We start from the raw sequence: 140,174 nt of genomic DNA, 5'->3' as shown, positions 1-140,174 counted from the left end.
CTCACCTCCTCCAGGAGGCCATCCCAGGCTGTGCCCCCCTCTTCCTCTGCTCCTCCTCTCCTTCCCATCGCTCCTACTCCCTCCCTCTGCTCTACACCCCCCCCCCGCCCCACAGCACTTGTGTATATAGGAACATATTTATTATACTATTTATTTTATTAATGATGTGCATATATCTATAATTCTATTTATTTATTTTGATGCTTTGTTTTGTTGTCTGCCTTCCCCCTTCTAGACTGTGAGACCGTTGTTGGGTAGGGATTGTCTTTATCTGTTGCCTAATTGTATTTTCCAAATGCTTAGTACAGTGCTCCGCACACAGCAAGCGCTCAAGAAATACGATTGAATGACTGAGCTCTAATCCCGGCTCTGCCCCTTGTCTGCTATGTGATCTTAGGGCAAATCATCCCACCTCTCTGGGCCCCGGTTACCTCATCTGGAAAATCGGGACCAAGATTGTGAGCCCCACGTGGGTCAGGGACTGCGTCCAACCCGATTTGCTTGTATCCACCCCAGCGCTTAGGACAGTGCCGGGCACACAGGAAATACTTAACAAATATCATTATAATTTTTATTAGTATTATTCTTCTTCTCAAAGATTGGGGTTCTCATTCCGACTGTGGCTCATGGATGCTTATTTGACCGTAGGCAAATCACTTAACTTTTCAATTTCTTCATCTTTAAAATGTGGATTCCATATCTGTAACTTCCTTCTTAGATGGAGCGCTCCCCCCCCCCCGCCCACATTCCCCCACCTCCTTCTCCCTAATCTCCTCCTCCCAGCTACCCCTACCCCCTTCCTCCACCTCCCCATCTCCTCCACACTTCCCCCTGCCTCTTTCCTCCACCTCTTTCTCCCCCATCTCCTTCCTCCTCTACACTTAGCCCCTTCCTCCCACGTCTTCCTTGCCCCACCTCTGCCTCCCCATCTCCTTTCCATCCATGGAGAAGCAGCATGGCCCAGTGGAAAGAGCACAGGCTTTGGAGTCAGGTCAGGGCTTCAAATGCGGGCTCCACCAGTTGTCAGCCGTGTGACTTTGGGCAAGTCACTTCACTTCTCTGGGCCTCAGTGACCTCATCTGTAAAATGGGGATTAAGACCGTGAGGTCCCCCGTGGGACAACCTGATCACCTTGTAACCTCTCCAGCGCTTAGAATAGTGCTTTGAACATAGTAAGCGCTTAATACATGCCATCATCATCATCATCATCGTATTTATTCAGTGTGTACTGTGCTCTGGTAGTACAGTGCTCTGTACTAATTGCCTGGAAAGTACAATTTGAAAACAAATAGAGACAATTCCTACCCAACAACGGGCTCACAGTCACGAAGGGGGGAGACAGACAACAAAACAAAACAAGTAGACAAGCATCAATAGCATCAATATAAATGAATAGAATTATAGATGTATACACATCATTAATAGAATAAATAGAATTATAAATATGTACATATCAATACACAAGTGCTTTGGGGCAGGGGCGGGGAGGGGGGTAGAGCAGAGGGAGGGAGTAGGGGCGATGGGGAGGGAAGGAGGAGCAGAGGAAAAGGGGGGCTCAATCTGGGAAGGCCCCCTGGAGGAAATGAGCTTTCAGGAGGGCTTTGAAGGGGGGAAGTGTGCTAGTTCGGCAGATGTGAGGAAGGAGGGCATTCCATTCATTCATTCAATCGTATTTATTGAGCACTTACTGTGTGCAGAGCACTGTACTAAGCACTTGGGAAGTACAAATCAGCAACATATAGAGACGGTCCCTACCCAGCAGTGGGCTCCCAGTCTACAAGGGGGAGATAGACAACACCACAAAACAAGTAGACAGGTGTCAATACCATTAGAATAAATAGAATTATAGCTATATACACATCATTAATAAAATAAATAGAGTGATAAGTAGGTACAATTATACACAAGTGCTGTGGGGAGGGGAAAGGGGTAAGGCAGAAGGAGGGAGGGGGGTAGGATGGGAAGGGGAGAAGGAGGAGAGGAAAAGGGAGGCATTCCAGTCAATCGATTGATCGTATTTATTGAGCGCTTACTGTGTGCAGAGCACTGTACTAAGCGCTTGGGAAGTACAAGTTGTCAACATATAGAGACGGTCCCTACCCAACAGTGGGCTCACAGTCTAGAATACAGAGATAGGACGTGAGCCAGGGTTCGACGGCGGGACAGGCGAGAACGAGGCACAGTTGGCAGCAGAGGAGTGGAGTGTGCAGGCTGGGATGTAGAAGGAGAGAAGGGAGGTGAAATAAAAGGGGGCAAGGGGATGGAAAGCTTTGAAGGCAATAGTGAGGAGTTTTTGCCTGATACGAAGGTTGTTAGGAAACCACTGGAAATTTCTGACGGTGCGGGGAGGGGGGTGGGTGGTGACATGCCCAGGGCGTTTCTGTAGAAAGATAATCTGGGCATCAGAGTGAAGTATAGACTGAAGCGGGGAGAGACAGGAAGGTTGGGTGATCAGAAAAGATGCTGAGGCAGTTATCCAATCAGGATACGATGAATGACTGTACTAACGTGGCTGCGGTTTGGATGGAGAGGGAAGGGCGGATCTCGGCTACTACCTTCTTCCCCCATCTCCTCCCCTGCTACCCCTACCTCCTTCCCTGTCCTTCTTCCCCAGTCTCCTCCCCCCGACAGCCCCTAGCCGTTTTCCCCCACTTCCACCTTCCCCATCTTTTCCCCTGCTACCCCTTTGCCCTTTCCTTCCCACCTCCTCCTCACCCAGTCTCCCACCCCTACCCTGCTACCCCTAGCCCCTACCCCCACTTCCTTCTTTATATCTATTAATGTCTGGCTCCCCCTCTAAACTGTCAGCTCGTTGTGGTCAGGGAATGTGTCTGTTTATTGTTATATTGTATTCTTCCCAAGCACTCAGTACGGTGCTCTGCACACAGTAAGCAGATTGATTGAATGAGCAAATGAATGAACAAACTACCTCCACCTTCTCCACCCCTGCTACCCCTGTCTCCTTCCCTCACCTCCTTCTCCCCCACCCCGATCTCCTCCCCACCTACACCTAGCCCCTTCCCCCAATTTCCTCTTTCCCCCATTTCTTTCTCTGCTACCCCTACCTCCTTTCCCCCACTTCCTCCTTCCCCGATTTCCTTCCCCACTAAACCGACTTCCTCCCCCCACCCCGGCTACCGCTACCCCTACCCCTAAGCACTGGGGTGGATACAAGCAAATCTGTTTGGACATAGTCCCTGTCCCAGGTGGTGCTCACATTCTCAATCCCCATTTTATAGAATGAGGGAACTGAGGCCCAGAGAAGTGAAGTGACTTGTCCAAGGTCACACCGCAGACAAGCGGCAGAGCCAGGATTAGAACCCATGACCTTCTGACTCTGAGGCCCATGGTCTCTCCACTACACCATGCCGCTTCTCCAATCCAGGCCCTGGGACTGGGGCGGGGGCTGCCAGAGGACCAGAGGTGTCAATCTGCCCATCAATCAATCCGTCGGTGGGGTTTAGGAGCAGTTACTGGGTGCACAGCGCTGGACCAGCGCTTGGGTGGGAACAATAGAATGGAATTAGCAGGCACATTCCCTGCCCATAGCAAGTCAAGAGGGGGATAGATACCTAAATACTGTGGGGTGGAGATGGGGTTCATTCATTCATTCCTTCATTCAATCATAAGTAGCATGGCCCAATGGAAAGAGCACGGGCTTGAGAGTCAGAGGTCGTGGGTTCAAATCCCAGCTCTGCCAGTTGTCAGCTGTGTGACTTTGGGCAAGTCAGTTAACTTCTCTGGGCCTCAGTTACCTTATCTGTAAAGTGGGGATGAAGACTGTGAGCCCCATGTGGGACAATCTGATCACCTCGTATCCTCCCCAGCGCTTAGAACAGTGCTTTGCACATAGTAAGCGGTTAACAAATGCCATCATCATCCTATTTGTTAGGCACTTACTGTGTGCAGAGCACTGTACTAAGCGCTTGGGAGAGTGCAAGATTACAATAAACAGACACATTCCCTGCCCACAATGAGCATACAGTCTTGAGGGATGTGGAAGTACAATGGTCAAGGTCCTGGTTTTGTCCACCTTTCTCTCTGACCTTTCCCTCTGCCTAAGGCCCGCTTGACCACTGAGTGCGCCTGATGGGTTGATTGACTCCAATTGAGTAGCCAAGCTCGATCTCTTTCAAATGCATTACAACATGGTAAAACCACTCCCTTGAACCAATCAAGCCCCTGGCCTGGCCCTACTTATCACTCTATCACAGGAGGTCCAGGACTAAACAGCTAAACAGCCCCAGGGACTCACTGCTTTCTAGCCTAAAGTATTTCTCCTATTGTATTGTTCTGATGATTATGAATACTGTACCAGTGGTGTAATAATAATAATAATATTTGTTAAGCGCTTACTATGTGCCAAGCACTGTTCTAAGTGCTGGGGTAAATACAGGGTACTCAGGTTGTCCCACGTGACAATGATGATGATGATGGTACTTGTTAAGTGCTTACCATGTGCAAAGCACTGTTCTAAGCGCTGGGGGGATACAAGGTGATCAGGTTGTCCCACGTGGGGCTCACAGTCTTCATCCCGCTTTTACAGATGAGGGAAGTGAGGCCCAGAGAAGTGAAGTGACTTGCCCAAAGTCACACAGCTGATAAGTGACAGAGCCAGGATCAGAACCCATGACCTCTGACTCCCAAGCCCGCACTCTCTCCAATAACCCACGCTGCCCGCTTCTCATATTCCCAGATTGAGCCCCTTCCTTCCTCTCCCCCTCGTCCCCGTCTCCATCCCCCCATCTTACCTCCTTCCCTTCCCCACAGCACCTGTATATATGTATATATGTTTGTACATATTTATTATTCTATTTTTATTTATTTTACTTTTACATATCTATTCTTTTTATTTTATTTTGTTAGTATGTTTGGTTTTGTTCTCTGTCTCCCCCTTTTAGACTGTTAGCCCACTGTTGGGTAAGGACTGTCTCTATATGTTGCCAACTTGTACTTCCCAAGCGCTTAGTACAGTGATCTGCACACAGTAAGCGCTCAATAAATACGATTGATTGATTGATTGAAGTTGAGCTGGCCGTGACTCTCAGGGGAATCTCTGCCACTCAACGCCTCTCCCTACTGGTGCCGGGTGAAGCTCTAGTAGTAATAAAACTTGACTCTGACATACCTTTTTCTAAACACAGCTCAGAGTCTGAAAAGTTTCTCTTCTACTGTAATTTGGTGCCGTGACTCAGATGACAACGCTCGATGACGGTCCGGAGCAGTCCATCTCTCAGCGACCCTCAAGTGCAACCGCCTAGGTAAGAGACCTTTTGAAATTTATTTAGGGTTCAGAGAGAGAATGACTGTGGCTGTTTGACTGAAATGAGCTTACATCATTCGACTGCCTGGCGAAAGGTATGTTAGACACAAGTGAGTAATTTGGACCATTTAACAATATAAACAGGTTGGGATTTTTCTCCAGGCGCAGGGTACCAGATCCAGGGCGCAGGGCGTCAGGCTGATGCAGGCACCAGGCGCCAGGTCATCATAGTGGCACAGGGTGCCAGAAGGCATTAGTCCTCAGGAAAATGAGATTCGAGGGTCAGGGCACTGGACGCAGGGAGGCAGGCTAATGCAGGCGCAGGATGTCAGGTCATCATAGTGGCACAGGGTGCCAGAAGGCATTAGTCCTTAGGAAAATGGGAAAAAGACAATTAAAAGAGGTTTCTTTCGCACCGAAGGGAACTCCAGCTTAATTCATGCAAATTCATTATGGACCAAAAATGGATAAGTTCTCAGATGAATGGGAATTTTTTTACCCAAGATAAACCTCCTAAATTTCCCCACAGATGGAACTTTTGATCTATATAAAATAAGTTCATCATTGTAGCTTTGGAACCTAAAGGAAGTAAGATTGGCCAGGGACAGTGGGATTTAGGAAAGCATTCTTGTCATTTCTCTGTCTTGTCTACTTTTCTATCTCTGTCCCAATTGGCAATCTCGTTGGGCACCCTGGCATCCGTTTCGGATGGCCATGCGCAGGACCCTCGGTATCCAAACCTCAAAAACCTGGGTGTGTATTCCTTACGCCCATCTTACTTGGTGTAAACTGTCTTAAACTTCTTTCTCCGAAAGAAACTCCGTGCTCAATACTACTCTTACCAGGTGGGTTTAGTTCAGTGCTAGATGTCAGGAGGACAGGGACCCAGCCCAACTCAACAAACTTGGTAGGTAATCTTCCTTAGTATGTACCTGGCACAGACTCCGGTCCTCTCAGAGTCCAAGCGATGGAAGTTGTAAAAAATGGAGTCCGGTGCTCTCCTCAGATTAAAATATATGTTTAAATCTGCACTGACCAAATTAAATGGCAGGCACCAAAATAGCCTCATAGGAAAAGATCAGTGTTTGAGATAGACCTTTCCTGAAAATGTATGTCCTTGATAAAAGAAAGTTCTTGATGATGCCTGAGAACATCTCCATTCTGTTTTATGTGTGAATGTGTCGAGATTGGGCGCACCCTCGAGTTTGTGGAAATGTTTCGAATGTTCTGCTTTAAGAGGTGGAGGGATTGCGTGAATGTGTTGTGATTAAGATTGCCCTCGTGTCCGTGGGCCAGAATGGCTATGTAGCATGTTTTGGAACTCCGAAGATTTGGAGAGTAACAAAAAGATATTGCAAATAACTGTTATATTAAGAATCTTGTTTAAATTGCCAAATTGTTGAATTAGTGATGGCATAAGAATAATTGTGAATATAATTGGGAAAGAGCTGTTGTTTCAAACGTTTTCATCAATTTATATCTGGCTATATGATGCTGCTGTTCACAAACCAGTTCTATGGTTGAGTGTAGCTTCCTAGGTTTTAACCCAATAGGACACATTGGCTTCTAGAATAAGGTCAAGAAAAGGGATCCTCGTTCAACTGCCTCCCGGAGAGCCGATCTTCGGTAACTTGATGCCCTTTTGGGGTGGTTTGAGAGGTAACCTGTTTGGGGTTACTTGAAAGGAAGCCCAGTTGGGGGTTTGAAAGAAAACCCAAGGAGACAACCGGTGTCTCCTTTCCAGTTTACCGGCTGCAGGAATAGAAGCGGGATTATTGTTCTCACTATACTTGTGTGTTGGAGATAATAAAGTGTTCTCTCTCTCTCTCTCTCTCTCTCTCTCTCTCTCTCGTTTATCTCACTCTTCCTAAGATCTGTGACCAGGAAGGGATTCAACGTCAGAACCTGTGAGAACCTCCTCTTTAAGGACTGTTCGCTAGTTATCTCCCAGAGCCATTAGTTATTGATTCTGATACATTTAAATGCTTCCATGGCCAGTGATTTGTTACCGATGCTTTATTTCTCTTTCCTGTATGACTAAACAAAATGTTCAGCACATGGTAAGCACTTAAATACCAGGATGACTTTTGTTATTATTATTTTCTGTTAGATTATTGTAGATCTCTTAAGTGCATTCGGACCTAGGTCGGTTGGGCGAGCATGATACAACCAAGTTGGTAAACACTTTCCCTGCCCACAACGAGCTTGCAGTCTAGAGACTAGCTTGCAGTCGATGGTATTTATTGAGCTCTTACTGTGTGCAGAACCCTGCACTAAGCGCTTGGGAGCGTCCAGTATAACAGAGTTGATAGACACGTTCCCTGCTCAGAGCGAGTTCTCAGTGTAGAGAAGGGAATGGGAAGTTCAGGAACGTCACTTCTAGGGGGCAACTGCGACTGCTTAGGGTCATTCCTAACCGATGCCATCTTGGTCTTCAGCCTCAGCAGGTCCCAAAATCCAGGGCCACGGGAGAGCATGGATCCTACGCAACCTCAAAAGGTACCGGGCCCACCTTCGGCCCCTCTGTCCGACCTCGGTCCCCCCCGCTGAACGATGGCGGGCTCCTTGACAAGCCAGAGGCTTGACCGGATGAGCCTGGTCCTGATCCTGATCCTCGCAGAGGGGCAGCTGCCTGCAGCCTCCCTGTCTTACCCTCTGGGCCCCAGGGAAGGGGGCATCGGTGCCACTTCTTGGTGTGTGGGTGGGGGAGGAAGGAAGCATGGGGGCGTTTGGGCAGGGTGGGAGAGCAAATGGGTCAGACGTGGGAGAGCAAATGGGCCAGAAAGGCTGGCTGCAGCATCTTTACCATCCCAAACCCCTATTGGACCTCGAGGAGAGGAGGGGCACTGTGGGCGGGACCGGCCGCTTTTTTGTTAATTGGCATTTGTTTAAGCGCTTACTGTGGGCCAGGCACCGTCCCAGGCACTGGGGTAGCTAATCGGGTCGGACACAGTAGGGCTCACGGTTTTAATTCCTATTTTACAGATGAGGGAGGGAACTGAGGCACAGAGAAGCAAAGTGACTTGTTTTTCATGCTATTTGTTATGTGCTCACTATGTGCCAGGGACCTGTTCTAAGCACTGGGGTAGATACAAGCTAATCAGTTTGGACACAGTCCCTGCCCCAAATGGGAGCTCACAGTCTTAGTCCCTATTTTACAGATGAGAGAACTGAGGCATACAGAAATGAAGTGACTTGTCCCGGGTCCCACAGCAGACAAGTGGCAGAGCCAGGATTAGAACCCATGACTGCATGACTCCTAGGCCTATACTCGACCTACTACGCCGTGCTGACGCAGCCCCTGTCACACAAAGAGTGAAAATCAAGGGAAATCGCTTTCTATTTACTTCTCAATCGGCAGTAGTTCCCCCAGCACCTACCGAATGCAGAGCAGTGCACAACTGTGTGCAGAGCAGTGTACAGAGTGCCTAGGTGGTGACAATGTCAGTCAACACCATTCCTGCCCTCAGTCAGTCGGTAATGAGTCCAGAGCAATGTGCTGGGAAAGTTCAATATAACTAGGTACGTTCTCTGCCCACAGCAAGCTTTCAGTCTAGAGGCGGGGTCCAACGTTAATAGAAACAAATAAATTACAGATACGGGCATAAGTAGGTTATAGACCTTAAGATCTAGGGGAATGTATTCCCCAGGGCTGGGGTTCCTGGAACAGAGATTCTGTCTCTCTGCACTGCAGTTGCTGTCGATTAACCAGCAGTGGAAACCCATAGAGATGCTGCAGAAGGTGAGGAAACCGACTGCCTGACCGAGGGGACCGAGCCATCGCCCCCCACATCCCCGGGAATCCAGCGGAACCGCCTCTGCACAACCTCGTCTTCTGAACCGGTTCGCAGAGATACTTCTGCTGCATTCTCAGAGCGTCCCCGCATCCGGGGGCCTCCTTGGGCCGGAGGTCTCCCACCCCCACGGAGGGACCGCATGGCGGGACGGCGACCAGACAAGTGGCATCCAGGCCTAAACCCAGCACTCCCTGTTTGGCATCCCGGTCTTCTCCAGAAAGGTCAGTGATCGCTCCCCTGGTGGGATGGCATGTACTGCTCTGTCAGGTAGATTGAATCGTGTCTGTTCCCCCCGACCCCACCCCCCGAAACAAAAGGCGGAACGCTCGCTTCTTCGTTCAGCCGATTTCACTCATCCGTAAGAAGTGCATTCTGAAAAAAAAGCGCCTTAAAAATACCCACAGTTCACAGTTAGGGAACGTGGAATGTCAGATTTCATTCATTCAGTCAGTCATATTTCTTGAGAGCCTACTGTGTTGGTTGAGAGCACTGTACTGAGCATTTGGAAAAGTACAATAAAACCATCAACAGACACATTCCCTGCCCACAGCGAGCTGAGAGTCTATAGGACCTGGGTACTAATCAATCAATCAATCAATCGTATTTATTGAGTGCTTACTGTGTGCAGAGCACTGTACTTAGCGCTTGGGAAGTACAAGTCCCTACCCAACAGTGGGCTCACAGTCTAGAAGGGGGAGACAGAGAACAAAACCAAACATATTAACAAAATAAAATAAATAGAAATGGAGAGAGAGAAACAGAGAGGGGGCAGAGAAACAGAGAGAGAAAGAGGAAGAAATAGAGAAATGGAGAGAGAGAGAGAAACAGAGAGGGGGCAGAGAAACAGACAGAGGCAGAGAAAGAGAGGAAGAAATAGAGAAATGGAGAGAGAGAGAGGGCAGAGAAGCAGACGAACAGGCAGAGACAGAAAGAGAAACAGAGACAAACAGGGAAACAGACAAACACAGAGAGAGAGGCAGAGACAGAGAGAGAGAGAGAGAGAGAGAGTTAATACAAGTTAATCAGGTTGGACACAGTCCCATAATCCCCATTTTACAGATGAGGTAACCGGGTCACGGAGAAGTTAAGGGACTTGCCCAAGGTCACATAACAGAGACAGGATCTGTTCAGGCTCAGATCCTTCTGATTTCCAGGCCCATGTTCTTTCCAGTAATTCAATCAATCGTATTTATTGAGCGCTTAGTGTGTGCAGAGCACTGTACTAAGGGTTTAGTAATTCTAATTTATAGATCATCTGTAGATCGTCACTTGTCTCCCTCTTCCAGATTTACCCTCCCTCCAGCAGTTAGCACCTCTTCATCTGTTAAATTGCCCACAGTTAGCTCCTTGGCCTCAGGGATCCAACAGCAGGGGAATTATCGACTGCATAATGAGACTTTGGAGGCATCTTCGGGTTCAGTTGTTCTGATGGCAGTCACTTTCGGGGTCACCAGATTACCATCAGATCAGCCACAGAGAAGGTATTGGGTAACGAGCCTTTCTCCCCCAGAGTTCTGGTTTCAATTCAGCAAGAAAGTGCACTTTTGGAGAGATTTCCATGGCAACGGTTCATTCGCAGGCTGCAGCTTTCCCATTCTAAACCGAATCCATCTCCAGATGGCTGTGCAGCAGCCCACTGTGACCCATTGCCTCCTTCCACGCAGTAAACTCGAGTCTCCGTCCTTTATCCTCTCCCAGGCCGCTGCTCCCACCTCCTCCATCAAATAAATATGGTACTTTTTGTGATTACATTAATTATGGTACTTGTTAAGGGCTTACTATATGCCAAACAGTGTCCTAAGCACTGGGGCAGGTACAAGCTCATCGGGTCTGACACGGTCCCCGTCCCACATGGGGCTCAGGTCTGACACGGTCCCCGTCCCGTGTGGGGCTCACAGTCTAAGTAGGAGGGAGAACAGCTATCCAATTTCCATTTTAGAGATGAGGAAACACTGATGTACTCGCCCAAGGTCACGCAGCAGAGAAGTGACAGACTTGGGATTCGAACTCAGGTCCTTTGTCTCCCAGGCCTGTGCTCTTTCCACTAGGTCATGCTGCTTCATAGCCTGCTGTGCGACCTTGGGCAAGTCACTTCACTTTTCTGGGCCTCAGGTTCCTCATCTGTAATCTTAATCTGTGAGCCCCTGTGGGACATGGGCTGTGTCCAGCCTGATTAGCTTTATCTACCCCAGTGCTTAGAACAGTACTTGGCACGTAGTAGGCACTTGATAAATACCATAAGACAAGAAGAAAACAGAGAAGATGAGAAGGCTCCTGAGTCATTTCTGAAGCTTGACCTCAGCATCAGCTATTCTCTCCCATCATCTGCCTGGAGGAGGATCTCCAGGAAAGTTCTTCAGACAGGACCGGGCCTTTGGAAAGACATAAATTAACTTCCCATTACCAAAAGGGCTTTTCAAGTACATATTGAATACTATTATCATTGTTATTATTATTATTATCATCCCTCACAACACAGGTGTACCTACTGATTGTATTATACTCTCCCTAGGGCATAGTTTCAGTCTAGAGGAGGGGGTCCTGTGGCATCCCAAGCACATACAGTAAATGCTCAATAAATTCTGTGGATTGATTGATTGATTGATTGACTCATGACCTAGTGGAAAGAGCAGGGACCTGAAAAGCAGAGGACCTGGGTTAACAACCTGACTCCCTCACTTGTCTGCTGGGTGACCTTGGGCAAGTCACTTCACTTCTCTGGGCCTCCGTTCCCTCGTCTGCAAAATGAGGATTGAGATTGTGAGCCCCACCTGGGACAGGGACTGTGTCCAACTCGATTTGCTTGTATCCACCCCAGCAGTTCGTACGGTGCCTGCCACATAGTAAGCACTTATCAAATGCCGTCACTATTATTATGATTATTATTACTATACCTGCTGTGTGACCTTGGGTAAAGCACTTCACTGATCTAGCTTTGGGGACTGTATCGTTCATTCATTCATTCAGTCGTATTTACTGAGCGCTTACTGTGTGTAGAGCACTATACTGAGCACTCGGAATTGGATAGTATATAGTATATTCCACTATAGTATAGAGAAGCAGTGTGGTTCAGTGGCAAGAGCCCGGGCTTTGGAGTCAGACATCAGGGGTTCGAATCCCACTCCACCGCTTGTCAGCTGTGTGACCTTGGGCAAGTCACTTCACTTCTCTGGGCCTCAGTTCCATCTGTAAAATGGGGATGAAGACTGTGAGCCCCACAGGGGGCAACCTGATCACCTTGTAACCTCCCCAGCGCTTAGAACAGTGCTTCATTCATTCATTCATTCCATCGTAATTGTTGAGCGCTTACTGTGTGCAGAGCACTGTACTAAGCGCTTGGGAAGTAGGGAAGTAGCGTGGCTCAGCGGAAAGAGCCCGGGCTTTGAAGTCAGAGGTCATCGGTTCAAATCCCGGCTCTGCCACTTGTCAGCTGTGTGACTTTGGGCAAGTCACTTCACTTCTCTGGGCCTCAGTTACCTCCTCTGTAAAATGGGGATTAATAATAATAATAATGATGGCATTTATTAAGACCATGAGCCCCACGTGGGGCAACCTGATCACCTTGTAAATTCCCCAGCGCTTAGAACAGTGCTTTGCATATAGTAAGCGCTTAATAAATGCCATCATTATTATTATTATTACAAGTTGGCAACATAGTAAGCTTCATACATAGTGAGCAAGGGTGCGGTCCGACTGCGCATGTGCCGCGCTCTCCCGGGCGAGCCCCATTCCCCCCATCCGCCCGGGCTCTGGCTGCGCCTGCGCTGCGCTCTCCAGGGCGGGGGCTTCCCCCCGGCCCGGGCTCCGACCGCGCATGCGCCGCGCTCTCCAGGACGGGCCTCCCTCCTCCCCCCACCCCCCGTGGCGAACTCCGACTGCGCATGCCCCACCCTCTCCAGGGCAGGGCCCCCTCTTCCCCTCCCCGAGGTTCCAGCTACGTATGCGCCCCGCTCATAACCCCCCCCGCCCCCCGGCTCCGCACGCGCATGCGCAGAGCTCCCGCCCTTCGCTGCTTTTCCTGGTCTTCGGCTGCGCGTCCACCGCGCTTTCTAGGGCTGAATCAATCAATCGTATTTATTGAGCGCTTACTGTGTACGGAGCACTGTATTAAGCGCTTGGGAAGTACAAGTTGGCAACATATAGAGACGGTCCCTACCCAACAGTGGGCTCACAGTCTAAACGGGGGAGACAGAGAACAAAACCAAACATAGTAACAAAGTAAAATAAATAGAGTAATAAGTATGTACAAACATATATACACTTATACAGGTACTGTGGGGAAGGGAAGGAGGTAAGATGGGGGGGATGGAGAGGGGGACGATGGGGAGGGGAAGGAAGGGGCTCAGTCTGGGAAGGCCTCCTGGAGGAGGTGAGCTCTCAGCAGGGCCTTGAAGGGAGGAAGAGAGCTAGTTTGGCGGATGGGCAGAGGGAGGGCATTCCAGGCCCTGGGGATGATGTGGGCCGGGGGTCGTTGGCGGGACAGGCGAGAACGAGGTACAGTGAGGAGATTAGCGGCGGAGGAGCTGAGGGTGCGGGCTGGGCTGTAGAAGGAGAGAAGGGAAGTGAGGTAGGAGGGGGCGAGGTGATGGAGAGCCTTGAGGCCCAGGGTGAGGAGTTTCTGCCTGATGCGCAGATTAATTGGTAGCCACCGGAGATTTTTGAGGAGGGGAGTAACATGCCCAGAGCGTTTCTGGACAAAGACAATCCGGGCAGCAGCATGAAGTATGGATTGAAGTGGGGAGAGACACGAGGATGGGAGATCAGAGAGAAGGCTGATGCAGTAGTCCAGACGGGATAGGATGAGAGCTTGAACGAGCAGGGTAGTGGTATGGATGGAGAGGAAAGGGCAGATCATGGCAATGTTGCGGAGCTGAGACCGGCAGGTTTTGGTGACGGCTCGGATGTGAGGGGTGAATGAGAGAGCGGAGTCGAGGATGACACCAAGGTTGCGGGCTTGTGAGACGGGAAGGATGGTAATGACGTCAACAGAGATGGAAAAGTCAGGGAGAGGGCAGGGTTTGGGAGGGAAGACAGGGAGTTCAGTCTTGGACATGTTGAGTTTTAGGTGGCGGGCAGATATCCAGATGGAGATGTCCTGAAGGCAGGAGGAGATGCGAGCCTGGAGAGACGGGGAGAGAGCAGGGGCAGAGATGTAGATCTGGGTGTCATCAGCGTAGAGATGATAGTTGAAGCCGTGGGAGCGAATGAGGTCACCAAGGGAGTGCGTGCAAATCGAGAACAGAAGGGGACCAAGCACTGAACTTTGGGGAACCCCCACAGTAAGGGGATGGGAAGGGGAGGAGGAGCCTGCAAAAGAGACTGAGAATGAACGACCGGAGAGATAAGAGGAGAACCAGGAGAGGACGGAGTCTGTGAAGCCAAGGTCAGGTAGCGTGTTGAGGAGAAGGGGGTGGACCACAGTGTCGAAGGCAGCCGAGAGGTCGAGGAGGATTCGGACTGAGTATGAGCCGTTGGATTTGGCAAGCAGGAGGTCATTGGTGACCTTTGAGAGGGCAGTTTCTGTGGAATGTAGGGGACGGAAGCCAGACTGGAGGGGGTCGAGGAGAGAGTTGGTGTTGAGGAATTCGAGGTAGCACGTGTAGACAACCCGTTCAAGGAGTTTGGAAAGGAATGGTAGGAGGGGTATGGGGTGATAACTAGAAGGTGAGGTGGGGTGAAGAGAGGGGTTTTTTAGGATGGGAGAGACATGAGCATGTTTGAAGGCAGAGGGGAAGGAACCAGTGGAGAGTGAGCGGTTGAAGATGGAAGTTAAGGAGGGGAGAAGGGATGGAGCGAGAGATTTCATGAGATGAGAGGGAATGGGGTCAGAAGCACAAGTGGCCGGAGCAGCACTTGAGAGGAGGGAGGAGAGCTCCTCTGAGGATACTGCTGGGAAGGATGGGAGAGTAGCAGAGAGTGTTGAGAGCCGGGGGGTTGATGAAGTGGGGGAAGTGACTTTGGGGAGGTCGGACCTGATGGATTTAATTTTGTTAATGAAGTAGGAGGCCAGATCATTGGGGGTGAGGGAAGGAGGAGGGGGAGGAACCGGGGGCCTGAGAAGGGAGTTGAATGTAGAGAAGCAGCGTGGCTCAGTGGAAAGAGCGTGGGCTTTGGAGTCAGAGGTCATGGGTTCAAACCCTGGCTCCGCCAATTGTCAGCTGTGTGACTTTGGGCAAGTCACTTAACTTCTCTGTGCCTCAGTTACCTCATCTGTAAAATGGGGATTAAGACTGTGAGCCCCCCGTGGGACATCCTGATAACCTTGTAACCTCCCCAGTGCTTAGAACAGTGCTTTGCACATAGTAAACGCTTAATAAATGCCATTATTATTATTATTATGTACGGAAGAGCTGGTGGGGACGATGGGCATGGGTGTCAATAAGGGAGGAGAAATAGTTTTGTCTGGCAGAGGAGAGGGCTGAGTTAAGGCAGGAAAGGATAAACTTGAAGTGATCTGGGTGTCATCAGCGTAGAGATGATAGCTGAAGCCGTGGGAGCTAATGGGGTCACCAAGGGAGTAAGTGTAGATCGATATAGCTTTGGGATCTGTATCGTTCATTCATTCATTCAATCGTATTTATTTATTGAACGCTTACAGTGTGTAGAGCACTGTACTAAACGCTTGGGAATAGGATACTATATAGTATATCACAGTATAGTATAGGGCAGTATAGAGAAGCAGTGTGGTTCAGTGGCAAGAGCCCAGGCTTTGGAGTCAGAGGTCAGGGGTTCAAATCCTGACTCCGCCGCTTGTCAGCTGTGTGACCTTGGGCAAGTCACTTCAGTTGTCTGGGCCTCAGTTCCATCTGTAAAATGGGGATGAAGACTGTGAGCCCCGCAGGGGGCAACCTGATCATCTTGTAACCCCCCAGCGCTTAGAACAGTGCTTCATTCATTCATTCCGTCATATTTTTTGAGCGCTTACTGTGGGCAGAGCGCTGTACTAAGCTCTTGGGAAGTAGGGAAGCATTGTGGCTCAGCAGAAAGAGCCCGGGCTTTGACGTCAGAGGTCATCGGTTCAAATCCCGGCTCTGCCACTTTCATTCATTCAGTTGTATTTATTGAGTGCTTACTGTGTGCAGAGCACTGGACTAAACGCTTGGGAAATACAAGTTGGCAACATATAGAGACGGTCCCTACCGAACAACAGGCTCCCGGTCTAGAAGGGGGAGACAGAAAACAAAACAACACCTGGAGACAGGTCAGGACTTCCTGACCCCTCCTGCCCTCCCCCGGCACCCCGTGACCCCTCCTCTCCCCCCAGCAGCCCCTGCCTCCCTGCCACTTCCTGGCCCCCCCACTCCCTCCTGATCTCCCTCAAGTCCCCTCCTGAACCCCATGACCCTTTCTTATCCCCTGGGTATCCCCTGATCCCATCCCCGCCCACTCCCGGCCCTCTGGCATTCCCAAGTCCTTTGACGCTCCCTGACCTCCTGGGAAGCCCTGACCCCTACCCCCTCCTGCTTCTCTCTCAGCTCTAGCCCCTCCTGCCCCTTCCCACCCCCTGCCCGCTGCTGCCCCATGTCCCCTGCCCCGGCGTTGCCGTCCCCACGGGCTCCTTCCTCTCCAGCAAGCGGGCCGGGCCTCGGTGGGCCGCCGGGGTCAGAGGGCAGAAGTGGACCCGGCAGATCCTGAAGGGCATCTCGCTGTACCTAGAGAGTGGGCAGTGGGCTGGGAGTCCTGGGGAGCTCAGGTGAGCGGGGCTCCGGCCCGGCCAGTGGCTCTGACCCCTTTCAGGCAGAGGCCTAGCCTGGCTTTGTTGCTGCGGCCCAGCCACCGGGGACCCAGCTGGGGCTGGGAGGTGGGAGGGCAGTGGGTCAGTGGCACTTCCGGGCAGCGTCTGTGGGCCTGTCTCCTTGGACCCCACTCTTCCCATCCCCCCGGGCCATCCCTGCTCCCGTCCTGCCCACCCCTCGGCTCCCCAGCTCTTTCCCCCCCGCAAGTCTTCCCGCACTTGGCCCGTTTCTGTCCGGCCTCCCGCCTCAGGGCTCTCCTCCCTCCCTGGCTCTCCCATCCCTCCCCTCTCCCCCACGACAGGTTCCCGGGGGGACCACGCTCCCGGACGTGCCACCGGGGTAGCTGAGACAGCAGGGGACACTAGTGGGAGACGTGTGTGTGAACGGCCACCGGCTGGGCCCCAACCAGTTTCAGGATTGCATCTCCTATGCCCTGCAGGTGGGGACCCGCATGGCTACTGGGTGGTTTCCCGGGCAGGCAGTCTAGGTGCCGCAGCATGTGTGCCATCTGTGCGGTGTAGGCACTGCCGTGTGACTCCCTGGCCGGGCAGTGTCCACTGCAGGGAGGCATCCCGGCCAGGCAGTGTAAACGCTGTAGTGCGGTGTCCTGGCCAGACAGTCTAGCTGCTGCCGGTCTTCAGTGTGGGGCTGGACTGACTTCAGTGTCCTCTCTACCGGATGCGCCCCGCACCTCCCAGCACCCCCCCACCTCCGGATGAAGATTGTGGGGCCCGCGGGGGGCAACCTGATCACCTTGTAACCCCCAAGCGCTCAGAACTGTGCTTTGCACATCGTAAGCGCTTAATAAATGCCATCATTCTTATTATTATTACAAGTTGGCAACATAGTAAGCTTCGTACATAGTAAAAGCGGGCGCGCTCCGACTGCGCATGAGCCGCGCTCTCCGGGGCGGGGCCCCCTCCTCCCCTCGCCAGGGCTCCGACTGCGCATGCGCTCCGCCCCTCCTAGGCCCCCCCCCCCATGAAGATTGTGGGACCCGCGGGGGGGGACCTGATCACCTTGTAGCCACCCATGGCTTAGAACTGTTTTTTGCACATAGTAAGCGCTTAATAAATGCCATCATTATTATTACAAGTTGGCAACATAGTAAGCTTCGTACATAGTAAGCGCGGGCGCACTCCGAATGCGCATGCGCCGCGCTCTCCTGGGCGGGCCCCCTTTCCCCCTCCGCCCCGGATTCTGAGTGCGTATGTGTCACGCACTCCCGGGCGGGCCCCGTTCCCCTTCCTGCCCGGGCTCCAACCGCATAAATGCCATCATTATTATTATTATTACAAGTTGGCAACATAGTAAGCTTAGTACATAGTAAGCGCGGGCACTCTCCGACTGCGCATGCGCTGTGCTCTCCCGGAGAGGTCCCCTTTCCCCTCCGGCCTGGGCTCTGACTGCGCATGCGCTACGCTCTCCAAGGCAGGGGCTCCGACCGCGCATGCGCCGCGCTCGGGCTTTGGAGTCATAGGTCAGGGGTTCGAATTCCGCTCCACCGCTTATCACCTGTGTGACCTTGGCCAACTCACTTCACTTCTCTGAGCCTCACTTACCTCCTGTGCAAAGTGGGGATGAAGACCGTGAGCCCCACGTGGGACAACCTGATCACCTTGTAACCCCACAGTGCTTTGCACATAGTAAGCGCTTAATAAATGCCATCATTATTATTATTACAAGTTGGCAACATAGTAAGTTTCGCACATACGCTTGGGCGTGCTCCGACTGCGCATGCGCCGCGCTCTTCCGGACGGGCCCGCTTTCCCCCTCCGGCCCGGACTCTGATCGCGCATGCGCTGCGCTCTCCAGGACGGGGCTCCCTCCTCCCCCCTGCCATGGCGCACTGCAGTTGCGCATGCTCCACCTTCTCCGGAGCGGGGCCCCCTTCTCCCCTGGCCGAGGCTCCGACTGCGCATGTGCCCCGCTCCCCCTCACCCCATGAAGATTGTGGGCCCCGCAGGGGGCAACCTGATCACCTTGTAACCCCCCAGCGCTTTGAATAGTGCTTTGCACATAGTAAGCGCTTAATAAATGCCATCATTATTATTATTACAAGTTGGCAAAATAGTAATAGTAATAAGTACTAAGTAATAGTAACTTAGTACCTAGTAAGCACGGACGCACTCCGACTGCGCATGCGCCGCGGGCTCTCTCTAGCGGCCCCCTTTTTTCCACCCCACCGGGGCTCTGAGTGCGCATGCGCCGCGCTCTCCCAGACGGGTCCACTTTCCTCTCCGGCCCGGGCTCTGAATGCGCATGCGCTACACTCTCCAAGGCGGGGACTCCCTTCTCTGGCCCAGGCTCCGACCGCGCATGCGCCGCGCTCTCCAGGACGAACCTCTTCCCCCTGTCCCGTGGCGCACTACGACTGCGCATGCTCCGCATTTTCCGGGGCGGGGCCCCCTTCTCCCCTGGCCGATACTCCGACTGCGCATGTGCTCTGCTCCCCCCCCACCCCACCCCACCATGAAGTTTGTGGGCCCCGCGGGGGGCAACTTGATCACCTTGTAACCCCCCAGCGCTTAGAACAGTGCTTTGCACATAGTAAACGCTTAATAAATGTCATCATTATTATTATTTACAAGTTGTCAACATAGCATCGTACATAGTAAGCGCGGGAGCGCTCCGACTGCGCATGCGCCGGGTTCTCTCTGGCGGCCCCCTTTTTCGACCCCGCTCGGGCTCTGACTGCGCATGCGCCGCGCTCTCGGGCGGGCCTTCTTTCCCCCTCGGCCCGGGCTCTGACTGCGCATGCGCTCCGCTCTCCAGGTCGGGGGCTCACCTCCCCCCTCTGTGGCGCACTCTGACTGCGCATGCTCGACCCTGTCCGGGGCGGGGCCCACTCCTTCCCTCGCCGAGGCTACGACTGCGCATGAGCTAAGCACCCCACTCCCCCATGGTTCTGCACGCGTATGAGCAGAGCTCCCTCCCTCCTCCCGCACCTAGGCTATGACTGCATGCGTCGCACTCTTTAGGGCTGAAGATATAGCTTTGGCTACTGTGTCGTTCATTCATTCATTCAATCGTTTTTATTTATGAGCACGTACAGTGTGTAAAGCAGTGTACTAAGCGCTTGGGAATAGGATAGTATATAGTATCCTTGGGCAAGTCACTTCACTTCTCTGGGCCTCCGTTACCTTCTCTGTAAAGTGGGGATTAAGACCGTGAGCCCCGTGGGAGTAACCTGATCATCTTGTAACCCCCCAGCGCTTAGAACAGTGCTTTGCACATAGTAAACGCTTAATAAATGCCATCATTCTTATTATTATTACAAGTTGGCAACATAGTGAGCTTCGTACATAGTAAGCGCGGGTGCACTCCGACTGCGCATGCGCCGCGCACTTCCGGGAGGGCCCCCTTCGACCCCCGGGCCAGGCTCTGATTGCGCATGCGCCGCGTTCTCCGGGGCGGGCCCCCTTTCCCTCGCCGTCCCGGACTCCAATCGCGCATGCGCTGCGCTCTCGAGGACGGGCCTCCCTCCTCCCCCCTCCGGTGGCGCACTGCGACTGCGCATGCTCCGCCAGCTCCGGGGCGGGGCCCCCTCCTCCCCTCGCCGAGGCTCCGACTGCGTATGCGCTCCGCTCCCCCCGCCCCCCTCGTCCAGATGAAGATTGTGGTATCCGCGGGGGAGACCTGATCACCTTGTAACCCCCCCATGGCTTAGAACTGTGCTTTGCACATAGTAAGCGGTTAATAAATGCCATTATTATTATTATTATTACAAGTTGGCAACATAGTAAGCTTCGTACATAGTAAGCGCGGGCGCTCTCCGAATGCGCATGCGCCGCGCTCTCCCGGGCGGGCCCCCTTTTCCCTCCCCCGCCCGGGCTGTGACTGCGCATGCGCCGCGCTCTCCAGGACGGGCCACCTTTCCCCCTCCGGCCCGGGCTCTGAGTGCGCATGCGGCGCGCTCTCCCGGGCGGGCCTCGTTCCCCTTCCGGCCCGGTCTCCGACCGCATAAATGCCATCATTATTATTATTATTACAAGTTGGCAACATAGTAAGCTTCGTACATAGTAACCGCAGGCGCGCTCCGAATGCGCATGCGCCGCGCTCTCCCGGAGGGGTCCCCTTTCCCCTCCGGCCCGGGCTCTGACTGCGCATGCGCTACGCTCTCCAAGGCAGGGGCTCCCTTCTCCCCCCCGCCAGTGGCGCAGTCCAACTGCGCATGCTCGCCCGTGATCGGGGCGAGGCTCCGAATGCGCATACACCCCGCTTTCCACCATGCGCAGAGCTTCCTCCCTTCTCCCCTTACCAGCCGAGCTTCGACTTCGCATGCGCTGCGCTCCCTAGGGCTGAGGATATGGCTTTGGGGACTGTATCATTTATTCAATCGTATTTATTTATTTAGCACTTACAGTGTGTAGAGCAGTGTGCTAAGCGCTTGGGAATAGGATAGTATATATGTTATAGTATAGTACAATTTAGTGAAGCAGCGTGGTTCAGTGGCAAGAGCCTGGGCTTTGGAGTCATAGGTCAGGGGTTCGAATTCCCCTCCACCGCTTATCACCTGTGTGACCTTGGCCAACTCACTTAACTTCTCTGAGCCTCAGTTACCTCCTGTGTAAAATGGGGATGAAGATCGTGAGCCCCACGTGGGACAACCTGATCACCTTGTAACCCCCCAGCGCTTAGAACAGTGCTTTGCACATAGTAAGCGCTTAACAAATGCCATCATTATTATTATTATTAGAAGTTGGCAACATAGTAAGTTTCACACATAATAAGCTTGGGCATGCTCCGACTGCGCATGCGCTGCGCTCTTCCGGACGGGCCCGCTTTCCCCCTCTGGCACGGGCTCCGACCGCGCATGCGCTGCGCTCTCCACGGCGGGCCTCCCTCCTCCCCTCTCCCCCCTCCCCCCTGCCGTGGCTCACTGCGGCTGCACATGCTTCACCTACTCCGGGGTTGGGCCTCCCTCTCCCCTGGCCGAGGCTCCGACTGCGCATGTGCTCCGCTCCCCCCACCCCATGAAGATTGTGGGCCCCGCAGGGGGCAACCTGATCACCTTGTAACCCCCCAGCGCTTAGAACAGTGCTTTGCACATAGTAAGCGCTCAATAAATGCCATCATTTTTATTATTATTACAAGTTGGCAACATAGTGATCTTCGTACATAGTAACCACGGACGCACTCCGACTGCGCATGCGCCGCGGGCTCTCTGGAGGCCCCCCCTTTTTCCACCCCGCATGGGCTCTGACTGCGCATGCGCCGCGCTCTCCCAGACGGGTCCCCTTTCCTCTCGGGCCTGGGCTCTGAATGCGCATGCGCTACACTCTCTAAGGCGGGGACTCCTCCTCCCCCCTGCCGTGGCGCACTGCGACTGCGCATGCTCTGCATTCTCCGGGGCGGGGCTCCCTCCTCCCCTCGTCGAAGCTGCGACTGCGCATGCGCTCTGCTCCCCCTCCCCCCCATGAAGATTGTGGGCCCCGCGAGGGGTAACCTGATCACCTTGTAACCCCCAGCGCTTAGAACAGTGCTTTGCACATAGAAAGCTGTTAATAAATGCCATCATTATTATTATTATTACAAGTTGGCAACATAGTAAGCTTCGTACATAGTAAGAGCGAGCGCGCTCCAACTGCGCATGCGCCGCGCCCTCACGGTCGGGCCCCCTTTTTCCACCCCGCCAGGGCTCTGAATGCGCATGCGCCGCGCTCTCCATGGCGGTGCTCCCTTCTCCTCCGGCCCGGGCTCCGACTGCGCATGCGTCGCGCTCCCCATGACGGGCATCCCTCCTCCCCCCACCGTGGCGCACTACGACTGCGCATGCTTGGCCTTGTCCGGGGCGGGGCCCCTCATCCCCACCCCCCCGGCTCCTCACGCGCATGCGCAGAACTCCCTCCCCCTCCCACCCGGGCTTCTACTGCGCATGCGCCGCGCTCTGTACGGCTGAAGATATGGCTTTGGGGACTGTATCGTTCATTCATTCATTCAATCGTTTTTATTTATTGAGCACGTACAGTGTGTACAGCAGTGTACTAAGCGCTTGGGAATAGGGTAGTATATTACAGTATATTATAGTATAGAGAAGCAGTGTGGTTCAGTGGCAAGAGCCCGGGTTTTGGAATCAGAGGTCAGGGGTTCAAATCCCTACTCCACCACTTGTCAGCTGTGTGACCTTGGGCAAGTCACTTCACTTCTCTGGGCCGCAGTTCTGTTGTGCCGAGAATCAGCGAGTGAGACGCTCTCCATGACGGGCATGGACTGTGGGGGTTCCCCAAGGTTCAGTGCTTGGTCCCCTTCTGTTCTCAATATACACTCACTCCCTTGGTGACCTCATTCGCTCCCACGGCTTCAACTATCATCTCTACGCTGATGACACCCAGATCTACATCTCTGCCCCTGCTCTCTCGCCCTCCCTCCAGGCTCGCATCTCCTCCTGCCTTCAGGACATCTCCATCTGGATGTCCGCCCGCCACCTAAAGCTCAACATGTCGAAGACTGAGCTCCTTGTCTTCCCTCCCAAACCTTGTCCTCTCCCTGACTTTCCCATCTCTGTTGACGGCACTACCATCCTTCCCGTCTCACAAGCCCGCAACCTTGGTGTCATCCTCGACTCCGCTCTCTCATTCACCCCTCACATCCAAGCCGTCACCAAAACCTGCCGGTCTCAGCTCCGCAACATTGCCAAGATCCGCCCTTTCCTCTCCATCCAAACTGCTACCCTGCTAATTCAAGCTCTCATCCTATCCCGTCTGGACTACTGCACTAGCCTTCTCTCTGATCTCCCATCCTCGTGTCTCTCTCCACTTCAATCCATACTTCATGCTGCTGCCCGGATTATCTTTGTCCAGAAACGCTCTGGACATATTACTCCCCTCCTCAAAAACCTCCAATGGCTACCGATCAATCTGCGCATCAGGCAGAAACTCCTCACCCTGGGCTTCAAGGCTGTCCATCACCTCGCCCCCTCCTACCTCACCTCCCTTCTCTCCTTCTACTGCCCAGCCCGCACCCTCCGCTCCTCCACCGCTAATCTCCTCACTGTACCTCGCTCTCGCCTGTCCCGCCATCGACCCCCGGCCCACGTCATCCCCCGGGCCTGGAATGCCCTCCCTCTGCCCATCCGCCAAGCTAGCTCTCTTCCTCCCTTCAAGGCCCTGCTGAGAGCTCACCTCCTCCAGGAGGCCTTCCCAGACTGAGCCCCTTCTTTCCTCTCCCCCTCGTCCCCCTCTCCATCCCCCCGTCTTACCTCCTTCCCTTCCCCACAGCACCTGTATATATGTATATATGGTTGTACATATTTATTACTCTATTTATTTATTTTACTTGTACATTTCTATCCTACTTATTTTATTTTGTTGGTATGTTTGGTTCTGTTCTCTGTCTCCCCCTTTTAGACTGTGAGCCCACTGTTGGGTAGGGACTGTCTCTATGTGATGCCAATTTGTACTTCCCAAGCGCTTAGTACAGTGCTCTGCACATAGTAAGCGCTCAATAAATACGATTGATTGATTGATTGATTGAGACCCAGGTAGAAATTTAGAAGTGGATTTTATTAGCGCGCGGCTGCAAGGGGCCAGGGACCCAGATCAAGCAGCACTGATCCCATTCTCACTGCGTCTTTTATTCAGTTACAGCAACATGGGAGGGAGCATTTAGGAATTTCAGGAATCCAATTAGGACCAACAGGATGCTGTAAATTCTCTGTTTTTACTGCCTTGTAAAGGTTGTTGTTATCTGCCATATGGCCTTGTATAGATAGGTGTGTAAATTCTGTTATCTTCTGTTGTCACTGTCTTGTCAGGATGTCATCTGACCTAGGACCTTACATAGATAAGTGTTACTTATTTAATGGCCTTGAAGGCATCTGTTGCAGACAATACAAAAAGGAGTTGTTCTCTCAGCCTGCACAAAATGGAGTCAGTCATGTCAAGTCCGCTAGTGGACAACAGGGATGGCTTTTGTCAGGCAGGTCAGGGTGGGGGAGGCCTTGGTTAGGCAGGTTTTGTGGCGGGAAGTTTTTGCGGGCATTCTTCTTCCGTGAAGAAGGGTGTACAAAGGGATGGGAGGAAGGGATGGGAAAACAAAATGGATATCAGACAAACCCAATCACAGCATTCCCCACTTCTTATGGACAGAGTGTCAAACCCTTGACACGTTTGTGGCGACATTGTCATACCGGCCAACGGGCTCAGTTTGTAGGGATTGATAGTGGAGATCCCTAATGAGGAGCAGCTTAACAGAGTTGATGCGGGACTTAACAAATTCTAGGAGGCGATTCACTAAGCAGGGTCCGACAAGCAGGGCAACTACGAGGAGAAACAAGGGGCCAGCCAGGGCAGACACAAGCATGGTTAACCACGGGGATGTCCGGAAAAGACTCTGGTACCAGGTTTCGGCCCGTTCACGCTCCCTTTGCCTGTCTGCTAAATTTTTCCTCACCCGAGAGAGGCTCTCCTGAACAACTCCAGAGTTATTCGCATAAAAGCAGCAGGCCTCTCCCAGGGCGGCACAGAGGCCACCCTGTCTCAGAAACAATAAGTCCAAACCCCTCCGGTTCTGGAGGACCATCTCCGCTAGGGAGTCAACCTGTCGCTCCAGAGTGGAAATGGAGTGCTCAAGGTGGGTGAGGTCAGTATGCACCTGGGTGCTGAGTTCTCTGTAGCTAGCCTCCCCCCGCACCAGTGCGGTAGTGCCCAGGGCGGCAGAACCCACTAAACCCAACTCCACTAGAATGGGGATGAACAGCGGGGCAGCCCACTTATGACAGAGGGACCAATCCTCCCGCAGGGAAAAGTGGTCCCACCCATCAGCGCCAGGCAACAAGGACACTCTGGGGACGATGGAGACTAGCACACAGAGAGGGCCACCGGGGTGAGCAAGGAAAACTCGGGCTGAAACACATCGAGTGGTTCCGTCCAAACACGCTCACCAGGTGCCCAGTGGGGCGGGGAAGTAAGCAGAACCGGAGGAGGACCGGACCATCACATTGAGGGAGCAGACAGGCGAGTATGGGGAGGCATGGAGGTTCGTGTTATCCGAGATTAAGCAAACCCCAGAGCCCTGGACATCCCCAAGAGTCAACCTTGGCTGGTCCCATTCACAGTTGTCAGAATCGGAGGTGGGAGACACAGAGTTATTGATAGCGACTCCAACATAGTATGGAGGCTGGGCATCCATGCATAGCCAACAGCTTAGGCCCAGGTCCGGTCGAGTGGAGTTGATCACCCCCTAAACGGCCTGTAAGAGGCCCATGACTGAAGGATGAGGGGGTTTCTGGCTGGAGGACCCCCCCTCACCTGGCTCTGGAGAGACAATTTCCCCGGCGGGTGTCTGAGGGGGTGGGACAGCGGAGGACGGGGCCCGAGGTAAGGACTGGGCAGTGGAGGACGGGGCCCGAGGTATGGACTGGACAGTGGAGGACGGGGCCCGAGGTAAGGACTGGACAATGGAGGACGGGGTCCGAGGACTAGGGAGGGTTTTGGGGGGCAGAGCTGATTTCCCAAGGGGGCCGATTGGCAAGTAGGACGTTACGGGGGATTGCTTAGCAATGGTAAAGATAATCCCAGGGTCCGCCCAGGCCCTATTTCTGCCATCTAATCTCATGCCCCATTCGTGGGGCGTATTCCAGAACCTACTCTCAGGGTTGCGAAGGGTGAGAAACAAGGTTGTGGATCCAGGGGTTGGGTCCTTTTGGATAGTCAGGTGCGGATCCGTCCCCACGCGGCCCTCTTTGGCCCCGCAAGCCGCCCCGCGGAACGAGGATACTACAATGGCGGTCACACAGGCGCATTTCGGGCAGAAATGGGACGACCTATCCAGGCACCTGGCATCCCAGCCATCTGTAAGGAACCCCGGGCACATTCTTACTTCAGAAAACGGATTACTACAAGGGGAAGCGCCTCCGATCGAGGTGGGGAAGAGGGAGCATAAATCCAACTGGAAATACCGGCCATCATTCAAACCTTGGTTATGGGTCCATGTACCTTCTTCTGCATAGAATGTCCAGAGTACCTGATCCCCCTTCTTCATCGTCCAGGTGTTTTGGGGTTTTTGGGGCATGAGGGTTGAATGACATAGAGGGAGAGGGGGTCATTAGGGAGGCGAGGAGGAGGAAATGCGGGAGAGTCTTAGCTTTAGGGGGTCGGCCTGTGCTTCCGCCTTCCATGTCGGGGCTGCAGCAGGTTTCACTCGACTGTGATGGAGCCAGACAGGAACGGAGTCAACCTTGACTGCTGTTGGTGTGGTCAGGATGACGGTGTAAGGGCCCTTCCACTTAGGCTCCAAGCCAGAGGCGGTGAATTTCTTGACCAGGACCGAGTCCCCGGGTTGGAAGGCGTGTGCGGGTGCAGAGGTGGGAACTGGCAGGGCGTTTCGGACAGATTTCAAGAGTGTTCCCTGTGTTTTCTGGAGACCCTGCCGGAACTTAATCAAGGAAGAATTAGTAGCGTCCACCCTGAGTTCCTCCCTGATTAGAGGGAGGATTGGCGGGGGTCTACCAAACAGAATCTCAAAAGGTGCGAGACCCGACTTATTGGGGGTACATCGGCTTCGGAGTAGGGCCAGTGGGAGGAGCATTACCCAATTTTCCTGAGTTTCAAGGACCAGTTTGGTGAGGAATTCCTTAAGAGTTCGATTGGTCCTTTCTACCTGACCTGAACTCTGTGGTTGATAGGCACAGTGTAATTTCCATTCTATTCCTAAAGCTTTGGCTATGCCTTGGGACACTTTGGCTATGAATGCTGGACCATTTTCAGACCCGAGTCCCAGTGGGAGACCAAATCGCGGGAGAAGTTCATTTAGAATCTTTTTCACCACTACCATGGCTGTTTCGTGTTTAACTGGGAAAGCTTCTACCCACCCTGAAAAAGTGTCAACAAATACCAGGAGGTATCGATAGCCTGCCGCGGGGGGTTTCACCTCTGTAAAGTCTACCTCCCAGTTTTCTCCTGGCTGCAATCCCGGCAATCTGACTCCTGAGGGAGCAGCCTTCCCCTGCTTCGCATTTACCTGTGCACATGTTCCACACCGGGTGGTTATGCTCGCTAAGGGGCTGTCCAAGTGTGGGATAAAGTACCTATCTCTCAACAACAAGCCCATCTTTCATACCCCCAGATGGGTGATCTGGTGTAGCCGCGTGATCCATTCTCTCCCTACTTCCTCAGGGACAAAAATTCTTCCCTCTGGAAGGACCCACCATCCTGACCCGTCTCTAGTCCCCCCTTTTTGTTTTGCGAAGGAATCATCCGAGGGGGAGTAGTGAGGGGCCGGTGTATCATTAGGGTCAAAAACAGGGCATAAGGGGGCAACGCTGGGAGGGGACTTTGCCGCCTCTCGGGCAGCCTCATCCGCTGCCTGGTTGCCAATGGCCTCGGGTGAGTCCCCGTGCTGGTGCCCGGGGCGATGGATGCTGGCCACCTGGGCCGGCATCCAGACCGCGTCTAGTAAAGACAAAATCTCCTTATTTTTAATGGTTTTTCCCGCCGAGGTTAAGAGCCCTCCCAACAAGTTTACCCCGGCTTCGGGTATGATCAGGAATTTTCCCGAGAAGTTTGACCCTAGGTATTCTAGTTCTAAGGTCTCTGTAACAGGGACCGGGAAGTTCTCCCCCTGCACCCCCGAGATCCTAATGATTTCCCTCTCGATTCTGGCCCTCATCGGCTGTCTGGTTAGAGACGATCGGGTAGCGCCCGTGCCTATCAAAAGGATATAATACTGTTAATCTTGTTTTTCTCTGCCCACCCTCAAATTTGTCAAGGGCTCAGGGTGGGCTTGTTCTATGGGCTCCTGATCCCCCTAGTCTTCCCCCTCCACGAAGGAATTACTAAAATTATCTCCTGTCCCTTCTCTTTCTTCTTCACACACACTTACTTCAACCTTCATACACATACAATTTCCTTCAGAGGCAATCTCTCCACCCCTCATTCCCCCCTTATGGGACACCAGCTTTGCAGGGTGTAGATGCCTGAGCAGACAATTTCCTTCAACTGCAATTGCTTCACCTTCCCTTTTCTTTCTTCCCTTTTCCTTCATGTACCTAGAACTCTTTTCTTTTTCCCGCTGAGGACACCCTCTTTTCTTATGCCCCTGCCGGCCACAGGCGTAATAAATCATGATCGACTTTTCGGCCGCCTGCACGATTTATATCATAATCTTTCTTTGCTTTTCCTGTTGTTTTGGAGTCTGCAACATCACTTTGGTGTGCCGGTTTTTCTCTTTCTTCCCCCTCTATCTTTCTTCTCATCTATTTCCTTCAGCACAAATTTACCCACCGACAGCCGCCAGACTGCGGCATACACAAATTCCCCATCATTCCGGGGTTCCCTCATAATTACATAGATGTTCAATTCTTGGCAAACCCAGTCCTCGGAGGATCCGTACTTTGGCCAGAAGACGTTCCCTCTGAGGTGGGCGCCAGCCCAAGTTAGGCAGTAATATGTAATTATTTAATAATAATTTTTATAATTAATTTCTTCTCTTTTCTCTTATACTTTGAAAGTTCATCGGACTGCCTTCCGGAATTTCCGGGAGGGACTTCCCACCACTCGGTTTTGACTGAGATTTTTCCTTTTCCCACCTTCGTTTCCTCAAGTCAAACAGACACTCCCGTCACTTTCTAATATCTAGAGAACTTTAACCGTGCACTGACCACGGTACTAAGCGCTTATGGAAACACGTACAACGATAAGTAACCTCCCCCGTCCATATTTTGGAGGTCCATCCCAATACTCGAATCTGGGTACCTTTAATGGGGCCTATGCCACTCGACTCTCTCTGAGAGTCCAGGGCGGGCTCTCAAACTGCGGGACGTCCTGAAGGGCGCCCGGGTTACAAGGAGGGGGAAGATCATCCTCCTAGGACTCCTGGAGGACTTTTTTGGGGGGGTGTCCCTGGAAGGGGGCCCTTTTTTAGGTTGGGCAAAAAGAACTCGGATGCCCCTTTTCAGGGAGCAATTTTTCAACCAGGGAGGGGGGTGGGTAATGAGGTCCAGCCAAACGTCAATATAGGGGAACTGATCGGGGTGGCCAGGGGTCCCAGTCACAATTCTCCAAACCTTGCTTACAATTTGCTTATCAAAACTACCCTGAGGGGGCCACCCCACCCCGAAGGTGGGCCACTCATTCATGCAAAATAGAATGAGCTTCTGTTTCTTTAGGGTAATCCCATAATCATACCCATCCCGGTATCCTTTTTTAAAGTGACTGAGCATACAGTTCAAAGGCGTTTCTGGCGTGCTGGCTGAACCTCCCATTCAAACAAACAACAACCTGGAGGCGAACACATCCTTCCAGTAGACATTGGAGAAGTTGCCCTGAAGATATTCGTCCCCGATCCAGGTGGAAACCTGCCTGGCAGTCTGTGAGCGAGGAGGTTTCAGACAGAGGATCGTAAAACAGAATTTCCTAAAGGCAACGCTTCCACATATAGAACAGTTTCACAGACAACCGCGGAACCAGAACCAGAATCGGGCAGAGACCCAACGTCTTGGGGTGCCCGGGGAATCGAGGCGCAAAGCGCTAACTGCCGCGTCCGGCACTCGTTCCCTCCAGAAAACAGAAACCAGGTTACCTCCGGAAGTAGTTGATCGTTGCCGATCCCAGGATCCACCAGGCCGAAATGAGGATCAGTCGGCATCAGGGGACAGTTTAGACCTCTCAGCCTTGAGTTCCGGGGCCCTGGAACGTCTCAGGGGCCGGCCCCCCTAGAAGTCAGAGCAGAATGGTCTCCTTCCCCCGAGGCCGAGGTCCTCCCAGGTTGGGTCTCCACGGTGACACGGGACACCGTGCAATCTCACTGAGGCCTCCAAATGTTGTGCCGAGAATCAGCGAGTGAGACCCAGGTAGAAATTTAGAAGTGGATTTTATTAGCGCGCGGCTGCAAGGGGCCAGGGACCCAGATCAAGCAGCACTGATCCCATTCTCACTGCGTCTTTTATTCAGTTACAGCAACATGGGAGGGAGCGTTTAGGAATTTCAGGAATCCAATTAGGACCAACAGGATGCTGTAAATTCTCTGTTTTTACTGCCTTGTAAAGGTTGTTGTTATCTGCCATATGGCCTTGTATAGATAGGTGTGTAAATTCTGTTATCTTCTGTTGTCACTGTCTTGTCAGGATGTCATCTGACCTAGGACCTTACATAGATAAGTGTTACTTGTTTAATGGCCTTGAAGGCATCTGTTGCAGACAATACAAAAAGGAGTTGTTCTCTCAGCCTGCACAAAATGGAGTCAGTCATGTCAAGTCCGCTAGTGGACAACAGGGATGGCTTTTGTCAGGCAGGTCAGGGTGGGGGAGGCCTTGGTTAGGCAGGTTTTGTGGCGGGAAGTTTTTGCGGGCATTCTTCTTCCGTGAAGAAGGGTGTACAAAGGGATGGGAGGAAGGGATGGGAAAACAAAATGGATATCAGACAAACCCGATCACAGCAGTTCCATCTGTAAAATGGGGATGAAGACCGTGCCCCCGTGGGGCAACCTGATCACCTTGTAATCCCCCAGCGCTTAGAACACTGCTTTGCACATAGTAAGAGCTTACTGAATGCCATCATTATTATTATTATTACAGGTTGGCCACATAGTAAGCTTCGTACCTAGTGAGCGCGGGCGCGCTCCGACTGCGCATGCGCCGCGCTCTCCCGGGCGGACCCCCTTTATCCCACCCGCCCGGATATGGACTGCGCATGCGCCGCGCTCTCGCGGGCGGGGGCTCCCTTCTCCCCCGGCCCCCGATCGCGCATGCGCCGCGCTCTCCAGGACGGGCCTCCCTCCCCCCCCCTCCCGTGATGCACTCCGACTGCGCATGCTCCACCCTTTCCAGAGCGGGGGGGCCCCCTTCTCCCTTGGCCGAGGCTCCGAATGCGCTTGCACCCCGCTTCTCCCCACCCCACTGGCTACGCACGCGCATGCGAAGCGCTCTCTGCGGCTGAAGATATAGCTTTGGGGACGGTTCAGTATAGCGAAGCAGTGTGGTTCAGTGGCAAGAGACCGGGCTTTGGAGTCAGAGGTCAGGGGTTCGAATTCCGCTCCACTGCTTTTCACCTGTGTGACCTTGGGCAAGTCACTCAGTTCTCTGGGCCTCAGTTACCTTCTCTGTAAAGTGGGGATTAAGACCGCGAGCCCCGTGGGGGCAACCTGAGCACCTTGTAACCCCCCGGCGCTTAAAGCAGTGCTTTGCACATAGTAAGTGCTTAATAAATGCCATCATTCTTCTTATTATTACAAGTTGGCAAGATAGTGAGCTTCGCACATTGTGAGCGTGGCTGCACTCCGACTGCGCATGCGCCGCGCTCTCCCGGGTGGGCCCCCTTTCCGCCCCCGGTCCAGGCTCTGACTGCGCATGCTCCGCGTTCTCCGGGGCGGGCCCCCTTTCCCCCTCCGGCCCGGACTCCGACCGCGCATGCGCTGCGCCTCCCTCCTCCCCCCTCCGGTGGCGCACTGCGACTGCGCATGCTCCACCATCTCCGGGGCGGGGCCCCCTCCTCCCCTCACCGAGGCTCTGACCGCGCATGCGCCCCGATCTCCCCCCCCCGCCCCCTCCTCCGGATGAAGAGTGTGGGAGCCGCGGGGGAGACTTGATCACCTTGTAACCCCACCATGGCTTAGAACTGTGCTTTGCATATAGTAAGCGCTTAATAAATGCCATCATTCTTACTATTACTACAAGTTGACAACATAGTAAGCTTCGCACATAGCTCGGGCGCTCTCTACGGCTGAAGATATAGCTTTGGGGACAGTACAGTATAGAGAAGCAGTGTGGTTCAGTGGCAAGAGCCCGGGCTTTGGAGTCAGAGGTCAGGGGTTCGAATTCCGCTCCACCACTTTTCACCTGTGTGACCTTGAGCAAGTCACTTCACTCGGCCTCAGTTACCTTCTCTGTAAAGTGGGGATTAAGACCGTGAGCCCCGTGGGGGCAACCTGATCACCTTGTAACCCCCCAGCGCTTAGAACAGTGCTTTGCACATAGTAATCGCTTAATGAATACCATCATTATTATTATTATTACAAGTTGGACACATAGTAAGCTTCATACATACTGAGAGCGGGGCCCGCTCCGACTGCGCACGCGCCACGCTCTCCCGGTCGGGCGCCCTTTCCCGCTCCGGCCCGGCCTCCGATCGCGCATGCGCCGCGCTCTTCAGGACGGGCCTCCCTCCTCCCCCCTCTCCCCTCCCGTGGCACACTCCGACTGCGCATTCTCGGCCCTGTCCGGGGCGGGACCACCTCCTCCCCTCGCCGAGGCTCCGACTGCGCATGCGCTCCGCTACCCCCCCATGAAGATTGTGGGCCCCGAGGGGTGCAACCTGATCACCTAGTAACCCCCCAGCGCTTAGAACAATGCTTTGCACATAGTAAGCGCTTAATAAATGCCATCATTACTATTATTATTAAACTTTGGCAACATAGTAAGCTTCGTACATAGTAAGCGCGGGTGCGCTCCCGCTGCGCATGCGCCGCGCTCTCTCGGGCGTGCCCCATTTTTACCCCCGCCCGGGCTCTGACTGTGCATGCGCTACGCTCTCCAGGGCGGGGGCTCGCTTCTCCTCCGACCCAGGCTCCGATCGCGCATGCGCCGCGCTCTCATGGACGGGCCTCCATCCTGCCCCCCCGTGGCGCAATCCGACTGCGCATGCTCGACCCTCTCCGTGGCGGGGCCCCCTCCTCCCCTCGCTGAGGCTCCGAATGTGCATGCACCCCGCTTCTCCCCCCGCCCCGCTGTTCTTTATGCGCATGCGCAGAGCTCCCTCCCCTTCTCCCCCCCACCCGGGCTACGACTGCGCATGCGCCGCGCTCTCTTGGACTGAAGATATAGCTTTGGCTACTGTATCATTCATTCATTCGTTCAATCGTATTTATTGAACGCTTATTGTGTGTAGAGCACTGTACTAAGCGCTTGGAAATAGGATAGTATATAGTATATTACACTACATAACAGTGCTTTGCACATAGTAAGCGCTTAATAAATGCTATCATTATTATTATTACTACAAGTTGGCAACATAGTAAGGTTCGTACATACTAAGCGCGGGCGCGCTCCGCCTGCGCATGCGGCGCGCTCTCCCGGGCGGGCCCCGCCTTTCTCCCTCCGTCCCGGGCTCTGACTGCGCATGCGCGGCGCTCTCCAGGGCGGGGGCTCCCTTCTCCCCCGACCCGGGCTCCGACCGCGCATGCGCCGCACTATCCAGGACGGGCCTCCCTCCTCCCCTTCCCGTGGCGCACGGCGACTGCACATACTCCGCCCTCTCGGGGCGGGGCTCCCTCCTCCCCTCGCCTAGGCTTTGACTGCGCATGCGTACCTCTCCTCCCCCCCCTCGGCTCTGAATGCGCATGCGCCGAGCCATCTCCCTTCTCCCCCCCCTTCCCAGGCTTCGACTGCCCTTGCGCTGCGCCCTCTAGGGCTGAAGATATGGCTTTCATCATCAATCGTATTTATTGAGCGCTTACTGTGTGCAGAGCACTGTAGTAAGCGCTTCGGAAGTACAAATTGGCAACACATAGAGACAGTCCCTACCCAACAGTGGGCTCACAGTCTAAAAGGGGGAGACAAAACCAAACATACTAACAAAATAGAGTAAATAGAATAGATATGTACAAGTAAAATAAATAAATAAATAAATAGAGTAATAAATATGTACAAGCATATATACATATATACAGGTGCTGTCGGGAAGGGAAGGAGGTAAGATGGAGGGATGGAGAGGGGGACGAGGGGGAGAGGAAGGAAGGGGCTCAGTCTGGGAAGGCCTCCTGGAGTAGGTGAGCTCTCAGTAGGGTCTTGAAGGGAGGAAGAGAGCGAGCTTGGCGGATGGGCAGAGGGAGGGCATTCCAGGCCCGGGGGATGACGTGGGCCGGGGGTCAATGGTGGGACAGGCGAGAACGAGGTACGGTGAGGAGATTAGCGGCAGAGGAGCGGAGGGTGCGGGGTGGGCTGTAGAAGGAGAGAAGGGAGGTGAGGTAGGAGGGGGCGAGGTGATGGAGAGCCTTGAAGCCCAGGGTGAGGAGTTTCTGCCTGATGCACAGATTGATTGGTAGCCACTGGAGATTTTTGAGGAGGGGAGTGACAATCCCTACCAGAAGATTGTCTGGTAGGAGAGACAATCCCTACCAGACAGTGGACTCACAATTTAGAAGGGGGAGATAGACAATAAAACAAATCAAGTAGACAGGCATCCCTAGCATCAGAAGGGAGAAGCAGCGTGGCTTAGTGGAAAGAGCACAGGCTTTGGAGTCAGAGATCATGGGTTCAAATCCTGGCTCTGCCAACTGTCAGCTGTGTGACTTTGGGTGAGTCACTTCACTTCTCTGTGCCTCAGTTACCTCATCTGTGAAATGGGGATTAAAACTGTGAGCCCCCTGTCGGACAACTTGATCACCTTGTCACCTCCCCCAGTGCTTAGAACAATGCTTTGCACATAGTAAGCGCTTAACAAATGCCATCATCATCATCAGAATAGATCAATAGAATTATAGACAAATACACATCATTAACAAAATAAATAGAATAATAAATATGTCCAAATATACACAAGAGCTGTGGGGTGGGGCAGTGGGTAGAGCAGAGGGAGGGAGTAGGGGCGATGGAGAGGGGAGGAGGAGCAGAGGAAAAGGGGGTGCTCAATCTGGAAAGGCCTACCTGCCCTACTCTATCTTTCTGGCAGCCATACCCTCATGCAATGATGCAGCTGGACCTTCCCTCAGGGACAACTGATCTCTACCCCAGCTGTTTCCAATCAGGGGAATTAGTGACTAACGCATGCACGCCCTGCCCCCACAATCTCCCTGCCCTATATAAGCCTACAGGGGCCCCACTCCCTTCAAGGCTGGTTGTCCTTGAAACCTTGTAAGGGCTGGGTTTGGTGAGCTGAGGAGAATAAGGGGATTTTTTGGAAGGTGGTTTTGATAATTTGGGAGCCTTGAATCTGCTTACTGGTTTGATAGCTGGGAGTTCTTTAAGGCCACATAATTTCCCCAAGATTTTGCTTGTAGGGTTGTGCTGAGAGGGTATCTTTACTCTGACCTCACTCATTTCTGCTTTGGGGGTAAGGGTGGTTAGTGGGCAAAAGGGCTACTACTCCACCTTAGGTGGCTTCCTGGGCACTCAAACTGCCTCTTTGTTCTACCACTTCTCTCCCTGGCAGGGGAAGTTCTGAGGGACGCTTTGCTACAGCCAATGAATCAGCAGCATTTGAGATCTTCCTTTGGGAGGAGTATTGTACTAACTGCTTGTGAGAGCCTAATAGAACAGATTAAGCAGACATGTTTCTTGCAGCCTTGCCTCACCACCTCAACACACCTGTCCCCACTTCTCTGTTCTCATTATGGTGTTGCTTTCCCTTAAACCTTCAGATAGGCCTGTCTTGTGCATGCTGACATAGTTCTCTTTGAATCTCACAGGTCCAGTATCGGTGTAATGAGGGGGATCGGATCCAGATGGTGCAATCCAGGTAAGGGAAGATTCTGGGTAAAACAATAGGTACTTAATTGATGTGGGGTGAATGGTTCAGTGCTTAGGGGGTGGGATTAAGTGCACTGGTGATTTGGAAGGGAAAATGAAATGTTTGGGGAGGGGCTAGGGAGATAAGAACTTTAGTTAGAGAAGGCCTGTTGAAGAAGAAACATTTTAAAGAGGTGGAAGACCCCCAGTACATTGATTGGGTAGGTGGAGGGTGGGAGTGCCAGATGAGAAGATATTTGGGATGGGTTGAGGGTGGATGTGGTCCAAGTGAGGCATAAGGAGCTGGCTGGAGTTTGCGGGCTTTTCCTAATCCCAGGTGAGTGCTGTCCGGAGGTGGATGTTGAAGGAGTCTTGATGAGCAGAAGAGAAGGACTAGCTCACTTCTCCTCCCAGAAGCTTCTCAGCACCCTTCCTGGCCATGAGGACTGTTGCCCCTTCAGTGAGGACCCAGAACAACTGATCCCCATGGAGTGGAAGAATCAGGAGCTGAGCTTCCATTCATTCATTCATTCACTCAATCATATGTATTGAGCGCTGATTGTGTGCAGAGCACTGTACTAAGTGCTTGGGAAGTACAAGTTGGCAACATATAGAGATGGCCCCATCTCTAAGGGAAGGTGATGAGGCCATGTGTGGATGACTAGGGGTTAATGCAGGAGGAGGATAAGGTGTGCAGAGGGGCCTGTCACTGTCAGTACTGTGGCTGGTTCTACCAACTGGGTCTAAGGCTCTGCATAAGAAACTGACTCGGTTGACTTGACTCTGGGACTGAGGAGACCCAGAACCCTTAATTCTACAGACGGGTCATTCCTGCCTGACCCCACAGTCCTGTCCACAGGGTCACCCTGCAAATCCTCAGCACCTGTAGCGGTGGAACCCCTCTGTGCTTGACAGTGACTGCCTCTGAGGGAGTTGGGAGGGTGGGCTGAGGGGTTGGGGGGAGGAGCGGGGAAGAGCCTAGTGCTTAGAGTGAAGCTGACTAAAGTGTTCTGTGGCTTGCTAGATGTGAGCTCTACTGGGCCAGGAAACTTCCCCGAGGCCCTCCATGCGGGGCTGTTCTGTGGAGGTATCATTCTCACGGATGTCGACCTCATTAATGCCTGGGTTCGGGGTCAGGGTTGGGTACTAGGGTGAAGGGCCTAACGCTCTCGCCAGGCTACCTGGCCACTCATGCTGCTTCTTTGTTCTCCAGCTTCTTGCTGTGGCTGTGGAAGTTCTCAAGGGCATTCGGCTCCTGCAATCCATCAATGGGTACGTGACGGCTTGCAGAACACTGTACTAAGTGCTTGGCGAAATAGACTGCAATACACTTGTTGCATGCCACCCTCACTCACCCACCTCAGCACACTTGTCCCCACTTGTCTGCAATTCTAACAGAGTTCTCTTCCTATCTCATAGGTCCAGCATCAATATTATAAGGGGGACCCAGATAATAAATTACAGGTAAGGGAAGAATCTGTGTAAAAAGATATGTACTTAATGGGGATTAATGCTTCAGGGCTTAGTGGGTGAGAGTAAGTGCATGGGTGAGCTGGAAGTGAAAATAAAATGCATGTTTGGGGGGGTGGGGCACTGGGGGCCGGCATCAGGGGCCGGCAGTGGGGAGGAGAGTTTGTTAGAGAAGAAAAAATTTCAGTAGGGCTTTTCAAGATGTGGGAGAAGGCTGGGAGATCCACTGGGAAGGTGGGGGTTGGGGGGCGGGGGGGGCGGAGGGAGGATGTGGTCCAAGTGAGGCATAAGGAGCAGGCTGGAGCTTTCAGGCTTTTTCTAATCCCAGGTATGTGTTGTTTGAAGGTGTATGCCGGAGTCCTGGTGACAGGAAGAGATGGACCAGTGGATTTCCCTTCCCAGAACCTTCTCACCAACCTTCCTGGCCATGAGGACTGTTTCCCCTTCAGTGGGGACCCAGAGCAGCTGATCCCCATGGAGATGAAGAATCCAGAGCTGAGCTTCCATCTCTAAGGGAAGGTGATTGGGGGGCATGTGGGGATGAGGAGGGGTTACTGCAAGAGGAGGACCAGGTGTGCAGAGGAGCCTGTCACTCTCAGTACTGTGGCTGGTTCTACCAACTGGGGCTAAGGCTCTGCATAGGGAACCGGTTCTGTCCGACTTAACTATGGAACTGAGGAGACCCAGTGTCCTTAATTCTATAGAGGGGTCACTTCTCCCTGAAGGCAGTCTTGTCCACAGGGTCACCCTGCAAATCCCCAGTTCCCTTAGAGGTGGAACCCCTCTGTGCTTGACAGTGACTGCCTCTGAGGGAGATGGGAGGGTGTTGGGGGAGAGGCGAGGGGGGAAGAGCCTAGTGTTGAGTGAAACTCACTAAATGTTCTGTGGCTTGTTAGACATGAGCCTTTGTAGCCCGGGAAAACTTCCCCAAGGTTCTCCCTGTGGGGCTGTTCTGTGGGGGTATCATCCAGAGGGATGTTGACCTCATTAATGCCCAGGTTCAGGGTCAGGGATTGGTACTGGGGTGAAGGTCTTAAGGCTCCCTCTCAGAAGGCTTTCTGTCCACTCAGACTGCCTCTTTGTTCTCCAGCTTCTCAGTGTGGCCATGGAAGTTACAAAGGACACTTGGCTCCTGCAATTCATCAATGGTATGTATGTGCTTAGTATATGCAGACCACTGTACTAAGTGTTTGGGAGAAAACAAAGCAACAGAACTAGCACACCTGTTGCCTGCCACCCTGACTCATGACCTCAGAACACCTGTCCCCACTTGACTGCAATTCTAACAGAGTTCCCTTTCAATCTTATAGGTCCAGCATCTGTTTGTTGGGGAGTCCCAGATGATACAACATAGGTAAGGGAAGGATATGAGTAAAAAGATAGGTACATGATGTGGGGTGAAAGCTTCAGTGCTTAAAGGGTGGGATACAGTGCATGAGCAAGCTGGAAGGGAAAACAAAGCGTATGTCGGAAGGGGCGTTGGGGGCCCGGGAGGATGAGAGCTTTAGTCGAGGCAGGCTTATTAGAGAAGAAACCATTCTGGTAGGGCTTTTAAAGCTGTGGGAGATGGGTGGTAGATCCACTGGATAGGTAAGAGGTGGGGGTCCAGAGGGAAGGATGTGTGGGGATGGGTTGAGGGTGGATGGTGGTCCAGGTGAGGCATAAGGAGAAAGCTGGAGCTTTCAGGCTCTTCCTGATCCCGGGTTAAGGCTGTCCGGAGGGGGATGTCGGAGGAGTCCTGATGATGGGAAGAGATGGATGGGGGGATTTCCCTTCCCAGAACCTTCTCACCACCCCTCCAGGCCATGAGGACTGTTGCCCCTTCAGTGAGAACCCAGACCAGCTGATCCCCATAGAGAGGAAGAATCAGGAGCTGAGCTTCCATTGCTTAAGGGAAGGTGATTAGGGCATGTGTGGATGATTAGGAGTTACTGCAGGAGGACTACAAGGTGTGTAGAGGGGCATGTCTGTCTCAGTATTCCACCATCTGGGACTAAGACCTTGTGTTGGGAACTGGTTCTGTCTGATTTGACTGAGGAACTGAGAAGACCCAGGACCCTTAATTCTATAGATGGGTCATTCCTGCTTGAACCCACAGTCCTATCCACAGGGTCACCCTGCAAATCCTCTGCTCCTCTAGAGGTGGAACCCCTTTGTTCTTGACAGTGACTGCTTCTGAGGGAGTTAAGAGGGGGTGGGGGAATGGGGGTGGGGGGAGAGCCTAGTTAACTGTGGAGCTGACTAGGTGTCTTGTGGTTTGCTACATGTGAGTAGTTCTAGGCTGGAACACTTCCCCCAAGGCCCTCCCTGCAGAGCTGTTCTGTGGCGGTTTCATCCTCATGGATGTTGACCTTACCCATGCCCTCAGCAGGGGTGGAGGGGTCGGGTAGTGGGTTGAAGGGCCTAAGACTCCCTCTCAGAAGGCTTCCTGTCCACTCAGACTTGCTCTTTCTTGGTTCTCCAGCTTCTCTCTGTAGCTGTGGAAGTTTTAAAGGACACTTGGCTCCTCGAATCCATCAATGGTATGTGAGTGCTTAGGATATGCAGAGCACTGTACTAAGTGTTTGGGAGAATTCAATGCAACAGAACTAGCCCACCTGTTGCCTGCCACCCTCACACACCCACTTCAGTACACCTGTCCCCACTTGTCTGCAATTTTAAGAGAGTTCCCTTTCAATCTTATAAGTCCAATGTCTGTTAAATGGGGGAGGGAGGGGAGGGAGCTGTTTCCAGACCATAAAACACAGGAGAGGGAAGGATTTGAGTCAAAAGATGTGTACTTAATGAATGGGGGGTTAATGCTTCAGGGCTTAGTGGGTGAGTGTGTGCATGGGTGAGCTGGAAGGGAAAAGGAAGTGTGTGTTTTGTGTGTCCCCAGGGGGTGGGGTGGAGAGATGAGAGCCTGAATCAGGGAAGGCTTGTGGGAGAAGAGACTATTTCGGTAGGGCTTGTAAAGATTTGGGAGACTGCTGATATGTCCACTGCGTGGATGGGGGGGAGAGTTCCGGGGGGGAGGATTGTGGATTGGATTGAGGGTGGATGTGGTCCAAGTGTCCCCCTTCAGTGAGGACCCAGAAGAGCTGATTCCCATGGTGAGGAAGAATCGGGAGCTGAGCTTCCATCTCTAAGGGAGGTGATGGTGGAACTGAGAAGACCCAGTGTCCTTAATTATCTGGATGGGTCAATCGATCCTACCTGAACCTGCAGCCCCGTCCACAGGGTCACCATGCCACATCCTTGGTCCTTCCAGAGTTGGAACCCCTCTGTGTGTGACAGTGACTACCTCTGAGGGAGTCGGGAGGATGTCGGGGGCAGGGGAATGGGAGGAGGGGAGAGTCTAGTGTTTAATAGTCTAGCTGGCTGGATGCTTTCTGGCTTGCTAGCCGTGAGTTCTTCTAGGCCAGGAAATTTCCCCAAGTTTCCCCGGGGCCGTTTATGGGGGATATCATCCCTCCCCTATCCTGATCTTATTAATGCCTGCATTGGGGGTCAGGGGTGGGTAGAGGGGTGAAGGGCCTAGCACTCCATATAGGAAGGCTATCTGGCCACTCACGCTTCCTCTCCGGTCTTCAGCTTCTTGCTGTGGCTGTGTTTAGTTCTAATAGACACTGGGTTCTTGCAGTCAATCGACGGTACTGGAATGTTTACTACATGCAGAGCACTAACCTAAGTGCTTGGGGAGAGTACAGTGCAGTGGAATTAGCAGGTGTGTTCCCTGTAGCCCTGACTCACCACCACAGCACACTTGTCCCCACTTGTCTGCTCATTGTGGTGTCTCCTTCCTTAAGACTGTTAGGCATGTCTTACATATTGTAACATAGTTCTTTTTCAGTAGTCTAGGTCCAGCATCAGTTTATTGGAGGGTCTCAGCTGATACAAGTGAGAGAAAGAGCTGAGTATATGTACCTAATTTCTGTGGGGCGAATGCTTCATTGCTTGGTGGGTGGGATTAAGTGCATGGGTGAGTTGGAAGGGAAAATAGTGTGTGTGTGTGTGTGTGTGTGTGTGTGTGTGTGTGTGTCTGTCCGTCCATCCATTCGTCCATCGTATTCCCCCATGGAGTTCAGTAGCATCCAACCTGCATCTTTGTAGGGAGCATAGAAGGGTTTGGTACAGAGTACTGCAAGCCTTCCCACTCCCCTGTTTAGTCTGCCACTGGAGACTTGTTGTCCTTTAAGTCCAGGCCTCTCCAAACCTGGGGGTATGGAGATTCAATGGCAGGGGTAGGGAAGGGTGGAGAATCCAGACTATCTGTGGCTGTTCTCTCACACCTACTGAAAACTAGGTTGACTTGTGGGGTATTGGAGGAATGTCTCTGTTACAGAAACTGCATCATTTGCATCTCTACTCATTTCCTTCTCAATTGCAGGAGCACCATCAGACCGATCCCTCCGGGAAGTGCTGCTGGGGGAAATCTCGGCAATAGGACCATTTCAACGACATCGTAACTGGTGAGAAGTAATTTAACTTGGTCTGTCATCTGCTCAGCAATAGTGATTCCCCTCTCTCACTGACTCCCATGCCTATTTCCTTGACCATCTGTTCTAGACTTAATTCCTACCTTGAGCCCCCAGGGACCACAACCCCTTCCTTCTCAAAGGAGGCAACTTCCAGGGCTTAATAATTTACTCTGCATAACCAATACTTTCCTATCAGAGAAACTATCAGGGGATACTTCCCTATCAGAAGGAACTGAGATGGGACAGGAAAGGGGGGTGGGGGTTGGGCCGGAGATGAGACTGACTGGAGAGGCGTTTGGAATTAGTGTTTCTCTGGACAGACCCTTTCATCCTATCCTATTCATTCATTCGATTGTATTTATTGGGCACTTACTGTGTGCAGAGCACTGTACTAAGCCCTTGGAAAGGACAATTTGGCAACAGATAGAGACCATCCCTACCAGACAATGGACTCACAATTTAGAAGGGGGAGACAGACAACAAAACAAGTCAAGTAGACAGGCATCCCTAGCATCAGAATAGATCGATAGAATTGTAGACAAATACACATCATTAACAAAATAAATAGAATAATAAATATGTACAAATATACATAAGAGCTGTGGGGTGGGGCAGTGGGTAGAGCAGAGGGAGGGAGTAGGGGCGATGGAGAGGGGAGGAGGAGCAGAGGAAAAGGGGGTGCTCAATCTGGAAAGGCCTACCTGCCCTACTCTCTCTTTCTGGCAGCCATACCCTCATCCAATGATGCAGCTGGACCTTCCCTCAGGGACAACTGATCTCTACCCCAGCTGTTTCCAATCAGGGGAATTAGTGACTAAGGCATGCACACCCTGCCCCCACAATCTCCCTGCCCTATATAAGCCTACAGGGGCCCCACTCCCTTCAAGGCTGGTTGTCTTTGAAACGTTGTAAGGGCTGGGTTTGGTGAGCTGAGGAGAATAAGGGGATTTTTTGGAAGGTGGTTTTGATGATTTGGGAGCCTTGAATCTGCTTACTGGTTTGATAGCTGGGAGTTCTTTAAGGCCACATAATTTCCTCAAGATTTTGCCTGTAGGGTTGTGCTGAGAGGGTATCTTTACTCTGACCTCACTCATTCCTGCTTTGGGGGGTAAGGGTGGTTAGTGGGCAAAAGGGCTACTACTCCATCTTTGATGGCTTCCTGGGCACTCAAACTGCCTCTTTGTTCTACCACTTCTCTCCCTGGCAGGGGAAGTTCTGAGGGATGCTTTGCTACAGCCAATGAATCAGCAGCATTTGAGATCTTCCTTTGGGAGGAGTATTGTACTAACTGCTTGTGAGAGCCTAATAGAACAGATTAAGCAGACATATTTCTTGCAGCCTTGCCTCACCACCTCAACACACCTGTCCCCACTTCTCTGTTCTCATTATGGTGTTGCTTTCCCTTAAACCTTCAGATAGGCCTGTCTTGTGCATGCTGACATAGTTCTCTTTGAATCTCACAGGTCCAGTATCGGTGTAATGAGGGGGATCGGATCCAGATGGTGCAATCCAGGTAAGGGAAGATTCTGGGTAAAACAATAGGTACTTAATTGATGTGGGGTGAATGGTTCAGTGCTTAGGGGGTGGGATTAAGTGCACTGGTGATTTGGAAGGGAAAATAAAATGTTTGGGGAGGGGCTAAGGAGATGAGAACTTTAGTTAGAGAAGGCCTGTTGAAGAAGAAACATTTTAAAGAGGTGGAAGACCCCTGGTACATTGATTGGGTAGGTGGAGGGTGGGAGTGCCAGATGGGAGGATATTTGGGATGGGTTGAGGGTGGATGTGGTCCAAGTGAGGCATAAGTAGCTGGCTGGAGTTTGTGGGCTTTTCCTAATCCCAGGTGAGTGCTGTCCGGAGGTGGATGTTGAAGGAGTCTTGATGAGCAGAAGAGAAGGACTAGCTCACTTCTCCTCCCAGAAGCTTCTCAGCACCCTTCCTGGCCATGAGGACTGTTGCCCCTTCAGTGAGGACCCAGAACAGCTGATCCCCATGGAGTGGAAGAATGAGGAGCTGAGCTTCCATTCATTCATTCACTCAATCATATGTATTGAGCGCTTACTGTGTGCAGAGCACTGTACTAAGTGCTTGGGAAGTACAAGTTGGCAACATATAGAGATGGTCCCATCTCTAAGGGAAGGTGATGAGGCCATGTGTGGATGACTAGGGGTTAATGCAGGAGGAGGATAAGGTGTGCAGAGGGGCCTGTCACTGTCAGTACTGTGGCTGGTTCTACCAACTGGGGCTAAGGCTCTGCATAAGAAACTGACTCGGTTTGACTTGACTCTGGGACTGAGGAGACCCAGGACCCTTAATTCTACAGACGGGTCATTCCTGCCTGAACCCACAGTCCTGTCCACAGGGTCACTCTGCAAATCCTCAGCACCTCTAGTGGTGGAACCCCTCTGTGCTTGACAGTGACTGCCTCTGAGGGAGTTGGGAGGGTGGGCTGAGGGGTTGGGGGGAGGAGCAGGGAAGAGCCTAGTGTTTAGAGTGAAGCTGACTAAAGTGTTCAGTGGCTTGCTAGATGTGAGCTCTACTGGGCCAGGAAACTTCCCCGAGGCCCTCCATGTGGGGCTGTTCTGTGGAGGTATCATTCTCAGGGACGTCGACCTCATTAATGCCTGGGTTCGGGGTCAGGGTTGGGTATTGGGTTGAAAGGCCTAATGCTCTCGCCAGGCTACCTGGCCACTCAAACTGCCTCTTTATTCTCCAGCTTCTTGCTGTGGCTGTGGAAGTTCTCAAGGGCATTTGGCTCCTGGGTGGAGAATCCAGGCTATCTGTGGCTGTTCTCTCACACCTACTGAAAACCTGGTTGACTTGTGGGGTATTGGAGGAATGTCTCTGTCACAGAAGCTGCATCATTTGCATCTCTACTCATTTCCTTCTCAACTTGCAGGAGCACCATCAGACCCATCCCTCTGGGAAGCGCTGCTGGGGGAAATCTCGGCAATAGGACCACTTCAACGATACCATAACCGGTGAGAAGTAATTTAACTTTGTCATATGCTCAGCAATAGTGATTCCCCTCTCTCTCTGACTCCCATGCCTATTTTCTTGACCATCTGTTCTAGACTTAATTCCTACCTTGAGCCCCCAGGGACCACAACCCATTCCTTCTCAAAGGAGGCAACTTCCAGGGCTTAATTTACTCTGCATTACCAATACTTTCCTATCAGAGACTCGAGCCGCTGGATTTACCTTGTCTCCAAATAATCCTCAACCACTCCACAACCACCGTCATCCTTCCCAGCTACGCGTTCTCCGCTGGGTCCGACGTGCCCCCCCCACCCCCCCATCTGACTGGAACTATTCCCCCCTCCCGCCCCCCTGCTCCGATGGGAACTATGCCCCATGCTCCGTCTGGCCCTATCGACCTTCTCTGTAAGGTCCTATCTCTCCTTCTCTGTCTGGTACTATCACCCCTTCTCTGTCTGGCTCTGTAGCTTGGCTCCCTCTGGACCACGCCCCCCCACAACCCCCATTCTGTCTGGAAGTATTCCCCACCCCCTCTCGTTCGGTCTGGAACTATTCCCGCCTTGCTCCGTCTGGAAGTATTCCTTGCCTTTGCTTTGTCTGGACTTATCCCCACTGTTCTGTATGGACCTATCCCCCCTGCTCCATCCATACCGCTACCCTTCTCGTTCAAGCTCTCATCCTATCCCGTCTGGACTACTGCATCAGCCTTCTCTCTGATCTCCCATCCTCGTGTCCCTCCCCACTTCAATCCATACTTCATGCTGCTGCCTGGATTGTCTTTGTCCAGAAACGCTCTGGGCATGTTACTCCCCTCCTCAAAAATCTCCAATGGCTACCAATCAATCTGCGCATCAGGCAGAAACTCCTCACCCTGGGCTTCAAGGCTCTCCATCACCTCGCCCCCTCCTACCTCACCTCCCTTCTCTCCTTCTACAGCCCACCCCGCACCCTCCGCTCCTCTGTCGCTAATCTCCTCACCGTACCTCGTTCTCGCCTGTCCCGCCATTGACCCCTGGCCCACGTCATCCCCCGGGCCTGGAATGCCCTCCCTCTACCCATCCGCCAAGCTAGCTCTCTTCCTCCCTTCAAGGCCCTACTGAGAGCTCACCTCCTCCAGGAGGCCTTCCCAGAATGAGCCCCTTCCTTCCTCTCCCCCTCGTCCCCCTCTCCATACCCCCATCTTACCTCCTTCCCTTCCCCACTGCACCTGTATATATGTATATATGTTTGTACATATTTGTTACTCTATTTTACTTGTACATATCTATTCTATTTATTTTATTTTGTTATTATGTTTGGTTTTGTTCTCTGTCTCCCCCTTTTAGACTCTGAGCCCACTGTTGGGTAGGGACTGTCTCTATATGTTGCCAACTTGTACTTCCCAAGCGCTTAGTACAGTGCTCTGCACACAGTAAGCGCTCAATAAATACGATTGATGATGCTCCCTTTAGTCCTACTGTCCTTATCTGTAAGGTCCTATTTCTCCTTTTCAAACTGGTCCTATCACCCCTTCTCTGTCTGGTTCTGCCCCCTTTCTCTGACTATCCTGCCCAGCTCTCTCCGGACCCGCCCCCCCCGCCCGCTGTCTCAGGGTTTGCCCCGCCTGCTCCCTCCGGACGTTCTGCCCCTGCTTCCTCGGGACTTGCCCCTGCCCACTCCCTCCGGATTTGCCCCTGCCTGCTCCCTCTGTACTTGCCTGCCCACCCTGCTCTCTCCGGACAGGTTGCTTTCTCTGGACCGCTCCCCCCCCCGCCTCCCTGCTCTTTCTGGAAGTATTCCCCCGCCACCCCCAGTCTGTCTGGAACTATTCCTGCCTTGCTCCGTCTGGAACTATTCCCCGGCCTGGCTCCGTCTGGAACTATTCCCCGGGCTGGCTCCGTCTGGAACTATTCCCCGGGCTGGCTCCGTCTGGAACTATTCCCCGGCCTGGCTCCGTCTGGAACTATTCCCCGGCCTGGCTCCGTCTGGAACTATTCCCCGGCCTGGCTCCGTCTGGAACTATTCCCCGGCCTGGCTCCGTCTGGAACTATTCCCCGGCCTGGCTCCGTCTGGAACTATTCCCCCGCCTTTGCTCTTTCTGGACCTATCCCCACTATTTTGTATGGACCTATCCCCCCGTTCCCTCTAGTCCTATTGGCCTTTTCTGTAAGGTCCTATCTCTACTTTTCTATCTGGTCCTATCACCTGTTCTCTGTCTGGTTCTGCCCCCCTTCTCTCTCTGATTCTGCAGCCTTGCTTTCTCTGGACATGCCCCCGTCCACTCTGGACTGCCCCCCCCCCCCGGATTCTCTTGACCTCCCCCCCCCCCCGGACTCTCTTGACCTCCCCCCCCCCGGACAGTACCCCCACCCCTGCTCACTGGATGCCCCCCTGCTCTCACTGGATGCCCCCGCCCCGCTGCCTCTGGACCGCCCCCCCACCCCCACCCTGCTTTCTCTGGACTGGCCCTGTCCCCGTTCTTTCTGGAAGTATCTCGCCCCCGCCCCCCGGTTATGTCTGGGACTAGTCATGCTTTGCTCTGTCTGGAACTATTCCCCCCAATTTGCTCTGCCTGGACCTATCCCCCCTGCTCCCTCTAGTCTTATTGTGCTTCTCTGTAAGGTCCTATCTCTCCTTCTCTATCTGGTCCTATCACCCCTTCTCTGTCTGGTTCTGCTCCCTTTCTCTGTCTGGCTCTGCAGCCCAGCTCTCTCTGGGCCCACCCCTCCTGCACTCTCTGGACCCAGACTCACCCCCCCAGCTCTCTCTGGACACGGCTCACCCCAGTGTCTGGAAGTACCCCCACCTCCACCACGTTCTGTCTGTAACTATTCCTGCCTTGCTCTGTCTGGAACTATCCTTCTCTCCCCCCGTCCCCCCTTTGCTTTGTCTGGGCCTATCCCCACTGTTCTGTATGGACCTATCCCCCCTGTTCCCTCTAGTCCTATTGGCCTTCTCTGTAAGGTCCTATCTCTCCTTCTCTATCTGGTCCTATCACCACTTCTCTGTCTGATTCTGCCTCCCTTCTCTGTCTGGCTCTGCAGCCTGGCTCTCTCCGGACCTGGCTCCCCCCTCGCTCTCTGGACCACCCCCCCCGCCCTTTTTCTGGAAGTATTTACTGTGGACCTCCATCCCACCGCCCCCTACCACCAAGGTTCTGTCTGGAACTATTCCCGCCTTGCTCGGTCTGGAACTTTTCCCCCCTTGCTCGGTCTGGAACTATTCCGCCCGCCCCCCCTTTGCTCTGTCTGGACCTATCCCCACTGTTCTGTATGGACCTATTCCCCCTTCTCCCTCTAGTCCTATTGTCCTTCTCTGTAAGGTCCTATCTCTCCTTCTCTATCTGGTCCTATCACCCCCTTCTCTATTTGGTTCTGCTCCCTTTCTCTGTCTGGCTCTGCAGCCTGGCTCTCTCCGGGACTGCTCCCACCCGCTGTCTCCGGACCCGGACCCCCCCCGCCTGCTCTCTCTGGACCCGACCCCCACCCCCGCTGTCTCTGGACCTGCCCCCCTAGCTCTCTCCAGACACGGCTCACCCTGGTGTCAGGTAGTACACCCCCCCCCCCCCCCCCCCGCCGTTCTGTCTATAACAATTCCTGCCTTGCTCTGTCTGGAACTATCCTTCTTCCCCCGCCCCCCATTTGCTCTGTCTGGGCCTATCCCCACTGTTCTGTGTGGACCTATCCTCCCTGTTCCCTCTAGTCCTATTGGCCTTCTCTATAAGGTCCTATCTCTCCTTCTCTATCTGGTCCTATCGCCACTTCTCTGTCTGATTCTGCCTCCGCAGCCTGGCTCTCTGCAGACCTGGCTCCCACCCCCGCTGTCTCTGGACCACGCACACCCCCTGCTTTTTCTGGAAGTATTTCCCGTGGACCTCCATCCCCCACCCTCCACACCTCAGCGTTCTGTCTGGAACTATTCCTGCCTTGCTCGGTCTGGAACTTTTCCGGCCTTGCTCCGTCTGCAACTATTCCGCCCCCCACTTTGCTCTGTCTGGACCTATCCCCACTGTTCTGTATGGACGTATTCACCCTTCTCCCTCTAGTCCTATTGTCCTTCTCTGTAAGGTCCTATTTCTCCTTCTGTCTCTGGTCCTATCACCCCTTCTCTGTCTGGTTCTGCTGCAATTTCTCTGTCTGGCTCTGCAGCCCGGCTCTCTCTGGGACTGCCCCCACCTGCTCTCTCTGGGACTGCCCCCACCTGCTCTCTCTGGGACTGCCCCCACCCGCTCTCTCTGGGACTGCCCCCACCTGCTCTCTCTGGGACTGCCCCCACCTGCTCTCTCTGGGACTGCCCCCACCTGCTCTCTCTGGGACTGCCCCCACCTGCTCTCTCCGGGACCGCCCCCACCTGCTCTCTAGGTACCTGGACCCCACCCCCCCACCCCGGACCCGATGCCCCCACCTGCTCTCTCGGGGACTGCCCCCACCTGCTCTCTCGGGGACTGCCCCCACCTGCTCTCTCCGGGACTGCCCCCACCCGCTCTCTCGGGGACTGCCCCCACCCGCTCTCTCGGGGACTGCCCCCACCTGCTCTCTCCGGGACCGCCCCCACCTGCTCTCTAGGTACCTGGACCCCACCCCCCCACCCCGGACCCGATGCCCCCCTCCCGCTGTCTCTGGAGCTGCCCCCCAGCTCTCACTGGACACAACTCACCCCAGTGTCTGGAAGTACCCCCCACCACCATGTTCTGTCTGTAACAATTCCCGCCTTGCTCTGTCCGGAACTATCCTTCTCCCCCGCCGCCCCCTTTGCTCTGTCTGGGCTATCCCCACTGTTCTGTATGGACCTATCCCCCCTGTTCCCTCTAGTCCTGTTGGCCTTCTCTATAAGGTCCTATCTCTCCTTCTCTATCTGGTCCTATCGCAACTTCTCTGTCTGATTCTGCCTCCCTTCTCTGTCTGGCTCTGCAGCCTGACTCTCTCTGGATCTGGCTCCCCCCCCCGCTCTCTCTGGACACCCCCCCCCCCCGCTTTTTGTGGAAGTATTTCCTGCAGACCTCCATCTCCCCCGCCCCCCCCACCCCCCACCCAACCTCAGCGTTCTGTCTGGAACTATTCCTGCCTTGCTCTGTCTGGAACTATTCTCCCCCACCCCCCCTTTGCTCTGTCTGGACCTATCCCCACTGTTCCGTATGGACCTATTCCCCCTTCTCCCTCTAGTCCTATTGTCCTTCTCTGTAAGGTCCTATCTCTCCTTCTCTATCTGGTCCTATCACCCCTTCTCTGTCTGGTTCTACCTCCCTTCTCTGTCTGGCTCTGCAGCCCGGATCTCTGGGACTTGACCCCACCTGCTCTCTCCAGACCGGCCTCCTGGCTCTCTCAGGACTGCCCACCCACCCCACTCTCTGTGGACCGCCCCCCCACCCCACTGTCTCTGGACCGGCCCCAGCCCCCAGCTCTTTCTGGAAGTTTCCCCCCACCCTGTTCTGTCTGGAACTATTCCCACCTTGCTCCATCTGGAACTATTCCCCCCCTTTGCTCTGTCTAGACCTATCCCCACTTTTCTGTATGGATCTATGCCCCCAGCTCCCTCTAGTGCTATTGTGCTTCTCTGTAAGGTCCTATCTCTCCTTCTCTATCTGGTCCTATCACCCCTTCTCTGGTTCTGCTACCCTTCTCTGTCTGGCTCAGCAGCCCGGCTCCCTGTGGACCTGCCCCTGCCTGCTCTTTGCGGCCCCAGCACCCCCCTGGCTCTCTGCGGAGCCGATGGCCCCACGCTCTCTCCAGACCTGCCCCCCGCCCCCCGGCTCTCTGCGGATCTGGCCCACTCCCCTGCTCTCTCCAGACTTGCCCCCACCCCACCGGTCTCTCCAGACCGGGCCCCGCCCCCCCCAGCTCTCTCCGGACCGCCCCTCACCCTTTCTCACTGGACCACCCCCCTCCGCTGTCTCTGGACCGGCCCCCCCCACCGCTCTTTCTGGAAGTATCTCCCCCCCTCCCCCGCCCTCCATTCTGTCTGGAAGTATTCCTGCCTTGCTCAGTCTGGAAGTATTCCCACCTTGCTCTGTCTGGAACTATTCCCCCCAACCCGCCACTTGCTCTGTCTGGGCCTACCCCCACTGTTCTGTATGGACCTATCCCCCCTGTTCCCACCAGTTCTATTGTCCTTCTCTTTAAGGTCCTATCTCTCCTTCTCTATCTGGTCCTATCACCCCTTCTCTGTCTGTTTCTGCCCCCCTTCTCTCTCTGGCTCTGCAGCCTGGCTCTCTCTGGACTTGACCCCACCCACTCTCTGTGGACAGCCCCCCCCCCCCCCGGCTCTCACTGGACACCCCCCCGTGCCTCTGGACTGGCCCTCTCACCCCCCATTCTGTCTGGAAGTATTCCCGCCTTGCTCCATCTGGAAGTATTCCCGCCTTGCTCCATCTGGAAGTATTCCCGCCTTGCTCCATCTGGAAGGATTCCCACCTTGCTCCATCTGGAAGGATTTCCACCTTGCTCCATCTGGAAGTATTCCTGCCTTGCTCTGTCTGGAGCTATTCCCCGCCTTTGCTCTGTCTGGACCTATCCCCACTGTTCTGTATGGACCTATTCCCCCTGCTCCCACCAGTCTTATTGTCCTTCTCTGTAAGGTCCTATCTCTCCTTCTCTATCGGGTCCTGTCACCCCTTCTCTGTCTGGTTCTGCCCCCTTCTCTGTCTGGCTCTGCTGCCCAGCTCTCTTCGGACCCACCCCTGCCCTTTCCCTCCGGACCCGCCCCCGCCCTTTCCCTCCAGACCCGCCCCTGCCTGCTCCCTCTGTACTTGTCTGCCCACCCTGCTCTCTCTCGACTGGGTGTTCTCTTGGGCCCACCCCCTCCCCCTCACCCCCCCTGCTCTTTCTGGAAGTATTCCCCCCACCCCCAGTGTGTCTGGAACTATTTCCAACTTGCTCCATCTGGAACTATTCCTGCCTTGCTCGGTCTGGAACTATTCCCCCTCCCCCTCCCCGCCTCGCTTCCCTTTGCTCTGTCTGGACCTATCCCCACTCTTCTGTATGGACCTATCCCCCCCTGTTCCCTCTAGTCCTATTGGCCTTCTCGGTAAGATCCTCTCTCTCCTTCCCTATCTGGTCCTATCACCCCTTCTCTGTCTGGTTCTGCCCCCCTTCTCTCTCTGGCTTTGCAGCCTGGCTCTCTCCAGACTTGCCCCCGCCCGCTCTCTCAGGACTGGCCCCCATGGATTTCTCCAGACCCGCCCCCCCGCTCTCTCTGGACCAAACCCCCCACCCTGCCCTCTTTGGACCACCCCCCACCCCCCGCTCTCTCTGGACAAGCCCCCCCTCAACTCTCACTGGAGCACCCCTCCCCCCCCCCCCCCCCGCTCTTTCTGGAAGTATTTCCACACACCCCCCCATTCTGTCTGGAAGTATTCCTGCCTTGCTCTGTCTGAAAGGATCCCCCCCCCTCCCCCCCACCTTGTTCTGTCTGGAACGATTCCCGCCATGCTCCGTCGGGAAGTATTCCCTGCCTTTGCTTTGTCTGAACCTATCCCCACTGTTCTGTATGGACCTATCCCCCTGCTCCCTCTAGTCGTATTGTCCTTCTCTGTAAGGTTCTATCTCTCCTTCTCTAACTGGTCCTATCACCCCTTCTCTGTCTGGTTCTGCCCCCTTTCTCTGGCTCTGCTGCCCGGCTTCCTCTGGACTTACCTGCTGTCTCCGGACCCGCCCCCCCCCCGCCCCATCCTCTCTCTCTCTGGACCAGCCCCCTCCCCCACTCTCTCTGGACTGCCCCCCCCCCGCCCCCCAGCCGAGACAGCCTCCCCTGCTGTCTCTGGTCCACCCCCCTGCTCTTTCTGGAAGTATCTCCCGCCCCCACCCCCCGCCCCATTCTGTCTGGAACTATTCCTGCCTTGCTCCGTCTGGAACTATTACCCCCGCTCCTTGCTCCTTCTGGACCTATCCCTACTGTTCTGTATGGACCTATGCTCCCTGCTCCCTTTAGTCCTATTGTCCTTCCCTGTAAGGACCTTAGAGAAGCAGCGTGGCTCAGTGGAAAGAGCCCGGGCTTTGGAGGCAGAGGTCAGGGGTTCGAATCCCAGCTCCGCCAATTGTCAGCTGTGTGACTTTGGGCAAGTCACTTCACTTCTCTGGGCCTCAGTTACCTCATCTGTAAAATGGGGATTAAGACTGTGAGCCCCCCGTGGGACAACCTGATCACCTTGTAACCTCCCCCAGCGCTTAGAACAGTGCTTTGCACAGAGTAAGCGCTTAATAAATGCCATTATTATTATTATTATTATTATCTCTCCTTCTCTATCTGGTCCTATCACCCCTTCTCTGTCTGGCTCTGCTGCCCGGCTCTCCGGACCCACCCCCCCCACCCCCGTGCTCTCTCGAGACCACCACCCCCACTCTCACTGGACCGGCAACCCCCCCCCACCGCGGGCCCCGGCTGTCTCTGGACCGGCACCACCCCCTGCTCTTTCTGGAAGTATTTCCCCACGGCCCCCCATTTTATCTGGAACTATTCCTGCCTTGCTCCATCTGGAACTATTCTCCTCCCTTTGCTCTGCCTGGACCTATCCCCACTGTTCTGTATGGAACTATAACCCCTGTTCCCTCTAGTCCTATTGTGTTCTCTGGAGGTCCTATCTCTCCTTCTCTATCTGGTCCTATCACCCCTTCTCTGTCTGGTTCTGCCACCCTTCTCTGTCTGGCTCTGTAGCCTGGCTCTCTCTGGTTTGCCCCACTTCCCCCCTCTGTCTCTGGACACCCCCCCCCCCCCCGGCTCTTTTGGGAAGTATTTCCCCCCCCACCCCTCCTGTTCTGTCTGGAACTATTCCCGCCTTCCTTCTCTCTGGCTCTGCAGCCTGGCTCTCTCTGGACTTGCCCCCGCCCACTCTCTCCGGGCCGGCTCCCTTGGCTCTCTCTGGACACGGCCCCCCACTGTCTCTGGACTGACCCCCCCCCCCCCCCCCCCGCCCATCAGCTCTTTCTGGAAGTATTTTCCCGCCTCCCCTTCCCACCCCCACCCTGTTCTGTCTGGAACTATTCCTGCCTTGCTCCGTCTGGAACTCTCCCCCTGCCCCCCCTTTGCTCTGTCTGGACCTATCCCCACTGTTCTGTATGGACCTATTCCGCCTGCTCCCCCCAGTCCTATTGTCCTCCTCTGTAAGGTCCTATCTCTCCTTCTTTATCCGGTCCTATTACCCCTTCTCTGTCTGGTTCTGCCCCACTTCTCTGTCTGGCTCTACAGCCCGGCTCTCTCCGGACCCGCCCCCTCCCCGCTCTCTCCGGACCCTGCACCCCCCAGCACTCCCTGGACCACCCCCCCAACCCTGCTGTCTCTGGACCGCACCCCCCCGGACCACCCCCCTGCTCTCTCTGGACAGCCCCCCCAGATCTCACTGGACCGCCCCCCCCCCACTCTTTCTGAAAGTATTTCCACCTCCACCCCCCGATATTCTGTCTGGAAGTATTCCCATCTTGCTCTGTCTGGAACTACCCCCCCCCCCCCCCCCCCCATTCTGTCTGGAACTATTCCTGCCTTGCTCTGTCTGGACGTATTCCCACCTTGCTCTGTCTGGAACTATTCCCTGCCTTTGCTCTGTCTGGACTTATCCCCACTGTTCTGTATGGACCTATCCCCCCTGCTCCCTCTAGTCCTATTTTCCTTCTATTTAAGGTCCTACCACCCCTTCTCTGTCTGTTTCTACCCACTTCTCTGTCTGGCTCTGCTGCCCAGCTCTCTTGGGACCTGCTCCCTCCAGACTCGCCCCTGCTCGCTCCCTTCGGACCTGCCCCTGCCTGCTCTCTCTGATCCGCCTCCCCCCCCCCACTCCCGACCGCCACCCACCCGGCGCTATCCCTGGACCGTCAACCCCCCACCCCCACCCCCCGGCTCTTTCTGGAAGTATTCCCCCCTCCTTCCCCCACTGTGTCTGGAACTATTCCTACCTTGCTCTGTCTGGAACTATTCCCCGCCTTTGCTTTGTCTGGACCTATCCCTACTGTTCTGTATGGAACTATCCCCACTGTTCCCTCTAGTCCTATTTTCCTTCTCTGTCTGGCTCTGCAGCCCGGCTCTCTCCAGACCCACCCCCACCCGCTCTCTCTTGATCCTGCTGTCTCTGGACCGGTACACCCCTGCTGTCTCTGGACTGGTCCCCCCTGCTGCCTCTGGACAAGCACCCCCTACCTTCCTCCCCTGCTCTCTCTGGACCGGCACCCCCCAGGTATCTCTGGACTGCCGCCCTCCCTCCCCGCTGCCTTCTCTGGACCGCCCCTCCCGCTGTTTTCTCTGCACTGGCCCACCCCAGTCATTTTGGCCCTGCCCTCTCTGGACCTATTTGCCTTGCTCTCTCTGGACCTGCCCCCTTGGCTCTCTCTGGACCTGCCCCCCCAGCTCTCTCTGGACCTGCCCTGCCCCCCGGATCTCTCTGGACCGCCCCCCCCCCGCCTTTCTCCCCTGCTCTCTCTGGACAGGCCTCCCCTACTCTCTCTGGACTGCCCCCTGCCAGGCTCTCTCTGGACTGGCCCCCCCACCCAGCTCTCTCTGGACTGCCCCCTCCGCCCTCTCTGGACCTGCCCCCCCTCCGGAAGCTGCCCCCCACTCTCTTTGGACTGCCCCCCCCTCCCCCGTTCTCTCTGCACTGGCCAACACCTCTCTCTCTGGCCCTGCCCCCCTGCCCTCTCTGCACCTATATGCCCTGCTCTCTCTGGACCTGTCCCCCCCCTGCTCTTGCTGGACCTGCCACCCCCCTGCTCTTTCTGGAGCACCCCCCACCCCCGGCTGTTTATGGACTACCCCCCCCCGCCCCCCCAGCGTTTCCTGAACCAGCTCCCCCTGCCGTCTCCGGACCGGCTCCCCCTGCCGTCTCCAGACGGGCCCCCCAAGCTGTCTCCGGACCGGCCCTCCCTGACTTCTCTGGACTGCCCCCCACCCCCCGCTGTCTCTGGACATGCCCCCCCCGGCCTTCCTCCCCTGCTCTCTTAGGACTGCCCTCACCCTGCTCTCTGTGGACCGGCACCCACCAGCTATCTCTGAACTGGACCCCCCACCCCACCCTCTATGGACCTGCCCTCCCCACACTCTCTGGACCTGCCCCCTCCCACTCTCTGGACCTTCTCCCCTGCTCCCTCTGGACCTGCCCCCCCCACCCCTGCTCTCTCTGAACCTGTGCCCCCCCCACTCTCTCTGGACCTGTGCGCCACCGCCCCCCTGCCCCGCCCGGACCTGCTCCCCTTCTCTCTTTGGACCTGCTCCTCTTCTCTCTCTGGACCTGCTCGTCTGCTCTCTCTGGCCCTGCCCCTGCTGCTGTCTGTGGCCCTGCCCTCCTGGCTCTGCCCACCCTGCCCTCTCTGCACCTATATGCCCTGCTGTCTCTGGACCGGCCCCCCCTGCCGTCTCTGGACCGACCCCCCCCCCCCCCCCTGCCATCTCTGGACATGCCCCCCCTGCTTTCCTCCCCTGCTCTCTTTGGACCGCCCCCACCCTGCTCTCTGTGGACTGGCACTCGCCAGCTATCTCTGGACTGGACCCCCCACCCCACCCTCTCTGGACCCGCCCTCCCCACCATCTCTGGACCTGCCCCCCCCCCCCCCCCCGACCTTCTCTGGAATTGACCCCCCTGTTCTCCCTGGACCAGCTTCCCCTGCTCTCTCTGGACTGGCGTCCCCTTCTGTCTCTAGACCTCCCCCCCCACCCCCCAGCTCTCTCTGGACTGCCCCTACCAGCTTTCTCTGGACCACCCCCAGGTCTCTGAACCTGCCCCCCCTGCCCTATCTGGACCTCCCCACCCACACCACCAGCCCTCTCTGGACCTATATGCCCTGCTCTCTCTGGACTGCCCCGCCATCTCTGGCCCTGCCTGCCCTCTCTGTATCGGCCCCCCCACCCTCTCTGGAAATGCCACCCCCTGCCCTTTCTGGATATCCACCCCCCCGCCCTACCTGGACCTGCCCCTCCTGCTCTCCCTGGACCTCCTCCCCTGCTCTCTCTGGACCCCCCCCCGCCCAGCTCTCTCTGGACCAGCCCCACCCCGGCTCTATCTGGACCTGCCTGCTGGGGGGGGCAGGGCCAGAGGGGGTGGGGGGCCCCCCCCAATCTCCCTGGACCTGCCACCCCCGCTGTCTCTGGACCGGCCCCCCTTTGCTATCTCTGGATTGGCCCTCCCCCAGCTCTGTCTCTTTAGGTGGCCCCCCTGCTCTCTGGATCTGCCCTCCTGCTCTCTCTTTTGATCTGACCCCTGCCACCGCTCTCTCTGGACCGCCCCCACCCCGCTCTGTCTATCTGGACCTGGGCCTGCCTCCCTGCTCTCCCTGCTCTCTCCGCAGAGGCCCACCCCTCTCTTTCTGGCCCTGCCCCCCTGCCCTCTCTGCACCTATATGCTCTGCTGTTTCTGGACCCACCCCTCCGCTGTCTCTGGACTGCCCCGCCCCCCTGCCATCTCTGGACATGCCCCCCCTGTTTTCCTCCCCTGCTCTCTGTGAACCGGCACCCCCCAGCTATCTCTGGACTGGACCCCCCACCCTGCCTACTGGACCCGGCTCCCCACCATCTCTGGACCTGCTCCCCCTGCCCTCTTTGGACCTCCCCCCCCCACCCCTGCCGTCCTCTCTGGATCTGTCCTCCCCGCCCTCTCTGGACCTGGTCCCCCCCACTCTCTCTGGACCTGCTCCCCCCCCACCCTCTCTGGACCTGCTCTCTCCGACGTCTCTGGACCTTCTCCTCTCCTCTCTCTGGACCTGCGCGCCCCCCACCCCTGCTTTCTCGGGACCTGTGACCCCCCCCCCCCCCCTGGACCTGCCCCCCTGCTCTCCCCGGACCTGCCCCCCCTGCCCTCTCTGGACCTGCCTCCCCACCCTCTTTGGACCTGCCCCCCTGCTCTCTGGACCTGCCCCCCGGGCTCTATCGAATGGCACTCCCCCTGCTGTATCTGGACCTGTCTGCCCCCGCCCCCTCTGGACCGATGCTCCTGCCCTCTCTGGACCTGCCTCCCCGAACTTCTCTGGAATTGCCCCGCAGTTCTCCCTGGACCGGCTTCCTCCGCTGTCTCTGGACTGGCCTCCCCTGCTGTCTCAAGACTGCCCTCCCCCAAACTCTCTCTGGACTGCCCCCCCTGCCAGCTTTCTCTGCCCCTGCCCCCCCTGCCTCTGGACCTGCCCCCCCTGCCCTCTCTGGACCTCCCCTCGCCCAGCTCTCTGGACCTATATGCCCTGCTCTCTCTAGACTGCCCCACCATCTCTGGCCTTGCCCACCCCCTGCCCTCTCTGGACCGCCCCCCCCCCTCTGGAAATGCCCCCCCCTTTCTGGACGTCCCCCCCACGGGTGTCTGGACATGCCCCTCCTGCTCTCTCTGGACCTGCTCCCCTGCTCTCTGTGGACTGGCCCCCCATGGGCTCTCTCTGGACAAGGCCCCCCCCCCCCCCCCCCCCCCGCTCACTGGACTGCCTCCCTGCTGTCTCTGGACTGGCTCCCCCTGCTCTCTTTGCAGTGGCCCACCCCTCTCCTTCTGGCCCTGCCCCGCTGGATCTGCCCCCCCTGCACACTCTGCACCTATATGCCCTGCTGTCTCTGGACCCACCCCCCCGCTAACTCTGGACATGCCCCCCCTGCTTTCCTCGGACTGCCCCAACTCTACTCTCTGTGGACCAGCACCCCCCAGCTATTTCTGGACAGGACCCCCACACCCCACCCTCTGGACCCACCCTCCCCGCCATCTCTGGACCTGCTCCCCCTGCTCTTTCTGGACCTGCCCGCCCCCCCGCCCCCCGCCCCGTTCTCTCTGGATCGGCTGCCCTGCTCTCTCTGGATCGGCCCCCCCCCCGCTCTCTCTGGACTGGCTCTGCAGTGGCCCACCCTCTCTCTCTGGCCCTGCCCCCCCTGCCCTCCCTGCCCTCTGTGGCCCTGCCCCCTCTAGCCCTGCCCTCTCTGCACCTATATGCCCTACTGTCTCTGGACCGGCTCCCCCTGCCATCTCTGAACCCCACCCCCCGCAACCGCTGTCTCTGGCCCTGCCAGCCCCCTGCCCTCTCTGGATCAGCCCCCCCTGCCCTCTCTGGACATGCCCCCTCCACCCTCTCTGGACATGCCCCTCCTGCTCTCCCTGGACCTCCTCCCCTGCTCTCTCTGGACTGTGCCCTCCACCCCTGGCTCTCTCTGGACCAGCCCCCCCCCACCCCTGGCTCTCTCTGGACCTGCCTGCCAGAGAGGGCAGGGGGGCAGGGCCAGAGGGGGCAGGGGGGCATGACCACAGTGGACGGGGGGGACTCCCACTCTCCCTGGACCTGCCCCCCCGGCTCTATCAAATGGCGCTCCCCCCGCTGTATCTGGGCCTGCCCCCACAACCTTCTCTGCTTCCCCTGCTCTCCCTGGAGTGGCCTCCCCTGCTGTTTCTAGACGCCCCCCCCCCCCCCAGCTCTCTCTGGACTGCCCCCACCAGCTTTCTCTGGACCCCCCCCCCCCCGGAGCTCTCTGGACCTGCCCCCCCCATCCTCTCCAGACCTGCTACACCTGCCCTCTCTGGACCTCCCCTCCCACCCCCCTGCCCTCTCTAGACCTGTATGCCCTCCTCTCTCTGGACTGCCCCACCATCTCTGGCCCTGCCCTCCCCCTGCCCTTTCTGGACTGGTCCCCCTGCCCTTTCTGGAAATGCCCCCCCCATTTCTGTACATCCCCCCCCCCCCGGCTCTCTCTGGACATGCCCCTCCTGCTCTCCCTGGACCTCCTCCCCTGCTCTCTCTGGACTGCCCCCCCCCCCCCCGGCTCTCTCTGGACCCGCCCCCCTGCCCCGGTTCTCTCTGGACCTGCCTCCCTGCTCTCTCCGGCCTGGTCCCCCCTCTCTGCAGTGGCCCACCCCTCTCCTTCTGGCCCTGCCCCCCCGCCCTCTGTGGCCCTGTCCCCCTGCCCTCTCTGCACCTATAGGCTCTGCTGTCTCTGGACCCATCCCCCCGCCATCTCTGGACTGCCCCCCCCCCTGGCATCTCTGGACATGCCCCCCCTGTTTTCCTCCCCTGCACTCTGTGAACCAGCACCCCCAACTATCTCTGGACTGGACCCCCCCACCCTGCCCTCTCTGGACCCGCCCTCCCCGCCATCTCTGGACCTGCTCCCCCTGCCCTCTTTGGACCTGCCCCCCCCCCCCCCCCCACCGCGGCCGCCGCCACCCTCTCTGGATCTGCCCTCCCCGCCCTCTCTGGACCTGGTCCCCCTCACTCTTTCTGGACCTGGTCCCCCTCACTCTCTCTGGACCTGCTCCCCCTCACTCTCTCTGGACCTGCTCCCCCTCACTCTCTCTGGACCTGCTCCCCCCCACCCTCTCTGGACCTGCTCTCTCTGACGTGTCTGGACCTTCTCCTCTTCTCTCTCTGGACCTGTGTGCCCGACCCCCCGCTCTCTCTGGCCCTGCCCCCCTGCTCTCTCTGGCCCTGCCCCCCTGCTCTCTCTGGCCCTGCCCTCCTGCTCTCTCTGGCCCTGCCCCCCCCCGCCCTCTCTGCACCTGTATGTCTTGCTTTCTCTTGACCAGCCCCCCATACCGTCTCTGGACCGCCCCCACCCCACCATCTCTGGACATGCCCCCTTGCCTTCCTCCCCTGTGCTCTTTGGACCACCCCCACCCTGCTCTTTGTGGACCAGCACCCCCCAGCTATCTCTGGATTGGACCCCCCACCCTGCTCTTTGTGGACCAGCACCCCCCAGCTATCTCTGGACTAGACCCCCCCACCCTGCCCTCTCTGGACCCGCCCTTCTCTGGACCCGCCCTCCCCGCCATCTCTGGACCTGCTCCCCCTGCCCTCTTTGGACCTGCCCCCGCCCCCCCCCGCCCCCCTCTCTGTATCTGCCCTCCCCGCCCTCTCTGGACCTGGTCCCCCTCACTCTCTCTGGACCTGGTCCCCCTCACTCTCTCTGGACCTGGTCCCCCCTCACTCTCTCTGGACCTGGTCCCCCCTCACTCTCTCTGGACCTGCTTCCCCCCGCCCTCTCTGGCCCTGCCCTCCTGCTCTCTCTGGCCCTGCCCTCCTGCTCTCTCTGGCCCTGCCCCCTGCCCCCCTGGCCCTGCCCCCCCCGCCCTCCGCCCTCTCTGCACCTATATGTCTTGCTTTCTCTTGACCAGCCCCCCATATGGTCTCTGGACCGCCCCCACCCCACCATCTCTGGACATGCCCCCTTGCCTTCCTCCCCTGTGCTCTTTGGACCACCCCCACCCTGCTCTTTGTGGACCAGAACCCCCCAGCTATCTCTGGATTGGACCCCCCCACCCTGCCCTCTCTGGACCCGCCCTTCTCTGGGCCCGCCCTCCCCGCCATCTCTCATCTCTGGACCTGCTCCCCCTGCCCTCTTTGGACCTGCCCCCGCCCCCCTCTCTGGATCTGCCCTCCCTGCCCTCTCTGGACCTTGTCCCCCTCACTCTTTCTGGACTGGTCCCCCTCACTCTCTCTGGACCTGGTCCCCCCTCACTCTCTCTGGACCTGGTCCCCCGCACTCTCTCTGGACCTGCTCCCCCTCACTCTCTCTGGACCTGCTCCCCCCCACCCTCTCTGGACCTGCTCTCTCTGATGTCTCTGGACCTTCTCCTCTCCTCTCTCTGGAGCTGCGTGCCCGACCCCCCTGCTCTCTCTGGACCTGCCCCCCTGCTCTCTCTGGACCTGCCCCCTGCCCCCCTGGCCCTGCCCCCCCCGCCCTCTCTGCACCTATATGTCTTGCTGTCTCTTGACCAGCCCCCCATACCGTCTCTGGACCGCCCCCACCCCACCATCTCTGGACATGCCCCCTTGCCTTCCTCCCCTGTGCTCTTTGGACCACCCCCACCCTGCTCTTTGTGGACCAGCACCCCCCAGCTATCTCTGGACTGGACCCGCCACCCCACCCTCTCTGGACCTGCCCTCCCCACCATCTCTGGACCTACTCCCCCTGCCCTCTCTGGACCTGCCCCCCCCCCCCCCGGATCTGCCCCCTTGCTCTCTCTGGATCTGCCCCCTTGCTCTCTCTGGATCTGCCCCCCTGCTCTCTCTGGACTGCCCCCCCTGCTCTCTCTGCAGCGGCCCAACCCTCTCTCTCTGGCCCTGCTCTCTCTGCACCTATATGCCCTGCTGTCTCTGGACCGGCCCCCCTCTGCCATCTCTGGATCGGCCCCCCCGGTCTCTCTCTGGATCTGCCCCCCGCAACCGCTCTCTCTGGACCGCCCCCCATCTATCTGGACCTGGACCTGCCTCCCTGTTCTCTCCGGGCTGACTGCCTCACTGCCCACCCCTCTCTCTCTCTCTGGCCCTGCCCCCCAACCCTCTCTGCACCTATATGCCCTGTTGTCTCTGGACCGGCCCCCCCTGCTGTCTCTGGCCTGCCTCCCCCACCCGCTGCCGTCTCTGGACATGTCTCTCCTGCCTTCCTCCCTGCTCTCTCTGGACTGGCACCCCCCAGCTATCTCTGGAATGGCCTCCCCCACCCCACCCTCTCTGGACCTGCTCTCCCTGCTCTGTCTGCTCCCCCCCAACCCTCTCTGGACCTGCCCCCCTTCTCTCCCTGGACCTGCCCCCCCCCCCACCCCCGGAACTGCACCCCCCCAGCTCTCTGGGGACCTGCCCCACTGTTCTCTCTGGACCTTCCCCCCCCATCCCCGGCTCTATAGAATGGTGCTCCCTCCGCTGTATCTGGACCTGCCCCCTCATCCTCTCTAGATCTGCTACTCCTGCCCTCTCTGGACCTCCCCCTCCACCCCTGCCCTCTCTGGACCTATATGCCCTGCTCTCTCTGGACTGCCTCGCCGTCTCTGGCCCTGCCCATCCCCTGCCCTCTCTGGACCGGTCCCCCTGCTGTCTCTGGAAATGCTCCCCCCCCCGCCCTCTCTGGAAATGCCCCCCCCCCCCCCAGCCCTTTCTGGACATCCTCCCCCACCCTCTCTGGACATGCCCCTCCTGCTCTCTCTGGACCTCCTCCCCTGCTCTCTCTAGACCTGCTCCCCTGCTCTCTCTGGACTGCCCCCCCCCCCCCCCCAGGTCACCCTGGACCTGCCTCCCTGCTGTCTCTGGACTCCCCCTCCTGCTCTCTCTGCAGTGGCCCGCTCTGCCCCCCACCGCCCTCTCTGCACCTATATGCCCTGCTGTCTCTGGACCCACCCCCCTGCCTTCTCTGGACCCCCCCCCCAGCCATCTCTGGACATGCCCCCCCCCCACCTTTCCTCCCCTGCTCTCTCTGGACCTGCCCTCCTGCTCTCTCTGGTCCTGCCCCCACTGTGGCTGTGCCCCCTGCCCTCTCTGCATCTATATGCCCTGTTGTCTCTGGACCGCCTCCCCCACCCCCCGCTGTCTCTGGACATGCCTCCCCTGCCTTCCTCCCCTGTTCCCTCTGGACCGGCACCCCTCAGCTATCTCTGGAATGGCCTTCCCCACCCTGCCCTCTCCGGACCTGCCCTCCCTGCTCTGTCTGCTCCCCCCCCAACCCTCTCTGGACCTGTCCCCTTTCTCTCTCTGGACCTGCCCCCCCGCCCTCTCTGGATCTGCCCCCCCCGCCCTCTCTGGATCTGCCCCCCCCGCCCTCTCTGGACCTGCACCCCCCGCTCTCTCTGGACCTGCCCTCCTGTTCCCTGGCTCTATCGAATGGTGCTCCCCCTGCTGTATCTGGACCTGCCTGACCCCGCCCCCTCTGGACCGATGCCCCTGTCCTCTCTGGACCTGCCCCCCTGACCTTCTCTGGAATTGACCCCCCTGTTCTCCCTGGACCGGCTTCCCCTGCTCTCCCTGGACTGGCCTCCCCTGCTGTCTCTAGACGCCCCCCACCCCAGCTCTCTCTGGACTGCCCCCACCAGCTTTCTCTAGACCCCCCCCCCCAGCACTCTCTGGACCTGCCCCCCTGTTCTCTCTAGACCTGCCCCTCTCCCCACCCTCTCTGGACCTATATGCCCTGCTCTCTCTGGACTGCCCCGCCATCTCTGGCCCTGCCCGCCCCCTGCCCTCTCTGGACCGGCCCCCCCGCCCTCTCTGGAAATGCCCCCCTTGCCCTTTCTGAACCTCCCCCACCCTCTCTAGACATGCCCCTCCTGCTCTCCCTGGACCTCCTCCCCTGTTCTCTCTGGACCGCCCCCCCACCCCCCGCCCTTGGGCTCTCTCTGGACTGGCCCCCCCCCCCCCCCCCGGCTATCTATGGACCGGCACCGCCCCCACCCCCGGCTCATTCTGGACCTGCCTGCCAGAGAGGGCAGGGAGGCAGGACCACAGTGGGCGGGGGGCCCCCCCACGACCCTCCCTGGACCTGCTCCCCCGCAACAGTCTCTGGACCGGCCCCCCTCTGCTGTCTCTGGATCTGCCCCCCCCCCCCACTCTCTCTCTGGAGCTACCCCCCCCACTCTCTCTGGATCTGCCATCCCGCACAGCTCTCTCTGGACCGCCCCCACCCTGCTCTATCTATCTGGACCTGGACCTGCCTCCCTGCTCTCTCTCAGGACTGGCCCCACCTGCTCTCTCCGCAGAGGCCCACCCCTCTCTTTCTGGCCCCGCCCCCCTGCCCCCTCTGGCCCTTCCCCCCAACCCTCTCTGCACCTATATGCCCTGTTGTCTCTGGACATGCCCCCCCGCCTTCCTCCCCTGCTCCCTCTGGACCGGCACCCCCCAGCTATCTCTGGAATGGCCTCCCCCACCCTGCCCTCTATGGACCTGTCCTCCCTGCTCTGTCTGCTCCCCCCCCCTTTTCTCTCTGGACCTGCCCCCCCTTTTCTCTCTGGACCTGCCCCCCTTCTCTGGACCTGCCCCCCTGGCTCTATCGAATGGCACTCCCCCCGCTGTATCTGGACCTGCCTGCCCCTGCCCTCTCTAGACCTGCCCCCCCAACCTTCTCTGGAATTGACCCTTCTGTTCTCCCTGGACTGGCTTCCCCTGCTGTCTCTAGACACACACACACACCTCCCCCCCAGCTCTCTCTGGACTGCCCCCACCAGCTTTCTCTGCCCCCCCCCCCCCGGGGTCCTCTGGACTTGCACCCCCACCCCCCCCCATCCTCTCTAGACCTGCTACACTTGCCCTCTCTGGACCTATCTGCCCTGCTCTCTCTCGACTGCCCCGCCATCTCTGGCCCTGCCCGCCCCCTGCCCTCTCTGGACCGGTCCCCCCACCCTCTCTGGAAATGCCTCCCCCACCCTTTCTGTACATCCCCCCCGCCCTCTCTGGACATGCCCCTCCTGCTCTCCCTGGACCTCCTCCCCTGCTCTCTCTGGATCTGCTCCCCTGTTCTCTCTGGACACCCCCCCCCCCCCCCGCCGCTCTCTCTGGACCTGCCTCCCTGCTCTCTCCGGACTGGCCCCCCCTGCTCTCTCTGCAGTGGCCCACCCCTCTCCTTCTGGCCCTGCCCCCCTGGCTCTGCCCCCCCTGCCCTCTCTGCACCTATATGCCCTGCTGTCTCTGGACCCGCCCCCCCGCTGTCTCTGCACCGCCCCCCCCGCCCCCGGCCATCTCTGGACATGCCCCCCCCGCTTTCCTCCCCTGCTCTCTTTGGGCCGCCCCGACCCTGCTCTCTGTGGACCGGCAGCCCCCAGCTATCTCTGGACTGGAGCCCCCACCCTGCCCTTTCTGGACCCGCCCTCCCCGCCATCTCTGGATCTGCTCCCCCTGCCCTCTTTGGACCTGCCCCCCCCCGCCCCCCCCCGGATCTGCCCTCCCCGCTCTCTCTGGACCTGGTCCCCCTCACTCTCTCTGGACCTGCTCCCCCCCACCCTCTCTGGACCTGCTCCCTCTGACGACTCTGGACCAGCCATGGCCACAGCCCTCTCTGGACCTTCTCCCCTGCTCTCTCTGGACCTTCTCCCCTGCTCTCTCTTGACCTTCTCCTCTCCCCTCTCTGGACCTTCTCCTCTCCACTCTCTGGACCTGCCCGCTCCCCCACCACCACCTTCTCGGGACCTGAGACCCCCCTGTTCTCTCTGGACCTGCCCCCAGCCCTCCGTGGCCCTGCCCTCCTGCTCTCTCTGGCCCTGCCCTCCTGCTCTCTCTGGCCCTGCCCCCTGCTCTCTCTGGCCCTGCCCCCCTGCCCTCTCTGCACCTATATGCCCTGCTGTCTCTTGACCAGCCCCCCCTGCTGTCTCTGGACCGCCCCCACCCTGCCATCTCTGGACATGCCCCCTCGCCTTCCTCCCCTGCTCTCTTTGGACCACCCCCACCCTGCTCTCTGTGGACCAGCACCCCCCAGCTATCTCTGGACTGGACCCACCACCCCACCCTCTCTGGACCTGCCCTCTCCGCCATCTCTGGACCTGCTCCCCCTGCCCTCCCTGGACCTGCCCACCCCCCCCACCCGCCCCCCTGGATCTGCCCCCTTGCTCTCTCTGGATCTGCTCCATTGCTCTCTCTGGACCACCCCCCCCTCCGCTCTCTCTGCAGTGGCCCACCCCTCTCTCTCTGGCCCTGCCCCATCACTGTCTGTGGCCCTGCCCCCTCTGGCCCTGCTCTCTCTGCACCTATATGCCCTGCCATCTCTGGACCTGCTCCCCTGGCCGTCTCTGACCACCCCCGCCCCTGCTGCTGTCTATGGCCCTGCCAGCCCCCTGCCCTCTCTGGATCAGCCCCCCCTGCCCTCTCTGGACATGCCCCCTCCACCCTCTCTGGACATGCCGCTCCTGCTCTCCCTGGACCTCCTCCCCTGCTCTCTCTGGACCGCCCCCCCCCCCCCCCGGCTCTCTCTGGACCTGCCTGCCAGAGAGGGTGGGGGGGCAGGGCCAGAGGGGGCAGGGGGGGCATGACCACAGAGGGCATGGGGAGGACCCCCCACTCTCCCTGGACCTGCCCCCCCTGCTGTCTCTGGACCGCCCCCCCCACACCATCTCTGGATCTGCCCCACTGGTCTCTCTCTGGATCTGCCCCCCCACCACCCCCGACAACCGCTCTCTCTGGACCGCCGCCCCCACCCCCTGCCCTCCATCTATCTGGACCTGAACCTGCCTCCCTGCTCTCTCCGGGCTGGCTGCCTCACTGCCCACCCCTCTCTCTCTGGCCCTGCCCCCCCACCCTCTCTGCACCTATATTCCCTGTTGTCTCTGGACCAGCCCCCCCTGCTGTCTCTGGACTGCCTCCCCCACGGTCTTTGGACATGCCCCCCCTGCCTTTCTCCCCTGCTCTCTCTGGACCGGCACCCCCCCAGCTATCTCTGGAATGGCCTCCCCCACCCTGCCCTCTATGGACCTGTCCTCCCTGCTCTGTCTGCTCCCCCCCCCCCCCTCTCTGGACCTGCCCCCCTTTTCTCTCTGGACCTGCCCCCCTTTTCTCTCTGGACCTGCCCCCCTGCTCTCCCTGGACCTGCCCCCCCACCCTCTCTGGACCTGCCCCCCATCTCTGGACCTGCCCTCCTGGCTCTATCGAATGGCGCTCCCCCCGCTGTATCTGGACCTGCCTGCCTCTGCCCTCTCTAGACCTGCCCCCCCAACCTTCTCTGGAATTGACCCTTCTGTTCTCCCTGGACTGGCTTCCCCTGCTCTCCCTGGACTGGCCTCCCCTGCTGTCTCTAGACCCCACCCCCACCCCGCTCTCTCTGGACTGCCCCCACCAGCTTTCTCTCGACCCCCACCCCCACCCCCAGGTCTCTGGACCTGCCCCCCCTCTCCCCCCCGTCCTCTCTAGACCTGCTATACCTGCCCTCTCTGGACCTATATGCCCTGCTCTCTCTCGACTGCCCTGCCATCTCTGGCCCTGCCCGCCCCCTGCCCTCTCTGGACTGGCCCCCCTGCCCTCTCTGGAAATGCCCACCCTGCCCTTTCTGGACATCCCCGCCCCCTCTGGACATGCCCCTCCTGCTCTCCCTGGACCTCCTCCCCTGCTCTCTCTGGACCTGCTCCCCTGCTCTCTCTGGACTGCCCCCCTGGCTCTCTCTGGACCAGCCCCCCCCATACGGCGGCTCACCCTGGACCTGCCTCCCTGCTCTCTCCTGACCGGCCCCGCCCCCCTGCTCTCTCTAGGTGGACCCCCCCACCCCACTCTCTTTGGACCGCCCCCCCCCCAGACAGCCCCCCCCTTAACTCTCACTGGAGCACCCCCACCCCACTCTTTCTGGAAGTATTTCCACGCCCCCTCCCCATTCTGTCTGGAAGTTTTCCCGCCTTGCTCTGCCTGGAAGGATTCCCCCTCTCCTCATTCTGTCTGGAACTATTCCTGCCGTGCTCCCTCTGGAAGTATTCCCCGCCTTTGCTTTGTCTGGACCTATCCCCCCTGCTCCCTCTAGTCGTACTGTCCTTCTCTCTAAGGTTCTATCTCTCCTTCTCTAACTGGTCCTATCACCCCTTCTCTGTCTGGTTCTGCCCCCTTTCTCTGGCTCTGCTGCCCGGCTCTCTCTGGACCACCCTCCCCCCCCTCAGGACTGCCTCCCCTGTGGTCTCTGGTCCGCCCCCCCACTCTTTCTGGAAGTATTCCCCCCACCCCTGTTCTGTCTGGAACTATTCCCACCTTACTCTGTCTGAAACTATTCCCCGCCCCCCCCTTGCTTCTTCTGGACCTATCCCCACTGTTCTGTATGGACCTATGCTCCCTGCTCCCTTTAGTCCAATTGTCCTTCTCTGTAAGGTCCTATCTCTCCTTCTCTATCTGGTCCTATCACCCCTTCTCTGTCTGGTTCTGCCCCCCTTCTCTGTCTGGCTCTGCTGTCCAGCTCTCTCCGGACACCCCCGCCCCCCCCCTCCCCGGCTCTCTCTGGACCGGGCCCCCCCGCTCTCTCCCAACCACCCCCCACCCGCTCTCACTGGATGGCTCCCGCCACGCTGCCCCGCTGTATCTGGGCCGGCACCCCCCCCTGCTCTTTCTGGAAGTATTCCCCCCCGGCCCCCCGTTCTATCTGGAACTATTCCTGCCTTGCTCTGTCTGGAACTATTCTCCCCCCTTTGCTTTGCCTGGACCTATCCCCACTGTTTTGTATGAATTCTGTGGCCCAGCTCTCTCTGGATCGCCCTCCCCCCCACTCTCTCTGGACTGCCCCACCCCGCTATCTCTGGACCGGCACCCCCCCCCCCCCCCCAACCAGTTTCTTTCGGGAAGTATTCCCCCCCCGGTTCTGTCTGGAACTATTCCTGCCCTGCTCCATCTGGAACTATTCCGTCGCCCCCCCTCCTTCACCCCTTTGCTCTGCCTGGACCTATCCACACTGTTCTGTATGAACCTATTCCCCCCTCTCCCACTAGTCCTATTGGCCTTCTCTGTAAGGTCCTATCTCTCCTTCTCTAACTGGTTCTATCACCCCTTCTCTGTCTGGCTCTGCAGCCCGGCTCCCTCTGGACCCGCCCCTGCCCCCCGCTCTTTCTGGAAGTATTCCCTCCCCTTGCTCCGTCTGGACCTATCCCCACTGTTCTGTATGGACCTATGCTCCCTGCTCCCTTTAGTCCTATTGTCCTTCTTTGTAAGGTCCTATTTCTCCTTCTCTACCTGGTCCTATCACCCCTTCTCTGTCTGGTTCTGCTCCCCCTTCTCTGTTTGGTTCTGCAGCCTGGCTCTCTCCGGACTTGCCCCGCCCACTCCCTCCGGACCTGCTCCCCCCCAATCCCTCCGGACCTGCCCCCCCGTTCCTTTCCCACTAGCCCCCCCAGCTCCCTTCAGAATTGCCCCCGCCGGCTCTCTCCAGACTCCGTCTGGAACTATTCCCACCTTGCTCGCTCTGGAACTGTTCCCCCCTTGCTCGGTCTGGAACTATTCCCCCCCTCACCCCACCCTTTGCTCTGTCTAGACCTATCCCCACTGTTCTGTATGGACCTATCCCCATGTTCCCTCTAGTCCTATTGGCCTTCTCTGTAAGGTCCTATGTCTCCTTCTCTCTCTGGTCCTATCACCCCTTCTCTTTCTGGTTCTGCCCCCCTTCTCTGTCTGGCTTTGCAGCCCGGCTCTCTCCGGACCCGCCCCCCCCCACCTCCCTCCAGACCTCCCACCCCCCCCGCTCTCTCTGGACAGCCCCCCCCAACTCTCACTGGACTGCCCCCCCCCAGCGCTCTTTCTGGAAGTATTTCCACGCCCCCCACCCCCATTCTGTCTGGAACTATTCCCGCCTTGCTCCATCTGGAACTATTCCCCCCACCACCCCCCTTTGCTCTGTCTGGACCTATCCCCCCCCTACACCCTCTCCCTCTAGTCCTATTGTCCTTCTCTGTAAGGTCCTATCTCTCCTTCTCTAACTGGTCCTATCACCCCTTCTCTGTCTGGTTGTGCCACCCTTCTCTGTCTGGCTCTGCAGCCCTGCTCTCTCCGGACCCGCCCCCGCCTGCTCCGTGCGGACCTGCCCCTGCCTGCTCTGTTGGACATGCCCCTCCGGCTCTCTCCGGACCTGCCCCCCCCGCCCCCCCACTATCTCTGGATCGCCTCCTCGCTCTTTTTGGAAGTACTCCCCCCCGCCCCCGTTCTGTCTTGAACTATCTCCCCTCCCACCCCCTTGCTCCGTCTGGACCTATCCCCACTGTTCTGTATGGACCTATGCTCCCTGCTCCCGTTAGTCCTATTGTCCTTCTATGTAAGGTCCTATCTCTCCTTCTCTACCGGGTTCTATCACTCAGCGCTTAGAACTGTGCTTTGCACATAGTAAGCGCTTAACAAATGCCATTATTATTATTATATCACTCGTTCTCTGTCTGGTTCTGTCCCACTTCCCTGTGTGGCTCTGCCTCCCGGCTTTCTCCGTACTGCCCCCGCCTGCTCTCTCTGGACCCGCCCCTGCCCGCTCTCTCTGGACCGGCTCCCCACCCCGCCCGGTCCCCGGATCTCTCCGGACCACCCCTCACCCTCTCTCACTGGACCGCCCCCTTCCACTCTCTCAGGACCGGCACCCCCCTTGCTCTTTCTGGAAGTATCTTCCCCCCAGCCCCCTGCCATTCTATCTGGAACTATTCCCCCCCACCCCCTTTGCTCTGTCTGGACCTATCCCCACTGTTCTGTATGGACCTATCCCCTCTGCTCCCTCTAGTCCTATTTTCCTTCTCTTTAAGGTCCTATCTCTCCTTCTCTATCTGGTCTTATCACCCCTTCTCTGTCTAGTTCTGCCCCCCTTCACTCTCTGGCTCTGCAGCCCGGATCTCTTGGACTTGACCCCTCCTGCTCTCTCCAGACCGCCCCCCTCCCCCCGCTGTCTCTGGACAGACTCCTGCTCCCCGCTCTTGTGGGAAGTTTCCCCCCACCCGGTTCTTTCTGGAACTATTCCCACCTTGCTCCATCTGGAACTGTTCCCCCCGTTTGCTCTGTCTGGACCTATCCCCACTGTTCTGTATGGACCTATCCCCCCCACACAGCCGCTCCCTCTAGTCCTATTGTGTTTCTCTGTAAGGTCCTATCTCTCCTTCTCTGTCTGGTTCTGCCACCCTTCCATGTCTGGCTCTGTATCTCAGCTCTCTAGGGACCCGCACCCCAGCCCCACGGTCTCTCCAGACCTGCCCCCACCCCTGCTCTCACGGGACCGGGCCCCCCGCTCTCTCTGGACCACACCTCACCTACTCTCACTAGACCGCCCCCCTCTGCTTTCTCTGAACCGGCACCCCCCCCTGCTCTTTCTGGAAGTACCCCCCCACCCCCACTCATTCTGTCTGGAACTATTCCTGCCTTGCTCTGTCTGGAACTATTCCCCCCCGCCCCCTCTTTGCTCTGTCTGGGCCTATCTCAACTATTCTGTATGGACCTATCCCTCCTGTTCCCACCAGTCCTATTGTCCTTCTCTTTAAGGTCCTATCTCTCCTTCTCTATCTGGTCCTGTCACCCCTCCTCTGTCCGGTTCTGCCCCCCTTCTCTCTCTGGCTCTGCAGCCCGGATCTCTCGGACTTGACCCCGCCTGCACTCTCCAGACTGGCCCCCCCACCTCGGCTCTCACAGCACCGCCCCCACCCCCCCGCTGTCTCTGGACCGGCCCCAGCCCCCCGCTCTTGTGGGAAGTTTCCCCCCACCCGGTTCTGTCTGGAACTATTCCCGCCTTGCTCCATCTGGAACTATTCCTGCCTTGCTCTGTCTGGAACTACTCCCCCACCTTTGCTCTGTTTGGACCTATCCCCACTGTTCTGTATAGACCTATCCCTCCCTCCACACCCGCTCCCCCTAGTCCTATTGTGCTTCTCTGCAAGGTCCTGTCTCTCCTTCTCTATCTGGTCCTATCACCCCTTCTCTGTCTGGTTCTGCCACCCTTCTCTGTCTGGCTCTGTAGCCCGGCTCTCTCGGGACCCGCCCCCCCCACCCCCCGCGCTCTCTCCAGACCTGCCCCCATCCCTGCTCTCACGGGACCGGGCCCCCTGCTCTCTCCAGACCACACCTCACCCACTCTCACTGGACCGCCCCCATCTGCTTTCTCTGAACCGGCACCCCTCCTGCTCTTTCTGGAAGTACCCCCCCACCCCCACCCATTCTGTCTGGAACTATTACCGCCTTGCTCCATCTGGAAGTATTCCCCCCCACCCCCTTTGCTGTGTCTGGACCTATCCCCACTGTTCTGTATGGACCTATCCCCCCTGCTCCCTCTAGTCCTATTTTCCTTCTCTGTAATGTCCTATCTCTCCTTCTCTATCTGGTCCTGTCACCCCTCCTCTGTCTGGTTCTGCCACCCTTCGCTGTCTGGCTCTGAAGCCTGGCTCCCTCCCGACCCTCTCCTGCCCGCTCCCTCCGGACCCGCCCCCGCCCACTCCCTCTGGTCCCACCGCAGCCTGCTCCCTCCGGACCTGCCCCTACGTGCTTCCTCCGTATTTATTTGCCCACCCTGCTTGACCTATTCCCTCTGTTCCCTCTAGTTCTATTGGCCTTCCCCGTAATCTCCTATCTCTCCTTCTCTATCTGGTCCTATCACCCCTTCTCTGTCTGGCTCTCTCCGGACCCGCCCCTGCCCGCTCTCTCCGGACCTACCCCCGCCCGCCTGCCCCTCCACCCCCTTTTCTCTGTCTGGACCTATCCCCACTATTCTATATGGGCCTATCCCCCCTGCTCCCTCTAGTCCTATTTTCCTTTTCTTTAAGGTCCTATCTTTCCTTCTCTATCTGGTCCTATCACCCCTTCTCTGTCTGGTTCTGCCCCCCTTCTCTCTCTGGCTCTGCAGCCCGGATCTCTCAGACTTGACTCCGCCTGCTCTCTCCAGACCTCCCCCTCCCCCGCTGTCTCTGAACCATTTCCCCACTTTACTCTGGACCTATCCCCACTGTTCTATATGAACCTATTCCCCCTTCTCCCTCTAGTCCTATTGTCCTTCTCTGTAAGGTCCTATCTCTCCTTCTCTACATGGTCCTGTCCCCCCTCCTCTGGTTCTGCCCCCCTTAGCTCTCTGGCTCTGCAGCCTGGCTCTCTTTGGACCCGCCCCTGCCCGCTCTCTCCAAACCGGGCCCCCCCCACACTCTCCGAACCGCCCCTCACTTGCTCTCTCAGGACCAGCACTCCCCCTGCTCTTTCTGGAAGTATCTCTCCCCCCACCCCCCCACCTTGCCATTCTATATGGAACTATTCCCCCCCACCCCCTTTGCTCTTTCTGGACCTATCCCCCCTGCTCCCTCTAGTACTATTTTCCTTCTCTTTAAGGTCCTATCTCTCCTTCTCTATCTGGTCCTATCACCCCTTCTCTGTCTGGTTCTGCCCCCCTTCTCTCTCTGGCTCTGCAGCCCAGATCTCTCAGACTTGACCCCGCTTGATCTCTCCAGACCGGCCCCCCCGCCCCGGCTCTCTCAGGACCACGCTCTCCCCCTCCCCCCCGCTGTCTCTGGACAGGCCCCAGCCCCCTACACTTGTGGGAAGTTTCCCCCCACCCCGTTCTGTCTGGAATAATCCTGCCTTGCTCCATCTGGAACTATTCCCCCCCCTTTGCTCTGTCTGGACCTATCCCCACTGTTCTGTATGGACCTATCCCCCCCTCCACACCCGCTCCCCCTAGTCCTATTGTGCTTCTCTGCAAGGTCCTATCTCTCCTTCTCTATCTGGTCCTATCACCCCTTCCCTGTCTGGTTGTGCTACTCTTCTCTGTCTGGCTCTGTAGCCTGGCTTTCTCGGACCCTGCCCCCCCAGCGCTCTCTCCAGACCTGCCCCCACCCCTGCTGTCATGGGACCGGGCCCCCCCACTCTCTCTGGACCACATCTCACCCACTCTCACTGGACCGCCCCCTCCGCTTTCTCTGAACCGGCACCCTCCCCCCACCACCCCGGTCTTTCTGGAAGTAACCCCCCCCCCCCCGCCCCCAATTCTGTCTGGAACTATCCCCCCCTGCCCTTTGCTCTGTCTGGGCCTATACCCCTTGTTCCCTCCAGTCCTATTGTCCTTCTCTGTAAGGTCCTATCTCTCCTTCTCTACATGGTCCTGTCCCCCTTCGCTCTCTGGCTCTGCAGCCTGGCTCCCTCCGGACTTGCCCCCGCCCACTCCCTCCGGACCTGCCCCCGCCTGCTCCTTCTGGTCTCGCAGCAGCCTGCTCCCTCCGGACCTGCCCCTTCCTGCTCCCTCTGTACTTATCTGCCCACCCTGATGGACCTAACCCCCCCGTTCCCTCTAGTTCTATTGGCCTTCTCTGTAATGTTCTATCTCTCCTTCTCTATCTGGGCCTATCAACCCTTCTCTGTCTGGTTCTGTCCCCCTTCTCTGTCTGGCTCTGCTGCCCCGCTCTCTCCGGACCTGCCCCCGCCCGCTCCCTCCGGACCCGCCCCCGCCCGCTCTCTCCGGACCTGCCCCCCGCCTGCTCCCTCTGGTCTCGCAGCAGCCTGCTCCCTCCGGACCTGCCCCTTCCTGCTCCCTCTTTACTTATCTGCCCACCCTGCTGGACCTATCCCCACTGTTCTGTATCATCATCAATCGTATTTATTGAGTGCTTTCTGTATGGACCTATCCCCACCGTTCCCTCTAGTTCTATTGGCCTTCTCTGTAATGTTCTATCTCTCCTTCTCTATCTGGGCCTATCAACCCTTCTTTGTCTGGTTTAGTCCCCCTTCTCTGTCTGGCTCTGCTGCCTGGCTCTCTCCGGACCCACCCCCGCCTGCTCCCTCTGGATTTGCCCCTGCCTGCTCCCTCCTGACTTGCCCGCCCACCCTGCTCTCTCTGGACAGCCCCCCCCCCCCCCAGCTATTTCTGGAAGTATTCCCCCCCACCCCCGTTCTGTCTGGAGCAATTCCCGCCTTGCTCCGTCTGGACCTATTCCCCCCTCTCCATCTAGTCCTATTGTTCTTCTCTGTAAGGTCCTATCTCTCCTTCTCTATCTGGTCCTATCACACCTTCTCTGTCTGGTTCTGCCCCCCTTCTCTCTCTGGCTCTGCAGCCCGGATCTCTCGGACTTGACCCCGCCTTCTCTCTCCAGACTGGCCCCCCCCCTCGGCTCTCACAGGACCACCCCCACCCCCCCGCTGTCTCTGGACCGGCCCCAGCCCCCCGCTCTTGTAGGAAGTTTCCCCCCACCCTGTTCTGTCGAACTATTCCCGCCTTGCTCCATCTGGAACTATTTCCCCCCCCCCCCCCACCTTTGCTCTGTCTGGACCTATAACCACTGTTTTGTATGGACCTATCCCCCCCCCACACCCTCTCCCTTTAGTTCTATTGTGCTTCTCTGTACGGTCCTATCTCTCCTTCTCTATCTGGTCCTATGACCCCTTCTCTGTCTGGTTCTGCCACCCTTCTTTGTCTGGCTCTGCCCCCCCTTCTCTTTCTGGCTCTGCAACCCGTATCTCTCAGACTTGACCCTGCCTGATCTCTCCAGACCGCTCCCCCCACCCCCCCACCAGCTGTCTCTGGACCGGCCCCAGCCCCCTGCTCTTTTGGGAAGTTTCCCCCCACGGCATTCTGTCTAGAACTAGTCCCCCACTTTACTCTGTACCTATCCCCACTGTTCTGTATGGACCTATCCCCCCCACACAGCCGCTCCCTCTAGTCCTATTGTGTTTCTCTGTAAGGTCCTATCTCTCCTTCTCTAACTGGTCCTATCACCCCTTCTCTGTCTGGTTCTGCCACCCTTCCATGTCTGGCTCTGTATCCTGGCTCTCTCGGTACCCGCACCCCCCTGCGCTCTCTCCAGACCTGCCCCCATCCCTGCTCTCAGGGGACCGGGCCCCACGCTCTCTCCGGACCACACCTCACCCACTCTCACTGGACCGCCCCCCTCTGCTTTCTCTGAACCGGCACCCCTCCTGCTCTTTCTGGAAGTACCCCCCCCCACCCCATTCTGTCTGGAAATATTACCGCCTTGCTCCATCTGGAAGTATTCCCACCACCCCCTTTGCTGTGTCTGGACCTATCCCCCCTGCTCCCTCTAGTCCTATTTTCCTTCTGTTTAAGGTCCTATCTCTCCTTCTCTATCTGGTCCTGTCACCCCTCCTCTGTCTGGTTCTGCCCCCCTTCGCTGTCTGGCTCTGCAGCCTGGCTCCTTCCGGACCCGCTCCCTCCGGACCCGCCCCCGCACGCTCCCTCCGGACCCGCCCCCGCACGCTCCCTCCGGACCCGCCCCCGCACGCTCCCTCCGGACCCGCCCCCGCACGCTCCCTCCGGACCCGCCCCCGCACGCTCCCTCCGGACCCGCCCCCGCACTTTCCCCTCCGGACCCGCCCCCGCCCGCTCCCTCTGGTCCCAACGCAGCCTGCTCCCTCCGGACCTTCCCCTACGTGCTTCCTCTGTATTTATCTGCTCACCCTGCTTGACCTATCCCCTCTGTTCCCTCTAGTTCTATTGGCCTTCTCCGTAATGTCCTATCTCTCCTTCTCTATCTGGTCCTATCACCCCTTCTCTGTCTGGCTCTGCTGCCAGGCTCGCTCCGGACCCGCCCCCGCCTGCTCTCTCTGGACCTACCCCTGCCTGCCTGCCCCCCCCCCCCCTTTGCTCTGTCTGGACCTATCCCCACTGTTCTATATGGACCTATCTCCCCTGCTCCCTCTAGTCCTATTGTCCCTCTCTGTACGGTCCTATCTCTCCTTTTCTATCTGGTCCTATCACCCCTTCTCTGTCTGGCTCTGTAGCCCGGCTCTCTCAGGGACCCACCCCGCACCCCCCCTGCGCTTTCTCCAGACCTGCCCCCACCCCTGCTCTCATGGGACTGGGCCCCACTGCTCTCTCTGGACCACACCTCACCCACTCTCCCTGGACCGCCCCCCTCTGCTTTCTCTGAACCGGCACCCACCCGCTGTTTCTGGAAGTACCCCCCCCCCCCCCATTCTGTCTGGAACTATTCCTGCCTTGCTCCATCTGGAAGTATTCCCCCCCCCCCACCCCCTTTGCTCTGTCTGGACCTATCCCCCCTGCTCCCTCTAGTCCTATTTTCCTTCTCTTTAAGGTCCTATCTCTCCTCTATCTGGTCCTACCACCCCTTCTCTGTCAGGTTCTGCAGCCTGGATCTCTCTGACTTGACCCCACCTGCTCTCTCCAGACCGGCCCCCCCCCCCCCCCCTAAAGCTGTCTCTGGACCGGCCCCAGCCCCCTGCTCTTTTGGGAAGTTTCCCCTCAGGGAGCTCTGTCTGGAACTATTCCCCACCTTTACTCTGTCTGTACCTATCCCCACTGTTCTGTATGGACCTATTTCCCCCCAACCCCACAGGCTCCCTCTAGTCCTATTGTGCTTCTCTGTAAGGTCCCATTTCTCCTTCTCTAGCTGGTCCTATCACCCCTTCTCTGTCTGGTTCTGCCACCCTTCTCTGTCTGGCTCTGTACCCCGGCTCTTTCGGGACCCACCCCCACCCTGCGCTCTCTCCAGACCTGCCCCCATCCCTGCTCTCACGGGACCGGGCCCCCCTGCTCTCTCCGGACCACACCTCACCCACTCACTGGACCGCCCCCCTCTGCTTTCTCTGAACCGGCACCCCTCCTGCTCTTTCTGGAAGTACCCCCCCCCCCCCCCCCGGCCCCGCCATTCTGTCTGGAACTATTACTGCCTTGCTCCATCTGGAAGTATTCCCCCCCACCCCCTTTGCTATGTCTGGACCTATCCCCCCTGCTCCCTCTAGTCCTATTTTCCTTCTCTTTAAGGTCCTATCTCTCTTCTATCTGGTCCTGTCACCCCTCCTCTGTCTGGTTCTGCCCCCCTTCGCTCTCTGGCTCTGCAGCCTGGCTCCCTCCAGACCCACCCCTGCCCGCTCCCTCTGGACCCGCCCCCGCCCAGCTCCCTCTGGTCCCACCACAGCCTGCTCCCTCCGGACCTGCCCCTGCGTGCTTCCTCTGTATTTATCCACCCACCCTGCTTGACCTATCCCCACTGTTCCCTCTAGTTCTATTGGCCTTCTCTGTGATGTCCTATCTCTCCTTCTCTATCTGGTCCTATCACCCCTTCTCTGTCTGGCTCTGCTGCCAGGCTCTCTCCGGACCCGCCCCCACCCGCTCTCTCCGGACCTATCCCTGCCCGCCTGCCCCCCACCCCCTTTACTCTGTCTGGACCTATCCCCACTGTTCTGTATGGACCTATGCCCCCTGCTCCCTCTAGTCCTATTTTCATTCTCTTTATGGTCCAATCTTTCCTTCTTTCCTTCTCTATCTGGTCTTATCACCCCTTCTCTGTCTGGTTCTGCCCCCCTTTTCTCTCTGGCTCTGCAGCCCGGATCTCTCGGACTTGACCCCGCCTGCTCTCTACATACCTCCCCCACCCCCCCGGGCTCTCTCAGGACCGCCACCCCCCCGCTGTCTCTGGACCGGCCCATGCTCTTGTGGGAAGTTTCCCCCCACCCCGTTCTGTCTGGAACTATTCCCGCCTTGCTCCATCTGGAACAGTTCCCCCGCTTTGCTCTGTCTGGACCTATCCCTACTGTTCTGTGTGGACCTATTTCCACCACCACCACCACCACCCAGTCCTATTGTGCTTCTCTGTAAGGTCCTATCTCTCCTTCTCTGTCTGGTCCTATCACCCCTTCTCTGTCTGGTTCTCCCACCCTTCTCTGTCTGGCTCTGTAGCCCGGCTCTCTTGGGACCTGGCACCCCTCGCGCTCTCTGCAAACCTGCCCCCACCCCTGCTCTCACGGGACCGGGCCTCCCCGCTCTCTCTGGACCACACCTCACCCACTCTCACTGGACTGGCCCCCTCTGCTTTCTCTGAACCGGCACCCCCCCTGCTCTTTCTGGAAGTATTCCCCCCCCCCCCCCCATTCTGTCTGGAACTATTCCCACCTTGCTCCATCTGGAACTATTCCCGCCTTGCTCCATCTGGAGCTATTCCCGCCTTGCTCCATCTGGAGCTATTCCCGCCTTGCTCCATCTGGAAGTATTCCCCGCCTTGCTCCATCTGGAAGTATTCCTGCCTTGCTCAGTCTGGAAGTATTCCCCCACCTTTGCTCTGTCTGGAACTATTCCCCCCACCTTTGCTCTGTCTGGGCCTATCCCCCTGTTCCCTCCAGTCCTGTTGTCCTTCTCCGTAAGGTCTTATCTCTCCTTCTCTATCTGGTCCTGTCATCCCTCCTCTGTCTTGTTCTGCCCCCCTTCTCTCTCTGGCTCTGCAGCCTGGATATCTCAGACTTGACCCTACCAGCTCTCTCCAGACCGCCCCCCCCCCCCCCCCCGGCTCTCTCAGGACCGCCCTCCCCACCCCCCAATGTCTCTGGACTGGCCCCAGCCCCCTGCTCTTGTGGGAATTTTCCCCCCACCCCGTTTTCCCCCCCACCCCATTCTGTCTGGAAATATTCCCACCTTGCTCCATCTGGAACTATTCCCCCCCTTTGCTCTGTCTGGACCTATGCCCCCCCACACCCGCTCCCTCTAGTCCTATTGTGCTTCTCTGTAAGGTCCTATTTATCCTCTATCTGGTCCTATCACCCCTTCTCTGTCTGGTTCTACCACCCTTCTCTGTCTGGCTCTGTAGCCCGGATCTCTCAGGACCCGCTCCCCACCCCCACGCTCTCTCCAGACCTGCCCTCACCCCTGCTCTCACGGGACCGGGCCCCCCCACTCTCTCCGGACCACACCTCACCTACTCTCACTGGACCGCCCCACTCTGCTTTCTCTTTCTCTGAACCGGCACCCCCCCCTGCTCTTTCTGGAAGTACCCACTCCCCTCATTCTGTCTGGAACTATTACCGCCTTGCTCCATCTGGTAGTATTCCCCCCTACACACTTTGCTCTGTCTGGACCTATCCCCACTGGTCTGTATGGACCTATCCCCCCTGCTCCCTCTAGTCTGATTTTCCTTTTCTTTAAGGTCCTATCCTACTCTGTCTGGTCCTATCACCCCTTCTCTGTCTGGTTCAGCCCCCCTTCTCTCTCTGGCTCTGCAGAATGGATCTCTCAGACTTGACCCCGCCTACTCTCTCCAGACCGGCCCTGCCCGGGCTCACTCAGGACTGCCCCCGCCCCCCGCTGTCTCTGGACTGGCCCCAGCCCCCTGCTCTTTTGGGAAGTTTCCCCCCACCTCCGTTCTGTCTGGAACTGTTCCCGCCTTGCTTCATCTGGAACTACCCCCCACCCCCTTTGCTCTGTCTGGACTTATCCCCACTGTTCTGTATGGACCTATTTCCCCCCCCCCCCCCCCACTCCCTCTAGTCCTATTGTCCTTCTCTGTAAGGTCCTATCTCTCCTTCTCTACATGGTCCTGTCCCCCCTCCTCTGTCTGGTTCTGCCCCCCTTAGCTCTCTGGCTCTGCAGCCTGGCTCTCTCTGGACCCGCCCCTGCCCGCTCTCTCCAAACCGGGCCCCCCTGCACTCTCCAAACCTCCCCTCTCTTGTTCTCTCAGGACCGGCACTCCCCCTGCTCTTTCTGGAAGTATCTCTCCCCACCCCAACCCTGCCATTCTATCTGAAACTATTTCCCCCCACCCCCTTTGCTCTTTCTGGACCTATCCCCCCTGCTCCCTCTAGTACTATTTTCCTTCTCTTTAAGGTCCTATCTCTCCTTCTCTATCTGGTCCTATCACCCCTTCTCTGTCTGGTTCTGCCCCCCTTCTCTCTCTGGCTCTGCAGCCCAGATCTCTCAGACTTGACCCCGCTTGATCTCTCCAGACCGGCCCCCCGCCCCGGCTCTCTCAGGACCGCGCTCCCCCCCTCGCCCCTGCTGTCTCTGAACCGGCCCCAGCCCCCTGCTCTTGTGGGAAGTTTCCCCCCAACTCCGTTCTGTCTGGAATATTCCTGCCTTGCTCCATCTGGAACTATCCCCCCCCCCACCCTTTGCTCTGTCTGGACCTATCCCCCCCTCCACACCCGCTCCCCCTAGTCCTATTGTGCTTCTCTGCAAGGTCCTATCCCTCCTTCTCCATCTGGTCCTATCACCCCTTCTCTGTCTGGTTCGGCTACCCTTCTCTGTGTGACTCTGTAGCCTGGCTTTCTCGGGACCTGCCCCCCCTGCGCTCTCGCCAGACCTGCCCCCACCCCTGTTCTCACGGGACCGGGCCCCCCGACTCTCTCTGGACCACACCTCACCCACTCTCACTGGACTGCCCCCTCTGTTTTCTCTGAACCAGCACCCCCCTGCCCCGGTCTTTCTGGAAGTAACCCCCCCCCCCCCAATTCTGTCTGGAACTATTCCTGCCTTGCTCTGTCTGGAACTATCTCCCCCCCTCCCCCTTTGCTCTGTCTGAGCCTATCATCACTGTTCCGTCTGGGCCTATCCCCCCTGTTCCCTCCAGTCCTATTGTCCTTCTCTGTGAGGTCCTATCTCTCCTTCTCTACATAGTCCTGTCCCCCTTCACTCTCTGGCTCTGCAGCCTGGCTCTCTCTGGACCTGCCCCCGCCCACTCCCTCTGGTCTCACAGCAGCCTGCTCCCTCTGGACCTGCCCCTTCCTGCTCCCTCTGTACTTATCTGCCCACCCTGCTGGACCTATCCCCACTGTTCTGTATGGACCTATCCCCCCGTTCCCTCTAGCTCTATTGGCCTTCTCTGTAATGTCCTATCTCTCCTTCTCTATCTGATCCTATCACCCCTTCTCAGTCTGGTTCTGTCCCCCTTCTCTGTCTGGCTCTGCTGCCCCGCTCTCTCCAGACCCGCCCCCGCCTGCTCTCTCCAGACCCACCCCTGCCTGCTCCCTCTGGACTTGCTCCTGCCCGCTCCCTCCTGACTTGCCCGCCCACCCTGCTCTCTCCGGACAGCCTCCCCCCCCCCCCCCCAGCTATTTCTGGAAGTATTCCCCCCCACTCCGTCTGGAACAATTCCCGCCTTGCTCCGTCTGGAACAATTCCCGCCTTGCTCCGTCTGGAACAATTCCCGCCTTGCTCCGTCTGGAACAATTCCCGCCTTGCTCCGTCTGGAACAATTCCCGCCTTGCTCCGTCTGGAACAATTGTTCTTCTCTGCAAGGTCCTATCTCTCCTTCTCTATCTGGTCCTATCACGCCATCTCTGTCTGGTTCTGCCCCCCTTCTCTCTCTGGCTCTGCAGCCCGGATCTCTTGGACTTGACCCCGCCTGCTCTCTCCAGACCGCCCCGCCCCTCCTTGGCTCTCTCAGGACCACCCCCACCTCCCCGCTGTCTCTGGACTGGCCCCAGCCCCCCGCTCTTGTAGGAAGTTTCCCCCCACCCCGTTCTGTCTGGAACTATTCCCGCCTTGCTACATCTGGAACTATTCCCTCACCTTTGCTCTGTCTGGACCTATAACCACTGTTTTGTATGGACCTATCCCCCCCTGCACTCTCTCCCTCTAGTCCTATTGTGCTTCTCTGTACGGTCCTATCTCTCCTCTATCTGGTCCTATCAATCACCCCTTCTCTGTCTGGTTCTGCCACCCTTCTCTTTCTGGCTCTGTAGCCCGTCTCTCTCAGGATCCGCCCCCCCCCCCCCCCCCCCCCCCCGCGTGCTCTCCAGACCTGCCCCCATCCCTGCTCTCAGGGGACACGGGGCCCCACCGCTCTCTCCGGACCACACCTCGCCCACTCTCACTGGACCGCCCCCCTCTGCTTTCTCTGAACCGGCACCCCCCCTGCTCTTTCTGGAAGTACCCCCCCCCCCCCCGCCCCCGATTCTGTCTGGAACTATTACTGCCTTGCGCCATTTGGAAGTATTTCCCCCTCACCCCCTTTGATCTGCCTGGACATATCCCCCTGTTCGGTATGGACCTATTTCCCCTGCTCCCTCTAATCCTATTTTCCTTCTCTTTAAGGACCTATCTCTCCTTCTCTATCTGGTCCTATCACCCCTTCTCTGTCTGGTTCTGCGCCCCTTCTCTTTCTGGCTCTGCAGCCCGGATCTCTCAGACTTGACCCCGCCTGCTCTCTCCAGACTGCCCCGCTCCCCCCCCCCCCCCCCCCCCCAGCTGTCTCTGGACCAGCCCCAGCCCCTTGCTCTTTTGGGAAGTTTCCCCCCACGGCGTTCTGTCTGGAACTATTCCCCCCCCTTTACTCTGTCTGTACCTATCCCCACTGTTCTGTATGGACCTATCCCCCACACACACCCGCTCCCTCTAGTCCTATTGTGCTTCTCTGTAAGGTCCTATCTCTCCTTCTCTATCTGGTCCTATCACCCCTTCTCTGTCTGGTTCTGTAGCCTGTCTCTCTCAGGACCCCCCCCCCCCCCCCCACGAGCTCTCCAGACCTGCCCCCATCCCTGCTCTCATGGGACCGGGCCCCCCGCTCTCTCTGGACCACACCTCACCCACTCTCACTGGACCGCCCCCCTCTGCTTTCTCTGAACCGGCACCCCTCCTGCTCTTTCTGGAAGTACCCCCCCACACACACATTCTGTCTGGAACTATTACTGCCTTGCTCCATCTGGAAGTATTCCCCCCCACCCGCTTTGCTGTGTCTGGACCTATCCCCACTTTTCTGTATGGACCTATGCCCCCTGCTCCCTCTAGTCCTATTTTCCTTCTCTTTAAGGTCCTATCTCTCCTTCTCTATCTGGTCCTGTCACCCCTCCTCTGTTTGGCTCTGCCCCCCTTTGCTCTCTGGCTCTGCAGCCTGGCTCCTTCCGGACCTGCTCCCTCCGGACCCGCCCCCGCCCGCTCCCTCCGGACCTACCCCCGCCCGCTCCCTCTGGTCCCACCGCAGCCTGCTCCCTCCAGACCTGCCCCTACGTGCTTCCTCTGTATTTATCTGCCCACCCTGCTTGACCTATCCCCTCTGTTCCCTCTAGTTCTATTGGCCTTCTCCGTAATGTCCTATCTCTCCTTCTCTATCTGGTCCTATCACCCCTTCTCTATCTGGCTCTGCTGCCCGGCTCTCTCCGGACCTGCCCCCGCCCGCTCTCTCCGGACCTACCCCCGCCGCCTGCCCCTCCACCCCCTTTGCTCTGTCTGGACCTATCCCCACTGTTCTATATGGACCTATCCCCCCTGCTCCCTCTAGTCCTATTTTCCTTCTCTTTAAGGTCCTATCTTTCCTTCTCTATCTGGTCCTATCACCCCTTCTCTGTCTGGTTCTGCCCCCCTTCTCTCTCTGGCTCTGCAGCCCGGATCTCTCGGACTTGACCCTGCCTGCTCTCTCCAGACCTCCCCCCCGCCCCCCCCGCTGTCTCTGAACCATTTCCCCACTTTGCTCTGTCTGGACCTATCCCCACTGTTCTGTATGAACCTATTCCCCCTTCTCCCTCTAGTCCTATTGTCCTTCTCTGTAAGGTCCTATCTCTCCTTCTCTAACTGGTCCTATCACCCCTTCTCTGTCTGGTTGTGCCATCCTTCTCTGTCTGGCTCTGCAGCCTGGCTCTCTCCGGACCCGCCCCGCCCCTCTCTCCGGACCTGCCCCCGCCCGCTATTTCTGGACCTGCCCCCTCCTGCTCCGTCCTGACTTGTCCGCCCACCCTGCTCGCTCAGGACAACCCCGCCCCCCCAGCTATTTCTGGAAGTATTCCCCCCCCCCCCCCGCTCCCCCCGCGTTCTGTCTGGAACTAGTCCCTCCTTGCTCGGTCTGGAACTATTCCCCCTGCTCCCCTTTGCTCTGTCTGGACCTATCCCCACTGCTCTCTCTAGTCCTATTGGCCTTCTCTGTATGGTCCTATCTCTCCTTCTGTATCTGGTCCTATCACCCCTTCTCTCTCTGGCTCTGCAGCCTGGCTCTCTCCAGACTTGCCCCCACCCGCTCTCTCTGGACCGCCCCCACCGGCATTCTCTGGACTGCCTCCCCCGCTCTCTTTGGACAGCCACCCCCCCAACCCAGGTCTCACTGGACCACACCCCCACCGTTCATTGGACCGCACCCCCTGCTTCCACTGCTCTGCCGCCCCCCCCCCCCCCCCCATTCTGTCTGGAAGTATTCCCGCCTTGCTCCATCTGGTAGTATTCCCGCCTTCCTCTGTCTGGAATGATTCCCCCCGCCCCCTTGCTCTGTCTGGGCCTATCCCCACTGTTCTGTATGGATCTATCCCCCCAGTTCACTCCAGTCCTATTGTCCTCTGTAAGGTCCTATCTCTCCTTCTCTATCTGGTCATATCACCCCTTCCCTGTCTGGTTCTGCCCCCCTTCTCTCTCTGGCTCTGCAGCCTGGCTCTCTCGGGACTTGTAGCTGCCCGCTATCTCTGGACTGGCCCCACCGGCTCTCTCTCGATTGCCATGCCGCCCCCGCCCTCACTCTCTCTGGACAGGCCCCCTCTGCTCTCACTGGATCACACCCCTCCCCCCATTCTCTCTGGACCGACCCCCCCCCACCGCTGCCTTTGGACTCCCCCTCCCCGCCATTCTGTCTGGAAGTATTCCCGCCTTGCTCTGTCTGGAACTATTCCCTGCTTTTGCTCTGACTGGACTTATCCACTTATCCCCACTGTTCCCTCCAGTCCTATTGTCCTTCTCGGTAAAGTCCTATCTCTCCTTCTCTATCTGGTCATATCACCCCTTCTCTGTCTGGTTCTGCCCCCCTTCTCTCTCTGGCTCTGCAGCTTGGCTCTCTCCAGACTTGCAGCTGCCCGTTCTCTCTGGACCGGCCCCACAGGGCTCTCTCTCGACTGCCCCCTCCCCCCCACTCTCTCTGGACAGGCCCCCTCCACTCTCACTGGACCGCACCCCTCCCCCCATTCTCTCTGGACTGACCCCCCCGCTGCCTTTGGACACCCCCCCCCCCCCCATTGTGTCTGGAAGTATTCCTGCCTTGCTCCATCTGGAAGGATTACTGCATTGCTCCATCTGGAAGTATTCCCAGCCTTGCTCTGTTTGGAACTATTCCCCACCATTGTTCTGACTGGACCTATCCCCACTGTTCCCTCCAGTCCTATTGTCCTTCTCTGTAAGGTCCTATCTCTCCTTCTCTATCTGGTCATATCACCCCTTCTCTGTCTGGTTCTGCCCCCCTTCTCTCTCTGGCTCTGCAGCCTGGCTCTCTCCAGACTTGCAGCTGCCCGCTCTCTCTGGACAGGGCCCCACCGGCTCTCTCTCGACTGCCCCCCCACCTCCGTCCCCGCTCTCACTGGACCGCACCCCTCCCCCCATTCTCTCTGGACCGACCCCCCCGCTGCCTCTGGACTCCCCTTCCACCCCATTCTGTCTGGAAGTATTCCTGCCTTGCTCTGTCTGGAAGGATTACCGCATTGCTCCATCTGGAAGTATTCCCTGCCTTACTCTGTCTGGAACTATTCCCCACCTTTGTTCTGACTGGACCTATCCCCACTGTTCTGTATGGACCTATATCTCCTGCTCCCTCTAGTCCTATTATCCTTCTATTTAAGGTCCTATCACCCCTTCTCTGTCTGGTTCTGCCCCCTTTCTCTGTCTGGCTCTGCTGCCCAGCTCTCTTCGGACCTGCCCCTGCCTCCTCTCTCCGGACCTGCCCCCGCCCTTTCCCTCCGGACCCGCCCCCTACTGCTCTCTCTGGACTTGCGCCCCCCCCCCCCCCCACGGACCCCTTGGGACTTGCCCCTGCCTGCTCCCAAGGGACCCGCCCGCACCTGCTCCCTTGGGAACCGCTCGCTCCCTCGGGACCCGCCAGGCTCCCTGGGACCCGCCCCCGCCTGCTCCCTCCGAACCCTGCCCTCGTCTACTCCCTCTGTACTTGCCCGCCCACCCAGCTGTCTCTGGATCTGGTGCTCTCTCTGGACCACCCCCTTTTCTGGAACTATTCGCGCCTTGCCCGGTCTGGACCTATCCCCCCCCTGCTCCCACGAGTCCTATTTTCCTTCTCTTTTAACTCCTATCTCTCCTCCTCTATCAGGTCTTATCACCCCTTCTCTGTCTGGTTCTGCCCCCGTTTTCTGTCTGGTTCTGCAGCCCGGCTCTCTAGGGACTTCACCCTGACTGCTCTCTCTCCGGACTTGACCCTGCCCGCTCTCTCCAGACCCCCCCCCACCCCAGCTCTCTCAGAACTGCCCACCCATCCCGCTCTTTCGGGAAGTATCCCCTACTCCCGTTCTGTGTGGAACTATCTCCCCCCACCCCCCGTTGCTCTTTCTGGACCTATCCCCACTGTTCTGTATGGACCTATCCTCCCTGCTCCCTCTAATCCTATTGTGCTTCTCTGTATGGTCCTCTCTCTCCTTCTCTATCTGGTCCTATCACCCCCTCTCTGTCAGGTTCTGTCCCCCTTCTCTGTCTGGCTCTGCAGCCCGGCTCTCTCCGGACGGCCCCTGACCCGCTTTCACTGGACCGCCCCCCTCCACTCTCTCAGGACCGGCATCCCCCTGCTCTTTCTGGAAGAATCTCCTCCCCCCTCCCCCCCCATTCTGTCTGGAACTATTCCCCCCCACCCCCTTTGCTCTGTCTGGACCTAACCCCCCTGCTCCCTCTAGTCCTATTTTCCTTCTCTTTAAGGGTCTATCTCTCCTTCTGTATCTGGTCCTATCACCCCTTCTCTGTCTGGTTCTGCCACCCTCTCTGTCTGGCTCTGCAGCCCAGCTCTCTCCGGACCAGGCCCCCACCCCCGCTCTCTGCGGACCTGGACCCCCTGCTCTCTCCGGACTGCCCCTTACCCTTTCTCACTGGACCGCCCCCCTCCGCTCTCTCTAGACCGGCACCCAGCCTGCTCTTTCTGTAAGTATCCCCACCCCCCCAATTCTGTCTGGAAGTATTCCTGCCTTGTTCTGTCTGGAAGTATTCCCACCCCCCTTGGCTTTGTTTGGGCCTATCCCCACTGTTCTGTATGGACCTATCCCCCCGTTCCTTCCAGTCCTATTGACCTTCCCTTTAAGGTCCTATCTCTCCTTCTCTATCTGGTCCTATCACCCCTTCTCTGTCTGGCTCTGCAGCCTGTCTCTTTCCGGACTTGCCCCCTGCCCGCTCTCTCTGGACCGCCCCCACCCTGCTTGCTCTGGACAGGCCCCCCCGGCTCACTGGTGGACCCCCCCCCCCCCCACTGCCTCTGGACTGCCCCCCTCTCCACATTCTGTCTGGAAGTATTCCCGCCTTCCTCTGTCTGGAACAATTCCCCACCTTTGCTCTGTTTGGACCTATCCACACTGTTCTGTATGGACCTATCCCCCCTGTTCCCTCTAGTCCTATTTTCCTTCTATTTAAAGTCCTATCACCCCTTCTCTGTCTGGTTCTGCCCCCCTTCACTGTCTGGCTCTGCTGCCCAGCTCTCTTCAGACCCGCCCCCGCCCACTCTCTCCAGATTCTGTCTGGAAATATTCCCACCTTGCTTGGTCTGGAACTATTGCCCCACCTTGCTTGGTCTGGAACTATTGCCCCGCCTTGCTCGGTCTGGAACTATCCCCCCCCTCCCCCCAGCGTTGCTCAGTCTGGAACTATCCCCCCCCCTCCGCCTTGCTCGGTCTGGAACTATCCCCCCTCTGCCTTTGCTCCATCTGGACCTTCCCCACTATTCTATATGGACCTGTTCCCCCCACCCCCACCCCCCGTTCCCTCTATTCTTATTGGTCCACCCCCCGCTCTTCCTGGAAATATTTCCCCGACCCCCAGCTCTCTCTGGACCGCCCCCGGATCCTGCTCTCTCTAGACCGCCCCCCCCCCCCCCCCGCTCTTTCTGGAAGTATTTCTGGCGTGCGTCCCCCCACCCGCCCGTTCTGTCTGGAACTGTTCCCACCTTGCTTGTTCTGGAACTATTCCTGCCTTGCTCCATCTAGAGCTATTCCCCCGACCCCGCTTTGCTCTGTCTGGACCTATCCCCACTGTTCTGTATGGACCTATTCCCCCTTCTCCCTCTAGTCCTATTGTTCTTCTCTGTAAGGTCCTATTTCTCCTTCTGTATCTGGTCCTGTCACCCTTTCTATGTCTGGTTCTGCCCCCCTTTGTCTGGCTCTGCAGCCCGCTCTCTCCGGACCTTACTCCGCCTGCTCTCTCAAGACTAGCCCCCCCCCCCCCGCCCACCCCCCCTGTCTCTGGACTGCCCCCCCCCACCCCCGTCTCTGGACGGCTCTCTCAGGACTGCCCACCCGCCCTGTCTCTGGACTGCCCCTCCCCCTGCTGTCTCTGGACCGCCCCCCCCCCCCCCGCTCTTTTGGGAAGTATTCCCCCCTAGATCCCCGTTCTGTCTGGAACTATTCCCACCTTGCTCCATCTGGAACTATTTCCCCCCTTTGCTCTGTCTGGACCTATTCTCACTGTTGTGTATGGACCTATTCCCCCGCCACCTGCGCTGCCCACCCGGCTCCCTCTAGTCTTATTGTGCTTCTCTGTAAGGTCCTATCTCTCCTTCTCTAGTCTGGTTCTATCACCCCTTCTCTGTCTGGTTCTGCCACCCTTCTCTTTCTGGCTCTTTAGCCCGGCTCTCTCGGGACCCGGCCCCGCCGCGATCTCTCCAGACCTGCCCCCACCCCTGTTCTCACGGGTCGGGGCACCCCCGCTCTCTCCGGACCACACCTCACCCACTCTCACTGGACCGCCCGCCTCTGCTTTCTCTGAACCGGCACCCCCCCTGCTCTTTCTGGAAGTATCCCCCCCCCCCCCCACACACACACACACATTCTGTCTGGAAGTATTCCCGCCTTGCTCCGTCTGGAACTATTCCCCCCCACTTTGCTCTGTGTGGGCCTATTCCCACTGTTCTGTATGGACCTATCCCCCCTGTTCCCTCCAGTCCTACTGTGCTTCTCTGTAAGGTCCTATCTCTCCTTCTCTATCTGGTTCTATCACCCCTTGTCTGTCTGGTTCTGCCCCCCTTCCCTCTCTCTGGCTTTGCAGCCTGGCTGTCTCCAGGAATTGCTCCTGCCCGCTCTCTCTGTACCACCCCCACTGGCTCTTTCTCGACCGCCCCCCCATCCTGCTCGCTCTGGACAGGCCCCTCCACCCTGCCTCTGGACTTTCCCCCCCCTCCCCTTTTCTGTCTGGAATTATTCCCGCCTTGCTTCATCTGGAAGGATTTCTGCATTGCTCCATCTGGAAGTATTCCCGTCTTGATCTGTCTGGAACAATTCCCCGCCTTTGCTCTGTCTGGACCTATCCCCCCTGCTCTCTCTAGTCCTATTTTCCTTCTATTTAAGGTCCTATTACCCCTTCTCTGTCTGACTCTGCTGCCCAGCTCTCTAAGGACCCGCCCCCGCCCTTTCCCTCGGGACCCGCCCCCGCCCTTTCCCTCGGGACCCGCCCCCGCCCTTTCCCTCGGGACCCGCCCCCGCCCTTTCCCTCAGAACCCGCCCCCTCCTTTTCCATCCGTACTTGCCCCCTCCTGCTCCGTCTGTTGTTACCTGCCCACCCTGCTCTCTTCGGACCGGTACTCTCTGGGGACCGCCCCCCCTCTCTTTCTGGAGGCATTCCAGAAGCAGTGTGGCTCAGTGGAAAGAGCACGGGCTTTGGAGTCAGAGGTCAGTGGGTTCGAATCCCGACTCCGCCAAGTCTGCTGTGTGACCTTGGGCAAGTCACTTAACTTCTCTGAGCCTCAGTTACCTCATCTGTAAAATGGGGTTTAAGACTGTGAGCCCCCCATGGGACAACTTGATCACCTTGTATTCCCCCCAGTGCTTAGAACAGTGCTGTGCACATAGTAAGCGCTTAACAAATGCCATCATTAGTATTATTATTCCCCCCATCCCCAGTCTGTCTGGAACTATTCCCACCTTGCTCCGTCTGGAACTATGCCCCCTCACCCCCTTTGCTCTGTCTGGACCTATCCCCACTGTTCTGTATGGACCTATCCCCCCCTGTTGCCTCTCGTCCTATTGTGCTTCCGGAATCGCCCCCCCCCCCAACTCTCCTCAGACCACCCCACCCGCTCTCACTGGACCATCCTGCCCCCGCCCGCCACCGGCTGTCTCTGGACCGGCACCCCCCCCTGCTCTTTCTGGAAGTATTCCTCCCTGGCCCCCCATTCTGTCTGGAACTACTCCCCAAATTTGCTCTGTCTGGACTTATCTCCACTGTTCTGTATGGACCTATTCCCCCTGCTCCCTCTAATCCTACTGTCCTTCTCTGTAAGGTCCTATCTCCTTCTCTAACTGGTCCTATCACCCCTTCTCTGTCTGGCTCTGCAGCCTGGCTCTTTCCAGACTTGCACCCGACCGCTTTCTCTGGACCGCCCCCACCCTGCTTGCTCTGGACAAGCCCCCCCCCCCCCCCCCGGCTCTCACTGGTGGACCCCCCCACCGCTCTCACTGGACACCCACCCCCACCCCCCACCCCTGCTTCTGGACTGCCCCCCTCGCCACATTCTGTCTGGGAGTATTCCCGCCTTGCTCTGTCTGGAACAATTCCCCGCCTTTGCTCTGTCTGGACCTATCCACACTGTTCTGTATGGGCCTATCCCCCCTGCTCCCTCTAGTCCTATTTTCCTTCTATTCTATTTAAGGTCCTATCTCTCCTTCTCTATCTGGTCCTATCACCCCTTCTCTGTCGGGTTCAGCACCCCTTCTCTCTCTGGCTCTGCAGCCTGGATCTCTCAGACTTGACCCCGCCAGCTCTCTCCAGACCGGCCCCCCCCCCCCGGCTCACTCAGGACCGCTCCCCCCCCCCCCCCCGCTGTCTCTGGACTGGCCCCAGCCCCCTGCTCTTTTGGGAAGTTTCCCCCCCACCCTGTTCTGTCTGGAACTATTCCTGCCTTGCTCCATCTGGAACTATCCCCCCCCCCCCCCCCGCCCCTTTGCTCTGTCTGGACGTATCCCCACTGTTCTGTATGGACCTATCCCCCACTCCACACCCGCTCCCCCTAGTCCTATTGTGCTTCTCTGCAAGGTCCTATCTCTCCTTCTCTATATGGTCCTGTCCCCCCTCCTCTGTCTGGTTCTGCCCCCCTTAGCTCTCTGGCTCTGCAGCCTGGCTCTCTCTGGACCCGCCCCTGCCCGCTCTCTCCAAACCGGGCCCCCCCCGCGCACTCTCTGAACCGCCCCTCACTTGCTCTCTCAGGACCGGCACTCCCCCTGCTCTTTCTGGAAGTATCTCTCCCCCCCCACACCCTGCCATTCTATCTGGAACTATTCCTCCCCACCCCCTTTGCTCTTTCTGGACCTATCCCCCCTGCTCCCTCTAGTACTAGTTTCCTTCTCTTTAAGGTCCTATCTCTCCTTCTCTATCTGGTCCTATCACCCCTTGTCTGTCTGGTTCTGCCCCCCTTCTCTCTCTGGCTCTGCAGCCCGGATCTCTCAGACTTGACCACGCTTGATCTCTCCAGACGGGCCCCCCGCCCCGGCTCTCTCAGGACCGCGCTCCCCCCCCTCCCCCCCGCTGTCTCTGGACCGGGCCCAGCCCCCTGCTCTTGTGGGAAGTTTCCCCCCACCCCGTTCTGTCTGGAATATTCCTGCCTTGCTCCATCTGGAACTACTCCCCCCACCTTTGTTCTGTCTGGACCTATCCCCCCCTCCACACCAGCTCCCCCTAGTCCTATTGTGCTTCTCTGCAAGGTCCTATCTCTCCTTCTCTATCTGGTCCTATCACCCCTTCTCTGTCTGGCTCTGTAGCCCGGCTCTCTCGGGACCTGCCCCCGCTGCGTTCTCTCCAGACCTGCCCCCACTCCTGCTCTCAGGGGACCGGGCCCCCCCACTCTCTCTGGACCACACCTCACCCACTCTCACTGGACTGCCCCCACCACTTTCTCTGAAGCAGCACCCCCCCCCCCCCCCGGTCTTTCTGGAAGTAACCCCCCCCCTCCAATTCTGTCTGGAACTATTCCTGCCTTGCTCCATCTGGAAGTATTCCTGCCTTGCTCTGTCTGGAACTATCCCCCCCGCACTTTGCTCTGTCTGGGCCTATAACCCTTGTTCCCTCCAGTCCTATTGTCCTTCTCTGTAAGGTCCTATCTCTCCTTCTCTACATGGTCCTGTCCCCCTTCACTCTCTGGCTCTGCAGCCTGGCTCTCTCCGGACCTGCCCCCGCCCGCTCCCTGCGGACCTGCCCCCGCCCGCTCCCTCTGGTCTCGCAGCAGCCTGCTCCCTCTGGACCTGCCCCTTCCTGCTCCCTCTGTACTTATCTGCCCACCCTGCTGTACCTATCCCCACTGTTCTGTATGGACCTATCCCCCCGTTCCCTCTAGTTCTATTGGCCTTCTCTGTAATGTTCTATCTCTCCTTCTCTATCTGGGCCTATCAACCCTTCTCTGTCTGGTTCTGTCCCCCTTCTCTGTCTGGCTCTGCTGCCCCGGTCTTTCCGGACCCGCCCCCGCCCGCTCTCTCCAGACCCGCCCCTGCCTTCTCTCTCCAGACCCACCCCCGCCTGCTCCCTCCTGATTTGCCCGCCCACCCTGCTCTCTCCGGGCAGCCCCCCCCCCCCCGCCCCACAGCTATTTCTGGAAGTATTCCCCCCCACCCCTGTTCTGTCTGGAACAATTCCCGCCTTGCTCCATCTGGAACAATTGTTCTTCTCTGTAAGGTCCTATCTCTCCTTTTCTATCTGGTCCTATCATGCCTTCTCTGTCTGGTTCTGCCCCCCTTTTCTCTCTGTCTCTGCAGCCCGGATCTCTCAGACTTGACCTCGCCTGCTCTCTCCAGACCGCCCCCCCCCCCCCGGCTCTCTCAGGACCACCCCCACCCCCCCGCTGTCTCTGGACCGGCCCCAGCCCCCTGCTCTTGTCGGAAGTTTTCCCCCCACCCCGTTCTGTCTGGAACTATTCCCGCCTTGCTCCATCTGGAACTATTCCCCCCCTCCTTTGCTCTGTCTGGACCTATAACCACTGTTTTGTATGGACCTATCCCCCCCTGCACCCTCTCCCTCCAGTCCTATTGTGCTTCTCTGTACGGTCCTATCACCCCTTCTCTGTCTGGTTCTGCCACCCTTCTCTGTCTGGCTCTGTAGCCCGTCTCTCTCAGGACACCCCACCCCCACCCCCCTGCCGCGAGCTCTCCAGACCTGCCCCCATCCCTGCTCTCAGGGGACCGGGCCCCACCGCTCTCTCCGGACCACACCTCACCCACTCTCACTGGACCGCCCTCCTCTGCTTTCTCTGAACCGGCACCCCCCCTGCTCTTTCTGGAAGTAGCCCCCCCCCCCCCCGATTTTGTGTGGAACTATTACCGCCTTGTGCCATTTGGAAGTATTCCCCCCCACCCTCTTTGCTCTTCCTGGACCTATCCCCCTGTTCTGTATGGACCTATCCCCCCTGCTCCCTCTAGTCCTATTTTCTTTCTCTTTAAGGTCCTATCTCTCCTTCTCTATCTGGTCCTATCACCCCTTCTCTGTCTGGTTCTGCCCCCCTTCTCTTTCTGGCTCTGCAGCCCGGATCTCTCAGACTTGACCCCGCCTGCTCTCTCCAGACCGCGCCCCCCCCCCCCCCCCCCCCAGCTGTCTCTGGACCGGCCCCAGCCCCCTGCTCTTGTGGGAAGATTCCCCCCACGGCGTTCTGTCTGGAACCATTCCCCCCCTTTGCTCTGTCTGTACCTATCCCCCCCCACACACCCGCTCCCTCTAGTCCTATTGTGCTTCTCTGTAAGGTCCTATCTGTCCTTCTCTAACTGGTCCTATCACCCCTTCTCTGTCTGGTTCTGCCACCCTTCTCTGTCTGGCTCTGTAGCCTGGCTCTCTCGGGACCCGGCCCCCCCTCCCCCCGCGCTCTCTCCTGACCTGCCCCCATCCCTGCTCTCATGGGACCGGGCCCCACTGCTCTCTCCGGACAACACCTCACCCACTCTCACTGGACCGCCCCCCTCTTTCTCTGAACTGGCACCCCTCCTGCTCTTTCTGGAAGTACCCCTGCCCCATTCTGTCTGGAACTATTACCACCTTGCTCCATCTGGAAGTATTCCCCCCCACCCCCTTTGCTGTGTCTGGACCTACCCCCACTTTTCTGTATGGACCTATCGCCCCTGCTCCCTCTAGTCCTATTTTCCTTCTCTTTAAGATCCTATCTCTCCTTCTCTATCTGGTCCTATCACCCCTTCTCTGTCTGGTTCTGCCCCCCCTTCTCTTTCTGGCTCTGCAGCCCGGATCTCTCAGACTTGACCCCGCCTGATCTCTCCAGACCGCCCCCCCCACCAGCTGTCTCTAGACGGGCCCCAGCCCCCTGCTCTTTTGGGAAGTTTCCCCCCACGGCGTTCTGTCTGGAACTATTCCCCCCCCCCCCTTTACTCTGTACCTATCCCCACTGTTCTGTATGGACTTATCCCCCCCACACACCCGCTCCCTCGAGTCCTATTGTGTTTCTCTGTAAGGTCCTATCTCTCCTTCTCTATCTGGTCCTATCACCCCTTCTCTGTCTGGTTCTGCCACCCTTCTCTGTCTGGCTCTGTAGCCTGGCTCTCTCGGTATCCGCACCCCCCTGCGCTCTCTCCAGACCTGCCCCCATCCCTGCTCTCACGGGACCGGGACCCCCGCTCTCTCCGGACCACACCTCACCGACTCTCACTGGACCGCCCCCTCTGCTTTCTCTGAACCGGCACCCCTCCTGCTCTTTCTGGAAGTACCCCGCCCCCCCATTCTGTCTGGAACTATTACCGCCTTGCTCCATCTGGAAGTATTCCCCCCCCCACCCCCTTTGCTGTGTCTGGACCTATCCCCCCTGCTCCCTCTAGTCCTATTTTCCTTCCGTTTAAGGTCCTATCTCTCCTTGTCTATCTGGTCCTGTCACCCCTCCTCTGTCTGGTTCTGCCCCCCTTCGCTCTCTGGCTCTGCAGCCTGGCTCCCTCCGGACCCGCCCCCGCCCGCTCCCTCCGGACCTGCTCCCTCCGGACCCGCCCCCGCCTGCTCCCTCCGGACCTGCTTCCTCGGGACCCAGCCCCACTGGACCTGCACCCGCCCGCTCCCTCCGGCCCCGGCCCCGCCCACTCCCTCTGGTCCCACCGCAGTCTGCTCCCTCTGGACCTGCCCCTACGTGCTTCCTCTGTATTTATCTGCCCACCCTGCTTGACCTATCCCCTCTGTTCCCTCTAGTTCTATTGACCTTCTCCGTAATGTCCTATCACCCTTTCTCTGTCTGGCTCTGCTGCCCGGCTCTCTCCGGACCCGCCCCCACCCGCTCTCTCCGGACCTACCCCTGCCTGCCTGCCCCTCCACCCCCTTTGCTCTGTCTGGACCTGTCCCCACTGTTCTATATGGACCTATCCCCCCTGCTCCCTCTAGTCCTATTTTCCTTCTCTTTAAGGTCCTATCTTTCCTTCTCTATCTGGTCCTATCACCCCTTCTCTGTCTGGTTCGGCCCCCCTTCTCTCTCTGGCTCTGCAGCCCGGATCTCTCGGACTTGACCCCGCCTTCTCTCTCCAGACCTGCTGCCCCCCCCGCCCCCCCCACTGTCTCTGTACCATTTCCCCACTTTGCTCTGTCTGGACCTATCCCCACTGTTCTGTATGAACCTATTCCCCCTTCTCCCTCTAGTCCTATTGTCCTTCTCTGTTAGGTCCTATCTCTCCTTCTCTGTCTGGTTGTGCCATCCTGCTCTGTCTGGCTCTGCAGCCCGGCTCTCTCCGGACCCCCCCCCCCGCCCGCTCTCTCCGGACCTGCCCCTGCCCGCTATTTCTGGACCTGCCCACTCCCGCTCCCTCCTGACTTGCCCGCCCACAATGCTGTCTCCGGACACCCCCCCCCCACCCCCAAGCTATTTCTGGAAGTATTCCCCCCCACCTCCATTCTGTCTGGAACTATTCCCCCTGCCCCCTTTTGCTCTGTCTGGACCTATCCCCACTGCTCCCTCTAGTCCTATTGGCCTTCTCTGTAAGGTCCTATCTCTCTTTCTGTATCTGGTCCTATCACCCCTTCTCTCTCTGGCTCTGCAGCCTGGCTCTCTCCAGACTTGCCCCCACCCGCTCTCTCTTGATCGCCCCCACCGGCATTCTCTGGACTGCCTCCCCCACTCTCTTTGGACAGCCCCCCCGCACCGCAGGTCTCACTGGACAGCACCCCCACCATTCTCATTGGACCGCACCCCCTGCTTCCTCTGCACTCCCCCCCCCCCCCCCCCGCCCCAATTCTGTCTGGAAGTATTCCCGCCTTGCTCCATCTGGTAGTATTCCTGCCTTGCTCTGTCTGGAACGATTCTCCACGCCCCCCCCCCCCCGCTCTGTCTGGGCCTATCCCCACTGTTCTGTATGGACCTATCCCCCCAGTTCGCTCCAGTCCTATTGTCCTCTGTAAGGTCCTATCTCTCCTTCTCTGTCAGGTCCTATCACCCCTTCCCTGCCTGGTTCTGCCCCCCTTCTCTCTCTGGCTCTGCAGCCTGGCTCTCTCCAGACTTGCAGCTGCCCGTTCTATCTGGACCGGCCCCATGGGCTCTCTCTTGACTGCCCCCCCCACCACTCTCTCTGGACAGGTCCCCTCTGCTCTCACTGGACCGCACCCCTCCCCCCATTCTCTCTGGACTGACCCCCCCCCCCCCCGCTGCCTTTGGACCCCCCCCCTCCCCCACATTGTGTCTGGAAGTATTCCTGCCTTGCTCTGTCCAGAAGGATTACCGCACTGCTCCATCTGGAACTATTCCCCGCCTTATTTCTGACTGGACCTATCCCCACTGTTCCCTCCAGTCCTATTGTCCTTCTCTGTAAGGTCCTATCTCTCCTTCTCTATCTGGTCATATCACCCCTTCTCTGTCTGGTTCTGCCCCCCCCCTCTCTCTCTGGCTCTGCAGCCTGGCTCTCTCCAGACTTGCAGCTGCCCGCTCTCTCTGGCCCGGCCCCATGGGCTCTCTCTCGACTGCCCCCCCCCACCCCCGTCCCCGCTTTCTCTGGACAGGCCCACCGCGCTCTCACTGGACCGCACCCCTCCCCCCATTCTCTCTGGACCGACCCCCCCCGCTGCCTCTGGACTCCCCTTCCACCCCATTCTGTCCGGAAGTATTCCTGCCTTGTTCTGTCTGGAAGGATTACCGCATTGCTCCATTTGGAAGTATTCCCGCCTTGCTCTGTCTGGAACTATTCCCCACCTTTGCTGTGACTGGACCTATCCCCACTGTTCTGTATGGACCTATATCCCCTGCTCCCTCTAGTGCTATTATCCTTCTATTTAAAGTCCTATCACCCCTTCTCTGTCTGGTTCTGCCCCCTTTCTCTGTCTGGCTCTGCTGCCCAGCTGTCTTCGGACCTGCCCCTGCCTGCTCTCTCCGGACCCGTCCCCTACTGCTCTCTCTGGACTTGCCCCCCTGACCCCTCGGGACTTGCCCCTGCCTGTTCCCAAGGGACCTGCCCCCGCCTGCTCACTTGGGGCCCGCCCGCTCCCTCGGGACCTACCCGCTCGCCGGGACCCGCCCCCCGCCCCCCGCTCCCTCCGGACCCACCCAGTTGTCTCTGGTTACCTCTCTGGACCACCCCCTTTTCTGGAAGTATTCCCCCCCCCCAACCCCCAGTCTGTCTGGAACTATTCCCACCTTGCTCGGTCTGGAACTATTCCCACCTTGCTCGGTCTGGAACTATTCCCACCTTGCTCGGATCTGGAACTATTCCCGCCTTGCTCGGATCTGGAACTATTACCGCCTTGCTCGGTCTGGAACTATTCCCGCTTTGCTCTGTCTGGACCTATCCCCCCTGTTCCTTCTAGTCCTGTTTTCCTTCTCTTTAAGCTCCTATCTCTCCTCCTCTATCAGGTCTTATCACCCCTTCTCTGTCTGGTTCTGCCCCCTTTTTCTGTCTGGTTCTGCAGCCCGGCTCTCTCCAGACTTCACACTGACTGCTCTCTCTCTGGACTTGACCCCGCCCGCTCTCTCCAGCCTCCCCACCCCCCACCCCCCCCGGCTCTCTCAGGACTGCCCACCCATCCCGCTCTTTTGGGAAGTATCCCCCCACCTGGTTCTGTCTGGAACTATTCTCCCCCACCCCCCCTTTGCTCTTTCTGGACCTATCCCCACTGTTCTGTATGGACCTATCCTCCCTGCTCCCTCTAATCCTATTGTGCTTCTCTGTATGGTCCTATCTCTCCTTCTTTATCTGGTCCTATCACCCCCTCTCTGTCAGGTTCTGCCCCCCTTCTCTGTCTGGCTCTGCAGCCCGGCTCTCTCCGGACCCGCCTCTGCCCACTCTTTCCAGACCTGCCCCCCACCTCTGCGGAGCTGCCCCCCCCCCCCCCGCTCTCTCCAGACCTGCCTGCCCCCAACCCGCTCTCTCTGGACCGAGCCCCCTGCTCTCTCCGGACCGCCCCTCACCCGCTTTCACTGGACCGCCCCCCTCCACTCTCTCAGGACCGGCATCCCCCTGCTCTTTCTGGAAGAATCTCCTCCCACCTCCCCTCCCATTCTGTCTGGAACTATTCCCCCCCACCCCCTTTGCTCTGTCTGGACCTATCCCCACTGTTCTGTATGGACCTATCCCCCCTGCTCCCTCTAGTCCTATTTTCCTTCTCTTTAAGGGTCTATCTCTCCTTCTGTATCTGGTCCTATCACCCCTTCTCTGTCTGGTTCTGCCACCCTCTCTGTCTGGCTCTGCAGCCCGGCTCTCTCCGGACCAGGCCCCCACCCCCGCTCTCTGCGGACCTGGACCCCCGCTCTCTCCGGACCGCCCCTTACCCTTTCTCTCTGGACCGCCCCCCTCCGCTCTCTCTAGACCGGCACCCACCCTGCTCTTTCTGTAAGTATCCCCACCCCCCCATTCTGTCTGGAAGTATTCCTGCCTTGCTCTGTCTGGAAGTATTCCCACCCCACTTTGCTCTGTTTGGGCCTATCCCCACTGTTCTGTATGGACCTATCCCCCTGTTCCTTCCAGTCCTATTGTCCTTCTCTTTAAGATCCTATCTCTCCTTCTCTATCTGGTCCTATCACCCCTTCTCTGTCTGGCTCTGCAGCCTGGCTCTTTCCGGACTTGCCCCCGCCAGCTCTCTCTGGACCACCCCCACTGGCTCTCTCTAGACCGCCCCCACCCTGCTTGCTCTGAACAGACCCTCCCCCACCCCCAGGCTCTCACTGGTGGACCCCCTGCCACCGCTCTCAGTGCCCCCCCGCGCCCCGGCTGCCTCTGGACTGCCCCCCTGGCCACATTCTGTCTGGAAGTATTCCCGCCTTCCTCTGTCTGGAACAATTCCCCACTTTTGCTCTGTCTGGACCTATCCACACTGTTCTGTATGGACCTATGCCCCCTGCTTCCTCTAGTCCTATTTTCCTTCTATTTAAGGTCCAATCACCCCTTCTCTGTCTGGTTCTGCCCCCCTTCACTGTCTGGCTCTGCTGCCCAGCTCTCTTCAGACCCGCCCCCGCCCACTCTCTCCAGATTCTGTCTGGAACTATTCCCACCTTGCTTGGTCTGGAACTATTCCCCCGCCTTGCTTGGTCTGGAACTATTCCCCCGCCTTGCTCGGTCTGGAACTATTCCCCCGCCTTGCTCGGTCTGGAACTATCCCCTGCACCGCCTTGCTTGGTCTGGAACTATCCCCCCCACCCAGCCTTGCTTGGTCTGGAACTATCCCCCGCACCCAGCCTTGCTCGGTCTGGAACTGTCCCCCCCACCCAGCCTTGCTCAGTCTGGAACTATCCCCCCCACCCAGCCTTGCTCGGTCTGGAACTATCCCCGCCGCCCCACCTTGCTCGGTCTGGAACTATCGCCCCTCTGCCTTTGCTCTGTCTGGACCTTCCCCACTATTCTATATGGACCTATTCCCCCCCTACCCCCCCGTTCCCTGTATTCTTATTGGCCCACCACCCGCTCTTCTAGGAAATATTTCCCCGACCCCCCAGCTCTTTCTGGACCGCCCCCCCCCCCCCCCGCTCTTTCTGGAAGTATTTCCGGCGTGCGCCCCCCAAGCCCCCCGTTCTGTCTGGAACTGTTCCCACCTTGCTTGGTCTGGAACTATTCCTGCCTTGCTCCATCTAGAACTATTCCCCCCACCCCACTTTGCTCTGTCCAGACCTATCCCCACTGTTTTGTATGGACCTATTCCCCCTTCTCCCTCTAGTCCTATTGTTCTTCTCTGTAAGGTCCTATCTCTCCTTCTCTACCTGGTCCTATCACCCGTTCTATGTCTGGTTCTGCCCCCCTTCTTTGTCTGGCTCTGCAGCCCGCTCTCTCCAGACCTGACTCTGCCTGCTCTCTCAAGACTATCCCCCCCTCCCCGCCCACCCACCCTGTCTCTGGACTGCCCCCCCCCCCCCCCCACGGTCTCTGGACGGCTCTCTCAGGACTGCCCACCCACCCTGTCTCTGGACTGCCCCTCCCCCCCCGCTGTCTCTGGACACCCCCCCCCCCCATTCTTTTGGGAAGTATTCCCCCCTAGATCCCCGTTCTGTCTGGAACTATTCCCACCTTGCTCCATCTGGAACTATTTCCCCCCTTGGCTCTGTCTGGACCTATTCCCACTGTTCTGTATGGACCTCTCCCCCGCCCCCCCGCGCCCACCCGGCTCCCTCTAGTCTTATTGTGCTTCTCTGTAAGGTCCTATCTCTCCTTCTCTATCTGGTTCTATCAACCCTTCTCTGTCTGGTTCTGCCACCCTTCTCTTTCTGGCTCCTTAGCCCGGCTCTCTCGGGACCTGGCCGCCCCCGTGCTCTCTCCAGACCTGCCCCCACTCCTGCCTTCACGGGATGGGGCACCCCCACTCTCTCCGGACCACACCTCACCCACTCTCACTGGACCAACCGCCTCTGCTTTCTCTGAACCGGCACCCACCCCGTGCTCTTTCTGGAAGTATCCCCCCGACACACACACATTCTGTCTGGAAGTATTCCAGCCTTGCTCTGTCTGGAACTATTCCCCCCCACTTTGCTCTGTCTGGACCTATCCCCACTGTTCAGTCCAGTCCTACTGTGCTTCTCTGTAAGGTCCTATCTTTCCTTCTCTATCTGGTCCTATCACCCCATCTCTGTCTGGTTCTGCCACCCTTCTCTTTCTGGCTCTGTAGCCCGGCTCTCTCGGGACCCGGCCCCCTCATGCTCTCTCCAGACCTGCCCCAACCCCTGCTCTCACGGGACGGGGCACCCCCGCTCTCTCTGGACCACACCTCACCCACTCTCACTGGACCGCCCCCCTCTGCTTTCACTGAACCGGCACCCCCCCCTGCTCTTTCTGGAAGTATCCCCCCCACACACACATTCTGTCTGGAAGTATTCCCGCCTTGCTCTGTCTGGAACTATTCCCCCCCACTTTGCTCTGTCTGGGCCTATCCCCACTGTTCTGTATGGACCTATCCCCCCTGTTCCCTCCAGTTCTACTGTCCTTCTCTTTAAGGTCCTATCTCTCCTTCTCTATCTGGTCCTATCAGCCCTTCTCTGTCTGGTTCTGCCCCCCTTCCCTCTCTCTGGCTTTGTAGCCTGGCTCTCTCCGGAATTGCCCCTGCCCGTTCTCTCTGTACCGCCCCCACTGGCTCTCTCTCGACCACCCCACACCCCGCTTGCTCTGGACAGGCCCCCCCCCCCGCTCTCAGTGGACCGCCCCTCCCCCCCTGCTGCCTCTGGACTCCCCCCCCCCCGGAATTATTCCCGCCTTGCTCCGTCTGGAAGGATTTCTGCATTGCTCCATCTGGAAGTATTCCTGTCTTGATCTGTCTGGAACTATTCCCCGCCTTTGCTCTGTCTGGACCTGTCCCCCCTGCTACCTCTAGTCCTATTTTCCTTCTATTTAAGGTCCTATTACCCCTTCTCTGTCTGGTTCTGCCCCTTTCTCTGTCTGGCTCTGCTGCACGGCTCTCTCCGGATCCGCCCCGGCCCGATCTCTCTCCGGCCCCGGCCCCCTGCTTTCTCTGTTCTGCCCCCCCTCCCCCGCTCTCTCCTTTCCACCCCCACCCCTGCTCTCTCCATACTGCCACCCACCCGCTCTCACTAGACGTTCCCCCCTCACCCCCGTTGTCTCTAGACCGGCACCCCTCCCTGCTCTTTCGGGAAGTATTCTCCCCCCGCCCCCCATTCTGTCTGGAACTATTCCCGCCTTGCTGCGTCTAGAAGTATTCCCACCTTGTTCTATCTGGACCTAACCCTACTGTTCTGTATGGACCTATCCCCACTGTTCCCTCAAGTCCTATTTTCCTTCTCTTTAAGGTCCTATCTCTCCTTCTCTAACTGGTCCTATCACCCCTTCTCTCTGTGGTTCTGCCCCCCTTCTCTGTCTGGCTCTGACGCTCAGCTCTCTCCGGACCCGCCTTGGCCCGCTCTCTCGGGCCTCGGCCCGCTGTCTCTGGACCACTCCCACCCCTGCTCTCTCTGGACCGGGATCGCCCCACCCTGCTGTCCCTGGACCGCCCCCCCCCCCCCCCCGTTGCTCTTTCGGGAAGTATCCCCCCCACCCCACCGTTCTGGCTGGAATTATTCCCTCCTTGCTCCATCTGGAACCAATCCCCTCCTTTGCTCTGTCTGGACTTATCCCCACTGTTCTATATGGACCTATCCTCCCTGCTCCCTCTTGTCCTACTGTGTTTCTCTGTAATGCCCTATCTCGCCTTCTCTGTCTGGTTCTGCCACCCTTCTCTGTCTGGCTCTGCAGCCGGGCTCTCTCGGGACCCGGCCCCCTCCCCCCCATCTCCGGACTCACCCCCCCCCCCCCACTATCTTCAGACCGCCCCACCCGCTCTCACTGGACCGTTTCTCTCCCCCCCCACCCCCCGCCGGTTGTCTCTAGATGGGCACCCCCACCCCCACCCACCTGCTCTTTCTGGAAGTATTCCTCCCCGGCCCCCCATTCTGTCTGGAACTACTCCCCAAATTTCCTCTGTCTGGACTTATCCCCATTGTTCTGTATGGACCTATCCCCCCTGCTCCCTCTAGTCCTACTGTCCTTCTCTGTAAGGTCCTATCTCCTTCTCTAACTGGTCCTATCAACCCTTCTCTGTCTGGCTCTGCAGCCTGGCTCTTTCCGGACTTGCCCCCGCCCGCTCTCTCTGGACCGCCCCCACTGGCTCTCTCTCGATCGCCCCCACCCTGCTTGCTCTGGACAGGCCCCCCACCGCTCTCACTGGAACCCCCCCCACCCCCACCCCCCGCTGCCTCTGGACTGCCCCCCTCGCCACATTCTGTCTGGAAGTATTCCCGCCTTGCTCTGTGTGGAACAATTCCCCGCCTTTGCTCTGTCTGGACCTATCCCCACTGTTCTGTATGAACCTATCCCCCCTGCTCCCTCTAGTCCTATTTTCCTTCTATTTAAGGTCCTATCTCTCCTTCTCTACATGGTCCTGTCCCCCCTCCTCAGTCTGGTTCTGTCCCCCTTAGCTCTCTGGCTCTGCAGCCTGGCTCTGTCTGGACCCGCCCCTGCCCGCGCTTTCCAAACCGGGCCCCCCCGCACTCTCCGAACCGCCCCTCACTTGCTCTCTCAGGACCGGCACTCCCCCTGCTCTTTCTGGAAGTAGCTCTCCCCCCCCGCCCCCCAGCCCCCTGCCATTCTATCTGGAACTATTCCTCCCCACCCCCTTTGCTCTTTCTGGACCTATCCCCCCTGCTCCCTCTAGTACTATTTTCCTTCTCTTTAAGGTCCTATCTCTCCTTTTCTATCTGGTCCTATCACCCCTTCTCTGTCTGGTTCTGCCCCCCTTCTCTCTCTGGCTCTGCAGCCCGGATCTCTCAGACTTGACCCCGCTTGATCTATCCAGACCGGACCCCTGCCCCGGCTCTCTCAGGACCACGCTCCCCCCTCCCCCCCAGCTGTCTCTGGACCGGCCCCAGCCCCCTACTCTTGTGGGAAGTTTCCCCCCCACCCCCTTCTGTCTGGAATATTCCTGCCTTGCTCCATCTGGAACTATTCCCCCCACTTTGCTCTGTGTGGACCTATCCCCCCCTCCACACCTGCTCCCCCTAGTCCTATTGTGCTTCTCTGCAAGGTCCTATCTCTCCTTCTCTATCTGGTCCTATCACCCTTTGTCTGGTTCTGCTGCCCTTCTCTGTCTGGCTCTGTAGCCTGGCTCTCTTGGGACATGCCCCCCCACGCTCTCGCCAGACCTGCCCCCACCCCTGCTCTCACGGGACCGGGCCCCCCCACTCTCTCTGGACCACACCTCACCCACTCTCACTGGACAGCCCCCTCCACTTTCTCTGAACCGGCACACCCCCTGTCCCGGTCTTTCTGGAAGTAGCCCACCCCCTTCCAATTCTGTCTGGAACTGTTCCTGCCTTGCTCCATCTGGAACTATTCCTGCCTTGCTCTGTCTGGAACTATCCCCCCCAGCCCTTTGCTCTGTCTGGGCCTATCCCCCCTGTTCCCTCCAGTCCTATTGTCCTTCTCTGTAAGGTCCTATCTCTCCTTCTCTACATGGTCCTGTCCCCCTTCGCTCTCTGGCTCTGCAGCCTGGCTCCCTCCGGACCTGCCCCCGCCCACTCCCTCTGGTCCCGCAGCAGCCTGCTCCCTCTGTACTTATCTGCCCACCCTGCTGGACCTATCCCCCCTGTTCCCTCTAGTTCTATTGGCCTTCTCTGTAATGTTCTATCTCTCCTTCTCTATCAGGGCCTATCAACCCTTCTCTGTCTGGTTCTGTCCCCCTTCTCTGTCTGGCTCTCCTGCCCCCCCATCTCCGGACCCGCCCCCGCCCGCTCTCTCCGGACCCACCCCCGCCCGCTCTCTCCAGACCCGCCCCCGCCCGCTCTCTCCGGACCCGCCCCCGCCCGCTCTCTCTGGACCCGCCCCCACCTGCTCCCTGTGGACTTGCCCCTGCCCGCTCCCTCCTGACTTGTCCGCCCACCCTGCTCTCTCCGGACAGCCCCCCCACCCCCCCCAGCTATTTCTGGAAGTATTCCTCCCCCCCCCCAACCCCATTCTGTCTGGAACAATTCCCGCCTTGCTCCGTCTGGAACAATTCCCGCCTCTCCATCCAGTCCTATTGTTCTTCTCTGTAAGGTCCTATCTCTCCTTCTCTATCTGGTCCTATCATGCCTTCTCTGTCTGGTTCTGCCCCCCTTCTGTCTCTGGCTCTGCAGCCCGGATCTCTTGGACTTGACCCCACCTGCTCTCTCCAGACCGGCCCCCACCTCGGCTCTCTCTGGACCGGCCCCACCCCCCCGCTGTCTCTGGACCGGCCTCAGCCCCCTGCTCTTGTAGGAAGTTTCCCCCCACCCTGTTCTGTCTGGAACTATTCCCGCCTTGCTCCATCTGGAACTATTACCCCCCTTTTGCTCTGTCTGGACCTATAACCACTGTTTTGTAAGGACGAATCCCCCTCCCCACACCCTCTCCCTCTAGTCCTATTGTGCTTCTCTGTAATGTTCTATCTCTCCTTCTCTATCTGGTCCTATGACCCCTTCTCTGTCTGGTTCTGCCACCCTTCTCTGTCTGGCTCTGTAGCCCGTCTCTCTCAGGACCCGCCCCCCCCCCCCCCCCCCCCCGCACGCTCTCCAGACCTGCCCCCATCCCTGCTCTCAGGGGACGGGGCCCCATCGCTCTCTTCAGATCACACCTCACCCACTCTCACTGGACCGCCCTCCTCTGCTTTCTCTGAACCGGCACCCCCCCCTGCTCTTTCTGGAAGTATCTCCCCCCCCCCCCCCCCATTCTGTCTGGAAGTATTCCCGCCTTGCTCTGTCTGGAACTATTCCCCCCACCCCCCCTTTGCTCTGTGTGGGCCTATTCCCACTGTTCTGTATGAACCTATTTCCCCTTCTCCCTCTTGTCCTATTGTCTTTCTCTGTAAGGTCCTATCTCTTCTTCTCTAACTGGTCCTATCACCCCTTCTCTGTCAGGTTGTGCCATCCTTCCTTGCCTGGCTCTGCAGCCCAGCTCTCTCCGGACCCGCCCCCGCCCCCTCTCTCCGGACCCGCCCCCGCCTCCTCCGTCCGGACCCACCCCTGCCTCCTCTCTCCTGACATGCCCCACCTGCTCTCTTCGGACCTGGCCCCCCACTCTCTCTGGACCGGCCACCCTCTCTTGTGACCGCCCCCCCCCCGCTCTTTCTAGAAGTATTCCCCCCCCCCCCCCTTGCTCCATCTGGACCTATCCCCACTGTTCTGTAAGGACCTATGCTCCTTGCTCCCTTTAGTCCTATTGTCCTTCTCTGTAAGGTCCTATCTCTCCTTCTCTACCTGGTCCTATCACCCCTTCCTTCTCTGTCTAGTTCTGCCCCCCTTCTCTGTTTGGTTCTGCAGCCTGGCACTCTCTGGACTTGCCACCCCTGCTCCCTCCGGACTTGCCCCCCCCACCCCCGGCTCCCTCCAGACCTGCCCCCCCCCCCCGCTCCCTTCCCACTTGCCCCCCCAGCTCCTTCCAGACTTGCCCCTGCCCGCTCTCTCCAAACTCTGTCTGGAACTATTCCCGCCTTGCTTGGTCTGGAACTGTTCCCCCGCCTTGCTCGGTCTGGGACTGTTCCCCCGCCTTGCTCGGTCTGGGACTGTTCCCCCGCCTTGCTCGGTCTGGGACTGTTCCCCCGCCTTGCTCGGTCTGGGACTGTTCCCCCGCCTTGCTCGGTCTGGGACTGTTCCCCCGGCCTTGCTCCGTCTGGAACTATCTCCCCCAACCCCCACCTTTGCTCTGTCTGGACCTGTCTCCCCCCTCCCCCCATTCCCTCTAGTCCTATTGGCCTTCAGTGTAAGGTCCTATCACCCCTTCTCTGTCTGGTTCTGCCCCCCTTTGCTCTCTGGCTAGGCAGTCTGGCTCTCTCTGGGCTTGCCCCCGCCCGCTCTCTCTGGACCCCCCCCCCCCCGATCTCTCTGGACCCGCTCTCTTTGGACGCCCCACCCCCGCTCTATCTGGACAGGCCCCCCACTGCTATTTCTGGAAGTATTTCCACGCCCCCCCCCCCCATTCTGTCTGGAAGTATTCCCGCCTTGCTCCATTTGGAAGGATTTCCCCCCACACACACACTTCCCGTCCTCTTCGTTCGGTCTGGAACTATTCTCGCAATGCTCCATCTGGAAGTATTCCCTTCTCTGTAAGGTCCTATCTCTCCTTCTCTATCTGGCCCACGGCTTCAACTATCATCTCTACGCTGATGACACCCAAGTCTACATCCCTGCCCCTGCTCTCTCCCCCTCCCTCCAGGCTCGTATCTCCTCCTGCCTTCGGGACATCTCCATCTGGATGTCTGCCCGCCACCTAAAACTCAACATGTCCAAGACTGAACTCCTTGTCATCCCTCCCGATCCCCGCCCTCTCCCTGGCTTTCCCGTCACCGTTGACGGCACTACCGTCCTTCCCGTCTCACGAGCCCGCAACCTCGGTGTCGTCCTCGACTCCGCTCTCTCGTTCGCCCCTCATGTCCGAGGCGTCGCCGAAACCCGCCGGCCTCGGCTCTGCGACGTCGCCGAGATCCGCCCTTTCCTCTCCGTCCAAGCGGCTACCCCGCTCGTTCGAGCTCTCCTCCTATCCCGTCTGGACCACCGTATCGGCCTCCTCTCCGATCTCCCGTCCTCTTTTCTCTCCCCACTTCGATCCGTACTTCACGCCGCCACCCGGATCGTCTTTGTCCAGAAACGCCGTGGGCGTGTTACTCCCCTCCTCAAAAATCTCCAGTGGCTACCGATCGACCTACGCGTCGGGCAGAAACTCCTCACCCTCGGCTTCGAGGCTCTCGGTCGCCTCGCCCCCTCCTACCTCACCTCCCTCCTCTCCTTCTACAGCCCGGCCCGCACCCTCTGCTCCTCCGCCGCTAATCTCCTCACCGTGCCTCGTGCTCGCCCGTCCCGCCGTCGACCCCCGGCCCGTGTCGTCCCCCCGGCCCGGAACGCCCTCCCTCCCCACGTCCGCCGAGCTAGCTCTCTTCCTCCCTTCGAGGCCTTACTGAGAGCTCACCTCCTCCAGGAGGCCTTCCCAGACGGAGCCCCCTCCTTCCTCTCCCCCTCGCCCCCCTCTCCATCCCCCCGCCTTACCTCCTCCCCTTCCTCACAGCACCTGTATATATGTTTGTACATATGTATTTCTCTATTTTACTTGTACACATCCTATTTATTTTATTTTGTTAATATGTTTTGTTATCTGTCTTCCCCTTCTAGACTGTGAGCCCACTGTTGGGTAGGGACCGTCTCTATATGTTGCCAACTTGTACTTCCCAAGTGCTTAGTACAATGCTCTGCACACAGTAAGTGCTTAATAAAAACAATTGATTGATAGATTCATTGATTTGATTGGGCCTATCACCCCTTCTCTGGTTGTGCCACCCATCTCTGTCTGGCTCTGCAGCCCCGCTTTCTTACGGACCCGCCCCCGCCTGCTCCCTCAGGACCCCCCCCCCCCCCCCCACACACACACACTGCTCTCTCCAGACCGGCCCCCTCCCCCGCTGTCTCCGGACCGGACCCCCCTTTCTTGGGACCGCCCCCCCCGCCCCCTGCTCTTTCCGGAAGTATTCCCCCCCCACCCCTGTTCTGTCTGGAACTATCTCTCCCCGCCCCCCGGCTCCATCTGGACCTATCCCCACTGTTCTGTATGGGCCTATGCTTTCTGCTCCCTTTAGTCCTATTGTTCTTCTCTGTAAGGTCCTATCTCTCCTTTTCTACCGGGTTCTATCACCCCTTCTCTGTCTGGTTCTGCTCCCCCCTTCTCTGTTTGGTTCTGCAGGCCAGCTCTCTCGGGACTTGCGCCCCCCCCCCCCCACTCGCTGCCCCTGCTCCCTCTGGACCTGCCCCCTGCTGCTTCCTCCGGACTTACCCCCACCCCCCGCTCCCTCCAGACTTGCCCCCGCTCACTCTCTCCAGACTCGGTCTGGAAAGTCGAAGTCGCGCATCGTCTTCAAAATCGAATCTGGTCCGCTTTTGGTCGGATGTCCGGTTCCCGGAATACAGGCCCCTCCCGGATCCGGAAGGGGCGGTTACCGATCGGCAGGGCGGAGCGGCACTGCGTTCGTCTCGGGCGGCACGGACGGTCGGTCCGGCTCTCCCGGCGTCGGGGTTCGCCGGGAGGAGGGAGAGTCGAATGTTGGCCGAACTGAAAAAGTTTGAACCCCCTTTTTTTCATTCATGTTTTCAGCCCCGAGCCCACCGACGCACCCGGAGATGTTGGCGTCCGGCGATCTGAGATGCGATCTTCACCCGTGGAGAGAACCGGTCCCCTCCGAGGGCACGCTGTGGAACGCGAACCTTCGGGATCCGGGCGTCCCTCCCGAGGTTTCGGACACGCGTCGGCCAGGAACGGGAGAGCGCCTCCGATCGTACCTCCGTCGGAGCCGCGCTTAGCGATCCTATTTCACGTCGCCGGAAGAGGCCTCGGCAGTGGGGCCTCCCCCGCACCACCCCCGGCCATCCCCCGCCCGGGGACCCTCTCTGTCCTCGACGTTGTCCTCGACCTCGTCGGAGGCGTCCTTCTCTTCCTCCCCCTCCTTCGTGTCCCCTTCCTCCGGGTTTCTGTCCTTCTCGCCCTCCTCCCCTTTCTCTGTCCTCTTCCCGCTCCTTGTCATCGTTTTCCTCGTCCTTTTCCATGTCCTCTCGGTCGTGGTGTCTGTCCTCCTCTCGCTCCTCCTCCTCCTTCTCGCGGTTCTCCTCATCGACTTCCTCCTTGGCATTTTTCCTCCTCCCCCTTAACGTGTTTTCTCGATCCCCCTCGTCGCATATTTCATTCTCTTCTCCTCCTCGCCATCCTCCTCCTCCTCCCTGTCCTCTTTCTCGTTGTCCTGCTCATCCTCGTGGCTGTCTTCTTCCTCCTCCTCCTCCCCTTCCCCCCTTGCGGTAGGCCTCGTTGCCGTTCCCGTTCTCATCCTCGTCGCCCTCCACCCCCTTGTCCTTCTCGCCGTCGAGCCCCGGTCCGCGGTCTACCGGCGGCCCGAAATGCCCTCCCTCCTTCAGAGCCACTGATCACGCGTCCCCCGCTTAGGGATCCGTGTCGAAGGCTCGCCTCCTCCCGGAGCCCTTTCCGGACCGAGCCCCCCCTCTTCCTCGGCCGCCCCCTGTCCCCGCCCCGCAGCGCTCGCGTACGTCCCTAAGATTCCGCTTCTGTCGACGCCCGTCGACTTGTTTAGACATCTTTCTCTCCCCATTTACAGCGTGAGGCCAGTGCGGGCGGGGATCGTCTCTGTCGCTGAATCGTCCTTTCCGAGCGCTCGGTATAGGGCTCTGTATGCGGCACACGCTCAATAAAGAAGATGGAGTAAATATGGTCGAGTGAATGAATGGTCCTCTTTCTCATCCTCTTCCTTCTCATTTTAATTCTCCTCCTGGTCCTTCTTGTCATCCTTCTCCTCCCCCCCTCCTCCTTATCTTCTCCCCAGTTCTCTCTGTCCTCCTCTTCGTTGTCCTCAACTTGGTCTTCCCGGCCCTCCTCTGCCTCTTTTTCTTTCTGTCCCCCCCACCCCCCCCCCAGCCCAGTCTCGTCCTCTCCCCTCATGGCCATCATCCTCCTTGCCCTCCTGGCTTTTGACCTCATCTTTCCCGTGGTGGTCGTCCTCCTCCTCTTCTTTTTTCTTTGTCGTCTCCCTCCTCGCTTTCTTCTCCCCGCCCCGTCCCCTTCCTCCCCCCCTCCTCCTCCTCGTCCTCTTAATGCTACTTTTCATCTTCTCGTCATTCTCCGAGTCGTCATCTTTTGCTCTCCTCCTTGTGCTCCGCTTCTTCATCCATCCTCGTCCTCCTCCTCGCCCTTCTAATTTCCGTCTACCTCGTCCTCTTCCCCTCCCTCCTGTTTGTTCTTCTCCTCCTCCTCCTCCGCCTCTTCCTCCCGGTCCTCGTGGTTGTCGCTCTCCTCCTCTTTCTTTGTCCTTCCCCCCATCCTTGTCCTCTTCCTCCTTTGCTCGCGTCCCTTTGCCCACCTCATCATCCTTGTCCTCTTCCCCCTCATTTTCATCGTGTCTGTCCTCCTCGTTGTCCTTATTCTTTTCTTTCTCATCCTCATCATTATCATTTTTGTTGTTCTGGTCTCTGTCTCCTCCTCGCCCGCCCCCTCCCCCCCCCCCCCCGTTCCTGGTCACCTTCCTCCCTGTTGTGGCCCTCCTCCCTCATCCTCTTGCTCCTCCTTGTTGTCCGCTGCTTTGTCTTCCCCTGCCTTATCGTTTGCCCCCTCCCTGTCTTCTTCCCCCTTGTCGTCATCCTCCCCCCCCTTCCCCCGGTGGTCTTCCTCCACCTCCTTGTCTTCATCCCGCTCTACCTGGTCGTGTACCTCGTCGTCGCCCCCTTCCTGGCCGTTGTCCCCCTTAACCCCTCCCTCCCTCTTCTCTCGACCCTATTTTTTCTTCCTCTCCATCATTCTCCTCGTCGTCCTTTTTTGTTTTCCTCCTTATTCTCCTCCTCCTCCTTGCGGCCTACCTGATCCTCTACCTCCTCCTCCTCCTCCTCATCCATCATCCGTCTGACCCTCCTCCTCTTCTCCTCTCTTCCTCCTCGGTCTCGCTCTGCTGCTCCTCTCATCCTCCTCCTGGTCATCATTTCGGTTTCCCTCCCCCTTATCATCCCACTCATTAGCCTCTTCCTCCTCCTCCTCCTCCCCTGGCTCGCCCTTTCCCTTCTCCCCCTCCCCTCCCTCGGCCTTTCCGCTGCCCACCTGCGCGGCAAGCCTGGATGGACTCTGTGCTCAGAAGCCGGCCGATTGGCCGGCTCTGCCCCTCTCTGGCGATCCATCACGGATATGGATCGAGCGGTAGCCGTGCAGAGTGCTACACGGAACTCTCGGGAAACTCCGATCCCCCGGAATGAGCAGGCCCCTTCCTGGACCACAAGGAGCTCTACTTTGGAAACGGGTCGAGAGGGGAAGACCGTGACGGGAGGAGGCTCGGAAGAGGGGAAACCGAGTCAGAGGGAAGCCGATTGGGGCGGGGGGAGGCCGGGGGGGAGGCCGAGGCAGGGAAAACCAAGGCATGGTAGGCCAGGGTGGGAAGACTGCATGTGTGTGTGTGGGGGGGGGGGGGGGGGAGGCCAAGACAAAGGAAACGGAGGTGGAGGGAAGCTGCAAAGGGGTAAACTGAGGCAGACAGGCCCATTGCGGGGGAGGCCTCCAGGAGGGGAGGACACTGCGGGGAGACCGCGGGGTGGCGGGGGGAGGCAGGCCGGGGGGAGGTCGAGGCAGGGGTAACCGAAGTGAGGCCAGGGAGGGGAAGCCACGGTGGGGGCGGGGGGGGGGGGGGCGGGGAAGGGGAGGCCGATTCGGGGGAGGCTGCAAAGAGGGGGAAACTGAGGTGGGGAAGGCCCACTGGGGAGAGGCCCCCACGATGGGGGCGGGGGGGGGGGATGCTGCGGTTGGGGGAGGCTGGGGGGAGGCCATGGCACGGGCAGAGTGAGAATGCCCATTTCAGGGAGGAGGGACTCGCGGGGGTGGTGGTGGGGAGGCCATGGGGGGGTGGAACGATTGTGTAGGGGGAGATGGAGGCCTTGATGGGGGGAAAATGAGGCGGGGAGGCCTCCCCACAGGAGAAGGCACTCAAGGGGGGAGGGGGGACACGGTGTGGGGGGACTGCGGTGGGGGGGGGAGGCTGAGGTGAGCGAAACCGAGGCAGAGAGAGGCCGACTGGGGGAGGTTAGAAAGGGGGAGGCTGAGGCAGGGGAAACCGAGGCAGGGCGGGGAGGCCGAGATGGGGGAGGCTCTGAAGGGGGGAAACTGAGGCAGGGAGGCCCATTCAAGGGGAGGCCATGGCGGGGAAAGGCATAAGCTAGTGGGGAGGCCCATTTGGGGGGCGGGGGAGGCCTCCACGGGGGAGGGAGGCCAGGGTGGGGGAGACCGTGGCGGGGGAGTAGGGGAGGCTGAGACGAGGGAAACTGAGGCAGCCCGGAGGCCGATTCAAGAGGAGGCAGGACGGTGGAGGGCGGGGGAGGCCTATCTGGGGAAAAGAGCGTGGCGTGGGGAGTCCGGGGCCGGGGAGGTCGAGGCCGGGGGCAACCGAAGTGAGGCCAGGGTATGGAGAGACCGAGGCCGATTGGGGGGGGGGGGGGCATGGCGGGGGGGGGGTGAAACCACGGCGGGGAGAGGCCGGGGCAGGAGAGGCTGCAAAGGGGGGAAACAGAGGTGAAGAAGGGCACGGTAGGGGGAGACGGAGGCCGGGGAGGCCGTGATGGGGGAAACTGAGGTGGAGGAGGCTGGGTGGGGGGGAGGTCATGGAAGGAGGAGACCGAGGCTGAGGCGGGGGAGGCCACGGCGTGGGGGGCGGGGGGGGACGAGGAGGGAGAAAACCCAGGCAGGGTCGCGGGGGAGACGGGGGGGGGGGGGGGAACTGCGGCTGGAGGCTGTGAAACGGGGAAACTGAGGCGACCTGGAGGCCGGGGGGAGGCCGATTTTTTTCAGGGGGGGAGGCCAGGACACGGGCAGACTGAGGCGGAGGATGGGGGAGGCTGGGGGCCAATGCCCATTTCGGGGAAGAGGGACTCGGCGGGGGTTGGGGGGAGGCCACTGTAGGGGGGGGCATTTTGCAGGGGGAGACAGAGGCCTTGATGGGGGAAACTGAGGCGGGGGAGGCCCCCACGGGAGAAGGCACTTACGGGGAGGGGGGCACGGTGTGGAGGGACCGCGGCGGGGGGGAGGCCGAAGTGAGCGAAACCGAGGCGGAGAGAGGCCGACTGGGGGGGAGTTTGAAAGGGGGAGGCTGAGGCAGGGGAAACCGAGGCAGGGCGGGGAGGCCGAGATGGGGAAGACTGTGCAGGGCGGGGAACTGAGACAGGGAGGCCCATTCCGGGGGAAGCCGTGGTGGGGAAAGGCATAGGCCGGGGGGGAAGCCCATTTTGGGGGGTGGGAGGAGGCAGGACGGGGGGGGGGGACCGCGGCGGGGGGTGGTGGGGGAGGCTGAGACAAGGGAAGCTGAGGCAGCCCGGAGGCCGATTCAGGACGGTGGAGGGCGGGGGGAGGCCTATCTGGGGAAAAGATCGTGGCGTGGGGAGTCCGGGGCCGGGGAGGTCGAGGCAGTGGGAAATCGAAGTGAGGCCAGGGCAGGGGGGGAGACTGAGGCCGGGAGAGGCCGACTCGGGGGAGACGGCGGTTTGGCGGGGCGGGGGGGCAGAGTGGGGAAGAGAACGAGGCGGGGGGAGGCCGAATCGGGGGGAAGCTGCAAAGAGGGGGAAACTGAGGCGGGGAGGCCAATTCGGGGGTGGGGGGAGGACGTGGAGGAAGGAGACCGAGGCCGGGGTGGGGAGGCCACGGTGGAGGGGGGGGGGAGCGAGACGAGGGAAACCGAGGCCGAGTCAAGGGGAGGCAGGACGGGGTGGGGGGGGGGAGAGGCTGATTCGTGGGGAGGCCGCGGCAGGGGAAGACCACCGCGCAGGGAGTTGGAGGCCGTGACGGAGGAATCTGGGGCGGGGTGAGACCGAGGCAGCGGGAGGCCGAGGCTCGGTAGGCCATGATGGGGGAAACCGACGTGGGGGAGAACGAGGCCCGGGGAGGCCAGTGCGGAACGGTGGAGGGTGGCGGATTCGGAGTGGGAGGGGGGAGACTGAGGAAGGGGAGGGCGATGCGGGGCGGGCGGGGTGGGGGGGAGGCTGATGCAGGGAGCGCCAGTGGCTACCGATCAACCTCCCCATCAGGCCAAACCTCCTCACCCTCGGCTTCAAGGCTGTCCATCACCTCGCCCCCTCCTTCCTCACCTCCCTTCTCTCCTTCTCCCGCCCAGCCCGCACCCTCCGCTCCTCTGCCACTAATCTCCTCCCCGTGCCTCCTTCTCGCCCGTCCCACCGTCGACCCCCAGCCCACGCCACCCGCCCCCCTCCGGCCCGGAATGCCCTCCCGCCGCACACCCGCCAAGAGAGTTCTCTCCCTCCCTTCAAAGCCCTACTGAGAGTTCACCTCCTCCAGGAGGACTTCTCAGGCTGAGCCCCCTCCTTCCTCGCCCCCCCCTCCTCCGATTCCCCCCCCCCCGCCTTGCCTCCTTCCCCTGCCCGCAGCATCTCTATATATGTTTGTGTTTATTAGTCTATTATTCTATTTATTTTCTTTTGTTGTCTGTCTCCCCCTTCTAGACTGTGAGCCCACTGTCAGGTAGGGATCGTCTCTAGATGTTGCCAACTTGGACTGCCCAAGCGCTTAGTACAGGGCTCTACACACGGTAAGTGCTCAATAAATACAATTGAATGAATGAATGAAAGGGAGAGGCTGAGGCGGGGGGAAGCCGAGGTTGGGCGGAGGGGGGGGAAGGGGTGGCGATTTGGCAGGAGGTCGGTGCAGGAGGGGGTCCGAGCTGGTTGGGGGGCGGGCAGCGGTTCAGGGGGAGACTGAGGAGGGCGGAGACCGAGTCCAGGGGAGGCCAGAACGGGGGCAATCCGAGATGGGGCCGATGCCGGGGGGGAAAGCCGAGACTGGGGTGAGGGGGGAGGCAGAGGCGGAGGGAGGCAGGAAACCGAGATGGGGGAGGGGGCATGAAGGGGGAGAGACCGAGGCAGGAGAGGGTGAGGCAAGAGAGGGGGGGTGGAGGCAGAGACGGGGGAGGCCAAAAAACCACAAAGTGAAAGGAGAGGGCGAGGTTGGGAAGGTGCAGCGGGGAAGAGCAAAGCAAAGGAGGGGGAGGGGGAGGCCAAGGCGGGAAAGGAAAGGGCAAGATGGGGGAGGGCGAGACGGGGGGGGGGGGCTGGAGACGGAGGCAGCAGGTGACCGAGAGGGAGGAACCAGGGACGAGGAGGGTGAAGTGGGAGAAGGCGAGACAGGGGGAGGCCCAGGAACACCAAGAGGAACCGGAGGGCAAGGTGGAGCGCCAAGAGGGAGGGGAGGGTGAAACGGGTGGGGAGGACAAGGACAGCAAGGCAGAGGACAGTGATTACGAGGATGGGGAGGAGGATGGCAAAGAGGAGGCAAAGGACCAGAAGAAGGAGGGTGAGGACGAGGAGGAGAAACGGGAGAACGAGGAGGGCAACGAAGAAGGATGACTGAGAGGACGAGGAGGAGGAGGAGCACAAGCCGGATGACAACGACGACGGCTAGAAGGAGCAGGAGGAGGAGGAGTAGAGGAGGACAAAGCAGCTGGGGGTGGGGGGGGGATGTGATGGAGGAGTAGGAAGACAAGGAGAAGGACGAGGTGGATGAAAAGGAGGACCAGAACGAGGTGGGCCAGAAGGTCAAGGGGGAGGAGGACGAGAAGAGGAGAAGGACAAAGGATGAGGAAGGCAGCGAGCAGGAGGTAGGGTCGAGCGGGAGGGCTGAGGAGCAGAATGAAAATGAGGCGGAAGAAGACAGGAGGAGGAGAATTCATTCATTCCATTGTATTTACTCCATCGTCTTTATTGAGCCTAGTACCGAGTGGAGAGCACCGCACCAAGCGCATGGAAAGTACAACTTGGCAATCGAGAGACACAATCCCCACCCGCACCAGGCTTACACTCTAAAAGGGGTGGGGGGTGGGGGGGGAGCCAGACATCGAATCCAGTAAACAAGCATCACTATACATAAATAGAGCTCTAGATACACACACACACACACACACACACACACACACACACACACAAATGCTATGGGGCCGGGAGAGGGGGTAGGCCAAAGAGAGCAAGTCGGGCCGACACAGAGGGAAGGGGGAGCCGAGGAAGAAGGGGGATAGCCCTACGCGGGGCAGGGGGGCAACAGCCCTAGGCGGGGCATGGGGACGACAGCACTAGCCATGGTGGGGGGCGACAGCCCAAGGAGGAGCAGGGGGATAGCACTAGACGGAGCTGGGGGGATAGCACTAGGCGGAGCGGGGGGGGTAGCACTAGACGGAGCAGGGGGGGTAGCACTAGACGGAGCGGGGGGGGTAGCACTAGACGGAGCGGGGGGGTAGCACTAGACGGAGCGGGGGGGTAGCACTAGACGGAGCGGGGGGGGTAGCACTAGACGGAGCGGGGGGGATAGCACTAGACGGAGCCGGGGGGGATAGCACTAGACGGAGCGGGGGGGGATAGCTCTAGACGGAGCGGGGGGGATAGCACTAGACGGAGCGGGGGGGATAGCACTAGACGGAGCGGGGGGGATAGTCTTAGGAGTGGCAGGGGGGCAACAGCCCTAGGAGGGGTGGGGAGCGACAGCCCAAGGCAGGGCCGGGGGCGACAGGCCTAGGTGGGGAGGTGGGCAACAGGCCTAGCTGGGGCAGGGGGGCAACAGCACTAGGCGGGGTGGGGGGCGACAGCCCTAGGCAGGGTGGCGGGATAACACTAGATGGAGTGGGGGGATAGGACTAGGTGAAGCGGGGGGGATAGCACTAGGTGGAGTGGGGGGGGGCGACAGCCCTTGGCAGGGCGGAGTGTGGGGAGACAGCCCAAGGAGGGGCATGGGGATAGCACTAGGCCAGGAGGGGGGGCAACAGCACTAGGCGAGGCAGGGGGAGATAGCCCTAGGAGGGGTGGGGGCGATAGCCCTAGGTGCAGCGGGGGGATAGCACTAGGCGGAGCAGGGGGATAGCACTAGGCGGAGCGGGGGGATAGCACTAGGCGGAGCGGGGGGACAGCACTAGGCGGAGCGGGGGGACAGCACTAGGCGGAGCAGGGGGACAGCACTAGGTGGAGCAGGGGGATAGCACTAGGCAGGGCAGGGGGGTTAGCACTAGGCGGGGCAGGGGGAACAGCACTAGGCGGGGTGGATAGCACTAGGCAGAGCAGGGGGGGATAGTACTTGGAGCGGGGGGATAGCACTAGACGGAGCGGGGGGCTGGCACTAGACGGAGCGGGGGCTGGCACTAGACGGAGCAGGGGGGTGGCACTAGACGGAGCAGGGGGGTGGCACTAGACGGAGCGGGGGGGTGGCACTAGACGGAGCGGGGGGGTGGCACTAGACGGAGCGGGGGGGGTGGCACTAGACGGAGCGGGGGGGGTGGCACTAGACGGAGCGGGGGGGTGGCACTAGACGGAGCCGGGGGGGGGGGCACTAGACGGAGCGGGGGGGGGGCACTAGACGGAGCGGGGGGGTGGCACTAGACAGAGCCGGGGGGGGGGCACTAGATGGAGCCGGGGGGTGGCACTAGATGGAGCCGGGGGGGGGCACTAGACGGAGCCGGGGGGGGGGCACTAGACGGAGCCGGGGGGGGGCACTAGATGGAGCCGGGGGATGGCACTAGATGGAGCGGGAGGATAGCACTAGGCGGAGCGGGAGGATAGCACTAGGCAGAGCTGGGGGGACAGCACTAGGCAGGGGGGTTAGCACTACACGGAGCAGGAGGATAGCACTAGACGGAGAGGGGGGCAACAACCCTAGTCGGGGCAGGTGGTGACAGCCCTAGGCGGAGCGGGGGGATAGCACTGGACGGAGCTGGGGGGACAGCACTAGGCGGAGCAGGGGGGCGACAACCGTAGTCAGGGCAGGGGGTGACAGCCCTAGGTGGAGTGGGGGGATAGCACTAGACAGAGCCGGGGGATAGCACTAGACAGAGTGGGAGGATAGCACTAGACGGAGCGGGGGGATAGCGCTAGACGGAGCGGGGGGACAGCGCTAGGCAGAGCGGGGTGATAGCACTAGGCAGAGTAGGCAGATAGCACTAGACAGAGCCGGGGAGACAGCACTGACTGGGAGTGATAGCACTAGGAAGAGCCGGGGGGGCGGGGAGGGATAGCACTAGGCAGAGCAGGGGGATAACACTAGATGGAGCATGGGGGAAACAACCCTAGTCGGGGCAGGGGGCGACAGCCCTAGGTGGAGCGGGGGGATAGCACTAGATGGGGCAGGGGGATAGCACTAGATGGACTGGGAGGATAGCACTAGACAGAGCGGGGCGGTGAGGGTTAGCACTAGATGGAATGGGGGGATAGCACTAGGCGGAGCAGGGGGATAGCACTTGGCAGGACGGGGGGGGCGACAGCCCTAGGCAGGGCAGGGGGATAACACTAGATGGAGCTGGGGGATAGCACTAGGCGGGGGGGGGGGGGGGCGACAGCCCTGGGTGGGGCAGGGGGGGACAGCCCAAGGCAGGGCAGGGGGACAGCCCAAGGTGGAGCGGGGGTATAGCACTAGGCAGAGTGGGGGGATAGCACTAGGTGGAGCAGGGGGATAACTAGATGGAGCGGGAGGGACAGCACTAGGAAGGGGGGATAGCACTAGGCAGAGCCAGGGGGGATAGCACTAGGCAGAGCTGAGGGGCAACAACCCTAGTCGGGGGAGGGGGGCGACAGCCCTAGGCGGAGCGGGGGGATAGCACTAGACGGAGTGGGGGGATAGCACTTGATGGAGCAGGGAGGATACCACTAGGCAGGGGGGATAGCACTAGGCAGAGTGTGGGGGACAGCACTAGGAGGAGGGGGAATAGCACTAGGCAGAGCAGGAGGTGACAGCACTAGGCTGGGTGGGGCTGGGGGGGGGAGGCGACCACCAAAAACAGGGCAGGGTCAACAGACCTAGGCAGGGCGGGGGGACAACAGCCCTAGGCGAGGAGGGGGGCAACAGCACTAGGCGGGGCGGGGGGAGACTGCCCTAGGCGGGGCCGGGGGCGACTGCCCTAGGCGGGGCAGGTGGGCAACAGCCCTAGGCAGAGCTGGTGGATAACACTAGATGTTGTGGGGGGATAGCACTAGGCAGAGCGGGGGGACAAGAGCCCTAGGCGGGGTGGGGGTGGGGGTCGACAGCCCTAAGCGGGGAGGGGGAGCTACAGCCCTAGGCGGGCCGGGGGGACAACAGCCCTAGGCGGGGAGGGGGTGACTGCCCTAGGCAGGGCGGGGGGCAGCAGTCCTTGGTGGGGCAGGGGCGACAGCACTACGCAGGGCAGGGGATGACAGCACTAGGTGGGGCGGGGGGTGACAGCACTAGGCGGAGCGGGGGTGAAACAGCACTAGGCAGGGTGGGGGTGGGGGTCGACAGCCCTAAGCGGGGAGGGGGAGCTACAGCCCTAGGCGGGCCGGGGGGACAACAGCCCTAGGCGGGGAGGGGGTGACTGCCCTAGGCGGGGAGGGGGGCAACAGTTCTTGGTGGGGCAGGGGCGACAGCACTACGCAGGGCGGGGGATGACAGCACTAGGTGGGGCAGGGGGTGACAGCACTAGGTGGGGCAGGGGGTGACAGCACTAGGCGGAGCGGGGGTGAAACAGCACTAGGCGGGGTGGGGGTGAAACAGCACTAGGCGGGGCGAAGGGGGCAACAGCACTAGGCGGGGTGGGGGGAGACCGGAGTGGGTGATAGCCCTAGGTGGGGCAGAAGGGACAGTACTGGACGGGGCGGGTGGTGACAGCCCTAGGCGGGTCAGGGGGATAGCACTAGAGAGAGCAGGGGGACAGCACTAGGCGGAGCAGGGAGATAGCACTAGGCAGAGTGGGGTCGATAGCACTAGGCAGAGCCGGGGGCAACAGCCCTAGGCAGGGCGGGGGGTGACAGCCCTAGGTGGGTCAGAGGGATAGCACTAGATGGAGCGGGGGGGAGCGACAGCCCTAGGCGGGGCGGGGGGCAACAGCCCTAGGCAGAGCGGGGGGGAGGGGGTGATAGCACTACGTAGAGCATGGAGGGGACAGATAGCACTGTGTAGAGCTGGGGAGGATAGCACTGGGCAGAGCATGGGGGGGGGGTAGCACTAGGAGGAGCTGGGGGATAGCACTAGATGGAGCGGGGGAATAGCACTAGGCAGAACGGGGGGACAGCACTAGGCAGAGCGAGGGGTATAGCACTAGGCAGGGGGAGATAGCACTAAGTGGGGAGCATAGCACTAGACAGAGCGAGGCGGTCAGCACTAGGCACAGCAGGGGGGATAGCACTAGGCAGAGCCGGGGGGATAGCACTGGAAAGAGCCGGGGGGATAGCACTAGGCAGAGCTGGGGGGATAGCACTAGGCAGAGCACTAGGTGGGGCTGGGGGATACAGCCCTAGGCAGGGCAGGGCAAGACATCCCTAGGTGGGGGGTGGGGGGGGGGGAGACAGCCCTAGGCGAGGGGGGGGGCGACTGCCCTAGGCGGGGGGCAATAGACCTAGGCGGGATGGGGGGAGGGTGAAAGCCCATGAAGGATTGGGGGGTGACAGCACTAGGTGGAGCTGGGGGATAACACTAGGCGGAGTGGGAGGATAATACTAGAAGGAGCGGAGGGGGGTGGTGACAGCCCTAGGCCGGGCAGGGGGGCAACAGCCCTAGGCCGGGCGGGGGCGGGGCAGCAGCCCTAGGCCGGGCGGGGGGATAGCACTAGATGGAGTGGGGGGATAGCACTAGACAGAGCAGAGGGATAGCAGTAGATGGATCGGTGGGGGAGAGCAACAGCCCTAGGCGGGGCGGGGGGCAATATCCAAAGGCGGGGCAGGGGGATGGCAGTAGTCAGAGCCTGGGGGGATAGCACTTGGCTGGGCAGGGGGGATAGCACTAGGCAGAGCAGAGGGGATAGCACTAGGCAGAGCGGAGGGGATAGCACTAGGCAGAGCGGAGGGGATAGCACTAGGCAGAGTGGAGGGGATAGCACTAGGCAGAGCGGAGGGGATAGCACTAGGCAGAGCGGAGGGGATAGCACTAGGCAGAGTCGGGGTGGGGGATAGCACTAGGTGGGGCAGGGGCGACAGCCCTAGACGGGTCAGGGGGATAGCACTAAACAGAGCGGGGGAATAGCACTAGGAGGGGCGGGGGGCTACACCCCTAGGCGGGGCAGGGGGCAACAGCACTAGACAGAGCGGGGGTATAACACTAGAGTGGAAAGATAACACTAGACAGAGCAGGGGACGACAGCCCTAGGCGGGGTGGGGTGCAACAGCCCTAGGTGGAGTGAGGGAATAGCACTAGACAGAGCACAGGGATAGCAGTAGATGGTTGGGGGGCGGGGCGACAGCCCTAGGCGGGGAGGGGGGGCAACAGCCCAAGGGGGGGGTGGGGGGGATAGCAGTAGACGGAGCAGTGGGAAAGCACTAGGCGGAGTTGGGGGATAACACTAGGCAAGGTGAGGGGGGGGGCCGACAGCCCCAGGCGGGGCGGGGGGCCGACAGCCCCAGGCCGGGCAAGGGCATTACAGCCCCAGACGGGGCGGGGGCATTACAGCCCCAGGCGGTCCGGGGTGCAACAGCACTTGGCGGGGCGAGGGGCGAAAGCCCTAGGCAGGGCAGGGGTTGACAGCACTAGGCAGGGCGGTGGGGGATAGCACTAGGCCGAGCTGGGGGGACAGCACTAGACAGAGCAGTGGGGGACAGCACTAGGCAGAGCAGTGGAGGAAAGCACTAGGCAGAGCAGTGGGGGAAAGCACTAGGCAGAGCAGTGGGGGAAAGCACTAGGCAGAGCAGTGGGGGAAAGCACTAGGCAGAGCAGTGGGGGAAAGCACTAGGCAGAGCAGTGGGGGAAAGCACTAGCAGAGCAGTGGGGGAAAGCACTAGGCAGAGCAGGGTGGGGATAGCACTAAGAGCATGGGGGGATAGCACTAAGAGCATGGGGGGATAGCACTAAGAGCATGGGGGGATAGCACTAAGAGCATGGGGGGATAGCACTAGGCAGAGCAGGGGGATAGCACTAGGCAGAGCAGGGGGATAGCACTAGCAGAGCAGGGGGATAGCACTAGGCAGAGCAGGGGGATAGCACTAGGCGGAACGGGGGAACAGCACTAGGCAGAGCGGGAGGTACAGCACTAGGCGGTGGGAGACAGCAGTAGGCGGGGAGCATAGCACTCAGCAGAGCAGGGAGGATAGTACTGGGCAGAGCAGGGTGGGGGCTAGCACTGGGCAGAGCAGGGGGGCTAGTACTGGGCAGAGCAGGGGAGCTAGCACTGGGCAGAGCAGGGGGGAATAGCACTGGGCAGAGCAGGGGGGGATAGCACTGGGCAGAGCAGGGGGGGATAGCACTGGGCAGAGCAGGGGGGGATAGCACTGGGCAGAGCAGGGGGGGATAGCACTGGGCAGAGCAGGGGGGGGATAGCACTGGGCAGAGCGGGGGGGGATAGCACTGGGCAGAGCGGGGGGGGATAGCACTGGGCAGAGCGGGGGGGGGATAGCACTGGGCAGAGCGGGGGGGGATAGCACTGGGCAGAGCGGGGGGGGATAGCACTGGGCAGAGCGGGGGGGGATAGCACTGGGCAGAGCGGGGGGGGATAGCACTGGGCAGAGCGGGGGGGATAGCACTGGGCAGAGCGGGGGGGGATAGCACTGGGCAGAGCGGGGGGGGATAGCACTGGGCAGAGCGGGGGGGGATAGCACTGGGCAGAGCGGGGGGGATAGCACTGGGCAGAGCGGGGGGGATAGCACTGGGCAGAGCGGGGGGGGATAGCACTGGGCAGAGCGGGGGGGGGATAGCACTGGGCAGAGCGGGGGGGGATAGCACTGGGCAGAGCGGGGGGGGGATAGCACTGGGCAGAGCGGGGGGGGATAGCACTGGGCAGAGCGGGGGGGGATAGCACTGGGCAGAGCGGGGGGGGGATAGCACTGGGCAGAGCTGGGGGGGGATAGCACTGGGCAGAGCGGGGGGGGGATAGCACTGGGCAGAGCAGGGGGGGATAGCACTGGGCAGAGCAGGGGGGGATAGCACTGGGCACAGCAGGGGGGATAGCACTGGGCACAGCAAGGGGGGATAGTACTATGTAGAGCAGGCGGGGGATAGCACTAGGCGGGGTGCGACAGCCCTAGGCGGGGCGGGGCCGGCAGGGGGGCAACAGCCCTAGGCGGGGCATGGGGGTGACAGTCCTAGGTGAGGCACGGAGGCCACAGTCCCATGCAGGGTGGGGGAGTGACAGCACTAGGCGGAGCGGGGGAATAACACTAGAAGGAGGTGGGGGGCCGACAACTCTAGGCGGGGAGAGGGGATTGCACTAGATGGAGCAGTGGGATAGCAGTGGACCGAGTGGGGGGATAGCAGTAGACTTAGTCGGGGGGGGGGGGGGGGGCGACAGCCCTAGGCGGGGCGGGGGGGGCGACAGCCCAAGTTGGGGCAGAAGGATAGCAGTAGATAGAGCAGGGGGATAGCACTAGGTGGAGAGGTGGGAGAGCACTAGGCAGAGCATGGGGATAGCACTAGGCTGGGCAGGGGGGATAGCACTCAGGAGAGTGGAGGGGATAGCAATAGGAAGAGCAGGGGGGGCAACAGCCCTAGGCAGGGCAGGGGACGACAGCACTAGGTGGAGCGGGGGGCAACAGCACTAGACTGGGTGGGGGGGAAGCACTAGACGAAGCAGGGGGCCGACAGCACTAGGCGGGGTGGGGGGCAACAGCCCTAGGGGGAGCCGGGGGGCACAGCACTAGTCAGAGCTGGGGGTTATAGCACTAGGCAGAGCAGGGACAGATAGCACTCAATAGAGTATGGGCGGATAGCACTAGATAGAGCCAGGGGATAGCACTAGACGAAGCAGGGGGGTGACAGCCCTCGGCATAGTGGGGGCCCACAGCACTAGGCGGGGCGGGGGGCCGACAGCACTAGGCGGGGCGGGGGGCCGACAGCACTAGGCAGGGCGGTGGGCCGACAGCACTAGGCGGGGCGGGAGGATAGCAGTAGACAGAGCAGGGGGATAGCACTAGGCGGAGAGGTGGGAGAGCACTAGGCAGAGCGTGGGGGATAGCGCTAGGCTGGGCAGGGGGGATAGCACTCAGCAGAGTGGAGGGGCAACAGCCCTAGGTAGGGCAGGGGGCGACAGCACTACGTGGAGCTGGGGGCAACAGCACTAGACCGGGTTGGGGGGGAAAGCACTAGAAGCAGGGGGCCGACAGCACTAGGGGGAGCCGGGGGACACAGCACTAGGGGGAGCCGGGGGGGCACAGCACTAGTCGGAGCTGGGGGTTATAGCACTAGGCAGAGCAGGGACAGTTAGCACTAGATAGAGCCAGGGGATAGCACTAGGCGGGGCGGGGGGCCAACAGCACTAGGCGGGGCGGGGGGCCGACAGCACTAGGCGGGGCGGGGGGCCGACAGCACTAGGCGGGGCGGGAGGGTCACAGTAGGAGGCCGGGCGGGGGGGGCACAGCACTGGAGGGCGGGGGGGGGCGGGTGGGGAAAACAGCACTAGGCAGGGCAGGGGGCCACAGCATGAGGCCGGGCAGGGGGCCACAGCACTATGTGGGGGGCATAGCACTAGGCAAGGGCGGCATATTACTAGGTGGTGCCGGAGGGGAATAGCACTAGATAGAGCCGGGGGATAGCACTAGGCAGAGCAGGGGGGCGATAGCCCTAGGCAGTGTGGGGGGGCAACAGCCCTAGACAGAGAAGGGGGATAGCACTAGGCGGAGCGCGGGGGCAGCGTTAGGCGGGGTGGTGGGTGGCAGCCTTAGGCGGGGCTGGGGGGGCCAGCACCAGGCAGAGCAGGGGGATAGCACTAGATGGAGCCCGGGGGTAGAACTCGACAGAGCGGGGCGGGGGGAGGCAATAGCCCTAGGCGGGCCAGAGGGCAACAGCACTAGGTGGGGCAGGGGGGCGAAAGCCCTAGGTGGGGTGGGGGGGCGACAACACTAGGTGGGGCGGGGTCGATAGCACTAGGCAGGGCGGTGGGGGATAGCACTAGGCGGAGCTGGGGGGACAGCACTAGGCAGAGCAGTGGGGGATAGCACTAGGCAGAGCACGGGGGAATAGCACTAGGCAGAGCAGGGGGGATAGCACTAGGCAGAGCAGGGGGGGATTGCACTAGGCAGAGCAGGGGGGGATTGCACTAGGCAGAGCAGGGGAGGATAGCACTAGGCAGAGCAGGGGAGGATAGCACTGGGCAGAGCGGGGGGGATAGCACTGGGCAGAGCGGGGGGGATAGCACTAGACGGAGCAGGGGGATAGCACTAGGTGGAACAGGGGAACAGCACTAGGCAGAGCGGGAGATATAGCACTAGGCGGGGAGCATAGCACTCGGCAGAGCAGGGAGGTTAGTACTAGGCAGAGCTGGGGGGGGATAGCACTAGGCAGAGCAGGGGGGCTAGCACTGGGCAGAGCAGGGGGGATAGTACTATGAAGAGCAGGGGGGATAGCACTGGGCAGAGCAGCGGGGGATAGTACTGGGCAGAGCAGGGGGGGATAGCACTGGGCAGAGCAGGGGGGATAGTACTATGAAGAGCAGGGGGGGATAGCACTGGGCAGAGCAGGGGGGATAGCACTGGGCAGAGCAGGGGGGGATAGCACTGGGCAGAGCAGGGGGGATAGCACTGGGCAGAGCAGGGGGGGATAGCACTGGGCAGAGCAGGGGGGGATAGCACTGGGCAGAGCAGGGGGGGGATAGCACTGGGCAGAGCAGGGGGGGATAGCACTGGGCAGAGCAGGGGGGGATAGCACTGGGCAGAGCAGGGGGGGATAGCACTGGGCAGAGCAGGGGGGGATAGCACTGGGCAGAGCAGGGGGGGATAGCACTGGGCAGAGCAGGGGGGGATAGCACTGGGCAGAGCAGGGGGGGATAGCACTGGGCAGAGCAGGGGGGGATAGCACTGGGCAGAGCAGGGGGGGATAGCACTGGGCAGAGCAGGGGGGGATAGCACTGGGCAGAGCAGGGGGGGATAGCACTGGGCAGAGCAGGGGGGATAGCACTGGGCAGAGCAGGGGGGGATAGCACTGGGCAGAGCAGGGGGGATAGCACTGGGCAGAGCAGGGGGGGATAGCACTGGGCAGAGCAGGGGGGGATAGCACTGGGCAGAGCAGGGGGGGATAGCACTGGGCAGAGCAGGGGGGGATAGCACTGGGCAGAGCAGAGGGGGGATAGCACTGGGCAGAGCAGAGGGGGATAGCACTGGGCAGAGCGGGGGGGATAGCACTGGGCAGAGCAGGGGGGATAGCACTGGGCAGAGAGGGGGGGATAGCACTGGGCAGAGCGGGGGGGATAGCACTGGGCAGAGCGGGGGGGATAGCACTGGGCAGAGCGGGGGGGGATAGCACTGGGCAGAGCGGGGGGGGATAGCACTGGGCAGAGCGGGGGGGGATAGCACTGGGCAGAGCGGGGGGGGATAGCACTGGGCAGAGCGCGGGGGATAGCACTGGGCAGAGCGGGGGGGGATAGCACTGGGCAGAGCGGGGGGGATAGCACTGGGCAGAGCAGGGGGGGATAGTACTATGCAGAGCGGGGCGGGGGATAGCAGTAGGCGGGGCACAACAGCCCTAGGCGGGGCACAACAGCCCTAGGCGGGGCGGTGCTGGGGGGGGCAACAGCCCTAGGTGGGGCAGGGGTGTGTGTGACAGTCCTAAGTGGGGTGGGGAGGTGACAGCCCTAGGTGGGGCGGGGAGGCAACAGCCCCATTCAGGGTGGGGGAGTGACAGCACTAGGCGGAGCGGGGGAGTAACACTAGATGGAGCGGGAGGATAACACTAGAAGGAGGTGGGGGCGACAGCTCTAGGTGGGGTGAGGGGATTGCACTAGACGGAGCAGTGGGATAACAGTGGACAGAGTTGGGGGATAACAGTAGACTTAGTTGGGGGGGGAGGGGGGCGACAGCCCTAGGCGGGGCGGGGGGCTACAGCCCAAGTTGGGGCAGGAGGATAGCAGTAGACAGAGCAGGGGGATAGCACTAGGTGGAGAGGTGGGAGAGCACTAGGCAGAGCGTGGGGGATAGCACTAAACTGGGCAGGGGGGATAGCATTAGGAAGAGTGGAGGGGAAAGCACTAGGATGAGCAGGCGGGCAACAGCCCTCGGCAGGGCAGGGGGCAACAGCACTAGACCGGGTTGGGGGGGGAAGCACTAGACGAAGCAGGGGGGCGACAGCCCTAGGTGGGGCGGGGGGGCGACAGCACTAGGGGGAGCCGGGGGGCACAGCACTAGTCAGAGCTGGGGGTTATAGCACTAGGCAGAGCAGGGACAGATAGCACTCAATAGAGTAGGGGCGGATGGCACTAGATAGAGCCAGGTGATAGCACTAGACGAAGCAGGGCGGTGACAGCCCTAGGCGGGGCGGGGGGCCGACAGCCCTAGGCGGGGCGGGGGGCCGACAGCCCTAGGCGGGGCGGGGGGCCGACAGCCCTAGGCGGGGCGGGAGGGTCGACAGCACTAGGCGGGGCGGGAGGGTCGACAGCATGAGGCCAGGCTGGGGGGGCGGTCACAGCACTGGGGGGGGGCGGGGGGGGCGACAACACTAGGCAGAGCGGGGGGTGACAGCACTAGGCGGGGTGGTGGGGAAACAGCACTAGGCAGGGCAGGGGGAAACAGCACTAGGCCGGGTAGGTGGCCACAGCACGAGGCCAGGCGGGGGGCAACAGCACTAGACAAGGCGGGGGGAAACAGCACTATGTGGGGGGCATAGCACTAGGCGGGGGGGCATATTACTAGGTTGTGCCAGGGGGATAGCACTAGATAGAGCGGAGGAATAGCAATAGGCAGAGCGGGGGGTGGGGTTGGGGGGGGCGATAGCCCTAGACAGAGAAGCGGGATAGCACTAGGTGGAGCAGTAGGACAGCACCAGGCAGAGTGGGGAGATAGCACTAGACAGAGCGGGGAGATAGCACTAGGCGGGGCAGCGGGTGACAGCACCAGGAGGGGCGGGGGGTGACAACACTAGGCAAAGTGGGGGTGATAGCACTAGGCTGGGAGGGAATAGCACTAGGCAGAGCAGGGAGGGATAGCACTACGCGGGCAGGAGGATAGCACTAGACAGAGGTGGGGGATAGCACTAGGCGGAGCGGGGGGATAGCACTAGGCAGAGCGGGGGGGTAGCACTAGTCGGGGGTGACAATCCTAGGTGGGGTGGTGGGTGATCACCCTAGGCGGGGCGGGGGACAACAGCCCTAGGCAGAGCGGGGCGGGGGATAGCACTACGTAGAGAATGGCAGGGGGGAATAGCACTAGGCAGAAAAGGGGGAGATAGCACTAGGCAGAGCCAGGGGATAGCATTAGATGGAGCAGGGGGATAGCACTAGATGGAGCGGGAGGGTGACAACCCTAGGCATACGGGGACAGCCCTAGGTGGGGCGGGGCGGGGGGGATAGCACTAGGCGGAGCGCGGGGACAGCACTAGGCAGGGCGGGGGGTGCAGCGTTAGGCAGGGTGGGGGGTGGCAGCCTTAGGCAGGGCGGGGGGTGGGCAGCACCAGGCAGAGCAGGGGGATAGCACTAGATGGAGCGGGGGGATAGCACTAGGCAGAGCAGCGGAATAGCACTCGGCAGAGCGGGGCGAGGGGGGGGCGATAGCCCTAGGTGGGCAGGGGGCAACAGCCCTAGGCGGAGATGGGGGATAGCACTAGGTGGAGCGGGGGGACAGCACCAGGCAGAGTGGGGAGATAGCACTAGACAGAGCGGGGGGATAGCACTAGGCGGGGCAGCGGGTGACAGCACCAGGAGGGGCGGGGGGTGACAACACTAGGCAAAGTGGGGGTGATAGCACTAGGCTGGGAGGGAATAGCACTAGGCAGAGCAGGGAGGGATAGCACTAGGTGGGCAGGGGGATAGCACTAGACAAAGATGGGGGATAGCACTAGGCGGAGCAGGGGGATAGCACTAGGCAGAGCGGGGGGGGATAGCACTACGTAGAGAATGGGGGGGGGGGGATAGCACTAGGCCGTGGCGCGGGGTGGGGGGGAGAATAGCACTAGGCAGAAAAGGGGGAGATAGCACTAGGCAGAGCCAGGGGATAGCATTAGACGGAGCAGGGGGATAGCACTAGATCAATCAATCAATCAATCAATCGTATTTATTGAGCGCTTACTATGTGCAGAGCACTGTACTAAGCGCTTGGGAAGTACAAATTGGCATCACATAGAGACAGTCCCTACCCGATAGTGGGCTCACAGTCTAAAAGGGGGAGACAGAGAACAGAACCAAACATACCAACAAAATAAAATAAGTAGGATAGAAATGTACAAGTAAAATAAATAAATAAGTAAACAGAGTAATAAATATGTACAACCATATATACATATATACAGGTGCTGTGGGGAGGGGAAGGCGGTAAGGCGGGGGGATGGAGAGGGGGACGAGGGGGAGAGGAAAGAAGGGGCTCAATCTGGGAAGGCCTCCTGGAGGAGGTGAGCTCTCAGCAGGGCCTTGAAGGGAGGAAGAGAGCTAGCTTGGCGGATGGGCAGAGGGAGGGCATTCCAGGCCCGGGGGATGACGTGGGCCGGGGGGTCGACGGCGGGACAGGCGAGAGCGAGGCACAGTGAGGAGATTAGTGGTGGAGGAGCGGAGGGTGCGGGCTGGGCAGTAGAAGGAGAGAAGGGAGGTGAGGTAGGAGGGGGCGAGGTGATGGAGAGCCTTGAAGCCCAGGGTGAGGAGTTTCTGCCTGATGCGCAGATTGATCGGTAGCCATTGGAGGTTTTTGAGGAGGGGAGTGATATGTCCAGAGCGTTTCTGGACAAAGATAATCCGGGCAGCAGCATGAAGTATGGATTGAAGTGGAGAGAGACACGAGGATGGGAGATCAGAGAGAAGGCTAGTGCAGTAGTCCAGACGGGATAGGATGAGAGCTTGAATTAGCAGGGTAGCGGTTTGGATGGAGAGGAAAGGGCGGATCTTGGCAATGTTGCGGAGCTGAGACCGGCAGGTTTTGGTGACGGCTTGGATGTGAGGGGTGAATGAGAGAGCGGAGTCGAGGATGACACCAAGGTTGCGGGCTTGTGAGACGGGAAGGATGGTAGTGCCGTCAACAGAGATGGGAAAGTCAGGGAGAGGACAAGGTTTGGGAGGGAAGACAAGGAGCTCAGTCTTCGACATGTTGAGCTTTAGGTGGCGGGCGGACATCCAGATGGAGATGTCCCGAAGGCAGGAGGAGATGCGAGCCTGGAGGGAGGGGGAGAGAGCAGGGGCAGAGATGTAGATCTGGGTGTCATCAGCGTAGAGGTGATAGTTGAAGCCGTGGGAGCGAATGAGGTCACCAAGGGAGTGAGTGTAGATTGAGAACAGAAGGGGACCAAGCACTGAACCTTGGGGAACTCCCACAGTAAGAGGATGGGAGGGGGAGGAGGAGCCTGCAAAAGAGACTGAGAAAGAACGACCGGAGAGATAAGAGGAGAACCAGGAGAGGACGGAGTCTGTGAAGCCAAGGTCAGATAACGTGTTGAGGAGAAGGGGGTGGTCCACAGTGTCAAAGGCAGCTGAGAGGTCGAGGAGGATTAGGACAGAGTATGAGCCGTTGGATTTGGCAAGCAGGAGGTCATTGGTGACCTTTGAGAGCGCAGTTTCCGTGGAATGAAGGGGACGGAAGCCAGACTGGAGGGGGTCGAGGAGAGAGTTGTTGTTGAGGAATTCTAGGCAGCGCGTGTAGACAACTCGTTCAAGGAGTTTGGAAAGGAATGGTAGGAGGGATATGGGACGATAACTAGAAGGTGAGGTGGTGTCAAGAGAGGGTTTTTTTAGGATGGGAGAGACATGGGCATGTTTGAAGGCAGAGGGGAAGGAACCAGTGGAGAGTGAGCGGTTGAAGATGGAAGTTAAGGAGGGGAGAAGGGATGGAGCGAGAGATTTCATAAGATGAGAGGGAATGGGGTCAGAAGCACAGGTGGCCGGAGTAGCACTTGAGAGGAGGGAGGAGAGTTCCTCTGAGGATACCACTGGGAAGGATGGGAGAGTAGCAGAGAATGTTGAGAGCCGGGGGGTTGGAGAAAGGGGGGAAGAGACTTTGGGGAGGTCGGACCTGATGGATTTAATTTTGTTAATGAAGTAGGAGGCCAGATCGTTGGGGGTGAGGGAAGGAGGAGGGGGAGGAACCGGGGGCCTGAGAAGGGAGTTGAATGTACGGAAGAGCTGGCGGGGGTGATGGGCATGGGTGTCAATAAGGGAGGAGAAATAGTTTTGTCTGGCAGAAGAGAGGGCTGAGTTAAGGCAGGAAAGGATAAACTTGAAGTGAACGAGGTTGGCATGGTGTTTAGACTTTCGCCAGCAGCGTTCGGCAGCTCGAGCATAAGAGCGAAGGAGGCGGACAGTGGCAGTGATCCAGGGCTGTGGGTTAGTGGTGCGAGAGCGGCGAAGGGAAAGGGGAGCGAGCGAGTCTAGCTGAGTAGAAAGGGTAGAGTTGAGAGCAGTAATCTGATCATCAAGACTGGGTAGAGAGGAGAGGGCGGCGAGGTGGGGTGTGAGGCGTTCCGAAAGATGGGTGGGGTCCAGAGAGCGGAGATCTCTGTGAGGGAGTAATACGGATTTACAGGGGAAAGGAGTGTGAGTGAGGAGGCAGGTGAGAAGATTATGATCAGAGAGAGGGATCACAGAGTTGGTGAGGGTGGACACAGTGCAGCGGTAGGAGATGATGAGGTCGAGGGTATGACCAAGTTGGTGAGTGGGTGAGGTGGGGTGGAGGAAGAGGTTGGCAGCGTCAAGGAGAGATAGAAGGCGGGCGGCAGAGGAGTCGTTAGGGATATCCATGTGGATATTGAAGTCTCCAAGGATCAGAGTGGGCATGGAGAAGGAGAGAAGGAATGTGAGGAAGGGGTCAAAGTCGTTAAAGAAGTTGGAAGTGGGGCCCGGAGGGCGGTAGATGACGGCTACAAGAATCTGGAGGGGGTGGTAGAGGCGAATAATGTGGGCTTCAAAGGAGGGGAAGGAAAGGGAAGGGGGAGGAGGGATAGTGCGAAAGCGACATTGGGGGGCGAGAAGGAAACCGACACCTCCTCCTTTTCCAGTGAGTCTGGGGGAGTGGGAGAAGAAGAGGCCTGCACTGCAGAGAGCAGCAGAAGAGACCGTGTCGTCCGACGACAGCCATGTTTCAGTTAGGGCGAGGAGGAGTAGAGAACTGGAAAGGAAAAGGTCCAGGATGAAAGGAATCTTACTTAAAACGGAGCGGGGGTTCCAGAGGCCACACTTGGCATCAGCTGTCGAGGGTGGGGAGGGAGGGGGAAGGGTGCGAGGGGTGGGGAGGGTTTGGATTGGGATGAGTTGGCGGGGGCCTGGGCGGGGAGAGTGGGAAGGGGGGTGGCGATGGGAAAGGAGAACTGGGATGGGGTGGGGGCGGGGAGAAGGGGGGTCGGGAGGGAGAAGCGGAGGACCTGCGCTGGTACAGAGGAATCCTTGGTAGGGGTTGAGGGGGAGCGGTCTTGGTGGGTGAGAGGGAGGGAAACAGCTGGGTGGGAGAGGGGAAGGGGAAGGTGAGGAATGGGAATGGCAGTTGGGAGCAAGGGAACTGAAAGTTCATGGTGAGGTCAGCAGGGCGAGTGACAGTACAGTGGGGGGTTAACAATTGAGATGCAGAAGCAATAAAACAGTAGCAATGATAAAAGTAGGCGATGGCATCACAGGGTGTAGTTGAGCAATCAATATGCTATGGCAATAATAGAATTGGCAAACAATGATGCCACAGAGAGCAGATACAAACTATTAAGAGCTGGAGTAGGGTGGGCCAGTTAAGGGGGGTCAGGGAGCAGAGATACCTGGGGAGGGGAGCGAACAGTCAACTAGCATGGGAGGGCTGAGGAGGTGTGAATGAGGTTGTCGTTAATGTAACATGTAACATGGTGCTAACAAGGTGCTAACAAGGGCTTTTTACCTGGGGGCGGGCGGGGGTAGAGTCAGTCAGGACCGGACCGGGAAGGGGAGGGGGATGAGGGGCACTTTACGGAAGGAAGCGGGAGGGTGACAACCCTAGGCATACGGGGACAGCCCTAGGTGGGGCGGGGGGGGATAGCACTAGGCGGGACGGGAGGGGGCGGGTGACAGCCCTAGGCCAGGAGGGGGGCAACAGCCCTAGGCTGAGTGCGGGGGGCGGGGGGTGACAGCATTAGGTAGATCGGGGGGATAGCACTAGGTGGGATGGGGGGATAGCACCAGGCGGGGTGGGGGGGGATAGCACTAGGTGGGGCAGGGGGGCCACATCCCCAGGTGGGACATGGGGGCCACAGCCCTAGGCGGGACGGGGGCTGACAGCCCTAGGCGGGGCAGGGGGATAGCACTAGGCGGAGCAGGGGCAATAGCCTTAGGCAGGGCGGGGGATGACAGCCCTAGGCAGGTCAGAGGGATAGCACTAGACAGGGGGATGTGGGGGGACAGCACTAGACCGGGGGCGACAGCCCTAGGGCGGGTGGGGGGGCGACAGCACTAGACGGGGCGGGGGGGCGACAGCACTAGACGGGGCGGGGGGGCGACAGCCCTAGGCGGGGCGGGGGGGCGACAGCCCTAGGCGGGGCGGGGGGGCGACAGCCCTAGGCTGGGCGGGGGGGCGACAGCCCTAGGCTGGGCGGGGGGGCGACAGCCCTAGGCTGGGCGGGGGGGGCGACAGCCCTAGGCTGGGCGGGGGGGGCGACAGCCCTAGGCTGGGCTGGGGGGCGACAGCCCTAGGTTGGGCGGGGGGGGGCGACAGCCCTAGGCTGGGCGGGGGGGGGGCGACATCCCTAGGCTGGGCGGGGGGGGGGGCGACATCCCTAGGCTGGGCGGGGGGGCGACATCCCTAGGCTGGGCGGGGGGGCGACAGCCCTAGGCTGGGCTGGGGGGCGACAGCCCTAGGCTGGGCTGGGGGGCGACAGCCCTAGGCTGGGTGGGGGGCGACAGCCCTAGGCTGGGTGGGGGGTAACACTAGATGCAGTGGGGGGCTAGCACTAGGTGGAGAGGAGAATACCACTAGGTGGGGAGGAGGATAGCACTAGGTGGAGAGGAGGATAGCATTAGGTGGAGTGGGGGGGGGACAGCCCTAGGCAGCTGTGGGGGGACAGACCTAGGCGGGGTGGGGGGAGAGCACTAGACGGATCTGGGGGATAGCACTAGACGGAGCGGGTGGATAGCACTAGGTGGAGGGGGGGGATAGCACTAGGTGAGGCGGGGGGGCGACAGCACTAGGAGAAGAGGGGGGCAACAGCCCTAGGCAGGATGGAGGACAATAGGCCCAGGCAGAGCCGGGGGATAACACTAGATAGAGTCGGGGGATAGCACTAGGCGAAGAGGGGGAATAGCACTAGGAGAAGAGGGGGGGCAACAGCCCTAGGCAGGGTGGAGGACAACAGGCCCAGGCAGAGCCGGGGGATAACACTAGATGGAGTCGGGGGATAGCACTAGGCGAAGCAGGGTAATAGCACTAGGTGAAGCGGGGGGATAGCACTAGGCAGAGCGGGGGGGGGGATAGCACTAGGCAGAGCCGGGGGGGATAGCACTAGGCAGAGCCGGGGGGGATAGCACTAGGCAGAGCCGGGGGGGATAGCACTAGGCAGAGCCGGGGGGGATAGCACTAGGCGAGGCAGGGGGGTGACAGCACTAGGAGAGGTGGGGGGCGACAGCCCTAGGCGGGGTGGAGGACAGCAGCCCCAGGCAGAGCGGGGGGATAACACTAGATGGAGATGGGGGATAGCACTAGGCAGAGCAGGAGGATAGCACTAGGCAGAGCAGGGGGATAGCACTAGGCGGAGAGAGGGGATAGCCCTAGGCAGGGCGGTGGGGGGAAGAACAGCCCTAGGCAGGGCAGGGGGATAGCACTAGGCGGAGCAGGGGGATAGCACTAGGCGGGGCGGGGGCAATAGCAGTAGGCGGGGCGGGGGCAATAGCACTAGGTGGGGTGGGGGGGATAGAACTAGGTGGGGTGGGGGGATAGAACTAGGTGGGGTTGGGGAATAGAACTAGGTGGGGTGGGGGGATAGAACTAGGTGGGGTGGGGGGATAGAACTAGGTGGGGTGGGGTGATAGAACTAGGTCGGGTGGGGGGATACCACTAGGTGGGGCGGGGGGATACCACTAGGTGGGGCGTAGGGAATGACAGCACTAGGTGGGGCAGGTGGTGACAACCCTAGTCGGGGCGGAGGGCAACAGCCTTAGGCAGGGCGGGCGGATAGCACTAGATGGAGCAGGGGGATAGCACTAAGCAGAGCTGGGGGGATAGCACTAGTCGGGGCGGGGTGTGTGTGTGACAGCCCTATGCAGGGTGGCGGGTGACAACCCTAGGTGGGGTGGTGGGCATCGCCCTAGGCGGGGCGGGGGGCAACAGCACTAGGCAGAGCTGGGGGTAATAGTACTAGGCGGAGCAGGGGATAGCACTAGACAGAGCGGGGGGGACAGCACTAGGTGGGAGTGATAGCACTAGGCAGAGCAGGGGGGATAGCATTAGGCAGAGTGGGGGGGTGACAGCCCTATGCGGGGCGGCAGGTGACAGCCCTAGGCGGGGTGGTGGGCGATCGCCCTAGGCAGGGCGGGGGGAAACAGCCCTAGGCAGAGCTGGGGTGGGGGGGTATAGCACTAGGTAGAGCATGGGGGGGATAGCATTAGGCAGGTGGGATAGCACTAGGCAGAGCGGGGGGGATAGCACTAGGTGAGGCAGGGGGGTGACAGCACTAGGAGAGGCGGGGGGGCGATAGCCCTAGGCGGGGTGGAGGACAACAGTCCCAAGCAGAGCGGGGGGATAACACTAGGCGAAGCGGGGGGATAGCACTAGGCGAAGCGGGGGGATAGCACTAGGCAGAGCGGGGGGATAGCACTAGGCAGAGCGGGGGGATAGCACTAGGCAGAGCCGGGGGGATAGCACTAGGCAGAGCCGGGGGGATAGCACTAGGCAGAGCCGGGGGGATAGCACTAGGCAGAGCCGGGGGGATAGCACTAGGCAGAGCCGGGGGGATAGCACTAGGCAGAGCCGGGGGGATAGCACTAGGCAGAGCCGGGGGGATAGCACTAGGCAGAGCCGGGGGGATAGCACTAGGCAGAGCCGGGGGGATAGCACTAGGCAGAGCCGGGGGGATAGCACTAGGCAGAGCCGGGGGGGATAGCACTAGGCAGAGCCGGGGGGATAGCACTAGGCAGAGCCGGGGGGATAGCACTAGGCAGAGCCGGGGGGATAGCACTAGGCAGAGCCGGGGGGATAGCACTAGGCAGAGCCGGGGGGATAGCACTAGGCAGAGCGGGGGGGATAGCACTAGGCAGAGCCGGGGGGATAGCACTAGGCAGAGCCGGGGGGATAGCACTAGGCAGAGCCGGGGGGATAGCACTAGGCAGAGCCGGGGGGATAGCACTAGGCAGAGCCGGGGGGATAGCACTAGGCAGAGCCGGGGGGATAGCACTAGGCAGAGCCGGGGGGATAGCACTAGGCAGAGCCGGGGGGATAGCACTAGGCAGAGCCGGGGGGATAGCACTAGGCAGAGCCGGGGGGATAGCACTAGGCAGAGCCGGGGGGATAGCACTAGGCAGAGCCGGGGGGATAGCACTAGGCAGAGCCGGGGGGGATAGCACTAGGCAGAGCCGGGGGGATAGCACTAGGCAGAGCCGGGGGGATAGCACTAGGCAGAGCCGGGGGGATAGCACTAGGCAGAGCCGGGGGGATAGCACTAGGCAGAGCCGGGGGGATAGCACTAGGCAGAGCCGGGGGGATAGCACTAGGCAGAGCAGGGGGGATAGCACTAGGCAGAGCCGGGGGGATAGCACTAGGCAGAGCCGGGGGGATAGCACTAGGCAGAGCCGGGGGGATAGCACTAGGCAGAGCCGGGGGGATAGCACTAGGCAGAGCCGGGGGGATAGCACTAGGCAGAGCCGGGGGGATAGCACTAGGCAGAGCCGGGGGGATAGCACTAGGCAGAGCCGGGGGGATAGCACTAGGCAGAGCCGGGGGGATAGCACTAGGCAGAGCCGGGGGGATAGCACTAGGCAGAGCCGGGGGGGGTGATAGCACTAGGCAGAGCCGGGGGGATAGCACTAGGCAGAGCCGGGGGGGTGATAGCACTAGGAGAGGCGGGGGGCGACAGCCCGAGGCGGGGTGGAGGACAACAGCCCCAGGCAGAGCGGGGGGATAACACTAGATGGAGCCGGGGGGATAGCACTAGGCGGAGCAGGTGGATAGCACCAGGCGGAGCAGGGGGATAACCCTAGGCAGGGTGGAGGGGGAGGACAGCCCTTGGCGGGGCAGGGGGATAGCACTAGGTGGAGCAGGGGGATAGCACTAGGCGGAGCGGGGGCAATAGCACTAGGCGGGGTGGGGTGCAACAGCCCTAGGCGGTGCATGGGGATAGCACTAGGCGGGCCAGGGGGGATAGCACTCGGTGGGGCAGGGGGCTAGAACTAGGTGGAGCAGGGGGAGTGACAGCACTAGGCAGGACGGGTGGCGACAACCCTAGTCGGAGCAGAGGGCAACAGCCCTAGGCGGAGCAGGGGGATAGCACTAGGCGGAGCTGGGGGATAGCACTAGGCAGAGCTGTGGGGGATAGCACTACTCGGGGCAGGTGCGGTGACAGCCCTATGAGGGGCGGCGGGTGACAACCCTAGGTGGAGTGGTGGGCGATCGCCCTAGGCGGGGCGGGGGGGCAACAGCACTAGGCAGAGCTGGGGGTAATAGTACTAGGTGGAGCAGGGGATAGCACTAGACGGAGTGGGGGGACAGCACTAGGCAGAGCGGGGGGGGGATAGCACTAGGCAGAGTGGGGGGGGTGACAGCCCTAGGCGGGGCAGCAAGTGACAGCCCTAGGCAGAGCAGAGGGTGGGGTATAGCACTACGTAGAGCACGGGGGGGACAACATTAGGCAGGGGGGATAGCACTAGGCGGGGGGGGGGGAATAACACTAGGCAGAGAAGGGGGCAATAGCACTAGGCGGAGCCAGGGATAGCATTAGACGGAGCAGGAGGATAGCACTAGACGGAGCGGGAGGGTGACAACCCTAGGCCGGCCGGGTGGGGGCGGGGGGGGCGACAGACCTAGGCCGGGGGGCGGGGGGGCAACTGCACTAGTCGAGCCGGGGGGCGACAGCACTAGGCGGGGTGGAGGGCGACAGCCCTAGGCGGAGCAGGGGGATAACACTAGATGGAGTGGGGGATAGCACTAGGTGGAGAGGGGGGATAGCACTAGACAGAGCTGGGAGGCGAAAGCCCTAGGTGGGGCCGTGGGCAACAGCCCTAGGCAGCGAGGGGCAACAGGTGACAGCCCTAGGCGGGGTTGGGGGGGGCAACAGCCCTAGGCGGGGTGGGGGGGCAACAGCCCTAGGCAGGGTGGGGGGGCAACAGCCCTAGTCGGGACGGGGGGTAATAGCACTAGGTGGAGCGGGGGATAGCACTAGGCAGAGCAGGGTGGGGATAGCACTAGGTGGAGTGGGGGATAGCACTAGACAGAGCGGGGAGGGACAGCACTAGGCGGTGGGGATAGCACTAGGTGGAGTGGGGGGATAGCACTAGGCAGAGCGGGGGCAATAGCACTAGGCGGGGCGCAACAGCCCTAGGCAGCGGTGTGGGGGGGATAGCACTAGGTGGCAGGGATAGCACTAGGCAGAGCAGGGGGGGATAGTACTAGGTGGAATGGGGGGATAGCACTAGGTGGAGCGGGGGCAATAGCACTAGGCGGGGCACAACAGCCCTAGGCAGAATGGGGAGTGATAGCATTAGGCGGGGCAGGGGGAGGTGACAGCACTAGGTGGAGTGGGTGGCAACAACCCTAATCGGGGTTGGGGGGGGGGGGGGGGACAGACCTAGGCGGGGTGGTGGGGGGGACAGACGTGGGCGGGGCAGGGGGAGAGCAGTGGATGGATCTGGGGGATAGCACTAGGTGGAGCGGGTGGATAGCACTAGACGTAGCAGGGGGATAGCACTAGGCAGAGGGGGGGAATAGCACTAGGTAGAGCCTGGGGGGTGGGGGGGGATAGCACTAGGCAGAGTGGGGGGGGTGACAGCCCTATGCAGGGCAGCAGGTGACAACCCTAGGCAGGGTGGTGGGCGATCCCCCTAGGTGGGGCTGGGGGGAAGCAGCCCTAGGGGGGGCGGGGGGGGGCGACAGCCCGAGGCAGGGCTGAGGGGGGCAGCAATAGGCAGAGCTGGGGTAATAGCACTAGGCGGAACGGGGGATAACACTAGACAGAGCCGGTGGGGGACAGCACTAGGTGGGGGTGGTAGCACTAGGCAGAGCATGGGGGGGATAGCACTAGGCGGAGC

At 59.3% G+C, this 140,174-nt stretch overlaps 1 protein-coding gene and 1 long non-coding RNA gene across 2 annotated transcripts; both read left to right on the top strand.

Moving 5' to 3' along the window:
• The first annotated feature begins 5,159 nt into the window (after positions 1–5,159).
• Positions 5,160–9,541, top strand: LOC119922704. Its single transcript, XR_005448698.1, has 3 exons — positions 5,160–5,261; positions 7,702–7,762; positions 8,958–9,541. It is a non-coding gene; the product is annotated as an uncharacterized LOC119922704 (long non-coding RNA).
• Positions 9,542–39,712: 30,171 nt separating this feature from the next.
• LOC119922699 (proline-rich protein 36-like) lies at positions 39,713–110,852 on the top strand. The gene is made up of 7 exons (XM_038742383.1): positions 39,713–39,789; positions 40,112–40,169; positions 42,017–42,098; positions 43,571–43,620; positions 43,948–44,070; positions 45,004–45,085; positions 109,745–110,852. Exons 4-7 carry the CDS (start codon positions 43,587–43,589, stop codon positions 110,691–110,693), a joined length of 1,188 nt encoding a protein of 395 aa, XP_038598311.1. The 5' UTR covers positions 39,713–39,789; positions 40,112–40,169; positions 42,017–42,098; positions 43,571–43,586; the 3' UTR covers positions 110,694–110,852.
• The last annotated feature ends 29,322 nt before the right edge of the window (positions 110,853–140,174 follow it).

Source organism: Tachyglossus aculeatus, unplaced genomic scaffold, assembly GCF_015852505.1.
Source record: "Tachyglossus aculeatus isolate mTacAcu1 unplaced genomic scaffold, mTacAcu1.pri scaffold_121_arrow_ctg1, whole genome shotgun sequence".
Taxonomy (NCBI): Eukaryota; Metazoa; Chordata; class Mammalia; order Monotremata; family Tachyglossidae; genus Tachyglossus; species Tachyglossus aculeatus.
Note: the sequence above shows the minus strand (reverse complement) of the source record. Positions and strands in the feature narration are given on the sequence as shown.

What these genes read in the sequence shown, in the direction of transcription:
- LOC119922699 (XM_038742383.1), top strand. Translation starts at nt 43,587, where the DNA reads ATGAGGGGGATCGGATCCAGATGGTGCAATCCAG. An exon ending in TGAGGACTGTTGCCCCTTCA is followed by an intron (nt 44,071 to 45,003) that starts GTGAGGACCCAG and finishes CTCAACTTGCAG; the next exon opens with GAGCACCATCAGACCCATCC. An exon ending in CTTCAACGATACCATAACCG is followed by an intron (nt 45,086 to 109,744) that starts GTGAGAAGTAAT and finishes TCATGTTTTCAG; the next exon opens with CCCCGAGCCCACCGACGCAC.